The sequence below is a fragment of the Onychomys torridus genome, chromosome 3 (genome assembly GCF_903995425.1).
Source record: "Onychomys torridus chromosome 3, mOncTor1.1, whole genome shotgun sequence".
NCBI lineage: Eukaryota > Metazoa > Chordata > Mammalia > Rodentia > Cricetidae > Onychomys > Onychomys torridus.
Genome location: NC_050445.1, coordinates 70220804 through 70364982, shown reverse-complemented (window position 1 = coordinate 70364982; position 144179 = coordinate 70220804). Strand labels below are relative to the sequence as shown.

Genomic DNA, 144179 nt, shown 5'->3' with positions numbered 1-144179 from the left:
TCTCTAGCATCTCCAAACATGGGCATCTTAGAAGAGAGCAGGGCATTTAACAAAGCTAAGGCTCAGTGGTATCCTGCTAACCATACAGCAGGCTCGACTGGAGCTCCTATTTCTCCACGAAGCAGATGAATAGTAAGTAACCTTGAACAGCTTTCTCTCACAACCACAGAGAGTGAGGAAAGTCCCTTCTTCTCTTCCTGCGCTGCTGTGTGAGTTAAAGGAAACACAGCAGGTGAGCTGTGGTTTTATACTCTGAATTGCTACTCACTAGAACAACTGTAATGAATGAAAGGTAATTTTTAGGGTTTTGGTGTGTGTGTGTGTGTGTGTGTGTGTGTGTGTGTGAGACAGAATTAGTCAACATTGCTTCTGACACGGCACATAAAAGCCATGCACACTAATCAATTATGGCATCAAAACACTGAAGTTTGCATAGTAGTATTACATTTTAAAAACGTATTAATTTAAGTCGGTCCTCTTGTCAGCCTTATTGGGAAGATGCTGTCCTGTGCCACACCAGCAGTGTAGCAGGGTAAGAACCCCTGGGGGACACCACTTGGGGTAAGCTAAGGCCTGGACTATGCTATAGAAAAAAATTTCAAGGTTAGAGTCATTACAGTTATTAAGTTAAGTGATAGTACAGACTTTAGATTTAAGCATGGCCATTGAGAGAGAGAGACACATGCAAAAGACAGTATATGTCCAAGACATGGGTGCAGGCTTCTTGCTCAGAAAGTGGAATTTTCAAAAGGCTGAAAAATTAAGCAAGCTTAAAATAGTGAGTCTTATAAATGCAGTTGTAAGGTGGTTTTTTGAGGCATGTTGTTTAGATTTAGGAATGAGAGAAGTATGTTTATGCATTAAACTCAAAGCCACAAATAATCTGGGTCTGAGTAAGCATAGTTCATTTGTTGTTTTGAAATGTCTTTGGGAAAGAGGGCATTGTCTCTGCAGGCAATCTTGGCTTTATCAGTTCTCTTCAGAGTTTTCTGAATCTCAGCCAGTAAGAAGAGCAAACTGTATCTCAGGCGAGGGACTTCCTTCCCTTCCCAGGTCCCCTTACTCTCCTCCTTCTCCCCTGCCTCCCTCTCAGATATGGTCGAATATTCTTGAGCAAACCACTTAGAGTCCTATCTCCCCCGCCCTCGAGTGTGTGTGTGTGTGTGTGTGTGTGTGTGTGTTGGGGGTGTGTAAAGTCTCAACAGCGATCTCTCCATGATAATCTGATGTTTTTGTACTGAAGCACAGCACAGCCTTGCTACAGGCAACCTCCCCTCCCACAGTCATTCTCTAAACAGGCACCACATGTAGCAAGCTAAGTCTTTTCTTAGAATAAAGCCACCTGTTTATTTTTAAGATGATATGGCTTACAACCTTCTTGCTTAAAACCAACGTTAATAGTGAAATAAAAGTGAATATAAAGAAGTAGATGGTCCTGCCTACCATCTGTGATGTTCAGCTGGGTCAAAGGGCAGAGAGTATGTATCGACTGCTCAGCTATGAATAGGAATCTGTATTGGAATCTGTATTGTATCTCTTGTCCCTAGAGCTCAGGAAGGATGGAGAGACTGGAGGATGGCCACAAGACAGTCTGCTATGCAGGGCAGGCTGGTGCACTCGAAGTCACAGCATCTGTGGTTGTCTGCACATGGCCTAATGGGCGACGTAGTTCATTGACTTTGTAAGTGTAGTGATACAGAAAAATAGAACCTGGGAAGTCGGTTTTGTTGGTAAAGTGCCCACTACTCAAACACGAAGACCTGAATTCTGACCCTTAGCGACGACATAGAAAGTAAGTGTGGTGGTACATGTTTACAGTCTCACACAGGAGGCAGGAACGGGAGTTTCCTTGGGCTCATTGGCCAAACCATCCAGTCTGGCTAAAGAGGGAACTCCAGATTCCTGTTCCAAAACTTAAGGTGAAGATCAAAAGAGGAAGACACCTGCCATCACATAAATACAGAAAAATAAAAGAAACAGACCTAGCGTCAATGTTTTGCCATCTTTACTAATATCTAAAACATTACAAGACAGGCTCAAAGCCCATCTGTTCCTCAATCCTAAGAAGAACTTTTGAGAAGCTTTTAATTTAATTTTTTTTTTTTTTTTTTTTTTTTTGGTTTTTCGAGACAGGGTTTCTCTGTGTAGTTTTGGTACCTGTCCTGGATCTCACTCTATAGACCAGGCTGGCCTTGAACTCACAGAGATCCGCCTGAGTGCTGGGGTTAAAAGGGTGTGCCACCACCACCTGGTGAGAAGCTTTTAATTTTTAAAAACAATATGAAGATTAGAAAGAAAAACAAAAACTAAGACAAATCCTCTTGGGGAGATGGCCCGATGGTTAATGTATGCAGAATGTCCATCCTCAGGCTCCGGAAAGCGTTAGGGAAACCAGGAATGTTAAATAGCTACCTAGTGTTGTCTGCTGTTTTCTACCTGAAGGCGGGGAGGAGATGTGCTTAATAGCCTGGTGCCCTCCCTCTCTGCTATCCGTGTGCTATCCAGGACACATCAGATATGCTTCTAGACATTTATCTTGAGTTTGTTGATCTCAGCCAGTCTATGGGGCTGGCCTCCTGGAGACTCTTATGAGCATTGTTTACCTTGAGGCTGCTTTCTCAGTTAAGATATAGAACCTATCTCTATGGAAGATACCACTTGTACTTTACAAGAGTTTTGATGTAGTCATGTCTTAAGCTCTGTTGCAAACACAGGATTGAGTTCATTATCACCAGGAAACTTCTTTTTAAACAAATAATACTATATTTAAACATGTCAATAAACTATCCAGTGTTATAATCTTGAAGTTCAAACCAACACCAGAAACTGAATTGTGTTGAACCAGAATTCCTTCTTGCTTATCGACACTTTGTTGGCCCTGGTGTTTGTAGACCCTGCAGGTTAGGAGCATGGACTAACTACTCTCACAGAGGTACAGAGTTCAGCTCTCAGCACCCATACCAGGTGGTTCACAACTGCCTGTAACTCCAATTCCTGTGGGTCTGATGCCTTCTTCTGACCTCTGCAGGAACCTGCACATACATGTGCACATGTACACACACACACACACACACACAAAAAAAAAAATTAAATCTTAAAGAAGAAATTACCGTGTAATCTATCTAGCAGCATGCATGCATTTTTTTCTTAAGTTATTTGTCTTCTTAGAAATGAAAATATTATCACCACTCCCCTTGGCTGCACTCCTTAGTAATCCCTACAATGAGAGCAAGAGTCTGTTCCCAAGCTTTATTTAGGGAAAACTTATTGACTCTGAGAACACAGGAAGGTGGAAACCTCACCTATGACACCCAGCATGCTGTTTTCTCATCCTGCTCCTAAGGCCAACATGAGTACCATCTCTAAATCTCTAATGCAAATGACTTCTTCCACCAACAGATTTTCTGATGCTGCGAAAAGACCTGCCACCCCAAATCTATGATTGTGGTGTGTGAAAGATTTCAGGGTTGAAGAGATGTAGCTCAGTGGCAGAGTGCTTGCCCACCCTGTATTTGACCCTGAGTTCAATCTCCAGCACCTCTAGGGGGGGCCCACCCCCAAACACTTGTGGAAAGCACACTGAGGAAAATTTTATTCAGGACCAAGAAAACCAATAAAAGGTTTCTATAGCAAGAGAGAAATACAGGCCTCTGTTGTGGAATATTAGTTGAAGATGTGTTACATTCATTTATGCTGTGAAATATTTGTTTAATGATGCAAAGATGTATTGCATTCTTTTGTGTTGCATTTGTTTAATTCTGAAAAGCTGTGTTATGTTGCCTGCCTAAACACCCGATTGTCTAATAAAGAGCTGAACGGCCAATGGCTGGGCAGGAGAGAGAATAAATAGGAGAAATCTAGGCTTGAAAAAAGAGCTAAGAATAAGAAAAGGAGAAGGAGAGGAGGACACCAGCAGCCAGCCACACAGCCAAACATCCAGCCACAGTAAGAAGACAAGAATAAATGGTAAAAAGCCCAGAGGCAAAACATAGTTAAAGCAAAATGGGATAATTTAAGATAGAAGAGCTGGCTAGAAACAAGCCAAGCTGAGGTTGGGCATTCATAAATAAGAATCAGTCTCTGTGTTTATTTGGGAGCTGGGTGGTGGGTCCCCAAAGAGTAAAAAAACAAAAACAAAACAGAAAAAACAACTATAGGCCTTAGATCTGAATGCACTGTGAAGTGGGGATGTATAGCTAAAGAACAGAAGGAGCTCAGAGAATAAAAATTCCCCAAGTGGTATTATCAGGAGTAAATAGATAAAACAGCTATACACTGTGATAGATTCTTGCTGAGGACAGAACAAGGTGGCCAGACCCAGAGCTAGCTGAGGATGAGGAACCCAGCTGACAGGGCCTTTAGATATCTAACTTAGAGGGTTCTGGTTAAACTAGTTAGAGTTTTTAATTAAAATTCAGTTTTACAAGGACGTATACAGATGGGTGGGGGAGAAGGTTCAGGAACCTGAGTCAAGTTTTGTGAAGCATCACAACTTTGTCAACTGCCATAGATGGAATATTTATGTCCTTCAGTATTCATATGGCAAAGATGAAATCTCCACTGTGACATTGGAAAATGTGGCCTCTAGGTCAGTTGAATCATGAGGTGGAACCTTCATGAATGACATTAGTGTCCTTAAGAGAATAATCTTAGGATCTCTCTACCATTCAAGATACAGCAAAGTAGCCATCGAGTGAGCCAGGAAGGGCCCTCACTAACATGTAATCATGCTGCCACCCTGGTCAATTGCAGGTTTATAGCTTCCAGAACTGTGAGGAAACACACTCATGTGGCTGAATACACAATGAAAAAGAATGATCCAGCCACACATATCAGTATGCCAACAAAGATGAGTCTCAATCATGGGCACAATAACAACCCAGTGAAGTATAAATTTGATGGATCTGGACATGGACACTTCAGTGCCCAGTCTGGATCTCCTCAGGCCCCGCACCAGTCCAACCTCAAAAGCTTTCCTGTTGCTAACTCCTGCTGCAACTGCTCAGGGGAAGGCCAGAGGTGAGGGACTCCTGATGGTGAGGCTGACCCTGTGGCTTCTCCTCTGCCTGGGCTGCATGACTCTAAGGCAGAGGCTCCACTCTGACCCTCAGAACTACTTGATGTGACGTAGCTGCCCACTGTGGCACCTTCTTTGATATCTACCCTGTGTTCTCCTCCTGTCCTTTCCCAACTCAGTTCCCCACTTCCCTCCATGATTACTATGACTCATTAACCCAAATAACGAGTTGCAGGAGAACTCCCTCTAAGGCATGCTTCTACATAAACAAAACTCAGAGTGCATACTTCTACTTGTTTCAGATTCAAAAACAAGCAGGCTGGCAACATATTGTAAAGGGGAGATGGGTAGCTTCGTGGTTAAGTCTACAGAAGCGAGAGCTAGACTGTCTGGGTTTATGTCTAAGAGCTGTAGGGATTGGAGCCAGTCACCTAACCTCTCTGGGCCTTCTTTTCTCACCTGCTGATAGGGATTGTAATAATAGTATTTGCCCTTACACAGTCACCCGAGGATCGGAGTTAACGCATGTGAAGGATTTAGATTACTTCTGAACAAGAGGACTGCTCCCCGCTGTGGCTGTGAGATTACTATCACAGAGGATTCATATACATCAAACCAAAAGTAAAGCATTAACAGAATACACCTGCTTCTGGAAGTGGAGGGGTGTGACAGGTTCAGGGAGAGACATGAGAATCTCAAAGGCATCACTCATGTTCTGGTTTTTAAGCTTAGGTATGGATATACTTAGGTTGTTTTATTGCCATGCCTCATAATCAACATAAATTATACCTTTTTTCACACCAAATATTTCATATTTTTTTATAAGTCTGAGAAAGAAAAGAACAAGAGCAGGCTCCATTGGGTCCTTTCAGTGTGAGCCTTTTGATATGTGAGCTCTCTGCTCACCTCTGCCTCAGCAGCAGTCAACTTTCCAAGAGTTTCCCAACTCCAGGAGGCCCCGGTCTCTCTCTTCTGCTGGGGTAGATCCTTACAGAAAGCTTTCTTTCAGGACACTAGTCTGGAAATTCCCTTGTAGCCAAAGTTCCTTGGAGCCCAAATCTTGTGACATTTCTGAGGTTGTTGGCTTTAACAATCTCATTTCATAAAATTCTCATGGCACTTAGATCATTAGTATTCTTTCATTTCCAGGAGAAAGAGATGACTTGTGGAAAATATAGACTCACATTGTCAATTCTGCCATGGCCATAGCCATCTTGGTGTATTTCCCCATTCTGTCCCTTCTTACTTGGAGGGTTCTCATCTTTACCTACTCCAACAACTGCCTAAGATTTTCAGCACCTTCTACTTCTTATTCAGGGCACTGAGACTGAGGAGCCCACTGTTCTTTGTGAGGGCAGGGATTTTTGATGGCAAGATTAAGACTAGCTACTCTGGGCTAGGTGCCCATTCCTTGTCCATTGGCCATGCCTACCAAAGGCTTCAATAGCCCTTCTTTTGTTCCCCAATGGTAGGCCCTCAGGATCCTATGCTCTGGCTAGAACTGTGGTGCCCTCTCTTGGATACTTTGAACATGACAAGAACCTTTCTTTTCTTTTAGGACTGTCTTAAGGGGGTGTTAATTAGGGATGATGAAATCAAAAAAGAAGCTGATGACCAGAATTTTAAGGATAGAGTAGAATATAATGGAATACAATAGCACATGGTATTTACCAACACTGAGTATTGTTCCATGACCCATGACGTTTTTGTTTCAGATGGTTTATGTACTACAGTGTACATGATATTTATCAACTGATATGACATTGAAATTCATGCCCACTTGCACAGTTGTACTGCTGGGAGCCAGCTGACCTCTGACCTCTTACGGATGAGCAAGATTGTGATGTAACATTTTTAGTTTTTAAATATAGTCATGTCAAAAGTTTCAAAGACTGGGGGCCAGTGAAATGACTCAGTGGGTAACAGTGCCTGTTGCCAGGCCTGACGACTGAGTTCAGTCCCTGGGACCTGGCTGGTGTGGAACCTGCCTGGTGGAAGGAGAGGACTGATTTCTCTGACTTCTACATGGGCACCTTGTGTGTGCCCACATTCATATTTATACACAAACACACAATAATATAAATGTAAAAATCGCAAAAATACTAAAACCTCAATATGGTTATTCACTATAGTTTATCATTTACAGCATTTCAAATTAGCATGCCCAGCACTGAGTTTTATTGTGGCATTTTCTTTGAAATTGTGTGTGTGTGTGTGTGTGTGTGTGTGTGTGTGTGTGCGCGCGCGCGCATGTGTGGAGGTTAGAAAATAACTTTACCAGCTGAGCCATTTCCTCTGCCCCATTATGACGTTTTCTAACAAAGTGTTTTTGCTGCTTCTCCTTCCTCCCATTTCTCCCCCATTTTCCTCAGTTTCCCTCAAACCCGCCACCCACCATAGCCTTTCCTCTTTCACGTGGTTGTGTCATACTTCCCCCCCCCCCCCCCCCCACCGTGATCTCCTTTCATAGCCTACCGCCACACTCACCCCCATTTATATGCAGACATATAAAAATTGTAAGCACTAATTTGTGTGGGGGAGAGAACATGTACTTTTTTAGACTGTTACGCTGCTTAACATATTTTATAGATCTGTCTGTTTTCATGAAAATTTTATTATTTTATTTTTCTTTACAGTTGAATAAAATTTGATTGTGTATGTATGGCACGTTTTCATTACCTGTTTATCTGCTGATAGACACCTGATCTGGTTCCATTTTCTTGCTATAATGTAATAAAAACATTAATACAAGCCTTGTGGGTATATGTCCAAGAGATATATCTGGGTCACATGGTAATCCTGATTTTAAATATTTTTAGCACACTCCATACTGATTTCCATGGATGTACAAGGTTACGCTTCTGTTAGCCATGAATAAGGACTCCTCTTTACCCACAGACTTACCAGAATTTGTCTCTTCTCAATGATAGCATTTTGACTGGGGTGAGAGTCTCAAAATTAGTTTTATTTTTCACTTTTTCTGGTGGCCAAGTGTGTTAAACACCTTTAAAGTACTTAATCGACTATTGTGTTTCTTCTTTTGAGAGCTGTCTGTTCACCATTATAGTATTTAATGATTGCAGTTGTAGAAATGTTTGTATAAATATGCAAGGAACACAGTGGTTCTCTTGCTTTTCTCTTCCATTACTGCTAAGGAATATAACCCATGCCTGTGTGCTCTATCATTTCTGTGCACTGATGCCATATTTCTTCCATCTGACACACACATTAATGCCCCCACACTTTTCATCAGTGGCTGTTTAGATCAGAGGATTAGAGATGGTGTGGAGAGAATGGCTGGGAACAGACGCTGTGCTAGACGGCTGGGTGAAAAGCTGCTGACTGCTCCACACACTGCTTCTATGACTAGTATCTGTACTTCAGTATCTTGCTGTAAGATCATGAAAAGAATAGTGCCTCTCTTGTAGGATTGCTTATGAAATTTAAATGAATTAATTTATATACACTATTAGACAAGTGCTTGGGATGTAGTAATGCTCAATGAAATGTAAACTATTATTATTTAGGTTGTGTCCAGCTTTGATGAAAGGAACATCTTTGTAGTAAAATCTTTGGAAAACTGAATTTATTAAATCCACTTATAGAAATGGATCACTTTTCACTCTCCTTACAGCTGTGATAAAATGCCTGACCAGAGCAATTAAGGAGGGTTGAATCTGGCTCACAGTTCAGAGGTAAGTCCCTCCTGGTAAGAAAAACATTGTGACAAAAGTTTCAGGTCACATTCATCCACACTCAGGAAGCAAAGGACAATGACAGCTCATCCTGAGCTTGCTCTCTCTTCAGTCTAGAACTCCAGCGCACAGAATATACCACCCACATTTACAGTGGGTCTCCCCCTCAGTTCACCTAATCTAGATCATCCTTCACAGACATGCTCACAGGCTAGTCTCTTCAGAGAGTCTAGATCCTGTCAAGTTGACAATCATTATTAATAACCAGGATAGGTTAATAATGCACCTTTTTATGATTTAAAAGAACTCTGTTAAATTACCTACTTGGCAGAATCTTCTACCATTGGTGTTTGAGTGACCAATGCTTCAAACTGTAGTTAATATTGGATGTTATGATATAAAACAAAAACTTGCTGTGGTCATTTGAATAGAAATGGACCCCATATATTTGAATGCTTGGTCATTAGGGAGTGGCACTACTGACTACTTGACAGGGATTAGGAGGTGTGGCCTTGTTGGATGAAGTGTGTCACTTGGGGTGGGCTTTGGGGTTTCAAATGCTCCATCCCAGAGACATCTCTTCCTGATGCCCATGGATCCTAATGTAGAACTCTTGGCTCCTTCTCCATCACCATGTTTGCCTGTGTGTAACCATGCTCCCACCATAAGGATAATGGACTAAACCTCTGAACATGTATGCCAGCCCCAATTAAATACTTTCCTTTATAAGAGTTGCCATGGTCATGGTGTCTCTTCCCAGCAATAGAACACTGCCTATCCAGTCTGGGCATAATGAAGCTGTATAATTTGTTTTGCTTTAATTATTGGTGAAGTAGAACAGGTTTTCAAGGCCTTGTTGGTATTTGTATTCCAACCTCCAGCAGATCACCTTGAGAAGTAAAATTACTTTCATATGTGACTATTTCCCAGTTAGTCTTCGTGGATATTTAGTCTCCTACTCCACCAGACACAAGCCCTATATAGCTAATGCCAATACACAGTTGAATAAGATTCAGAATCACCACATCTAAGCTTTGCAGTGACTTCTGAAGCATCATTATCTGGCAGCCACAAGAGAGAAGCCTCAGAATGATCTACTCCCTCTGTTCCGAGATGGCCTTGCAGCATCCTTCCTTTATGCTTCCAAAACTTGATAATTACATAAGAACATTTAAATGCATTCCTTTATTACTATTGCTTCTCTTTCTGGTGCTTCTAAAATGTTCCTCTTCGCAAAGAAAAGAAACACTTCCATATTTCAGACTCCATAGTTCAAAAGGCACTTGCTTTTTCCTACTCAGGGAGTATTCATAAGATACCAACTGTGTGCCAGGCATGGGGAAGGTGTGGGGGGATTTATATACATAAAGAATAAAACATCTTCTGTTGCTGCCATGAAGTTAGCAGTCAAAAGAGAGGAATACAGTGAGGAGTGATGCTTCAGGGCAGGACCTGAATCCCAGAATCCAGGTAGAAGGGAGTATAATAAGATTCCCATCTTCTACACTTAAGTTGGTACCCTGCAGGGCTACAACTCCACTGCAAATGTAAACTAGAAGTAGCCAGCTTCACCAGGGACAATGAAAATTGATTGTTCCAAACCTTGATGTTGGCTGAAGAAAAGGAAAAACAAAAACAGTAAGAATTTACAGTCTTAAAATGCCTTTACAACAGGGCCTTAGCCTCAAAACGACGATATCAGTGTTCGATAGGTATGAGTCTGGCTCCAGGGGTGCACCCTCTCATATCCCCTGGTTCTTGTGTCTCCAGAACAAAGATGGACTAGGAACATGTGCACAATTATAGAGTAGAGACTGCTTATTAATACAAAGAATGGCATTCTCAAAAATAGGAATGTATTAGAGAATAGGACGCAGCCAAGACCCAGAATCCCTAGACTCCCAGCCTCAAAACCGTTCATGAGTCACTTACATAGCACTAGCCTTTTCCCACATTTGTGCACCACATCTTTTCCTGGGCATGCTCTGCTCCTTCCACGTATCCCTGGAGGGTATTTCTGCCAATGGCCTTTAAAATATTTGTAAATATGGATGCCTCATTTCCTATGCACTTCTTTCCTGCCGCAAAGGTAATGTGAGACATGGTCTCTCAGACCCAGAATTCAACGTTGCTCTTCTACTCTCAGGCTTCTGACAGACAGACAGACATCCTCCTGGAAGGAATTCATCTAAAATTCAAGCCTAAATGAAGCCCCAAATATAAAGTTCAAGAAATTTGAACATTAGCCATGAATTACAAGTAACAGGAGAAAACAGGCATCATTTCCCTGCCCAGGGATATCCCCAAGCCAGTGCCTGCAGACAGAGAATCTAGCCCTAGTAGCTAAGGGACTGCTTTCACCAACACTACCCCAACCTCTGGCATCACAGTGTGAAGACAGACACCATTTTCTGGGGATAGGAAAGGGCAGTAAGCACGTGACTTTACCTTGGACTGCTGGAACCTAACACTGGGCAGCCCCCAGCACCGGTCCTACCTGTAGATGAAATCTCTAGAAGAGCCCTCATGTCAAATGAAGATGTGAGGTTTCAGTGTGTCAGTTTTCTATTTGAGATAGCATCACCTGTGGCCATTTATAGCAGCACAGGACGCAAGTCCATCTCACCAGTACAAAGATCAAGCTTAACTAGCAGGCTATAATATTAGGGTGACACAACACTGACAGCCACCCTTGTGACACAGGGGCCTGGGCTGCTCCCTCTATTATGATGCTGCCAAGAGCTAGGCATTCTTCAGTGGTGCTTACAACAGGTTGGTGACTAAGAGTGTGGCATGTGAGCTTACCCAGCCCTAGGAAGAACCTTCTAGTACCTCCGTGTAGGGAAGGGCTGCCATTCTTAGGTGCTCTGCCAACTCACGCTGACTAATACACTCATTGATTATCTGTGACAACTCTGAGCTTAAATCACCCTCTGGTGCTAACAGCACACTGACAGCAGATCCCATGTGGAGCTCCATGAACATGGAAAGGTACACCCCTTTGGAGCCAGGAGTGAGGGTAACACCTACCGGTGAAACAGTGAAAGGCATGCAGACCAGAGCATAGACAGTTTGTGTTCGTGTAAATTCATATGGATAGTATAGAAAATGAAGATGCTCCAAAAGGGGAAACGGGGGCTGGAGAGATGGATCAACAGTTAAGAGCAATGGATGATCTTCCAGAGGACCCAGGTTCAATTCCCAACACCCACATGATGGTTAACAGCCATCTGTAACTGCACTTCCAGCGAATCTGATGCTCTCTTCTGCCCTGCAAGGGTACCAAGTATGCAAATAGCACACAGGCATAGACACACACAATATATCCATACATAGGAAAATAATTTTAAAGGGGAAAATAGAACTACCATGTGATCCAGCAATCACACCATTGGGTAATACAGCTAAAGGAGATGAATTGTTGAAGAGACATCTGCACTTCCATGTTTGCGGCACTATTCAGGAACCTGGGGTGCCAGGACATAAGTAGCCTCAAGTGATGAAAAGATAAGGAAAACGGTACATCTGTATACCAATACTATTAAACCATAAAAGTAAAATTCTGTCATTTAAGATATGGATATAATCAGAAGATATTACATTAAGTGAGGTAAGCCAGGCAGAGAAAGACAAATGCTTCACTCAGGGACAATATAAAAAGTTGTCACTGCAGACGTGGGGAACAGAACTGTGGTTACCAGGGCCTTTGGTGATGTACTACTCAATCATTGATTGCTGTGACCAAAAGCATGGTAATATGTAACTTAGGAAGGAGGATGAGTTGACTTGTTTTTGTCTGGCTCATAGTTTGAGGCCATTGTGGTGGGGAGGCATGGCAGAGGGAGCAGAGGACAGCTGGTCACATTGTCTCCAGTCAAGACGCAGACCAGTGAATGGTGGCGCTCATCTGCCTTCTTTTCTGTTTTTATTAAGCCTGAATCCCAGGCTCTGTAACGGAGCCAACTCACATTTGGGATGAGTCATGCTTCCTAGCTAAACAACTCTGAGGACACTCTAACAGATATACTCAGTGGTGTGTCTTTTGGAGTATTCTATAAACAACTCTGAGGACACTCTAACAGATATACTCAGTGGTGTGTTTTAGAGTATTCTATAAACAACTCTGGGGACACCCTTACAGATGTACCCAGTGGGGTGTCCTGTAGAGTACTCTAAATTCAATCAGTGAGGCAGTGAAGAGGAATACCACAGGAGAACAGACAATCAGTAGGAAGACAGATTACTGGGGACTGTTATAGTCAGACAGGAGCAGGACATTCTGGTGTCTTATTGCATAATAAGGTAACTACAGATAATGATAACGTCGTATAACACAACTCAAAAGGCCAGAAGAAAATGTTTTGAAAGTTCTCATCATAAATAAAGCATGAATATTTAAGAACATAGGTATATCTAGCCTGATGTAAATATTAGTCCATGTGCACAACTACAAAAACATCACATAACATCTCACAAATACATACAACTTTTATATGCTGTGTTTCAGTTATGAATAAAATTAATTTAGAAACACGGTCAGAAAAATATCAAGTAAAGTCATAAAGCTGAAAGAAGTTGAGAAATTTGCCTAAGGTAAGAATGTAACATGTGTCAGAGCCAACACATTCTGAAATCAAGTCTGTAAGATACTAACAACTTTTAGTTTTTTTAATGGCATTTTGTTTGTTTGTTTGTTTGTTTTGTTTGCTTGTTTTTTGAGACAGGATTTCTCTGTGTAGCTCTGGCTGTCCTAGAACTCACCCTGTAGACCAGGCTGGCCTTGAACTCAGAGATCCACCTGCCTCTGCCTCCTGAATGCTAGGATTAAAGGAGTGCACTACCACCACCTGGCCTTAAATGTCACTTAATACATTATATATATGCCTTCCCAGCTTTGCCAATGCTTATCATCTTTGCTTCATATTTGATAAGGCTTTACAATAAATTTGATAACATTGAAGCATCATTCACAACTTTCCCATAGACCTTTCCCATCCTACCAAACCTCAGAGGAATGTGATGCCCCTGGCATGTCTTATAATTCTTCTGCCATTTGCTTCTCCCCTAATACCATGTCTGTAAGATCTCTATGTATTCATGGAGTGCATCTATTTTGCTTATTTTAACTCATGTATAGTACTCAATTATTTGAAAACGATACTGTAATTCACTTATTTGCCTTTCTGCTCATGGAAATTTAGGTCATCTTAAATGTTGAACACCCATCAGGGTCTTTGCTATATACCAAGGACAGGAGGGAATGAGCCTCTTAAATCTCACGGTTATGTTCAAAGCAGAATAGTGCTTTCTAACGCAGCCATTCATCAGAGTTAATTTAGCTCCATGTTCTTAACAATGTTTAGTACTTCTTTTTTCTTTTTTGGTATAGGTAGGATAAGTCCAATCTTCAGGCTTATCAGAAAGAATACTTGTGTACATTTCTGCCATTCACTGAAATGTCACATTTAGACATTTTCCTTTTGTCAAAATTACAGATTTGAAACTGTCTTGTATTCAACTGTGTGATAGCCATTGGGCTTTCTCTTTAGTGACTTGTTTGTGTAAACCCTTTGCCCATTTTGTTCTTGATCTCTTCATCCCTTTCCTTATTGATCTGCAGTTCTCCTGTACTCTCTTCAGGACACCAGCTCTTGTGGGTAATAATTGCTGTGAATAGTGTCCCCACTCCTTGATAAGACTTTTCCACTTTGCTTCATTCCAGTGATTTTGGTTTCTTAGCTCTAATATAGAACAGACCATTCTAAACTTGGGCTAAAAGGGAATAAAGGTGCTGTGGAAACACCACAGAAGTCCAAAACAATACTTGAAAATGAGCTCATGCTGCTGAATATTAGAAGAACCAAGGGAGGGGAAATGAGAAGTAAACACCTCGAACAGCAGCTGATTGCATGACTTAGGTTCTGTGAGACACTGCAATCAGGTGTTGGTTGTCACATCAAAATTATCACCTCTTCCGTAATCAACATTTAAAAAAACAAAATTGCATAGTTGCCATGTAGAAATATTTTGCCCCATATTTAATTTCTAGAAATATGCACAAATGTTCTTTATGATAAGCCTGAACATTGGAATTATCCTGACTATACAAAAAGAAAACCAGTACAAAAAGAAAGTCTGTCACTTGAAATTACAAAACTATGTGTGTATGCCATCAAAATCCCCATATTCACACAGTATTTGCCTTTCTTACATTCTCCTCTCATACAAAGGGCACCTTGATTCTGTCACTCGAGCAAAGCCTCTGTCCCCTTCTCCATGCCTATCTCTAGACAGCACCCTGCTGAATCTCTCTGGAGGTGGCCTTTTCTTCATTAGAGTTCCACTTTTGCCGAATCTGAGGATGAGACTTTCATAGCTCTGTCACACCTCCCTTTCCTTCTGTGAGATCTGACAGCCCAGGTCATCTGCCTTTGTCTCAGGACAATATCTGTCTTAGTTAGGGTTTCTATTGACGTGAAGAGACACCATGACCAACACAACTCTTATAAAGGATAGCATTTAATTGGGGCTGGCTTACAGATCAGAGGTTTAGTCCATTATCGTCACAGCAGGAAGCATGGTGACACACAGGCAGACATGGTGCTGGAGAAGGAGCCAAGAGTTCAACATCCGGACCAGCAGGCAGCAGGAAGAGAGAAATGACACTGGGCCTGGCTTGAGCTTCATGATGATAGATAGATAGATAGATAGATAGATAGATAGATAGATGATAGATAGACAGGTAGGTAGACAGGTAGGTAGACAGGTAGGTAGATTGATAGGTAGATGATAGATGGATGGATGGATAGATAGATAGATAGATAGATGGATGGATGGATGGATGGATACATAGAGGTTTATAGAAAGCTAGATATTGAGACATTGCTGACAATTCCTTTAAAACAGTAACTAGGGTTTTTTTTTTTTGCTGATTCAAGATGATTAGTGCTGGTTTCATGTTCCAACCTGTGCTGAATGTCACCCACTCACAAGTTTTCAGAGCATCAGTTCCCATTTACTGATTTCCATCTACCTCCACAGTGAGTAATATTTTTCATTTTCAGGTTTTTTTTTTTAACTTTTTATTGATTCTTTGTGAATTTCACAACATGCACTCCAATCCCACTCATGTCCCTATCCCTCCATACCCACCCTCTGCCCTGCAACCTCCCCCTAAAAGAAAGCAAACAAACCCAAAACTCTTGCCCAAACAGCTTCACTTGCAAATGTCCACTGCGGTGAGTCCTTGGACTGGTTTGAGGCCTCTGGTTTCTGCTATACAATCAATGTTGGGTCCTCGCTGGGACTCTTCTCAAATATCCTGTTGTTGCCCTCTGTCATGGAGACCCTGCCGCTTTGGATCTGCAGGACTAGCCCCTTCATGAGCTCCAGAAATTCACAGATGAGGTAGATGCTGAGGTGGGCACACTCAAAGCCCTGACCTGGGCCTGGGTGGTAGCTGAGTTGGTCATTCTGCCCATTCTCCTGCATGCCACCATGCCACCATGGCCAGCTCTCCCACCTGCCGTAGGTGACAAGGGGAGCATCTCTATCAGATTGGGACCAGCTCTCCCATGCTGCCCAGCAGAGGGGTGGGGCCTGCTTAGCATGGCATTGAGACATCAGAAAGCAGCCAGACCACAGACATCCACTTGGTCTTTGGTGGTAGCATGGGCAATGGACATCCACACAGACCCTGGCTTCAGCAGGACCTTGAATTCACTCAGCCATGGTCCTCAATGACAGCCTGGGCCCAGACATCCCCATGGCCTCAGATGGCAGCCCAGACCATGGACATGGACATCCGAATGGCCCTCAGGGGCAACATGGGCGATGGTCATCAACACAGACCCCAGCTATGGTAGGGCCACAGAGCCAGACATGACCCTCAGTGGCAGCGGCACAGGCTTGGATGTCACTGTGGTCTCAGGTGGCAGCACAGGCCACTCAGACCAGCATGACCCCCCAGCAGCCCAGCTCCCAGGACATCCCTATGGCTTCAGGTGGCAGACATTGGCCTGTTCTTCACTGCCATCACATCTCCAGTTCTACCTCTCTTCATAGCACACGACTGCTCCACTTCTCCTTCCCCATCTCTCCATCAGACATTTGTCCATTGTAATGGCACCCGCTGCTGTGGATGGGGGGCCTGGGGCGGGCACTTGTGTCCATTTTCAGTTTTTATGGGTGTCTTTTGATGCACAGGATTTTTAATTTTGACACAATTCATTAACCTTTTCCTTAGGGTTTGCTCTTGATGTGCTTTATTTTAAAAAGCATTTTTTTGGTTCAAGATCCACAGATGTCCTCTCACACTTGGCTCTGACTGCTTCAGTTTCGCTTTCCACATTCAGTCTTCAGCCTTTCTGGAATACGTGTTTGGGCTTGATGTGAAATATGGATCTCATTTTATGTTATTCCACAGAAGTAGCCAACGGCCCATTCTTTCTCCATTGATTCATAAGGAAAAAGGAAAGACCTGGCCTCAGCAGCAGCCAGGGCAATTATCAGGGTCTGGGAGACAGGATTACTAAGCTCCCTGAAGCTGAAGAGAAGCTGCAGAGGACAGATTCCTCCACATGGAACGGGGAACCGAGCAAAGCACCCTGATTTAAATGGAGAAGTGTTTTTAATTTTCTGAACGCTTGCTCACCTTGTCAAAAACTTGAGGGCTAGTGGCCCTTCACAAGCGCTGCCCTTAAGGGGCTGCTGCACTCTTCCTATTGCCTGTTTTACCACCTCCGAGGCTTCACATTAGCTAAGATCATTAACAGCAATGTGCCAGTCCAGTAATTATGTCTTGCATGCATGTGTTAGATGCATCAGTTCCTTCATACTGTATGTGCCTGGGAACTGCAGTGCTCAGAAAACAGGCAGGAGCTGTATCAGTTCTTTCCTTACTGCAACAAAATCCCCAACAAATGGAACTTAAGGAAGGAAGGGCTTATTCTGCCCTGGAGTTTGCAGTGTGGTCCATTGGGATGAAAGAGCACAGAGGCAGAGGATGAGCAGCACGGCTCACCTTGTTCTGCAGACAGGAGGCAGGGTTGTTCAGTAAGCCTTCTTCCTTTTATTCAGTCCAGGACCCCAGCCTATGGAATGGTAAATCCTCCCTCCTCTGTAATCGGACAAATCTCTCCGGCCCACCTACTCCCAAATAACCATTCAGAGGCTTATATTAATTATAAACTGTTGGGCCTATTGCTCAGGCTTATTACTAATTAGCTCTTACACCTTAAATTAACCCATTTCTATTAATATATGTTTTGCCATACATCTCATGGCTTTATCTGCACTCTAATATATCTTGCTTCTCTGGCAGCTGGCTGGTGTCTGCCCCCGACTCTGTCCTTCCTGTATCTCTGCTGAGAGTTCCCACCTGGCTCTAAGCTGTCTTGCCATAGGCCAAAGCAACATTATTTACTAACCAATGGCAGCAACACATATTCACTGCATATAGAAAGACACCTACATCCCCCCCTCAATTAACCTAATCTAGAAAACCCATTACAGACATGCCCATCAAGTGAACAGTCAAAAATCACATTTGATTTCAAGCTTGCTCCACAGGAGGAAATACATGTCTGGTAATGCATATCTGGACAAGAACCCATGGTTCAGGAGCTCATAGGCCCTAATGCTAAATGAACACAGTATCAAACTGTCCTCTAAATTAATATCTCTGTAACTAAACTTTAAATAATTCTCAGATCAGACTACATAAAAGAAGTTTCTTTTTCAAGTGGACAGTGGTTAATATAGAAACTCACAATGGTCAAAGTACAGAAAATAAGTATCTGAGGAGTGTTCAGTCATAAATAGGACATCTGTATCATATCCCTTCCCTGCAAGACTCAGGGGCCATCACAGAAGAGGACATGGAAAGATGGTAAGAGCCAGGGGTTGCGAGGGCCAGAGTGAAATACTGTCTTCTGGAAATGGTAGGACTTTTGCACTCACAACGGTGTGGTTGCCTGCACAAGATCAAGTCAGTCAACATTCCAGTATGGAGGGGGAGGATATCAGTAATTATCCCCCACCCATAGCTGAGGAGCTGTCGTCAGTTGATGGCTTCTGGGTGTAGACCCTGGGAAGTCCACTATGCTTCAGTTGATGGTCTATTGCCTTGAAGGGTTATGAGGAGGGGGGAGGATATGAAGTTCAGATGGGGTGGAGGGTGGGGTGTATTAGGGTGCTCTGGATGAACAGAAGTTATAGAGGAACACAACAGCGCTTCTCAATCTTCCCAATGTTACCCTTTAATTCAGTTCCTCATACTGTGCTGACCCCCAACCATAAAATTATTTTTGTTGCTACTTCATAGCTGTTAATTTTGCTACTGTTATAAATCATGATATGAACATCTGATATGCAGGATGGTCTTAGGTGACCCCTGTGAAAGGGTCATTTGACCTTCAAAGGGGTCATGACCCACAGGTTGAGGACTCTCTTACATCCATCGTGGAAGCAATCCAACTTCCTGATAGTCATCTGGGTCACCACACCTCCTAATTCCTTTCTTAGCTTATTGGAAAGGGAATTAGAGGCCCAGAGTGGCCAGCGGGAGGTCTCACCTTCCAGTTCAATGGACCGTTGCATCTCCTGGAAGCAAGGTTTGTGCTCTGGAACCAAAATTTCTAAGCCAATAGAAATTAAGGTTGTGGGAACAGGAAACAAAATTCTTTCTAGTGGGTCCCTAGGTGTGATACTGAATGGAACTGTTCCCTTCCCCACCCCCTGATTCCTGGACCCATGCATCGTGGCTATGGGGGAAACATATACTGGACACTGACTGCTTCAAAGCATACACCACCTTCTGGAGAAACTTCCCCCAGCCCTCCAGGCTGCTGCTACATAATTGGTGCTGTAATTGTGTCTTCAAAAGGCCATTCCCTCTTTCTGTCAGTCCATCTGCTTCAGGATGGTGGGGAACGTGGTAAGACCAGTGGACTTTTTTAGTCTTCTACACTGTTTTATTTTATTTTTGTGTGTGAATAACATTGTGATGGGTTTTTAAAAAGCTTTTAGGCTTTTTAAAAAATATATTTATTAAAATTTTTTCCACTTTACATACCAACCCCAGTTCCCCCTCCCCCCCTTCTCTCGCCTCCTCACCTCCCTCCCACTCTACCCCCATCTACTCCTCAGAGTTGGTAAGGCCTCCCATGGTAGTCAACAAAGTGACCAGTGGATTCCTAAAACAATGATGTCAATGTTTTATAACACACCTGACACCTCATCAGGAACTTAAACTCTACTTCACCACTGTAGCTACTGTCATTATTTATTATTCATTACCAGGCACATAGAAAGAAGAGCAGAAAAGATGAAGTTCTTATCTGCTAAGCACATTTAAAGAGGTTGTTGAGATGCAGTAGTGAGGACAGCCAGGTTACAGAGAAAGGGGAGGAAAGCTAAAGGAGAGTGTGCCTTCAGGGAGGAACCACGTGACAGGAAGGGGAGGAACTCCGTGAATAGGAAATGACAAAATATAAAAGAACAGGAAAACAATGCATGGAGAAAGAGTCCCAAACAGTGGTAGCAAATGCAGTAGGCAGTCAGGTGGAGGAGTGACCTCAGGAGGCAGACAGCCACCTCGTAGGATCGGGATCATGGAAGTAAGGTCAACTAGAGACCTGCTGGGCTGGCCCCACAAAGCCTGAAGCCTGAAGACCACAGGCCAGGATATACCCAACCCTGGACAAACAGACCCAGTGTTAAATTAAGGTTCTGGAACCTTCATAGAGTTTCCTCCTCTTCGTTTACATCATTGCAGAATGCAAACAAAAGAAGAGCACAGAGGCAGTAGAATGCAGTGTATAGAATCATGTTCATTACTTCACCCAGGTCATGCCCCCCAACCTGGGTGGGTCAGGTGATAAATCACATCCTCCCAGCTCTACCTTTGCTTTTGTGAGATTACTAATAACTTTTAATGCATTGCATAGTAACAGCCTACGGTTTCCCTTAAAAAGTAGACTAAGATACAATCTTACAGAAATGGTAGAAGAAACAGTGATGAAATAAGGATTAATGGCACTAGGGATGCCCAGGGCAGAGTGGAAAGAGGCAAGACCTGACAGTCCACTGCACCTAGGATTGGAATCCTAGTTCTGAAACGGGCTACTTTCTGATTGCTCTCTCTCTCTCTCTCTCTCTCTCTCTCTCTCTCTCTCTCTCCTTTTTTTTTTTTTGCCAGAGCTGAGGACAGAACCCAGGGCCTTGTGCTTGCTAGGCAAGCACTCTACCACTGAGCTAAATCCCCAACCCCTGTTCTCTATTTTTTAAGTATTAAATTAGCAGTGCCTCTCTTGCAGGATTAAGTAACACATGGACCCCCTAGTGCATAACTGAAATCAAAATGGTCCCCAAATAGCTAGAAACACTAAGTTGTGCAGAGCATTCTTAATTTTTACCATAAATATTCACTCAAAGAACTCTAACTACTTCATAAGAAGCAGAGATTATTAATGTAAGTAAAGCTGCCTTCATTAAGTGCTAGCCAAGTGAGTTTATAGTTTTATATAAAAAGATTTTGAGTGGCAGAGACAGCAGCACAGGAAACATCCTTACATTTGTACCACATAGACTCGGCACACCTAGGTTAGGTGAAGATATTTTAAATGTGACTGTAGGATGGATGATGTGGCTGGGTGACTGAGCACTTGCTTGGCACAGATCAAGTACTGGGATCCACCCTGAGCACGGCCAGAAAGACAACGGTTGTCTTAGATTTTATAACCTACTATTCCTTTAATTGGAAAGGGAAAAGCTGACATCTTCTCCATTTCTAGCTCTCAGTCTCACCTTTTATGTCTATTATAGAATTCTTGCCTTGGGTTCTTCCACTGGAAGCAAAAGTTGGTTTCATTTAAAGTAAAAATTACTTCATTTAAAGTAAAGTAAGGTATTTCTGAACATATAGATGATCCATGATTTTTTTTTTTTTTTTTTTTGAGACAGGGTTTCTCTGTGTAGCCCCAGCTTTCCTGGAACTTTCTTTGCAGATCAAGATGGCTTCAAACTGACAGAGATCCACCTGCCTCTGCCTCCCCAGTGCTGGGATTACAGGTGTGCACCACCACCCAGCTGTGATTCATTATTTTTATATTCAAGAGATAGTTACAATAAACTTGTGTTACAGAATACTTGTTTAAACTTAAAGATGTGTCTCTGTCCAAGAGGACTTCTGATTGGTTTAATAAAGAGCTAACTGGTTAATAGCGAGGCAGGAGAGAATAGGCGGGACTTCCAGGCAGAGACAGGGAGAGACTGGGAGGAGGAATGTAGGCTCACAATTTCTCCAGCAGACTCGGAGCAAGTCAGATGTGCCTTACTAAGAAGAGGGAACCGAGCCGCAGGGCAGAATGTAGATTTTTAAAAATACGGGTTAATTAAGTTATAAGAGCTAGTTGGGGAAAAGCCTAAGCTAAGGCCAGGCTTTCATAACTAATAATAAGTCTCCAGGTCATTATTTGAGGTCTGGTGGTCCAAAGATAGTCCAACAAGAAAGCTTGCTACAAACTTGGTTATAGTCTTTGAGTTAGTTGTCAGGCTATGGCTTCGATTCAGATGCTTCATTTCACCATCTACGTCAGTCTTCGAAAGAGACCAGAGTAATGCTAACCCATTTTCCTCAGCTTTTAGTAAACCTGAGAGCCTTGTCTGAAATCTGTTCTTCAACTCCGCAATGTTAGCAACACAGCTGCTTCAGACTATCACTTTCACTTCTGGGAACAGTTTTAGTGTGTGAAAGTGGGACGTGCTATTTCTTGCCAAATTGATGAATCAAATTACTCTCCATGCAACCAATGTTAATGCACCAAGAGAAACATGTTTGGGTTCACACTTGGCCGGGGCACTGATTTAGTAATTTTCCCCCTAATAGAGAAAGAGAATATGATTTGTTTAATTTTTTGTTTTTGTTTTTTGAGACAGGGTTTCTCTGTGTAGCTCCGGCTATCCTGGAACTCACTCTGTAGACCAGTTGGGCCCAAACTCAGAGAGCCGCCAGTCTGTCTTCCAAACACTGGGATTAAAGGTGTGCACCCCCACCGCCTGGCTAATTTGTTTAATTGTAATCAACACAATTACTTTGCTTCTCCCCATTTTTCATTCTTTAAAATAGGAATATGGGATGATTAAGTGTTAAATTATATGAAACAGTTCATGCTTCCTCACCAGACGTGGCTCTCACCAGCAGTTTACACATACTAGAACTCAGTGTTACTGCTAATATTTTCTATTTCATTTTTAATACACTCAGTCTTTGACTCAAAGACAGAACTTTAATCTGCCTAGCAAATTTATCTACAAACTTTGCTTTTTTTTTTTTGATAAGGAGAAAGTTGGTGCTTCAGTTGATGTATTTTTCAATTCACATTTTAGTTTCTCCTTGCTTAAACTAACTGAGTATGCATTGCTTTTTATCTCTGACACAAAACAGCATTCGAGTCCCTTCTTCACTAGCAGACAATGCATTTGGTATGCCTAAGGTTGGGTTTTCTAGTGAACCTGGAGGTACTGTTGCATGCCCATACAATGACTCCCAGAATGTATAAAGGCATTCAGTAAAAGTGCCAAGTGAACCTTGAATGTCAACTTGGCCTCTGAAGTATTTTCAAACTTCAACCTGTATTTTTTAAAAGTATTTTTTTAAGAAAAATTTTCATTCATTTTACACACCAAAGATCCCCCTCTTCCCTCCTCCTGCTCCCCATTCTTCCCCTCAACCCATGCCCCACTCCCACTCACAAGAAGGCAAGGCCTCCCATGGGGAGACACATCCAGTAGAGGCAAGTCCAAGCCCTTACCCCTGCCTCAAGACTGCAGAGGCGTCCCATCATAGGTAGAGGGCTCCAAAAAGCCCGCTCATGCACCAGGGATGGATCCTGGTCCTACCACCAGGGACCCCCCCACCCCCAAGCAGATCAAGCTATACAACTGTCTAACGATGCAGAGGGCCTAGTTCAGTCCCATGCATGCTCCACAACTTCAACCTGTGTTTTGATAATGACTTATTAAGAATACTTCTTACATCATGTTACAAATGAAGTAAATTTTCCTAGGGTATAAAGTAAGATTAATTGTTTTGGCTTAGTTTTCCAGTGAAGAAAGGGAGATTTTGGCAGTTTGCATTTTAGTTTTCGTGTGTGTGAGTGCTACAGAATGTGTGTAGACAGCAGAGGACGACACAAGAGTAGGTTATGTCCTCCCACCATGTGGGGATGCAGGGATCAAACTCTGGTCATCAGGCTTGGTAGCAAATGCCTTTACCCATTGGGCCAACTTGCAAGCACTGGAATTTTGATGATTAATTCTACATAATAAAGGCTGACAAACAAATGGTATAGGTACAGATTTTAAATACATATAGTATATAGGATATAATATAGAAAATATTAGGCAGGAGAAGGACCAGTTGAATTATGAGTGAAGGAAGATAGCACCAATCTGAAAGGGAAGGAGTTATAGAATCTATCAAATAAAATTAGGAAATAAATGATCAAGAGTAAGATAAAACCTTAATATGATTGGGACTGGAAGATGCCTAGGTTATATCTGATACCTTGAACTCGGTAGTGCACAGCTAAGGTCTCACTGAAATGAGGTCCCCCACCCCCACCCCATGCCATCGATTTATTTGGCCATACATGACTATAGAACACTTACCCTGATCTGATCATCACACATGATACCCATGTATTGAAATGTCACAAATAACCTACAAACACGTACAATTACAATGTGTCAATTAAAAAGACTAACACAGTAACAAAAGGGTTGACTCTGTCTGGAAACAAAGCCATTGTGATGCTCTGTTGGATGGTAGAGAAGGCTCATGAGATTGAAAGGAGAGACAGAAAAGCCCCATGGAGACCTTTCTCAGAGAAAAACAAAATGGTGGAACACTTCTGTAAATTACACTTGGGAGACAAAGACAAGAAAGTCACTACAAGTTCAAGGCCAGCCTGGTCTAAAACAGGGAGACCCTGAAAAGAAAGTGGGGGTGATAATTTTTTAAAAAAGGAAAGCATTAAGAGACAAAACTAAGGGAGATTTTTATGACAGGGCAAAAGTATATAATCAAGTATATGTGCTACAGAGTCACACTTTGCAAGCTTTCCCTGATGGACCATACACCAAATCCAGAGAGTATGAGGTAAGCTACACAGGTCACTTACGATCATGGTCATTTGATAAGGAATTGTTCTAGTTTGAACTTTGTACTGTGATAAACACCATGACCAAAGCAACATGGGGAGGAAAGGGTTCACTTGTCTTACAGGTGAGAGACCATTATCAAGGGGGGTAAGGGAAGGAGCTCAAGGCAGGACCTTGGGGTGCAGATGGGGGCCCAGAAACTGAAGCAGAAACCATAGAGGAATGATGCTTACTGGCTGGCTCTCCGTGGCCTGCTTTCTTTTCTTTCTTTCTATTTTTTTTTTTTTTTTTTTTTTGAGCTGAGGATCGAACCCAGGGCCTTGTACTTGCTAGGCAAGCACTCTACCATTGAGCTAAATTCCCAACCCAGGCCTGCTTTCTTATACAGCCTTGACTATCTGCCCAGGAGAGATACTGCCCACAGCAGGCTCAGCCCTCCCACATCAACTGTCAATCAAGAAAACCCTTCCGTGCCCACAGGCCAACCTGAAGGACACAAACCCTTAACCCTGTTCCTTCTTCCCAGATGGCTCTAGTTTGCGTCAACCACATAGAATTCTTCCTCTTCGTCTTCTTCCTCTTCATCTTCTTCCTCTTCGTCTTCTTCCTCCTCCTCCTCTTCTTTCCCCTCCTCTCCCTCCTCCTCCTCCTCCTCCTCCTCCTCCTCCTCCTCCTCCTCCTCTTTTTTTGGTCATTTGACAATATAGTTTAGAAGGTTAGATATGACAGTTGCACTCTAAATTGTTTTTCTTGAAACACAAATCCCAATTGGTTGACTGACTACTGATCCTATTTCCAGGTAATTTGTACTTTATATGAATTTCTAATTTTTATATATTTTCTCATTCTTTATTTAACTTTTTCCTCTTTGAACCCTTCCTGCTTCCTGGTCAGTCTCTATGTCAACTTCAGACACAGTTCAATAAAATGAAGTCATATGGGAATAGGGTAGGCCTTTAATCCACTGGTCAGCATCCTTATTAAAGAATGGTCTGTGAAAAGACACACACACACACACACACACACACACACACACACACACAGTGGAAGCAAAGTCATCTGAAGGAACCAACCCCAGGGACACCGTGATCTAGGACTTCAAGCCTCCAGGATTTGATGTGCTACATTTCTCTTGTTCAAACTCTCTGCAATACCAGCCCTAGCACACTTGAACAGCCATTTGCTAATTTTCTCTTCTAAAGTCAGGAACAGTGTTTGTGTGTTTGCCTCTACCTTCATCCCATCACCTAGGGCCTCACCAGAGTTAAGATGAGCGACAAAGCCGGCTAACAGCTCTGTTGCCTGTGACTCTCACAACGGTCTCTGAGAGTAGCAAGGACTCCAGTGGATTTTGGTCCAAAGAGATCTCCTTTTGGAAGGGGCATGCAGTAAAGAGAGAATCTGGATAACATGTCCCCCAATGTGTGTGTGTGTGTGTGTGTGAGAGAGAGAGAGAGAGAGAGAGAGAGAGAGAGAGAGGGAGAGAGAGACAGAGAGAGAGAGACAGAGAGAGAGAGAAAGACAGACAGACAGAGACAGAGAGACAGACGGAGAGACAGAGAAAAACAAAGAGACACACAGAGAGAGGAGTATGTGTGAATGTATGTTAATGTGTGTGACTGTGTGTGTGTGTGTGTGTGTGTGTGTGTGTGTGTGTTGCTTTATTTTCTTCTAAAGAACCAGTAATGACTTGTGAAAAAAAGGAATAGAAATTATGAACTTTCTAAGCAACACTGTTGTCTACATTCAAACCTGTTTATGGAGCCAAACTTGATCAGAGGAATTGATTAAGAACCTTAAGACTCATCAAGGCAAGAGCCTCTGGATGGATTCACTGATAATTCTACTAGACATTTAAAGAACTATCCCCATGCATCTCAAACTATCCCATAAAATAGAAAGGTACATAATGCTACCAAACTTCTCAAAAGATGAAACCAGTATTGCCCTGATTCCAAAGCTAGATAAGAGACACAGAAAAAAGAAACTTACAGATACACAATTCTCAATAAAATATTTGCAAACAGATTTTATGAGTATGTCTTAGCTAGGATTTCTATTGCTGTGATCAAACACCATGACCCAAATAAACTTGGGGATGAAAGGGTCCATTTCACTATAGCTTATTAGTCTATCACTGAAGATAGCCAAGGCAGGAACTAGAGCAGAAGCCAGGGAGGGGTGCTGCTCACTGACTTGCCCCTCATGGCTTGTTTGGCCTGTTTTCTTAGAGCATCCAGGATCACTGGCTTAGGGGTGACACAACCCTTAGTGGGCTGGGCCTTTCCACATCCAACACTAATCAAGAAAATGTCACCCAGGCTTGTCTAAAGACCAATCGATGAGGGAATTTTCTCTTCTTCCAAATGACCCTAGTTTGAGTCATGTTGACACAAAACTAGCCAGCACAGATCAAAAAATATTATTCACCATGATCAAGCTGTCTTCATTCAGAAATGCAGAAATGGCTTAACACATGAAAACCAATAAATGTAGTACACTCCTAAATGGACTCAAGGACTGAAATCATATGACCATCTCAATACATGGAGAAAAGCTTTTGACCGAATCCAAAAAGTCTTCATAAAAGAAATCCTGAAGAGACTATGAATGAAAGGAATATTTCAATATGAGGGAGGTGAAGACAGGAGGTTAGAAGTTCAAGGCCACCCTTCCTGGCATAGTGGGTTTGAGGACAGTCTGGGTTACATTCTGTCAAAAATAATAAAGTTCTGTCATCCACAGGGAAATGGATACAGATGGAAATAACCATATTAAGCAAATGAAGTCAACCTCTGAAAGACAAAAAAATACTGATTATTTTTCCCACATGTCGTGTCCAGATCTTTACACTGCTATGTAAAACCACCACTGTGTCTATAAGTGAAACTGTCCAAGGGAACAAAGAGGACCAACATGATGAGGCAAAGTGGATATGAGGAGAGTATGCTCAAAATACATTATAATATACATATGTGCATGAAAGCATCCTGTGTAACTAAGTACCGTGCACAGGATATATATGACAATAAAAAAATTACACACACACAATAGAATTTCATGATTCTAGGTAGTTACATAATCATCAACTACGAAATGCAGTAATTATAAGGAACCAATTCTAGAAATAATCATAGAAAATAACTTTGATTTTCACATTATGATTATTGATATAATATTAATAGTACACTTTTTATTTGTCACACTATTATGACTAAAATATGAATTCTGGATTAAAAAATAATATATAAGCCAAAATATAAAAAGGGTTAATGAAAAAAATGTACTGAATCCACCAGGTTGAATTGAATCCCCAGGAGTGCCTTGATCCTGGAGGAGATGGGAATGGAGGGGAGGGGCTGGGTGGAAGGTGGGGGCGGGGGCAGGAGGGGGGAGGACAGGGGAACCCATGGCTGATGTGTAAAATTAAAACACAAATATAATAAATAAAAAAGAAAAAAGAAAAAAAAAAAGGGTCTCGTCATAGGGACACTTATCAGCATGCAGTACCCATTTTTACCAGAAGGTGTCACTTCATCAAGCCAGCACTCAAAGGAGTCTGCTTTTTTTTCTTTTTAGTTTTTTGTTTTGTTTCGTTTTGTCTCTTGAGACAGGATTTCTCTGTGTAGTCCTGGCTGTTCTGGAACTCACTCTGTAGGCCAGGCTGGCCTTGAACTCAGAGATCTGCCTGCCTCTGCCTCCATAGTGCTGGGATTAAAGGCGTGCACCTCCACTCCCGGCTTTTCTTTTTTTAATTAAAAAAAATTTTTTTTGAGAATTTCATGCACGAGTATTCTAAATACGTTTCTTCTAAACATACAACATGGCACTTAACCACACCCAAGTGCATAAGTTCATCCTGTTACTAGCCAGGGTCTGTCTGTCTCTGTCTACATATACATCATATACATATACATATACATATACATATACATACACATACACATACACATACACATACACATACACATATACATACATACACATGTGCACATATATATATGGAAATTTCCAAAGGAGGCAGGGGACAATGTCTGCTTTGCCTTCTTTCCAGATAAATCCACTGTTGTAGGGAATTCAGTCTCCCAGGATGAACCTGTCAAAATTCTTTGAAAACATGAAGTGACCCCCTGGTGTCAAAGGGAGTGCTCCAGAGACCAGAGCCTCACCTTTGCCAGCGGACTGAGGAGGTGAAAGTCATCGTGAATCAAAGTGTCAGCAACGAGCCGTAAGGACTACTTTGGCTGTTGACAAATTTCACCCAGATTACATTCTTCCTTTAGAAAAATGCAACACAGCCAATGGCTTTTATAACCACTTGGAAACCATCCACACAGAGAAGAAAACACACTTCTTTAGTCCACAGCTGCCAGGTGTACTCCAGACAGAGAAAAACAACCCTTTGACCCATTCGTCTGCCTCTGAAGATTAGTGCCTGAGAACTGGGTTGTGCAACCTGAAGACTAACTGGCAGTCCGTCCTTCCGTTGGACTTTGTGTAGCTAATGGATATTCACCGAGGTCATTACTACTACTGTTGGAAAACCTAATTATGGAAGGCCTAATTTTTAAATACCTATCGAAATATTGAAAGGTTCTTCCAGAGCTCCTGGAAAGAGAATGAACAAGAGGGAGAGGCCTGGTTCCGCAGTGATACTCTGTCCCTACTGTAGGTGCGGCCACACCAGAGAGATGGTTCTTGTGTGGACTTCGACTCTGCAGCTCTGAGAAGGCACTAGGTGTGTGGTGGGGTGAGGCAGAAAAACCAATGGGAGCCGTAGGAAGAAGAGCTGTGTCTTCCTTCCACATTGGTAGAGATTCCTGAAAGACCAGATGGCAAAGAATGTCACAGACTGCCCCCCTTTGGGGTCAATCTGATAAAGTGTCTTCTTAACTCTTTATCAAAACTTGGGGAAAGTGCTGTGCTTGTCTGACAAATTATTGCCCACCGTGTCCTGGTGAAAGAGGGAGGTGAAACTAAAGCTCCTGGTACGGTTTTCCTGAGACTAAGGGACGAGCTGTACTGAGGGATGCTAAGGAAACCTGACTTCCGTTCTAAAGAACATAAACACCAAGACAGGAAGAGGGACTGCATCCAGAAGGGTGCACTGTTTTTCAAATTTATAACGCCGGGACCCTTGTGATTAGCAAATAATTTAAGATGCTCCCTGATACTGAAATTTATTCTAGTCACTCACAGAGCATCAATCAAATTGGTCACACTAGCCATCTTTTATTGATATCATTGCCTCTAAAACTCAGAGCATCTGTGAGATAAAGTGTTCCAACAGAGTAAGATTGAATATCTGCTCTGTTACTAAAAAACCCCTGGCTATAAGAAGCCACAGAGTTTGGGCAAGTTTCTTACGCAGCAAAAGTTACTAACAGTTTGGGAGGTCACAGGGAGGGGCCAGCTGTTGATTATTTAAGGCGAGATTTTACTCTGAGCTTGTTTTGAATGTATTTTTAAAGTGACAGGTAGGACAGTGTGGGGGACACCCCGGTGACCTTGTTCTTCTGTGTTGCCATGTGTCCAGAGAATGGGGAGTGTGTCGGTCAGTTTTCTGTTGCCGTAACCACACCCTGTGCTGATCATCTTTAAAGAGCGAAGGTTTGAGGCAAAGGAGTTTTGGAGGATTCAGTACATGGTCAATAACTCATTGCTTTGGGGCCTGAAGGGAGGCAGCATGCCATGACAGAAGCATGTGCAGAAAGCTGTTCACACTGTGGCAGTGAAGCCACAGAAAGACTCAGTGTTCCGGCTCACACCCCCACAGTCCTGTATGCTAGGCTCTGTCTCTTAAAGGCTCCACCACCTTCTAATAATGCCAGGGTTGGAGACCTGGCCTTTAACGCAGGGCCTATGGAAAACGCTTTACATCTAAACTATAGCAGGAAAGACTCAATGTATTTCCCAAGACCTCAACCCTACACAAAAAACTACAGGCAACTGAGGAAAGCTGAGAGCAGGGGAGGTAACCCTCCCCAGGGAGGAGCACACCAATTGGTTGTCTAAGTGCTAAGCCATCATCCCTGAATGTGGGAATGTACACACACACACACACACACACACACACACACCACTTATGAAAAAGGAAGCTGTGAATTTGAAGCAGGTCAAGGATGTGGTATACGGGGAGGGAGAATATGGGAGAGAGAAATAATTGTAATTAAAGTACAATCTCAAAAATAAACAACCAAGAAAGCTATTTCCATCCATCCTTGTCACGTTCCTGGCAAGTGTGGTGACAGTTGCCCCCTTTCTAAACATGGGTGCTCACTTTTGGGGTGCAGGGTACTGGGGATCTGACCTAGGTCCTCACACATGCTGCACTGGCACTCTACAGACAAGCTCTACCCTAAGCAGTCTCCCCTTTTAGACAGTTCCACTGAGTTGCCCAGAAAGTCCTCCAACTCACTCCGCTTCCCAGGCAAGTATTGAATTAGCTCTCAATTAGCCTGGAATACAGAGCTGCACCACCAAGCCTTTTTGGGTCCCAAAAGCACAAACCAGAACTTCCGGTTCTGAGTCAAGCTCTTCAGCTTTTCATTGCCAGCAATCTAGATTATCACTGCTTTAATTAGTAGCGTGTGTTTTGGTGTGCAGAATGTCCATTCTAAGGACAATTCTACTGGGCAACCCACCACTAATTACCCACATCTCCGTTTCACAGGACTGCGAATTTAAACAATTGCATACGTTCCTCAGTTCCACTCTGCTTCTCATGTATACGCATTTTAAAATAGTAATTCTATAATTCACACAGGGATCTTATTTCTGAAAACCAAGTTTGGACTTTAAAAACGTCAAGAAAGTTTTCACTCTTTTCTAGGCTAACAAACTGGATCCCAGAAGGCAAGTTGGCAGCTTTCTCCCACTCACGATCACACTTAAAATGATCACACAGGAACATTCACATACACGCATATACGCACAAAACCTGCAGCAGTAGAGAAAAATATGAAAAAGTTATGTTAGTAAAACAGAAGCAGTGAGGAAATTCTAGAAAGTTACAAAGAAGGGGTTGAATATTAAAGCTACCTATTGTTGGAATTTACTTCCTGTTGTGCTGATAAACTCTGTAACCAAAAGCAACTTGGGAAGAAAAGGGTGTCTGGACAGGAGACAGAACTGGAGGCAGGAACTGAAGCAGAGAACACACAGGAGCTCACTGGCTCAAGTCACCATGGCTGGCTTCCTTATAACCCAGGAGCACCTGCCCAGGGGCGGGAATGCCCTGAGACATGCCCCTGGCCAATTCGCTGGAGGCGGTTCCTCTTGTAAGATTCCCAGGAGGGCCTAGGGTCTGTGAGTTTGACCTGAGCTGAGACCACAGGAGTCAGTTAGTCTGCAGGAACTGGTCCTGCGGTTTCACCCAGCAGGTCTCTTTCCGCAAGCATAATGGACTTAGGGAAAGGAGGTGCTGCTGCTCCAGACTGAATCCCAGTTAGGCACTGTGTGCCCTTTTCTGCAGACCTTGCACTCTGCTGGAAGTCTGCCTCCTGGCCTCACCTACCCAGCCTCTTCTAGGAAGGACCCCACAGTACCCACCAGTCAGTCCTCTGCCCACAGAAAAGAGACCCCATGACCTTCCCATCCATCACCATCTCTATTATTTGTCAGTGTGGACTACTGCACAGAAATTACCTGATGATCTTGTCAAACCTGATTGGACTCAGCAGTTCTGAGCCCCCTTCCCCCACCTCACCTGACTTCACCCCAAGCTCTGGGGCATCAATTCACTAATTCCTGCCTCACACACTTTCAGTCGCAAAGGCCTAGAGACTAGAGTGTTCTAAACCAGCTTAAAATAAAAAACAAATATTCATAAATTTAAAAACAAGTGGTTCACAAACCCTTTGCCTTCCCCACCCCTTCAGTGTTATAAATGTGACCAAGTCTTGGGAAATGTCAGTAATTTCTTTGAACACCATACTTCTGGCACTTCCCTTCTCAACACTCACTTGATAAAATGTTTCTAACGTTGAATGGCATTCTTTGGCATTCTTAATTCGTTTATAATTTGTTTCCAATTTGTTCCAGAGTGAGGTTGGCTTCTCAGAAGTCTGTAACCTGTCAGAACACATTCCTCTTGCCTATTCATTGCCAAAAAGCTGCCCTAGCCGCAGAACTTGTAAAAGGAAACTGCATTAACTTCGCTCACTGAGTAGAAGTCCAAATGATAAGGGCTATTTATCCACCCTGTGCAACCCTGGAGAAGCAAAGCCAACGCAGGGGGTGGGCACTCTGGAAACTAGGGGACAGCTTCAAGTCACAGCACATGTGACTAATTATTAAAGAAAGAAGGAGGCGGTTTAGGATGATCTCTGCTCAAATGAATTCTTTAAGATGTGTGTGGCAGGCATCAGCAGAGGAGCTTGCTCCAACTCCCTACCTTCCTTGCACTGTGTGAAAGCTGGAGTGACCTCATGGAGCACCAAACAGTCTCTGGGCATCCTGTCTTATCAGGGAGAACAGCAGACCGAGCGGTCTACAGAATGCAGGAGCTGGGGCTTGGGAACCAACCAATGAGACAGAAATATGGACAGGTTATTCACTCCCTTTCCTACGCCTATACAATAAAGGAGACAGTCTTTCTCTCGTAGGGTTATTCTCGAGAGGATTCTGAGAGATGATACATGTAAAAGATTCAACCATATAGGGATGGGATAGCACTTCTTTGGTTCAGTATTCATACTGCGTATATTGCCTTGGCCACCATGGCAGTCTTGAGGACCACTGTTTCCTTTGAACTGAAACATTTTCCAGATGCGAGAAGAAGGCACCTAAAAACTGGGGAGCAAATGGAGCTTGGAGGTTCTGGAAGTTCAGAGAGTTATAAGGCTCACAAGTCCCCAAGTCAAGGTTATGTAAGCAGGGAACAACTGCTATAGGAGAGGGGACTCTTCCGTGGAGCTACCGTAGGTCCGTCGGGGAGTTGTAGGGGTTCAGCCTTTGTGAGCTGTTATCCACGCTGGGGTGGATCTTTTGGTCATGCAGCTGCCTTTGAGTCACCCACGCCCATGTAAATAATCCACCTCACAACTGCATTGGTTTACCCGGCTAAACATGGGTGAAACCGCTTCTCTGATCCATTGTTGTCAGTGCCCTGTCTAGGCTGCGTAGATGTGTGTTCACATGTCCCAGGGAAAGCCGCATGATGGGATGTCTTGTCCAGAAGTGTGCATACAGCTGGCCTGCTAGGCACCTCGAGGTCAAGGGCACCTCAGTGGTAACACAGGCACAACCGCAGGTTTTGATGACAATTGAAAAACTGCCTCAGTCAGATTGGCCTGTGGCCAGATCTGTGACAGATTGTCTCGGCGATGACTGGTGTGGGAGTGCCTGGCCCACTGTGGGTGGCACCATCTCCATCTCCAGGGCAGTGCCTCTGGACTGTGTAAGAAATGGTGCTGAATATGAGCCTGGAAGTCAACCAGTTAGCACTTTCCTCCATGGCTCCTGCCCCTGCTTCTGCTTGAGTTCCTGGCCTGACTTCCCTCAGTAATGGACTGTGACCTGCATGTGCAAGCCAAATACACCCTTTCCTCCCTCAACTGGCCTTGGGTCATGGTTTATCACAGTAACAGAGAGCAATCTAGAGACATACTGTTTTGTTTTGTTTTGAGACAGGTTAACATCAACCATCTTCCTGCTAGAAAGCATATATTTCACCAGGCTACCACAGCTAATTCTTATTAATTCTGTCCCATAGCTAGCCCACGATGATGGCTAAGGTAAGCAAATGTGTTGACATCTTTGCCTGTTTCGTTATGAACTGACTGACTTTAAGTTACTTATCTTTGTTAATAATCAAGAAAGAGGACAGGCGGTGGTGGCACACGCCTGTAATCCCAGCACTCGGGAGGCAGAGGCAGGTGGATCTCTGTGAGTTCGAGGCCAGCCTGGGCTAAGAGCTAGTCCAGGACAGGCTCCAAAGCTACAGAGAGAAACCCTGTCTCGAAAAACCAAAAAAAAAAAAAAAAAAAAGAAAGAAAGAAAGAGACACCAAGTTATAACCACACTTGCTACAGAAACAGTATCTCAGGTTGGCTGGCTAGAAGATGTGGTCTTTCAGGGGGACAGTTCAATTGATGTTGGGCCTTTATGGTTGGTCCTAGTTCTCTGTGACTGGTATTCTTTCAAAAAGAAGACGTTAGGACCTCGAGACCGATCTGCAGACAAGTGGGTTGTGTGAAAAAGGCATACATGATGGCTCCAGACAAAACCAAACTTGCAAGCACATTGTTCTTGGACTTGCAGCCTCCAGATTACTTTGTTTCTACCCCAGCTGTCTCTGGTGTTCTGTGGTGGCCCTAGGGCACTAATATGTGCAGTGGGGTTTGTATCTCAACTACTTGAAGATAATTACAACATTTATCATATCGAAGTGCATATTTACTCCTCTCTGCTGCTGACTTCGGTGTCAGCTGGCCTTGCTTTGGCAAAAGATGAGGAGAGCGATCACTATTTCTCCTGTATTTCAAAAAGATCCCTGTAGACTTTGGACATCTGAACCCAGACATGGCAGTGTGGGGTGGAACTAACCAGATCTCAGTAAACTTGGATTTTGCGAAAGAATTGGCCGTAAGTAAATAGAATGAATGACAAGCCAGCTGAGGCTGAGATGAAGTCTCACGTGGTCCACAATACGGCAAGCATTTTCCTGTGAATTTCCAAGGTGATATGAATGGGAACTGTTCCTTTCAAGTTGGACTAGAAGGAAGAATGTGCTGATAAAATATTTTAAGGCAGAGAAAGAGGAGAAGAACAAACAGAAATCTCTATAAGGGCTGCCATTTAACCTCAGACACACACCCCACCTGTGTGTGAGCGGCTTCAGTGTGAAGTTAGTGAAGACTGAACTGTCAGAGGGACTCAAGCTCAGCTGTGTGTAAGAACCAGCTGAAACTGCACAGATGTGAACGCTGAAAGAGGAAACTGCTCGGCCACTGTGGTGACACTCTGTGAGTGCCAGCTCAAGCTATACTAACACCAGGCACAGAACTGACACTGCAGGGCAAAGAGTAAAGCCTTTAGAAGGTCACTTCAGGAAAACAAACCAACAGTGGGCGGCTGCGGCTCTCTGCTGTCCACAGTCATCACCGGCCTTGCTAGAACTCTGGGAAACAATGACCAAGGAAACATTGCATAAAGCACAAGCCAGCACAAAACCGCTGGACCAGCCAGGGCACTGTCACCAGCCTCCCTGCCCAGTGGTGGTTCTGAACACAGAGCCACTGTGGGATCTTCATCCCCGGTTCCAGAGAGCAGAGCAGATCGTCCACACTAGTTTCTGTGTGACTTGCCTGGGGGCTGCCTGAAGGACTGAACCAATGGGCTTTTCCCCCTCTGCTTTCCTAATTTGAAACTTACCTAGGCTAGAGAAAGGCTTTGCTCAGAACATCAGAGGGTAGAAAACCTGCAGCTGCCTAGGGCAAGGTTGTGCTTGAAAAATCACAGTGGACCACTTCAGGATGGGGAGGAAACGTCAAGGAGAGAATTGCTTTGGAAAATGGGGCATCCAGAAAGTAAATTCGGAGCCAGTCTTTAGTCTCAGCATTTGGGGGATGGAGGCAGAAGAGTCAGCAGCAAGAGTTCCAGGGCAGCCTTGGCTACGGGAGACCCAGGGCAGCCTTGGCTACAGGAGACTCTGTCTCCTCCCCTTCCTCCTCAACTTCATCGTCATCATCAACAGCAAGCACCAACAACAAAAGAGTCAATTCAGTTAGTTTCCCTATATTCAGAGGAATTTAAACACACACACACACACACACACACACACACACACACACACACACACGGTCAGGACAAGGCTCATGTCAAGTACAGAACTCAAGACTCCACTTCAGCTAATTCCAAAGACTCGTCTCATTTCAGTTTTGGCTCAGGGTTAAAGGTGAGTCCCAATACACAGGCTGCCTGGAAAAACTAGGATATGATATCCCTCTCTCCTCTTCCTCCTCATCCTCCTCCCTCCCTCCCTCCCTCCCTCCCTCCCCTCCCTCCCTAACTAGGAAAGCAAAGAAACTTTTGTCCTTAACTCTACACAAAGAATTAAGGCAACTAAGGGATGCTGAGAGCAGGAGAAAATAGTCTTCCCCGGGAAAGAGCCCACTGACTGGTTATCCAACACCAAACTGCCAGCCCTGAAACATACATGAGTAGCATTCTACAGACAGAGAAGGTTGTATTTAAGTGTTTAGGAATACACACACACACATACAATGTGTGTGTGTGTGTGTGTGTGTGTGTGTGTGTGTGTGTGTAACAACCTTTAGGAATATATATATATATATATATATATATATATATATATATAATAAAAAGTTACGAATTTCAAAGAACTTGGAAGGTTATATGAGAAGGTTTGGAGTGAGGAAAAAGGAGAAGTAATATAATTATACTATAATCTCAAAAGATAAAAGAAGCAATTTTTAAAAACTGGCTGAAAACTGTAATGGAGCTTAGTAGTAAAGTGCTTTCCTAGCATGTGCAAGGCCCTGTGTCCAACCCCATCACCACATAAATAAAGAATACTTCTACGCACAAATACAAGTAGCTGAAATAAAACCAAGAAATCCATATTTTTTAATTGGAAAATGTATTAGGAAAGGTCCCCTAGAGGCTCTGAGCTGATAGAATGTGTATGCATTCAAAAGGGAGCTATTGGATTGGCTCACACAGCAGGGACTGGGTAGTTCAGCAATGGCTGGCTTCGTCCTGGAGTGTCGGAGATTCTGGTAGCTGCTCAGTTCACAAAGGCAGCTGCCTTCAATGCGTCTCTGCTGCTGGAAGCCTGGGAGCTGCCTGGACATTGCTGGTGATGAATCCACATCGGAAGACCAAAGAAGCTGGAGTCTGGTGTCAGCCAGACATAGCAACAGAAACAGACACACTGAGTAGAAAGAAGTGGAGCAGGTGGTGTACTCCCCCTTCCCTTCATTGTATCTGGACTGCTCAGGGAAGAAGGTGCCAGGGTGGGTCTTATCCCTCAGTAAAAACAAAACAACAACAACGAAAATCCTCTGAAATCTCTCTCCCAAACATGCCCAGGAATGTGTCAAGCTGACAGTCAAGAAAACCATCCCAGAAAATATGGCTCATTCAAATGGATAAAACAGCCAAAAACCATCCCTGAGGAAGCCAAGTCAGAGCCACTTGGTGAGATCTTATAGAACTGTTAAGTGTGCTCAGAAACTTTAAAAAAAGAGCAAATAAAAGAAAGAAAAATAAAGACCTAAAAGGAACCATCTAATAAATCAGTAGCATGGGACATGCCATTTTCCCACCTCTATTCAACAGATCTGTCTACAGCAATGGAGAATAAAAACCAAAGTACACTCGATACATGATCTGAAGATTCCACAAAAATGGCTAGATCTAATAAATTCAGCTATAGATATAAAATCAACATGAAAACATAGAAGTAATTCTTCTTGACTTTGGAAATAAATCATCAGGTATGACACCAAAAGCATAAACTAAAATTAAAGGCAGATTAATTAGACATCTTCAAAATTAAAAACGGCAGTGGAAGGAAAGAAAGAAGACAGTGGCTAGACCTAGACTCGAATGTGTATCAAAGGTGTGTGTGGAGGAGTTGGTTCCCAGGAGGTGGGATCAGTGTGTGCAGAACCCTGTGACTGGGGGTGGGGGGGTGGGGGTGGAGGGACAGGGGGGGGGCACACTTAGTGGGAGTCCCAGGAGTTCTTCCCACAGAAGGGATTAAGCAGCTCTTGTGAAATGATTTAAGGGAGCCAGGTTGACTTTTCCCCGTGTTCTTCTTGTCTCACTGTGTGATCTCTCACTGTCACACTTCTGCCAATGTCATGACTGGATACAGCCAAGAGGGCCTTAGCAAAGACAGCCAAGCTATTTGCAATTTTAGTCTCAAAAACTGGGACTATGGTACCTGACTTTGGGTATTTTGTTATAGTAATAGAAAATGAATTTATACAATAGCCTCTGTGTGTGTGTGTGTGTGTGTGTGTGTGTGTGTGTGTGTGTTGGGGCATTTTAGAAGATAAATATGATAATGATCTAATATCCATAAAATGAAACAAATACTTCTACACACAACCAAAACAATGATATGTTTATGAGTGATGGGTGGGAAGAGAAAAAAGAAGGAAGAATAGGCACAAACATGACTAAATGTCATATTTTTTCAAAAATTAACTCAGAATGGAAAATAGATGTAAAATTATACAATTATAAGGATGAGAAGGAGAAAATCTCCAGGGTCTACAACTTGGAGTTTTTTGGGGATAGATACCAAAATATAATCCATCAAAAGAACATCTGATAAATTGAACCTAATCAAAATTTTAAGATTCTATTCTCAACAGATTTCATTAAGATGTGGAAAGCCTGGGGACACAGCTCAGTGACACATAGTTTGCCTGGCATGCATAGGGCCATGAGTTTGATCTCTAGTGGCACAGAAAAGGAATATTATTTTTTTAAATGAGTAAACAAGATAAAGAAAATGCAAATACAAGAAATGTTTGCAAATCACATATCTGAGAAGCAGTTGTAAACAGAATATATAAAGGCTTAGAATTGTAACACAGTGTTGGGGTGATCACCTAACACACAGGAGGCCCTCTGCACATCCCCAGGAACACACACATATACAGAGAGAGAGAGAGAGAGAGAGAGAGAGAGAGAGAGAGAGAGAGAGAGAGAGAGAGGAACACAAAGAATTCTCAAGAGTCAACAATCAAAGGGTGAAACTCTCATGAGAAATGAGCCTGGCGCACAGGAGACATTTGGCTAAGAGGACACATAGATGGCAAACTGGCATCTACAGTAATCATAAAGAAAACAAATGCAGATCAAGTAAAATCACTGATCACCTAACAACAGCCGAAGTGTTGAATTAATAATACCAAAGGGGTGGACACAAAACAGAACCCATAAAAACACAAAATCAGAAACCATAATATGTAAGCAAAAGGCCTGTAAGGGGGGAAAAAAGCCCAGACAAAGTTATGAGATAGAGCTTCCAAAAATACCACTGAGTTGTTTTGTGTTGGCTACTGTTGGTCACAGCCCTACCCTCAAGTTGATTTATATACTGAGTGGGACTCCATTGGAGAAAACTAATTTTTCCTTTGCAAACGGACGTCAACTGAAGACAGATTCTTGGTTAGGGATAGGAGATCGCGTCTATGAATCTGTGCCGGCCGCAGTCCTGTCGCATCTGGAGGACACTGCTTCCTTGGTGTCCTCCATCCTCTGGCTCTTAGTCTTCCCTACTCCTCTTCCCTGAGCTCTGAGCTGAGGGTTTGATGAAGACCTTCCATTTAGGACGGAGTGTTCAAGGTCAAAGAGAGACTCTTTTTAAAAAGATTTATTTATTATTATGTATACAGAAGAGGGCATGAGATCTCATTACAGATGGTTGTGAGCCACAGTGTGGGTGCTGGGAATCGAACTCAGGACCTCTGGAAGAGCAGTCGGTGCTCTTAACCTCTGAGCCATCAAAGAGAGACTTTTTTAATGAGGGGTAAGAGCCACACTTGCCTCTGCATATAAGGATACAATTTAGGAAGTAATAAAGGATTATGCTGATCTAGCAAGTGTTACAGTAGGTTCTCTTCTAAAATCCACGGCCTTGGTAGCCCTGGGTGGTTGGTGAGGCTGCTAGTACCATCCACGACTTCCTCCTGTTGGATAGCCTCAGTCTCATTAGACAGCTTTGGTTACAGCCAACATATGAGTGCCACTTTTGTACCTTTGGGGATATCTCGCCATGCTGGTCATTGTGGTTCCCAGGCATCCCGGCTGTATAAAACTACTGATTGCTTCTGTCCTTTGGCAGCTTGCAGAGTACTTTCTAGTGTTATGGAATCGGGTCTGCAGGAAGGAAGGTTTTGGGTTAGATCCATATTGAATCATCTGTGTCCAATGTCCTAAATTTACACAACAATTTAAAAAGGACAGAGTTATAGTAACAATAAACAGGCCAGTGACCATTAGCAGTCAGATGTGGTGGGCCAAAGAGAAGCAGAGGGGAAGTGACCGTATCAGAACACAGTACAAGGGCATTCCTCCTGGTGACAAAATATTTCTGCACCTTAGCCGCGGCTGTGGTTATACAAACACATAACATGACGAAAGCACACAGAATTATATGTTCACATTGCTTCAATGTCAGTTTCCTGTTGTTGGTGGGCACTGTAGTTATGTGAAATGTAACCACAGGAATCTAGGGGAAAGGTCCTTCTTGTGTGACTCTCGTGAATCTGTGCTTACTGCAAAGTAAACATTCACTCACGCTTACCTCAGCAAAGTTTAATCAATTTTAAAATTGCACAAGCCAGTAACCATCTTTAAAGTGACAGAACACAGACAGGGGACTCATCTGGTGAACTCTAGCAAATATTCAAGGAAAAAATATGCCTTGTTTTACTCAAACTGTAGAGAATAGACAAAGAGAAAAGTAATGTCCATCTCCTTTTATAAGACTAATATGACCTGGAGACCAAACTTTTGTAAGATACTGTTGGAAATTAAGAATTTAAGACAACATAATCATGAACATAAAGGAAAAACCCAAAACAAAATTAGCAAAGTAGATGCAGCAATGTGCAATATAATTACATTATGACCCAAGGGCAAGAACCAGAAACTGGAAAGTGTTTCTCATCTTCACCATCTCCTCCTCTCTTCCTCTTAAGACTTGGGTAAATGTGTTGGCACTCTGTACAGTGCCAGCCTTTCCAGATTTCTATTCCTTTTAATCATGTACTGTCTTGTGTGTGGAGACCTGAAGAATTAGGAAGGCTCAGTAAACCAGTTAGAAGACAAGAAGTGAGAAAGAGAGGGCTGATCATGGTCCTGATGAAGATGGAGATGGAGATTCAGGGCACAACAAACTAGGTCAAAGTGATGCAAGTTTTATTTTATTTTAACCTTTGTAACAGCATTCCCATCTGCCATTAGCAATGTCTGGCACAGGCAGGTAGGTACTCAACAGAAAAATGTAGCTTACATTGTATAAGCAATGCTGAATAAATCTTCACGGATGGCAGGACTATTGAATGGAGGATGAAGAACTAGTCAGTTCTCAGGGAAGACCAAAGGGGGTAGAGATTGAGAAAGAGAATAAGTAAACATGAAGAAGAGGATTTCCAAAGTGACCTAAAAGGTAGTGTTTTATTACAATGTATATTTAGTGTTTATTTTCCTGTTGAGTTTCAAATGGTATGGCCCAGTCATTTGTGTAATTTAGTATCTACTATATCTCCTTTCAAAAATAATTTAAATCAGTAGGCAATGCAAAATATGAAAAATAATATTAAAATCATTAAGTGTACTAGCATTATTAGAAAATTAAAACCAAGATAAAGATTGAAATAAACAGGGTCTCTCATGATGATCAAGATTGGGAATGATCTGGGTGTTGTTTGTATTTTCTCTTTTGTAGGGCCCACTACCCAGCTCCCAAATAAATCACACACACACACACACACACACACACACACACACACACACACACACATTTATTCTTACTTATAAATGCCCAGCTTTAGCTTGGCTTGTTTCTTGGCAGCTTTCCTTAATGTGTATTATCCCATCTACCTTTTGCCTCTGGGCTTTTTACCTTTTGCTTACTTCTGTAAATCTTATTCTTACTCTGTGGCTGGCTGTGTAGCTGGGTGTATGGCCCCTGGAGTCCTCCTTCCCTGGCTACTTCTTTCTCTTTTTCTCCTAGATTTCTTCTTCTATATATTCTCTCTGCCTGCCAGCACTGCCTATCCTGTCTCCTGCCTCACTATTGGCCATTCAGATCTTTATTAAACCATCGGGTGTTTTAGACAGGCACAGTAACACAGTTCACAGATTTAAACAAATACAAAATAAACAAAAGTAACACATCTTAATATTCTGCAACTCCTAGGCTCAGCACAGACAGCCAGGAAAAGTCAAGTTCCTTGCTTGCTATTTATCTCCATGTACCTCTCTTCAAAAAACACAGTCATCTCAGATCTGAAGGTCACATGAATGAGCTTGAAGGTCAAATGAATGAGCATATTCCCCCAAAAACATAATATAAAGGAATGGGGGTCAATTTTGCTTAGGCTTATGGAAAAACAATTCAAAATGATCATATGCCAATCAAATTTGGGTTAGCTATTTACAGCTCGAATTGTCTTTAACTGCCACTGCTCTCTGAGGAAGCCATTACGGTTTGCAGACGAAGAACCTGAAACCCAGGAAGTGTAAGTGATGTACACAGGCCACGAAAGCAGCAAATGGGAGAGTCTGGGTTTAAATTCAGATTTGTCTGACTCACAAGTCACATCTCTAACCTTCCGAGGCTCACTTGTGTCTGAAGTTTCACACCTTTCCTCTAACTACCGAGTCTATTTGAGATTACAGGAAGGTTATGAACAAGGACCCTAATCTTATACCTTGAAATATTTTTATAAGCATCATTTTAAAATCAGAAAAGAATAAACCATATCTTCCCCAAACAAAACCAAAATCTGAAACATAAAGAACCATGCTGACTGTGCAGTATGAAAGGGTGTAAGGTCTAACTCCTGGGAGGGGAGGAAGCCCTGTGAATTCAAATTTTAAAGCAACCTTGAGCATCACCATGGCTAGACCCCTTTTTAACACTATGCAGTGATCATCCCCTGGAGAACATGGCCACTTGTCACTCATCCAGATGTGGCTCTGTGTGTCCTGCCACTCCGAGGCAGCTATAATAGATAGCCTCAAGCACCCCAGAAGCGGTGGGTCTTCCCTCTTTTCATCCACTTCACTTGTATAGCATGAAGCCTGCATGCCAATAAAGTGTACTGAGGACTTCATCAAAACGTTAGTGTAGGCAAAGGATTATGAGCATTACACGTGTGAAGTATATCATCTATTGATGAGTATTTAAGCACTCAAGAACTGAAATCAAGTAGGCCAGGGTGCCCTGGAAGGGCATTTGGAGAGATGATGTAATCTCTTTCTCACTTAGTAGCTCCTGGCCTTACTGTCAGGTGGAGTCACAAGCCACTGATTGGGAACAACTGTATATGAAAGGCTGATTTGATCCCCAAACTAATGTACAAATCTCTGCAGTGACAAACTCTTTCCTCAGATGTTTCAGGCCTTTGACTACATTTCTCTGTCAATTATTCCTCCCTTGTTTATGTAAAGTAATTTGAGTATAAACTGAAAGTCAGAGATATCCAGGTTTGATTCCTGACCCTTCATTTACTAGCAAAGTGGCCCTGGTCAAGTACCGGGTGTGTCTGTTCACATTAATTTCTATTAATTAAGTACTACAAAACAGGAGTGCTTAAAACAACACATATTTTTGTTTCATTTCTTTCTTTCTTTCTCTTTTTTCTTTTCTTTCTTTCTTTCTTTTTTTTTTTTTTTTTTTTTTTGGCTTTTCGAGACAGGGTTTCTCTGTGTAGCCTTAGCTGTCCTGAAACTCGCTTTGTAGACCTGGCTGTCCTCAAACTCTGAGATCCTTCAGCCTCTGCCTCTGAATGCTGGGATTAAAGGCTTGTGTTTGTTTCATTTTAAGAAATCAGCAACTGTCTTCATCACTGATCTGTTGCTGTGAAGAGACACCATGACCAAAGCAACTCTCCTAAAGGAAACATTTAATTGGGGGCTTGCTTATGCAGGTGTGGTAATAGAGAGGCAAAGAGGGGAGAGCAACACTAGGCCTGGGGTGAACCTTTGCTATGTCAAAGAGCACCCCCTGTAACACACTGTCTCCAGCAAGGCCATGCCTCCTCATCCTTCTGCAATAATGCCACTCCCTGATGACTAAGCTTTCAACTATTTGGGCTTGTGGGGATTCTTTTTCAAACCACCAAAATGGATGCTTGAAGCAGTACACATTTTTATTTTTTTCATTTTAAGAGATCTCAAACTAAAAAACTTGTGTTAGGAGCCTAAAGTCAATGTCAACAAAGTTTCGTTCTTCCTGGAGGCTCAGGATAATCCTTGTGTAGCTTTTAGAAGCCATCTTTCTTCCTTGACTTGTGACCCCCTCCCATCTTCAAAGCCAACAATCCTATCACTGAAGTATGTTCGGCTCTATGTTGATTTCTAGCTTTACTGTGCAATGGCTATTCCTAGTTGTCAACATGGCACACCTGGGAAGAGGGAAGCTCACCTGAGAAATTACCTCCATCAGACTGGCTGTCTATGGGGCATTTTCTTGACTGCTAATTGATAGAGGAGGGCCTAGCCTACTGTGGATGGTGCTACCCCCTGGGCAAGAGATCCTGGTTGTATAGGGCAGCTAGCTGGGCAGAAGCAGACAGCAAGCCTGCTTCTGTTCCTCCATAGTCTCTGCTTCAATTCCTGCCCAAAAGTTCCTGTCTTGAATTCCTGCCTTGGTTTCCCACCATGATGGATACTGTTGGTTACATTACCCCAAAGAAAAACACTTTCAATTTGGTTAAGGATAGTAGACAAACAGACAGATACACAGACACACACAGACACAGACACACACACACACACACACAAAGAGACAGAGACAGAGACAGAGACAGAGAGATGCACACACATGCACCCTAAACTGTATAGTCTGGAACGCTAGAATTTTAAAATAACATAGACAACACACATATACTCTATCGGGGTGGGTGAGGGGGGGGAATGGCTGCAAATCCCACCTGCCATTTTCATCTTTACACAGAATATTTAAGATCAATAAATAGGTATATCTTGGTTATAGTCCCTTCTCCATCATTTTTTGGTTGTATAATTACAGGAAAGTCTTTTCATATTTCTGGATCCCTGATGATTGATTTTTTTATAAGGATAATGGCACATAATCTTTGTGCAAACAGGATAAGGACTATATGACATCCTGAGGCCCCTGATACAAGTGTGTATGTATGCATATAATGGGTATTTGTGTGATCAAGCATATCGCATATAAATTATTTACATTATGCAATTAGAAAATGCAGAAGAGTGTAAAGAATAAAATATTCCATACCTTTACAGCCCAGAGATAGTAGTAGGTCTTATCTGGTATTTTTCTGGTAAAAGCCCAAGCAACACCAATTTAGCTTGGCTTTGTCTTAGAGACAAGTAGTGTGTCTCTCATAAATGACACACAAGCTGAGCACAGCATGTGCCTGTGGTCCCAGCTGCTTGGAAAGCTGAGTCAGGAGAACCGCATTGGCCCAAGAGTTTGGATTCTGCCTGGCGACATAGAATTATGCTGACTCTTAAAAAAAAATAAAGCAATGCATGCCCTACACTGAATTTTCATTTAAAAGTGAACATCAGTGCAAAAGATAGCATTAACCAGAAGAGAAGTGTGTAAGTAAAGACAATATAGATAAATACAGCATGCACATTTATATAAGCAAAACGTTAAGCATGTTTTGCAGAAGTTATACATTTGGACAATCTGATTTTTTTTAATGAATGTTTCACCATAAAACACAACAAATACCTTTGGGCTGCCAAATTCTTTGAGCTGTCATATCCATGGGAACATGAAACTGGAAAATTCAGAATTGTCTCATTGTTTGTGTCCTTTTTGTCACTATAGTTGCAGGTCAAAGACCAATGCTTAATAAATGCTGATTTGTGTGACCTTTTACCCTGTTAGCTAATCATACAATAGCTTCTATGAGAAAAAAAGAAAGGAAGGAAGGAAGGGAGGGAGGGAGGGAGAGAGAGGGAGGGAGGGAGGGAGAGAGAGAGAGAGGGGGGGAGGGAGAAGAGAAAAAGGGGAAGGAAGGAAAACATAGTAAAAGAAAGAAAAGAAAAAAAAAGAAATGAACCTTGTACACACTAAAGCAGAGTCCAAAGTACTTGGAATGCTAACAGAAGACTGAACTGGGGCAGCCGATGTTAACATGTGTATCGGTTTACCTAGTCTTAGCTGATGGCTATCACAGTGAGCCAACTTCAGTGGCACAGGGACTCAGGAGAAATAGTGGCTGGGATATGTTGTAATAATTGCCTGAAGAAAAGAACCATGAAAGATCAGGGTGTGCAGTTAGTTTGTGTCTGATAAAAAGAGGTGAAGAACAGCAGGAAGTGGGAAGCAGTGAGTGAGGTTGATTGTAAGGAAGAGGCTGGAAATCCAGGGAATGATGAAGTCGCTTCCATCTCCAAGGAACTATTCTGATGTTCTCTGTGATGATTGTCAGTCAGTCATACTCTCACTGTTATGGTTCAGATGTGAAATGTACCTTAAAAGCTTATGTGTTGAAGTCTTGGTCCCTGGTACAGCAGTATTTAGAGGTGGGGCCTTTGAGAAGTGACTGGGTCATGGATTCATTAATCATTAGTGCATTGATGAGTTCATGGTTGAGTAAATATTTGGGATGATGGAATTTGGGGAGGTACTACCCACTTGGAGGTATGGCTCTGGGCATGGATAGGAAGGGGATATACTGCATGGGCCCCTTACTTCCTCGCTCTCCCTGACCACTGTGAGGTGAGCAGTTGTACTCCATGAGCTCCCTACCAAACGTGGAGCCAAGTGTTCATCAACTGAAACCTCTGAAACCATGAACCAGAACAAACCCTTCTTCATACATTTCCTCATGTATTCTATCACAGCCACAGAATACTAACCCAACTCTTTCCCATGAGACCTCTGTCCTGTGGAAAACATGTCACAGTGAACTCCACTTTAGGAAAACATGCATATAGTTTAGGAGTTTCTCAACTGTAGAGTATAACAGAGAGGAACAAGTACCCTGGAGATAACCCAGGAAAACGGCTGAATATTTAGTGCAAGAGCTCAGATGTGCTTGCGGAAGAACAAGAGTTCTAGACCTCTCTACAAGTACTACCAACTATGCTACCCTGCCTCATCTATTAGTATTAGTAGTATTATTACTATTATTAATTAGAATACTCTCGCTATGGAATCTAGACTCTTCAATTTATCTCTGGATTCTACTAATATTGATTCAGTCAAGCATGTGGCTCATGCTTATGATTTCAGCACTCGAGAGGCCAAGGCAGGAGGATTACAAGTTTGAAAGTACTCTAGGCTATATAATGAGACTGTGTCTCACAAAAAGAAAAAAACCCCACCAAAACTAATTGATAGACCTAAAGCCTAAATTGTTTTTTGTAGATGAGTCTCAAAACCTAGGAAATAGCTCAGAGATTCTTAATACTTTATGTGAAATATATTCATTTTAACAATGCAGGAATACAATTAAAAGTTGATACACTGTTGTGCAAATTCAAAACTAGAACAGTGTCTTTATGCTTCGTATTGTGTAAGACAGAGTCTTGCTATGTAGCCTTAGATGGGCCTTGAGCTCATTATCCTCATGTCTTGGAACTCCTAAGTAATGGGATTACAGGCATGCACCTCCACACTTAGCTTATTTATTTTTAAAACAGGGTCTCACTGTGTATCTCAGAATAACTTCTGGCTTCCTACATAGTCCATCTTGCCCCCAAATTCATGATCCTCAGCCTCCAGAGTGTTGAGATTACAGGTCTATACCACCATGTATAATTCCTTAAGCTTCATTGGTGTTGTTAATGTTTTAAGACCATTTTATTTTTATTTATTTAAGAGAAAGTCATCTGATGTTTTGTCATAAGAATTTATGAAGTTGTTAAATATCTATTTCTTAGGAAAATTATTAATAAAGAGTCCTTATTTTTTTTCCCTTAAAATGTGTGATTAAATGGAATACTTCCTCAAGATACTTTGTACCAAATGAGAAACATAGCATTAAATATCTAACACAGGGTCTGGGGAAGATGGCTCAGTGTTTTGTACAAGCACCTGTGTAGTTGGAATTTTCTTTAGTCTACCAACCAGCTCTCAAATAAAGACACAGACACTTATTATTAATTATGAATGCTCAGGCTTGTCCCACTAGCTCTTTCAATTTAATTCAATATGTTTCTCTTCATCTATGTTTTGCTTTGAGGCTTTTTACCTTTCTTTCATTCTGTACGTCCTGCTTTCCTGCTTCCTTCTTGTCTGTCTGTCTGGCTCTGGGGTCTCTCTGGTGTCTTTTTCTTTCTTTCCTGAGCCAAAATTCTTCCTCCTAATTACTCTCCTGTCTGAAGTCCCACCATACCTCCTCCCTCACTACTGGCCATTCAGCTTTTTATTAGACCAATCAGGTGCCATAGGCAGGCAAAGTAACACAGCAACATGACTTTACATAATTAAACAAAAGCAAAACATCTTTACATAGTTAAACAAATATTCCACAAAATAAACAAGCAAGACATATTTTTACATAGACAAATATTTTGTAACATGAACAATTGAAATACATCTTTCCATAGTCAAACACATGCAACAATCTTTGCATATTTAAACAAATATTCTGCAACACACCTTGTACAAGCATGAGGATAAGTCCAGAAACCTACTGACATGCTGGGTGAGCACAGCAGCCTTCTTATAATTCTAGTCTCAGGAGGCAGAGATAGGGACTCTCCAGGGTAAGCTGGCTAGCAAGACTAGTCACATCAGTAATCTTTGGGTTTGAATGAGAGACGCTGCTTCAGTGAATAAGGTGGAAGAATGAACGAAGATGATTCCCAACTCAGGACTCCACATGCACACACAACCATGTGCATATGGTGCATATGCACCCACACAAGTGTGTCCATACATGTGAAAAAGCTCGCATGTTAACATGTCTCTCTCTCTCTCTCTCTCTCTCTCTCTCTCTCTCTCTCTCTCTCTCTCTCTCTCACACACACACACACACACACACACACACACACACACACATACACAAATGAGAAAAACAACAACCATAAACTCATTCATAAACCTGCTTTCCAAAATATGAAAAAAAGGTATCTTTCAATGTTTTTCATTTTCCTGAAATGTAGCAATGATACAGAATAAGCCATTCTATGCACTGGGAAGATTGCTAGGCATGAAAACCATTCATTAAGCATACTGGAGTTGGCATATCCTTAGCTGAGATATAGATATAAATATGTAGATTTACAAGCCAGAAAGACCTCATATAAATGCCTGAGTTATACATCTCTAGGTCTTAGAAAAATCAAAACAAACTGAATCAAAAAGCAACGAATAGTAAGTAATAATAGAGATCTAGATAGACATTAACGAACGAAAACTAAATGAACAAGACACAGATTCAACCAAACCTTAAATAGTTGGTTCTCTTAAAATGTAATTAAAGTAAGCAAAAGAAAGAGAAGACCCAAATTAATAAATTTAGGATTAAAAAGGGGCAGGTAACAACACATACCAAGAAAATGCAGAGGGCATCCAGTAGGGGAATACTTTAAATGTTTGTATTTTGGAAAATCTAAAAGAAATAGAAAACTCTAGATACACATTGATAAAGTTTTTAAAAATAAAGGGATAGAGAGAGGGAGAGAGAGATACAAAAATGTCCAAGGGTAATTATTGGAACCTACCCCTGAATCAACATGCTCAACTCCTGCTTACCGGTGCCTAACTCCTGGCCACTTTAGGGGGATTGGAGTCCCTCTTACCTCTTTCAGAGTGACTGCTCCCAAGAAACTTTTATTTATCTTTGTGTAAGTCCATGTTCTAAATTTCTAGTGTGTCTGGCTTCTGAATATGAGGTCATCAAGGAGAGACCAGCTGCCTTCCCAGTCAGATGGGAGAGTTCGAAGGTCACCAGTAGAACTTCGGTAGGAACACTTGTTAACACTTCAATCATGATGAATAGAACTTACTGTTGTTTTGCATTTTGTAAAACAGAAGCTGAAATAACAATGTTGCAGGCACTGGGAAATACTTTCTAGCTAGTGGACAGCCCTTCCTTACTGAATTTCTTCTTGAGTTTGGCATATTGACTGACACTTTGCTCTGGTCTGTCTTCTCACAGCTTATATCTCATTTGGCATGTGACAGCTTGAATGTGATCACCTGCCTGTGTGTTCATGTGCTGAATTCCCCCCCTCCCCACTACAGGCTATTCTAGGAAGTGGTGGAAACTCTAGGATGTAGAACCTATTGAGAGAACTAGGTCACTGGAAGTGTGAATTTGGAGATACATCTCGTCTTACCCTTTCATGTTGACCTCTTTGCTTCCTGCTGCCATGTTTTTCTACATTGACAATTTGCTACTCTGTGTCCCAGAAACAAAGCCAGATAACTATGCACTGAAACCATGAACTGAAATAATTATTTTCCCTTTATTTCTGTTGGGTATTTGTCACAGCAATTGGAAAACAAATCTAACACATTGCTTTTTTTCTGAGATAAGGTCCCACCATGTGGCCTAGTCTAGCCTCAGATTCAAATCTTCCTGCCTCAGGCTCCTGAGTGATGGGGTTACAGGCATGAGCCCCACAACCCTGCTCACTACCAGTTTCTCAAGTATTTTCTGGCTTACAAATCCACAGTGGCTTCCTATTGCCAAAAGCAATCTTGAAAGACAGTGGAGCAAAACAGCCAGGGTTGACCGGCAAGAAATCTGTGTTCTAGATTCTATTGATACAACAGAAAACTTAAATTCTTCTGAATCTCTCTTGTCTCATTCAAAACAGGGAAGGTTGTATTTCTAGGTTTACATTAAAAAATTGTTTTTTGAGATTATAATTACATAATTTCTCCCTTTTCTTTCCTCCCTCCAAACCCTCCCATATACTTTTCCTTGTTCTCTTTCAAATTTGTGGCCTCTTTTTAAATTAATTGTTGAACATACATCCCTAAATTCGTTAATAAAGCTTGCTCAGTGTGAATGATGTTACTTGTATGTACATTTTTCAGGGCTGACCATTTAGTATTGGATAAGTAATAGGTGTGCTCTCCCTAGGGAAGACTGTTTCTCCCACTCTCAGCATCCCTTAGTTGCCTGTAGTTCTTTGTGTACAGCTGAGGCCTCTTGAGCCCTCCCCATCCATATCAGGATGGCCACTGATGTCACCCCTGTTCAGGTCAGGTTTAGGCAGTCATGTTTCTGAGACTTCCAGGGTGTACCTTCTGACATCCCAAAGAGACACAACCTCACAGCAAACTTCCTGATCCTCTGTCTTACAGTCTTTCCGCCTCCCCTTCTACAGTTATCCTGGAGCCTTAGGCACAGGGGTTGTGTTGCAGTCTATCAGTTGAGACTGGGCTCTACAACTTTGCATTTTTATTGGTTGTGATTTTCTGTAATGGTCTCCATATGTTGCAAAGAGAAGTTTCCTTGATGGAGGTGAGGATTACATTTATTTGTGAGTATAAGGACAAATATTTAGGATGTAGTTAGGGATTATACTGGTTTAGTAAAGTGGAGGTTGAAAGTTCTCCATAAAATATAAACCATGACTTCACTAGCCTGGGATAGTTAACTAGCTTTCCAGTACCAGATATGATTTCCCTCTTACTAAGTGGGTCTGAAGGGCCTTAAGAACAATCACTGAGCTATTGGTTATGGCCAAGGTCTGTTTGGGTGCCATTACTTCACCCTTAGGATTACTATGCTACCTGGTCATTGTTGTGACTCATATTGAACTCTGAAAGACCCTGGATAGCAAAACAATTCTGAGCAAAAAGAACAGTGCAGGAGGAATTACCATTCCAAATCTCAAGATATATTACAGAGTTACTGTTAGCATTCAGACCCACTTCTTGGAATCCTGGCCAATAAGCAGATAATATCTGGTCCCTGAGCATCCTGATGCAATCCTATGTTCCTTTTAAGAAAGGACCTCGACCAGCCATCCCAGGAGCACCTGCCCAACTTGGCCCCAGTTTCTGGCCATAGGGCAGGACCCCCCCCCATCCACACCGGAAGGTTCCCCTCTCCAAGACCCTCTGGTGAACCCTACAACCTCCATGCCCTGCCCCCACACCTATCTGCAGGAGACCCCAGCCACTTCCTGAGACTTAGAAACCAGCCCCCAGCTTCCATCCTGCCCTGGAACTCCCATCTGGACAAGAGGTGAGTGCCTGGGGTTATAGTCAGAGAGGCAACCACCTCTGGGTCCCACCCCTGGGCACCAGCCATCCTGGGAGGACCTGCCCAAATTGGCCCCAGTTTCCAGCCATTCGCCAGGCCCTGTGGGAAGGCTCCTCTTTTCCAAGACTGAAGGCAGACCCTGCAGTCTCCACACCCTGCCCCCACACCTATTTGCCCAAGACCCCAGCCACTTCCTGAGGCTCAGAGACCAGCCCCCAGCTCCTGTCCGCCCCTGAACTCCCATCTGGACCAGAGAGACCCTCTGGTGGACACTACAACCTCAACACCTTGCCCCCACACCAATCTGCTGGAGACCCCAGACACTTCCAGAGACTTAGAGACCAGTGTCCAGCATTCCATCCTGCCCCAGAACTCCCATCTGGGCCAGAGAGCCCCCAGCTCCCATCTGCCCCGGAACTCCCATCTGGACCAGAGCTTCCAACTTGTCCCAGAACTCACATCTGGACAAAAGGAGCTCCCATCTGGACAAGATAAGGAGACTTCAGGGACTTCCTGAGACTCAGAGTCCAGCCCCCCAGCTCCTATCCAGCCAGTACTCTCTCTGGACCAGTGCTCCCCTCCAGCCCAGAGCTTCCATCTGGACCAAAGAGAGGCTCCCTAAATCTGTCAGATCTGTCTGGACCAAGTACACTGATAAGGCCAAGAACGAACCCACAGGAGATGGGCAGACGTCAAGGCAGAAGTACATGCAACAAAATAAAGAGCAATACAGCATCACCAGAACCTAGCCCTTCTCCAACAGCTAGACCTGAATGAACATCACAGAATGGAAGAAGAAGAAGAAGAAAATAACCTTATAAGTAACATCATGAAGAGGCTAGTGCCTTATAAAGAAAAAAATCAAAAATAAAGCGGAGGAACAGACAAACAAAAATGGGAAGAACGCTATAAAAAACTAGAGGAAAGGACAATTAAAGAGAAGAAAACAATAAGTCCCTGAAATAAAATCATGAAAAAGCAAGGGAGACAGTCCAAGACCTGAAGAGGGAAATAGAAAAAATGAAGAAGACACTAGCAGAAGGAATGCTGGAAATAGAAAATCTGAGCAAACAATCAGGAACTTCAGAGGCAAGTAAAACCAACAGAATGCAAGAGATGGAAGGGAGGATCTCTGGTGTTGAAGATACGGTAAAAGAAATAGATTCATCAGTCAAAGAAAACACAAAAATCAACAAAGTCATGACCCCAAATGTCCAAGAAAATTGGGACACCATGAAAAGACCAAACCTACAAAAAATAGAGATAGAGGAAGGAGAAGAATACTAACTCAAAGGCACAGAAAATATATTTAACAAGATCATAGAAGAAAACTTTCCCACCTTAAAGAACGAAATGCCTATGAAGATAAAAGAAGCCTATAGAACACCAAATAGACTAGACCTCCCAAAAACGTCCCCTTGCCACATAATAATTAAACAACTAAACGTACAGAATAAAGAAAGAATATTAAGGGCATCAAAGGAAAAAGGCCAAGTGACTTATAAAGGCAAACCCATCAGAATAAAACCTGATTTCCCAATGGAGACTTTGAAAGCCAGAAGGTCCTGGACAGATATAATGCAGACACTAAGAGACCATGGATACCAGCCTAGACTAATATACCCAGCAAAACTTTCAATCATCATAGATGGAGTGAACAAGACCTTCCAAGACAAAACCAGATTTAAACAATACTTATCCACAAACCCAGCCCTACAGAATGCACCAGAAGGAGAATTCCAACCTAAGGAAGGCAGATACACCCATGAAAACACAGGCAATAGATAACACCACAGCAGTAAACCCCAAAAAAGAGCAGTACACACACACTACCACCAAAATATAAAAATAATAACAGGAACGAACAATCACTGGTCATTAATATCCCTTAATATCAATGGACTTAATTCACCGATAAAAAGACATACACTGACAGAATGGATATGAAAACAGGACCCATCTTTCTGCTGCATACAAGAAACACACCTCAAATTCAAAGGCAGATACCTCCTAAGAATAAAAGGCTGGGAAAAGACTTTCCAATCAAATGGTCTTAAGAAGCAAGCTGGTGTAGCCATGCTAATATCCAGCAAAATAGACTTCAAACTAAAATCAATCAAAAGAGATGATGAAGGACATTACATACCCATTGCAGGAAAGATCCACCAAGATGAAGTCTCAATTCTGAACATTTATGCCCCAAACACAAGGGCACCCACATATGTAAAAGAAACATTACTAAAGCTTAAATCACATATAAAATCCCACACATTAATAGTGGGATACTTCAACACCCCACTTTCACCTTTGGACAGATCGGCCAAATTGAAACTTAACAGAGACATAATGGTCGTAAATGATGTTATGGCTCAAATGGACTTAATCGATATCTACAGAACATTCCACCGGAACAAAAAAGAATATACCTTCTTCTCAGCACCCCATGGAACCTTCTCTAAAATCGACCACATACTTGGCCACAAAGCAAATCTCAACAGATACAAAACAATTGGAATAACCTCCTGTGTTCTATTGGACCACCACAGTTTAAAGTTAGATTTCAACAAATAAAAAAAAATAAATAAATAAATTAAAAAAAAAAACCTACAGAAATCCTACAATCTCATGGAAACTGAATAATGCTCAACTGAATCACCAATGGGTTAAGGAAGAAATAAAGAAATTAAAGACTTCCCAGAGATCAATGAAAATGAATACACCACATATCCAAACTTATGGGAAACTATGAAAGCAGTGCTAAGAGGGAAATTCATAGCACTGAATGCCTACATAAAGAAGTTGGAGAAATCTCACGCTAGTGACTTGACAGCACACCTGAAAGCCCTTGAACAGGAAGAAGCAAAGTCTCCCAGGAGGAACAGACGCCAGGAAATTATCAAATTGAGAGCTGAAATCAATAAAATAGAAATAAAGAGAACAATACAAAGGATTAAGGAAACAAAGAGTTGGTTCTTTGAGAAGAGCAACAAGATAGACAAGCCCTTATCCAAACTAACCAAAAGACAGAGAGAGAGCATCCAAATTAACAAAATCAGAAATAAAAAGGGGGACATAACAACAGACAATGAGGAAATCCAGAGAATCATCAGGTCATAATTCAAAAACCTCTACTCCACAAAACTGGAAAATCTAAAAGAAATGGATACTTTTCTGGATAGGTACCACATACCTAAGTTAAATCAAGACCAGATAAACCATTTAAATAGTCCAATAACCCCTAAGGAAATAAAATCAGTCATTAAAAGTCTCCCAACCAAAAAAAGCCCTGGACCTGATGGTTTCACAGCAGAATTCTACCAGATCTTCAAAGAAGACTTAATACCAATACTCTTTAAATTGTTCCACACAATAGAAGCAGAAGGTATATTACCAAACTCCTTCTATGAGGCTACAATGACCCTGATTCCTAAACCAAACAAAGATGCAACAAAGAAAGAGAACTACAGACCGATCTCCCTCATGAACATAGATGCAAAAATACTCAAATACTGGCAAACAAAATCCAAGAACACATCAAAACAATTATCCACCATGATGAAGTAGGCTTTATCCCAGGGATGCAAGGGTGGTTCAACATATGAAAGTCCATCAATGTAATACACCATATAAACAAACTCAAAGAAAAAAACCACATGATCACCTCACTAGATGCAGAAAAGGCATTTGACAAATCCAATACCCCTTCATGATAAAGGTCTTGGAGAGATCAGGAATACAGGGAACATACCTAGACATAATAAAGGCAATCTACAGCAAGCCAACAGCCAACATCAAATTAAATGGAGAGAAACTCAAAGCAATACCACTAAAATCAGGAACAAGGCAAGGCTGTCCCCTCTCCCCATACTTATTCAATATAGTACTCTAAGTTCTAGCTAGAGCAATAAGACAACATAAGGAGATTAAGGGGATACAAATTGGAAATGAAGAAGTCAAGCTTTCCCTATTTGCAGATGACATGATGGTATACATGAGTGACCCCAAAAATTCAACCAAGGAACTGATACAGCTAATAAACACCTTCAGCAACATAGCAGGATACAAGATCAACTCAAAAAAATCAGTAGCCCTCCTATATACAATAGACAAACAGGCTGAGAAGGAAATCAGAGATACATCACCCTTTACAATAGCCATAAATGATATAAAATACCTTAGGGTTACTCTAACTAAGCATGTGAAGGACCCATATGACAAGAACTTTAAGTCCCTGAAAAAAGAAATTGAAGAAGATGTCAGAAAATGGAAAGATCTCCCATGCTCATGGATAGGCAGGATTAACATAGTAAAAATGGTGATCTTACCAAAAGCAATTTACAGATTGAACACAATCCCCATCAAATTACCAACACAATTCTTCACAGATCTGGAAAGAATAATACTCAACTTCATATGGAAAAACAAAAAAACCCAGGATAGCCAAAAGAATCCTGTACAATAAAACAACCTCTGGAGGCATCACAATCCCCGACCTCAAGCTCTACTACAGAGCAACCATAATAAAAACAGCTTGGTACTGGCATAAAAACCGACATGTGGACCAATGGAATCGAATTGAAGACCCTGACATTAACCCGCACACCTATGAATATATAATTTTTGACAAAGAAGCCAAAAATGTACAATGGAAAAGAGAAAGCATCTTCAACAAATGGTGCTGGCATAACTGGATGTCAATGTGTAAAAGGCTGCAAATAGAACCATATCTGTCACCATGCACAAAACTTAAGTCCAAGTGGATCAAAGACCTCAACATAAATCCAGTTACTCTGAAGCTGATAGAAGAGAAAGTAGGAAGTACTCTTGAATGCACTGGCACCAGAGAGCACTTTCTAAAAATAACACCAGTAGCACAGACACTGAGAGAAACAATCAATCAATGGGACCTGTTGAAACTGAGAAGCTTTTGTAGAGCAAAGGACACGGTCAACAAGACAAAGCGACAGCCTACAGAATGGGAAAAGGTCTTCACCAACCCCACATCTGACAGAGGGCTGATATTCAGAATATATAAAGAACTCAAGAAATTAGACATCAAAATGCCCAACAGTCCAATTAAGAAATGGGCTATAGAACTAAACAGAATTCTCCACAGAGGAAGTTCAAATGGCTGAAAGACATTTAAGGAATTGTTCAACATCCCTAATTATCTGGGAAATGCAAATCAAAATGACTCTGAGATACCACCTTACACCTGTCAAAGTGGCTAAGATCAAAAACACAGAAGACAGCTTATGCTGGGGAGGATGTGGAGCAAGGGGAACTCTCCTCCACTGCTGGTGGGAATGCAAGCTTGTACAGCCACTTTGGAAATCAATATGGTGCTTCCTTAGAAAATTGGGAATCCATCTCCCCCAAGCCCCAGCTGTAGCACTCTTGGGCATATACCCAAGGAATGCTCAATCGTACCACAAGGGCATTTGCTCAGCTATGTTCATATCAGCATTGTTTGTAATAGCCAGAACCTGGAAACAACCTAGATGCCCTTCAACTTAAGAATGGATAAAGAAAATATGGTACATATACACAATGGAGTACTACACAGCAGAGAAAAACAATGACATCATGAGGTTTGCATGCAAATGGATGGATCTAGAAAAAACCATCCTGAGTGAGGTAACCCAGACTCAGAAAGACAAACATGGTATTTACTCACTCATAGGAGGATACTAGATGTAAAACAAAGATGACTAGACTGCTACACAACTCCATGGAGGCTACCTAGAAAACGGGACCCTAGGAAAGGCCCAGGGATCACCCAATGATGGAGAAATGGATGAGATCTACATGAACAACCTGTACGACAGTGGGAGTAATGAAGGGCAAGGTTTGAAGGAAAGAAAGCTTAGGGGAGCAGGAGATCCCAGCTGGATCAAGAACAGAAAGGGAGAACAAGGAATAACAGACCATGATAAATGAAGACCACATGAGTATTGGTGAAATTATTAAGGCCACTCCACGTAGTTAAAAGGGAGGTTTATTTTGTGGGGTAACTTACAAATGAAGGGGTAGGTTGCAGGGTCTGGCAAAGGTATAGCGCAATGCTGGGATGGCTATCCACTACACATGAGAACAGGAATAGGCAGAGTGTTGGAGAGGTTCCCCAGACATCCATAATGATATATCCTCTGTAGACTGCTGGCAATGGTAGAGAGAAAGCCTGATCTGACCTAGTCTGGTGATCAGATGGCCAAACACCCTAACAGTCGTGCTGCAACTCTCATCCAATAACTGATGGAAGTGGATGCAGAGATCCTCAGCCAGGCCCCAGGTGGAGCTCCGAGAGTCCAGTTGTCGAGAAAGAGGAGGGACTGTAAGAGCGTGAATTGTTGAGACAAAGATTGGAAAAAGCACAGGGACAAATAGCCAAATGAATGGAAGCACATGAATTATGAACCAAAGGCTGTGAAGCCCCCAGCTGGAACAGGCCCTCTGGATAAGTGAGACAATTGAATAGCTTGAACTGTTTGGGAGGCACCCAGGCAGTGGGACCTGGATCTGTCCTTAGTACATGAGCTGGCTGCTTGGAACCTTGTGCTTACACAGGGACACTTTGCTCAGCCTGGAAGGAGGGGACTGGACCTGCCTGTACTGAATCCACCAGGTTTAAATGAATCCCCAGGGGAGTCTTGGCCCTGGAGGAGATGGGAATGGAGGGGAAGGGATGGGGGGAAGGTGGGGGCGGGGGCAGGAGGGGGGAGGACAGGGAAACCCATGGCTGATGTGTAAAATTAAAACACAAATATAATAATAATAAAAAAATCAAAGGAAAAAAGGAAAGGACCTCTCCCCCTTCCCTCTCTTCTTCCTCTCTCTATTCCCATGAGGTATGCACCTGTTTGCTCTCTCCCTCCCTCCCCCTTCCCTCCCTTCCCTTCTCCTTTCCCCCCAATAAAACTTTCCACATGGATGCTGTGTCTGCTCAGTGTGAGTAACTGTCTAGCATGTCCCCTTGGCTGCCACCTGCATGGTGTGTCTTTCTCGAGGTTCCCATACACCATGACTGCCATGTACCATTTTTAACATTGGTGCTATATGACTAGGCAGAGGCCCTCCTGGCACTTTCTCCTGCCTGCAGGTAGCCTGAGACACAAGCAACCATGTGTCCCTCAGGCTTAGCTGCCCTCAGGCTGCTGTTCTCTTTGAAGCAATATTGCAGCAGCCTGTGCCATCTTGCTTGGACCTCAGCATCCTTTGGGCCCCTGTGCTGTGGATGATTGATTGATAAATAAAACACTGATTGGCCAGTAGCCAGGCAGGAAGTATAGGAGGGACTAGAGAGAATTGGGGGAACAGGAAGGCAGAGTAGGAGGAGACGCCAGCCTGCCTTCCAGGAAGCATCATATAAGGGCAGCAGGTAAAGCCATGGAACATGTGGCAACATATAGATTAACAAAAATGGGCTGAGTATAAGAGTAAGAGCTAGGCAATGGTAGGCCTGAGCTATTGGCCAAGCAGTTTAAATAATGTAAGCGTCTGTATGTTTATTTTATAAGTGGGCTATGGGACTTGCCAGGGCTTGGCGGGACCCAGAGAGAAAAACTCTAGCTACTCCCTTGCTCTGTGTTTGATGAATCGCTCAGCAGTTAGAAATCTCTGCCTCACTTATGGGAAATTAGTCACACCCAAGGATTCTTGGGCTACGTACTCTCATTCCTTCCTCCCTCCATCCTGCCCTCATGGCTCATGGTGCCGGCATGGGCCCCCACCCCCAGCCGCCCACCCTTGGCCACCGCTCCCCTTGCAGCCACTTGATGCCTCCCTTATCTTCTGCTCCTGCCTGGCTTCCTCCCACCTTGCTGTCTCTCAGTCTACCCCTGCAATCCTGTAAATTCTTACCTCTGGATTTTTAAGTTGGTCACCTGACATTTCCTGGGAAGTTGTGTTTGTCGTTCTGTTAAAAGGATTTATTTCACGTATGCAGATGGAAATGTGTGATTGATGTGATCACATGAATGTGTTTCTGACTGACTTTTGAATGCTTGAGTCTATGTGCTCCATATATGTTCTGTATGTCATGGCGGGGGGGAACACATGGCCACGTGGTCAGATGCCATCTTGACTAAGGTCAAAGACAGAAAGGTCATAAGACTTTCTTGCCACATTTGATAAGGGCAATCATGTGGTCAGGCATCATCTGGACTGAGGTCAAAGACAGGCTGGTCATTTGGTTTCACTGCCATCTTTGATGTGGGGACCTGCCTCTCCCGAGTCCCTGCCCCAATGCGGTCGTTCACTCTTTCATGTCAAACCTCTTGCACTAACGCTGTTGCCCATGGCGTGTTTGTTTAGTCTGTTGGGGTTGCTCACTTTATGCCAGGATCTCACTTCCCTGTGGCAGATCTGCCTCCTCCCACCCGTACCAGGTCTGCTTTCTGAATCACCCTCTTACACGTCTAACAAATTTGCTGCTGGTTGGTGGTGGTGCACGCCTGTAATCCCAGAACTTGGGAGACAGAGCCAGGCAGATCTCTTTGAGTTCGAGGCCAGCCTAGGCTACAGAGTGAGATCCAGAACAGGCACCAAAACTACACAGAGAAACCCTGTCTCAAAAAAAAAAAAAAATTAAAAAAATAAAACAAAAATTTGCTTTCTTGCTCACCCAACAGCTTTACAGTTTGCTACAACATGTGAGTCAGAGATGAAGAGGTCAGCTTCATCCTGCTCAGCATACACTGGTTATCTCTTTCCTCTTATTACTCAACTCCTCTTTAATATATCTCTATGTGTATGCATGTGACTTGGATTTAACCCTATATGTGTGAATGTCTGATAGCTTTAATTCTGCATATATATATATGTATATATATATAACTATATGTAACTATATAACTATATAACAACTGTGTATGTATATATATATATATATATAACTCTGTATATACATGGCCTATGTGAAAATTCTTTACCTTAAGATTTATAAATTTATTTTATTAGGTTTTCTTTCATTTTCTTCTCTGTTAGTATTCCATTTTCTGTGTTGTAATAATGATGTTTTTTATTTTGTTTTCATTATCTCTATATTCACTGGCACAGTTCCAGCAGCAGAAGCTCTTTTTCTGACCAGTGGTCAGGACTTTGTGTCCAGCATTCTTGGGCGTTTGCTCGCCACACTGTTCATGCAGTTCATTGTTGGACCACTGGTCAATCTGTGTTCATTATAGCAATTGTTACTACACAGTCTATCTGTTGCATTGTTGACAATGATTTCATGGCAAACCTCTCCTAATTTATTACACATTGCACATTGTACATCTTGACTTACTAGGGGCTTCTTTTCTGAGAATCTGGTGGTATTCACAGGGAAGCAGAGAAGCACTAGGATTCTGGTTAGGTCTTGCTTGTCCACACTGGAGAAATGATGGTTGCTGTCTTCACAGGAGAATCTTTTTTACATGTTACATTCTGTGTCTTTCAAGAGAGAAAGAAGAAAGACATGTGGCTGAACAAAAGAGGAAATGAGGCCACTGGTGATAAAGAATCCATCCCTTGTTTCTGGTTATGAGGAAATGAAGCTGGCTGTGAGATCCAAGAATCAGGATTGTGATGTAATACAGATCTTCAATTCTGAAATGCATCTGCTACATCCATCCCACTGGGATTAAAAGGTCCTACTCCAGTCTTGGTAAGGGCGATGTTTTTCTTATTTTTGCCAAATGCTTCACCAGATTGGCACTAAGAGTATGGGCCTAAAAGTTCCAAATAAGTTCATAAATTTTAACTCTTGTCTCTAGTCTACATCTGTTTCAGCAGCCTTCCATTTGGCTGACAAATATATCCAGGTTTCGGCTATTGACTTCAACCTGTGAGCCATGGACTTACTGAAAGCTGATATGGACCAAGACAGCTGATATGAATACTTCTTGTTTCCAGCTGGATCAAATCAGATGCTTCTGGTTAATACCCCATTGCCTAGATTCCCTCCTTACTGCTGACTAGCCTTTCAGCCTTCCTGGGATCTGACCATCAACTCCCCATTTCAGCTTGAAGCAGTTACAGAAGAGAATATGTCATCCTATGTTCCCTGCTCCCAAAACTGGCTAAAAAGCTAAGTTAAAGGTAAACTCCCTGGCACAGGGGACAAAATGACTACCTAATGCCTATTGATATACCAGGAAACTGGACCCAAAATTGTCAATTGATAGATTTATTAACTAAAATGGTTCTACAATAAGATAAGACACTTGACCTTTTTTATGCAAAAATACCTAAAGAGGTATTATATGACTTTAAGAAATTATTATTTCTATATAAATCATTCAGGATTATAATCTGGCTGTGCTCAAAGATCAGATCAAACTACAGAGCACTAAGAATGGTAATAGATGCAGATATTGCTGCCAATGGCTTAAAGAATGTCCCCTTCAACCCGGGGACCTATGCGAGACCTTGGGAGAGCACTGTTGCTTTTGTGTCAACTGCTCAGAGGTCATTGGATGCATCTGGCCCTGCTAAAAAGAGGATCCATATATGCTCTCAAAATTAAGCCTAAATAACATTTGATTTCCTTCCCCCAGCGTCATCATGACGTAGACAGCCACATGGCTGACAGTCATCTTTTACTGAGGTTTACTAAGGTTAAAAAATACATTTAGTCCTAATGAGCTCTCTGTTTATTTTAGCTCCTTGTAGAATAAAGAAACACCAAGCCTCAAATACCTTAGACTGGTATGAAATTTATCTGTTCAGATTAACAAAAGCTAACTTAGAGATTTACACATATGTCTTTGCCAAGTGTTCAACACCAAGCTTCTACAGACTTTAAATAAATGATGGCATGTGTTTGATGAATAAGATATTTGATAAATATATATATATATATATATATATATATATATTCTGTAATGGAGTTTCTGGTCCCCTGAGGGGGTCCTTTTCCCAGAGTTGGGCCACACCCAACTCACAAGCCCCTTTCTCCTGCTCCCATTTGACTCTGGGATCTCTCCTCTGTCGCTCTTCTTTGCCTTCTCAGGAAACAGTAAGTCCTAGTCATTTGAAAGCTGCTAACATTGAAGACTGTTAGGGAACACAAGCTGATAATCAGTCATTCATGCCTAGTAGACAGACAGTCCTCAAATGCTCAGAGATTTACAGAATATGTATTTAAAATATCGATCAAAAGGCTTATTATATCAGACAGAGACTCCCAGACCCTAGCAGTGACCCAACATCTCTGAAGAAGATTACAAGGCACCACAATGTCTCCACCTGGATGATAGCAACACTGACCTCTGGTCAAGATGTCCCAATGTGACACCTGCTGCCAGGACCCAGCCCAGACTGTGGACAAGCAGCAGGACATTGGAGAATTGATGGCACCCCTTTTGCCTAGACAAAGTAAGATCAGTCTTCCCTATGTCCCTCTTCCATGGGAAAAACTCCCACCTTATGGGCCTAGCAGCCAAAGATTGATGCTGTTCTGATACTTCTGCCTCCAATGATGTGGAGACCTGGGTGTGGCTGATTGGGTATGGACTTGTCCCTGTTATTTTTAATAGCTTCAGAAGCTGCTTGGTCTGCACTCAGGTAAAATTTATCCTTCTTGGATCTCCGATGCCATTTGACAACCAGGCTTTGCTTTAGCTGCCTTCTCAGTTCTCCATGTAACTTTGCAGGCCTCGTTCTCTCAGGGCTAATACTGCTCTCAGTGTCTTCTGGGGAATTAGATAAAGGAACAGCTTTAAGGTTTGTTTATGTGAAGACAGGAAAGCTGTCTCACTTCTGTTCACTTACTTATCCTTCTTAGATGTGATGACATGATGTTTGCCACTTTCAACAGCTCTCTGCCCCAACTCCACGGTTTCTGTGGACTTTACTACTCCCAGCTTTTAGAGACAGGTTGGCATTGGAGAGGGTAGGGAAGCCTCCCTCCTCCTCCTTCACTCACTCAACCACTTCCATTCAGTAAATTTCCTCTGGTTATAGATTTAAAGATGTGTTTCAATGGGCTGAAACCAGGCCCTAAAAAATGTTCATACTTGTTAACCCAAAGCCACAGCTTTTGCTATGACACCACGATGTAAATCTGTTCCAGTTGCTTTACAGACACTTACAGGTCCCTGCACAGATCCCCCCTCCTTCCAGACTCTTGCAAGGGCCAATCTACAGGGAGTTCTCCAGATACGACACCCCTGCACCAGCTCTGATGATGCCAACTACCAACCAGGCAAATACTGACAAGTTAACTTCACCCACATGCCCACTCATAAAAACTGTTATCTCCTAATTTGTTGACACCTTTACAGGATGAAGAGACATTTCCCACCTCCAGAAAAACAGTAGATGTGACGGCTCCTGTACTCCTGACTTGGCTTGTCATTCCCCCACGATCCTGGTGTCACCACTGCAGACTCAAGGGATATCTGCTCTTTCATCTGGCTCCTCCACTCCTGCCTCTTCTGTACGACCAGGGCACATCTCCATTCTTCCTGGCAGTCATCACTCTTCCCATGGCCAGCCCTGATGCCCCATGATAACAACCTATTTTTTTTCTCCTAGCAACCTGCCTGCTCTTTCAAGGAACAGATGCCTGAGATCTCCATGATGACAGCTAACTGAATTTCTTCACTCACACCCCCTGCCGTATGTGACCCTAACTCCCAACTTCGCCCTCCCACTTTGTCCTCCCCCCCCCCCCCGACAGTCAGCCGGAAGCAGTCTTGAGATTTCAGCACCTCATTCTCTTGCTACCCACAACTCACCGTTTTATAATAATAAAAAGGGAGGAATGCTAGCATTCAGACCCACTTCTTGGAATCCAGACCAGAAGCAGCTAACAACGCCCCCCCCCCCCAGCATCCTGCTGCCATCCTAGATTCCTTTTAGGATGAACCCTCCCCCTTGATTCTTTCTCCATCCTTTCTCTCTCTCTATTCAAAGCAGGTGTGCTCCTCCTCTTCCTCTCCCTCCCTCCCTCTTTCTCTCCCCTCTCTTCTTCTCCCTTCTCCCCAATAAAACATTCCGCGTGGATGCTGTATCTATATGGTGTAACTTTCCGCCATGCCCCCTTGACTGCCACTCACATGGTTTGCCTTTCCCGTGGCTCCCCCCCCCCCCCCATGACTACAGAGTGCTGTTTTAACAGTTAGGGTAAAAAAAATATTGTCCTTGCACAAAAATAGATATGTAGTCCATGAACAAAATAGAAAACTCAAGCAGAGAACACATTACTTCAGCCATTTAATATTCGACAAAGATGTCAAAGACATATGCTGGAGAAAAGTAAGCATCTTCAACAAATGGTGCTGGGAAAACTGGATGTGCACATTCAGAAGAATGGAATTAGACCCGTAGTGATCACTTTGTTCAAGAACTAGCTCCAAACGGACCAAAGACCCTAATGTGAGCCTGAAACCCTGAAACTGCTAGAAGAAAGCACAGGCAGTGCGGTGTGTGATGCAGGTGTAGGAAAGGATGTTCTGAACGGGACCCCATTTCCCAAGAACTAGGGCCAAATCGATGCGGGACTTCATAAAACTAAAAATCTAAGTTAAAAAAAACCATTAGTTGGGTAAAGAGGAAGCTCATGGAGTGGGTGAGAATCTTTCCCAGCTAGATATCTGACAGAGGATTAATATCCAGAATATATAAGGAACTCAAAAACAAAAAGTCAAAAAACTAAATGACCCATTTGAAAAATGGCCCTGGGACCTGATAGGGAGTTCCCTAAAGAAGAAAAAAATGGCTAAGAAATATCTCAAAAACTGTTCTTTGGCCCTAGCAATTAGGGAAATGCCAATCAAAACAACTTTGAGGTGTCATCTTCCCTAGTCAGAATGGCAAAGGTCAACAAAACAACAAATGCGGGGTAGGGTGAGGAAGGGAGTCCAGCTTCATTCACACTTCCGTGTTTCCTTCTGCCACACACCAGCTAGCCACTGCCAACACATGTTGTCCTCTGACACTTTTCCTCGGTGGTCCACCTGCTCTAGGGTGTCTGTTTCTTTCAGTTCACAGGCTCACCCATGTTTTAACACGCTGTGCCTCTGTGCTGCCCCATGCTCCAGCCTGTGCCTCACCGCGGGCGGGGGACTTCACCATTCCTAATTTTTTGCCTTGGTTTAAGGCCTTCCAGAACCCACTCTCTGCCTATTCTCCTACCACACAGCCACCCCTCCCACCAAAGAAAGGAAATGTGAGAAGTTGTGACAGGCAAGGAAGATTTTTAATCTGTGTGGTCACACTGAGAAGACAGAGAACAAGCATTCCAGACAGAAGCTTTTAAGCTAGAGGATAAGGTGTGCATAACTGAGCAATGTAGCAAGCTGGGATCTGGATGAACACCATCTGAGCCCTGGTGCTGAAAGGTGGGCTCACAGAAATCTTAGTCAGTTGAGGGGGACTATCAAGTTCCCATGAAACGATGGCTACTGCTTGGAATATTTGGGGTAGCACCAGCTCTCATCCTGAGGTAATGGCTCCCACTTAGGAGGACACTTTCAGGGATGATCTGTCTATGAGACTTGATGGTTGCTGGAATCCAAGGTGACAGTACACTTAGGACAATGATTGGAGACTTCCAGGTACATTCTGGGGGCTACTGCATAATGATATTTAAAACCAGAAAGCAAAACACTTCAATTACTTTTATTTTCATACAATGAGCCTTGAAGGGTTTTGGGATAGGTTAAGTAAATTTAGGGCAAATCAACCTATCATTGGTTTTCAGATAGACAAGTTTTGAATGATTTACATGTCTATAGACAGAGTTGAGCAGGACTCCAAGAGTCTTATGACAGGGAAGACAGATACAAAATGAAAGCAGAGATGCCATACTTTATCTTGCTTTTAGTCGTCTATCAGGCATCTGCAGACCCATGTGAAGGGTCAGTGATTTTTAACAAAGGGAGTTTCTAAATCTGTGTCACAAATGTGGGTAGGAAAAGACAATGCAACTGAATTTCTGCTGAATTCCTGGCATTAATAATAGCTTGAAACAAATCCAAAGTGTTCCTTATCAGTAAAGGGAAGTCAAAGCCCTCCTTGATCTCAAACCTGAAACAAAGTTTCAATGGGGCCATCATAGTGATATCCTCAGCGTTCATCAGTATAGAGGCAACAGGCAAGTTTGCCCTACCAAGTTGTTGTTTTTCTTTTCTTGGTGGAGGGTGAGATAGGGACTCATTTTATCACTGAGCCTGGCTTGGTACTTGCTCTGCAGCCCAGACTGGCCTTGAACTTGAGATCCCTCTGCCCTAGCCACTCACAGGCTATAATTAAAGGTTTGCACTGCTATTAGGAGCTGTCAGTTTTCTCCAGGTATTAACTGACCGTGGCCATCATGGAGTCTGATGTAGTGACTGATAGAATACACGGTGATAACTAGGTCTGTGCAACAGAAATGGGGCTATTAATTATTAACATTGCTTGGTAAAGGTGGGAGGATCACGGGACCCTTACCTGGGATTACAGCTACCACTCTCTCTTGCATTCCGGGGACATGCTAGAGTGCAGAGCAATTGGAAGGCTGACTTAGAGCTGTACTTGACAGTGCAGCTTCCCTGAGGTCATGACCTATACCAAAGTATGTCCTCGTAGGCAGGTTGGCAGAGATGTACCTCTAAGGGCAGGCCTTCTAGGTAATAGTCATTTCTGGTACTGGCTGGCCTGAGCATTACTGGTCAGCTGCCTGAGACTCCCACCAATATAGACTGGGCGACTCTACCACAAATACTTCTACATGGACTGAGTGTCCCTAAAACTCTAAGACAAATCTTTCTTCCCCGAGGTGCCTTTGTCAGAAATTGTATCACAGTGATGAGAAAAGTAATTAATACAGCATTTTTAGCCACAGACATGTGGGTGCGGGCATAATCACCAATCCCATGGAGGCCTGCTTCTCTGATGCACAGACTGATGTTATTGTCATCAGATGTTCTGGGTTCCAAAAATACAAATACCTTGGTACTTCATCTTGGTACTTCAGTCTAGTCCAGTAGACTGAGAGGTATCTAGATTAGTAATATTGGTTTATTAGACATTTAAGTATACTACTGAGGGGCGGAAGGGCTGTAAAGATGAGGTCCAGAGGAGGAAAGCGAGTCCCTGGCCCTGTGCCTCTGGAGGGTGTTCCTTGGCCCTGGTCCCCTCCGATTCCTCTTTTGCTCTCTGGCAATCATACAGTAAGCAGCGTTGGTCCCCTAATCTTCACTCACATTTTCTCTGCCATGCCCTGGGTCTAAGATCTATGGATCCATCTGACCATGGGCTGCAGCTTCTGAAACCGGAAACCAAAACCTATCATTCTCCCTTCAAGTCGCTTGTCACACACTTTGCCAGTGATGAGTCTGGCGAAACTGCTGACTGGGTCTTAGGACCAACGTTCCTCCTGAAGTCTCTAAAAGTCTCCGTATCTTAACCATGCAGTTGCGGCTTGTCTTCAGCAGCCAGAAGGCTGCATAGCCATAAAGAACACAAGCGGCAGGTTTGCCAAGACCAAGCTTTTCCAGACAGCCGGTCCCTTACCTGCAGCTTTGATGGCTGTTCCTCACATGGGCTTCTGTCTGCGGCTTTCCTCAGCAAGCTGTTACCACTAGTCCACTGTGCACCACAAACAAGGAGAGAGACAACAGTTGCAAAGATTTCAATAAATCACCACACAAGCAGGTCACGGACCGATCAGGGCTGCAGGACAAGGACTCGGGAGCCCTGTTTCTCCTGGCAGCCCTGAGCAGGGGCAGAAGTGGGGTTCATAAGCACAAACATTACAAACATTTGTTGCCAACTTACAGTTACAATTTTCACCAATCGGAAGTAAAAGATTAGGAACTTTCTGTGTATTCCATCATTGTCATCCGACACAAAATGGGAGCTTTTCAGTGCAACCAATCAGATTCATGTGTTCTTTCTGTGGTTAGGAACAGCCATAATGTTTTAAAGAGCTAAGAGGCATAACAGACTATTTCTATTGTTTAAGGAGGAGGTTGGTCTGTTGTTGAAAGTTCTCAGCTCCCCCAGGGCTTGGGAACGTGACTGTGTTTCACTCTACAGGTAAAATGGAGTCTGAAGTCAAAATGGCAGTGCTGAGGCCAAGGTGCTTTTGCCCGCTCCCTTCAAAGCATTCTCTGTTCTGGCAGTCTTTGTGAATGTGAATCCACATTCCTATCAACAATTTGGCCTTTTCAGGTCACATCAGAGTCAGCCATTAAGGTCTGTTTACAACATTCTATTTAGAAATCCCTCTATGGGTGTTGTTTGCTTGTTTCACTATTACAGGCCAGTGGAAAATTACACTGCCCCTAGTCTTCCACAGAAAGCTCGGAGACTTGGAAATCCCACCACCGAGGCTCAGTGTTAACTGCCAAACAATGTTTAAAAGTCGGTGGAAAGCAATATTTCCGGCAGTGCTACACTTTCCCCCTAGCTCGCTGCACATGCTCCAAAGACCCCATAAAATCCTGCCCTTCGCCCAGCCTCTACTGTCTCTGCTCCTGGCCAGAAGCAGCTGCGTTCTGTGCGTCTTCCCAATAGATCACGTGCATGAGGTTTGCTGCATTGGGTGCCTTTGTGGTTGATATTCCTTGGCTCCCAACTGCCAACATGCCCTCATGCCAGAAAAACCTTTACAGGTGGAATCAAATCCAAAGTTTTCTTGCACATGTTAGGCACATGCTCTACCACTGAGGTACACCCTAGCCCTCTCTTGGAATATATAATTTCTTATTCCATAGAATTTCTTAGGATAATTTTTAAATTGTCTTTTTATCCTTGCACAAAATGTCTCTAAAAGCTCAGACTGCTTCTTGATCACTCTCCGTCAACAGAGTACTCTGAACCTCAGTTGATAGGCTGACCATACCAGTGGTTCTCAACCTGTGGGTTGTGGCCCCTTTGACAAACCTCTATCTCCAAAAATACTTACATTATGATTTATAACAGTAGCAAAATTACAATTATGAAGTAGCAACAAAATTCATTTTATGGTTGGGGTCACCACAATATGATGAACTGAATTAAGTGGTCGAAGCATTAGGAAGGTTGAGAACCACTGGTATATACCTACTGTGTATCCTGTCAGCTAAGGGGCGTTGATATGGCCCAATAAAATAAAGCAATAGCCAAACATAGACAATTTTAAAGGTCCTATAAATTCAGAGAAAAAAAAAAAAACTAGAGCACCTCACAATTACACTAGACGAGAGAAGACAAGAGAAGACACTCTAAAGATACATTGCCCAGACAATCAAAGGTAAGCAGGGGAGGAGGTGGTCTCCGGAGGGAGTCAGGGGCTGTAAGAAGTTCCGACAGGAGCTGGGGCTCCACCTGCTCTCTAACAGAAAATGAGCTGTGGCTGTCTAGGCTGCAGCCTCCCTCACCAGGAAGGAGAATGTCCACTCAGCCCCTGTGAGGCCCTGGGTTCAATCTCCATCAACACAGGAATGGAAAAGGGGAGGAGAGAAGAAGAGAAGGAGGGAGTAAAATTAACACTAAGAGCTTGTTTTAAAAACAGCTAGTGGAGCTGCACTGCACGCCTGGAGCCTCACTGTGCGATCTGAAGCATGGCTGTGGTCGTAGACGGCAGTGGTTGCTGGCACCCACCGTAGGACTTTGGAGCACTCAGAGGAGCCAGAAACACCCATGGAAGCTCCGAGGGGAGATGCAGTGGTGGGGGAGGAAGTCTGCAGAGCCCGAAGTATCCCCAGAAGAAATAAAACAAGGCAGGTCCTGTGGTGATTTTAAGAAGTGGACTCAAAGAACTGGAAGGAAAGATGGTAGGGCAGAGCTGTGAACCTGGGGGGAACGGCAAAACGCTAGCGATGAAGGGTATAGGAGCCGAACCGGAGCATGGCTGAAGCGGACCGAGAACATGGCATTACTGAATAGGGTTAGTCTTTGGCCCTAGGGCCTGCCTGCAGTGTGGAGCCTCTGCTGCTGCGGCTCTCCCTGCTGGAAGAATGTGGGGGTGTATTGGTGAAATTATTAAGGCCACTCCACGTAGTCAAAAGGGAGGTTTATTTTGTGGGGTAACTTACAAATGAAGGGATAGGTTGTAGGGTCTGGGTAAGGTATGGCGCAGTCTGGCGGTGTTCTCTGGAGAACTCTGCTCGGTTTACCTCCTGCGTCCAGTGACCCAGCACCAAGCAAGAGCCCTCCTCCCCATCCTGGGTCTTCAACTTCCTCCTCCACCCTGCCTTGTGGGCGTGACCATTCCCGAAGCCTCAGTGGGAGTTGGAACTTCCAGGCCAATGCTGGGATGGCTACCCACTACAGGGGTGGGGGTTGGCGAAGGGCAGAGATGACAGGCTGTAAGCACCATAGTAGCACTCTGGAGAAGTCTGCATAGAGAACAGAGAGGTATGCAGTGGACTGGAGCTCTCACGGATCCTGCCCCTGGTGCCCCTGGACACTCTGTTAACTGCAAGATTACCTTGACTCTGGGCAACAGCAGGATATCCAAGACAAGTCTGTAGTCAGAGTTTTCCTGCCTGGCCCATAGTCAGGACAAATCTCTCTTACCTGCCAGTCCCACAGTCGCTCAGACCCAACCAAGTAAGCACACAGAGACTGATATTGTTGACAAACTGTATGGCCATGGCAGGCTTCTTGTTATCTACTTCTTCTATCTTAAATTATCCCATTTCTGTTAATCTATACTTTGCCACGTGGCTCGTGGCTTACCAGTACCTTACATCTTCCTTGTCATGGCGGCGGCTGGCAGTATCTCTCCCTCTGCCCAGCCTTCCACTTCCCAGAATTCTCTTCTCTCTTGTTCCACCTATACTTCCTGCCTGGCCATTGGCCAATCAGAATTTTGTTTACACAGAGCGATATCCACAGCACAGGTCTCAGCAATGGTCCAGTATTTATGGTGCTTCAGAAACAGAAACCTTAAACCAGACCATTGACTTGTTGCAATGAGTATTTGCATGTAAAGCTGTATGGGCAAAAAAAAAAAAAAAAAAAAAAAATCTACCATGGGACACACCACAGTTTGCAGCATCACTACAATGAGTGGATATTCCATGGAGAGGTGGGAAAGACGGAGGAATGGAGCAGCATATTCAAAGTGGGGAAGGTAAACTAGAGAAGCCTTGGCGGTGACAGGTGAGGAAGAAGGCTGTGACAGAGGGGGAACATGTCGATGGTGAGCAGGGCTGGCAGGGTGCTGCGTGGCAAACTAGAGCTTCCACAGAGTCAGCCCCTGCCCGGCTGCACAATCACCCTGGCTGAGTAATGACAGGATATCGGAGATGAAGAATGGTTCATTTTCTGGAACGCACCTCCTCGAAAGTCCTCCAGGGTCTGTGCCGCCCTTGAAGGCCATGTTGGTATCTGTGGTCTGTGCTACTGCCAGAGGACATGCTGGTGTCCTTGCTTCTGCCCCAAGCTGTGTTGTAGCCTGAGGTTCATGTGGATGTCCATGGTCTGGGCTTCCATTGGAGGCCATGAGGATGTCCAGCTGCAGCTGGGGACTGTGTTGATGTCCATGGCCTTACTAAATTCCCCACTGCTACTTGCTGGTGAAAATTTCTCCCAGGGTCCAGAACAAGCAGCTGGGATACTAATCTGAGGGATGTCAAATGAATCTAAGCACACAGAGCTCTTTAGTTCATTCATTTTATTATTCTAAGGCAATCCCACAGGTGCTGTGGGGTGCTGGTATATATTTACAAGCAGTGATTCTTTGGTAATGCAATGCAAGGCTTAAAGTTTTCAGGGCAGAGAGAGGTGGTAAGATACACACATAGAGCAATACTTGTCAGCTTCTAACAACAACCCAAAGGGGGAGCGAGTAATGGTGAGTTCTCTGGTAGGGTCAACTAAAGGCTAAAATCAATTAGGAGATTGTAAAAAGGAATTTATGTGCTCATACTAAAATCTTAGAGGAGGCTAGATAAAATGTCAGGAGTCTACATGTTTCAGTATAAGTCACTAGTAAAGTAAAACTGTCTTTTTTCCTTAGGCGCCACTTTCTGTCCCATCTTACCTTGGCTGTGCCGCTTTCTGGAAGGGAGGGGAGAATACTCAGTTGCTAGGCAACCTATGTCACAATGGGCAGTATTTGGTTAGTAAAGGCACTTTTGCCCTAAGTTAATTGCTAAGGCGGGAATCTTTAGAACTAGGAACAGTACCTGGCTGAGATAAAAGAGGGAAGATTGAAGCTTAATTTGCACAAGAAACGAAGCTTGGCACCTATCACCCGCCTGGCCTTGTCCCTTGTCTCCTGGGGTCAGTGAGAAATAATTACCTTACTCAGTAACTAGCAGGTGGCCAAAACATCATGCCAGAAATGTAAGCAGTCAATCTCTTAAATTAGGGTCTTGTGTAAATAAACTGGGGTGAAGGTAAGGAGTTGAGAATTCAATTGCTAGTGGTTATTTTCTCTTATCTGTAGGTGCTTATCTATCTGCAGTTTGTCCTTGAATGTAGAAAGGTATCTTAGCTGAAATACTTTTGTTTGGAAAATGGCCTTGGCTAGATGTTTGCTAATGAAGAATAAACACAGCTGGGGAATGTTACCCAAATACCCTAAATGTATAGGAGAAGTTGTGGCCCAAATAAAGCATCAATCACAGAAGTTCTTGTGAGAGTAATCAAATGGGAAGGCTACAATGGCACACAAGAAACTCACTGCAGGATACAGCTAATATGGCCAAAAGCCAGTATCACCAAGACTCCTTGAGTTTTGGCTTTCCTCTGGAAAACAATCCTTGACTCTTCCAGGTGTTAGCTTTTGCCATTGTTAGCTGAATGCCTTCTTCATATTTCTGTGGCCCAAGCTGCAGCAGAGGGACGGGTTGATGTCTGTGGTCTGTACTGCCACTGGAGACCATGATGAAGTCCATAGCACGAGCTGGCTCCAGAGGCCATGTGGATGTCTGTGGTCTGTGCTGTAGGCAAAAACCGTGTGGAAGTCCATGATCTGTGTTCCCGCTGACTGTAAAGGACAGGAAGCTTCTTCCGCAATGGTACTGATGGCTGCAGACTCACAGTTGAGAATGAGAGACATAGAAGACTTCTGTAACAACCTCTGCCACCCCAAAAGAAAGAAACAGTCTCAACAGGAAGCCTTTGGAGAGAACACTTAAAAACTGTGATAAGGATGCTGAAGTGTAGCTCTCCACAGCTGATGGCTTCTGGGGGTGGGACATGACAACTCAGTTTTAAGTGGCTGGTCACTGTGAGTGTGACCATGCTACATTGGGTAACACAAATTGGACTTTTTAGTGGGGAGGTCGCAGGGGTGGAGAGACAGATCTGGGAGGAACAGGAAGTGAGTGTGATGGGGTGTATTATGTGAAATTCGCAAATAATCAATAAAAAAAATTATGTTGGAAAAAAATGTAACCAGTGACCTGACAGGAAATCTTCTTAAATGAGGATTTGGTGTTTAACTAACTTCAGCAAAATTATATTTCATTTGTTACAACAGTGTGTATTTCAATTCCCTCACATGTTAGAACAATACATTGTAGATGAACTTGACATGATAGAACAAGAAAAAATAAGAGTAGATTCCACAAATGTGATCTTTGGAATGGACTCTTGATATTAATGATGTGAATACAAACATTATGCCATGCCTGTGCACCTCTGCCTTGTAATACAGACACTGTCAAAAATAAAAACTTTAATAAGCAATACAGCTATAAAGCCCTATAGAAATGGTTTTCTATCTCTGGCTCAGAGGATACTTTAGCATATGCAAGATTCAAATCATATGTAACATCAAGTATCTGGATATTCAAGAAAGGAAATTTTCAAATATTTGTTTTACATTGTTTTTATTACATTATTACTGTTAGATAGACAAGTGCTGAGGTCCTAGCTGAAATATCTAGTCTTACGTTGATTAAGTCTGTGCAGCATACCCCAAATGGGCACTGTATGCCGCAGACCAACCTAGCTAAATATTCATTCTATGCCTGCCCAGCAGGAAAACCTAATTTTGGGGGAGAGGATAATTATCACGCCTCCTGGAGACTCCAGACACATGGGCCATGGGTAAAGGAAAAACACCTCCTCATTGGTGGGGTGGTGGGGTCAACAATCTGGCTGACAGGTGGGGAAATTAAATCTGATACAAATGACTGTTTATAATGGTTTATCCACTGCCTGGGCAACAGGGAAGACATGGGGACTTTGAAGACATGGGACTGGAAAGATTGTGGGACACTTTTTACTATTCAGAAATTCCCCACATGGCTGGAATAGCTCGCCAAACCCATCGGCCCTAACTGAATACTGAACCCTATACAGGATGAGGGCGAGGTTTTAGGCCCTGCAACCATACCTGCTCAGGCCCCATAATGAGGAAGAAAAATGGCCCAAGTTCTGGTCCCTAGCCAGGCTGACCAAGAGAGCTCTGGAGCCCTTCTCTCTCTAGAATATGCATACGACGTTTTAAACTCTTCCTCTCCAACCTTATGGGGGACTGTTGGCTGTACCTTGACCCCAGAATTCCCCCCTCATTATATTGGGATGTACTACACAGCACAGATGGGGGTTGAGAAACATCATATCAGAAATCTGTCTATCACACAAGACAGCCATAGTCAGCGATGCTCCAGGGGAAAGAAATCAACATTACCCTTGGTGGCATAGAGGGTCAAGGGACTTGCTTCCATTCTCCCACTTATCACATGCAGCACTCTTGGTACCAGAGATACTGTAACAGAACCCTTAAACTGCAGCCCTGGCCCAGGACACTGGACACTCCACACTCCTATTGGGACCACCTCAGGGCTTACTCCCTCTATAAACCCCTTTGTTGTGCCAGTGATGATTATTCTAGTGAATGGGGGATGGGAATAACTCAAGCTTTACCCCCTTACCACAGGCTCAGGGCTTTGCCCAATCTAATTCCCTTACTAGTAAGTCTCTGGAAGGCAGGAGCATCTGGTCTAGGTACTGCAGCCCTCATTAAGAGAGAGCTAAATTCCTGGGCTCTGGGGAATCAGACTAACCAGGACCTGGCCTCCCTAGAAAAGGCCATGGGCGGGGTTGGGGATTTAGCTCAGTGGTAGAGCACTTGCCTAGCAAGTGCAAGGCCCTGGGTTCTGTCCTCAGCTCTGGGGAAAAAAAAAAAAAAGTCCATGGGCCATCTGCCCTCCTCTCTCGACTCCTTGGGGGAGGTAGTTCTACAGAACTGGAGAGGATTAGACCTTCTCCTCCTGCAACAAGGAGGACTTTGTCTATCCCTGGGGGAGGACTTTGTCTAGCCCTGGAGGAGGACTTTGTCTAGCCCTGGAGGAGGACTTTGTCTAGCCCTGGGGGAGGAGGGCTTTGTCTATCCCTGGGGGAGGACTTTGTCTAGCCCTGGGGGAGGACTTTGTCTAGCCCTGGAGGAGGACTTTGTCTAGCCCTGGAGGAGGACTTTGTCTAGCCCTGGAGGAGGACTTTGTCTAGCCCTGGGGGAGGAGGGCTTTGTCTAACCTTGGAGGAGGAGGGCTCTGTCTAGCCCTGGAGGAGGTCTTTGTCTAGCCCTGGGGGAGGACTTTGTCTAGCCCTGGAGGAGGACTTTGTCTAGCCCTGGAGAAGGACTTTGTCTAGCCCTGGAGGAGGACTTTGTCTAGCCCTGGAGGAGGACTTTGTCTAGCCCTGGGGGAGGACTTTGTCTAGCCCTGGAGGAGGACTTTGTCTAGCCCTGGAGGAGGACTTTGTCTAGCCCTGGGGGAGGAGGGCTTTGTCTAACCCTGGAGGAGGAGGGCTCTGTCTAGCCCTGGAGGAGGACTTTGTCTAGCCCTGGGGGAGGAGGGCTTTGTCTAGTGCTGGGAGAATAGTGTTGCTTCTACACTAACCACACAGGAATGATCAAAGAGAGTCTGAGCTTAGTCAGGAAAAGATTAAGAGAAAGGATTGGCTACACAGGACTGGTTCGAATCCCTTTTCAATTGGTCACTGTGGATTACCACCCTGATAATGGGAATGGTGGAACCCTCAGTTATAATTTATTTGAGAGGGCTGGAGAGCCAGACAAGGGCCATGTCAGGTTTCTAACAGCCCTGCCAGGGACTAGACCTTAGTTTTGGTTTACTGGAGCTGGCTGGAGCTCAGTAAGCAGTTCTTGGGAAAACCACAGTTCAGGGGCAACCAACCAATTAGCTGGCACCCCACAGCCTTCTGCTAGCTAAAGATAGCTTTCCCTACCCTGCTGCTAGGAAAGTCTCTAACCACTAGAGACACCTACCAATCCTATAACAACCCGTAGACTTCTTGTTTAAACCCACCAATCAGCCCCCAGAATAACCTCCCCTCCCTGGAATTCCCCTAACCCTGCTTAAAGGGAGCCTGAAAGCTTCTCTTAGGGTCACCATTTGCCACTTTGTTAGATGGTTAGACCCCAATATGTTGGTAATCTCTAATAAATGTTCTTGTTGATTGCATATGTGACTGGTGGTCTTCTATAGGACGTCTTGAGGACCCTAACACTATTAATCATGCTATGTGTCCCTTGCCTGCTGAACTCCATCTCCCACTTCATTCAGAAGAGGATTAATGCAGTTAAGCTCCTAGTCCTGCAGGTCCAATATCGTCCCCTATGAGACCTGGACCTCTTGACATCCATGATCTGATGAACCTCTAGAAGAGGGAAGAATGTTACATTCAAGTTTGCAATAGGAACTCCATTTTGTTCCTGTTTGTTCTTCGCTGAGCTGTTACCCAACCCCCTTGCACAGGTGTCTAGGATGAGGCCAAGCCATAAATGTTCAATTCTCTTCTGACTGGTCAGCCCAAAGCTGAGTTTGGGCCACCAAACCATATAATTCCTTGGTAAGCTAGAAGTGTATCACTACAGAAAAGTCCCCAACTGCTTCTCCCCATATTACATTGTGATTGGTTGGATCTCAGGAACTGTCTTTCTGTGTGGTAAGTTTTAGGCCTCCTGAAGGCCTCTCCACCAACACAGCAAATCCAAATCAGACCAAATCAGGAAAAGCCCAGGTTTAATGGGTGAAGTATTCCTGGGTTATTTCCTGGGTGATTCCCTGGCCCTTCAGAAAGGAGATGGGCCTGAGAGATGTCTGTTTTCGGGGATGCTGCTTATATATCCCCTGTGGGAGTGGTCCTGAGTCTCTGGAATAGGAGCTGTGTTTGGCAGGCTTTGAAGGAGCAGGTTCAGGGAAAGAGATGGGGAAGGGAGCCGAGATGGATTTTTCACCAGACTCCTTCCAAACATTCCAGACTCTTAGGGTACAGAGATGCCAGGGTGCCAGGGGTTGAGGTGGAGTTCCCACCCAAACACTGTGGTTTTTCCCTTTAAAACTGGCTGCTGCCCCATGGTAGGAACATGGTCTGGAACAAAAAAACCTGCCACCTCCCTGATATATCAGTTTTTCAAAACAAACTTTTGTCTTGCTTGAACCCAGTCCTTTGTGGTAGATTATTCCCAGATTCTTGGACCCTCACACAAGTGGGGTGTGTGTGTGTGTGTGTGTGTGTGTGTGTGTGTGTGTGTGTGTAAGAGCAAGAGCGAGAATGTGAGGATGCTTAGAGGTCAAGGGAAAACTTTCAGGAGTAGAGGCTTATGTAGCAGTTTCTTTAGAGGTTAAAGTCTTACATCTTGGAGGAAAACTTAAGATTTTAGGAATAAGAAGAAAGTAAAACAAGGATATTTTATGACAGGATGTGTACAAGGATGTAGACCAACAGGCTGTTATAAGGGAAGTGAAACATTGCATCTGCAGGGAAACTCCTTAAGGCAGGAGGTAAACAATTCAAAATAGCTTCAGGAAGTCCCTGAAATTGACCATGTTCACTAGGCCCCTCTCTCCCCAAGAGTAAACAATAAAAATTCCCAAGAGTCAGTTCTAGGCAAGCCCAATAGCAAGGAGTGCTCTGAGACCAGAGCGCTTCCCGGCAGAAGCAGAGACCAGCAGAGCCACCTAAAAGAGGAAGAGGCCAGCTGAGCGTTCTGGAAGAGGCTCTGACCCGTTGAGCTATTGTGAATGAAGACTTTCAAACCACTGAGCTGCCTGCAGGCTGTGCAGTATGCTCCAGGTGAGCTTTGTGAGCTGCCACCAGGGCTGAGGTAGGCTTTGGTTGATTCCACGATTTTGAGACTTTCTGCCCCTCTCAGTAGCCCCCTACCCTGTAAACTCATGGTTCACCCAGTTGGACTTATGGTGTGTGTACTTTGGTCTGTTGTGGGCTCCATATCTGGAGTGAACAGATGTCTGTATGGGTGTCTGTCACCCAACATTCTTTCTGTTATCTCAGACTTCGCAGCAAGAACCTTCCTTTACCAGCTGAGCCATCTAGCCAGCCCTTTGTATTGTTTTAAAGTTGCAGAGTTCACATACATACAGGCACATACAAAACACTCATATACATAAAATCAAATAATTTTTTTGGGGGGTTTTTCGAGACAGGGTTTCTCTGTGTAGCTTTGCGCCTTTCCTGGATCTATCTCTCTGGAGACCAGGCTGGCCTCGAACTCACAGAGATCCTCCTGCCTCTGCTTCCCGAGTGCTGGGATTAGAAGGCATGCATCACCACTGCCTGGCTAAAAAAATATTTTTAAATAGAAAGCTACTTAACTTTAGGGGTGACTCCACCTCATCTCATGGCTGATATAAGAATCCTTACTATATTGTTTTACAAAAGTCCTGGGTAATTAAAAACTTTATAATTTTAGTTACTTGAAATGAAAGGCAAATATAAAAAATAATGACTTAGAGAAGGTATAAATTGTTTGAGGTGCATGGAAGAATAGTTCTATGATTTGAACGTGTTCTCAAATTTCACCGGCTGCAAACCTAATTCCTCCATTCATGGCATGTCATAGATGAATGAGCTAATGAATGATCCAGGCAGTGGTTTGAAAGGAAGCTCTTTCTTGCTGTTTGTTCTGCCTTCCCATGGTGATGTCTTGCACTGCCCTGAGTCTCAGCAGAAAGACTCTGCAAAGACTCTAGAAGTGTAAGGAATAAATGATTCTTCACAAATGACTCTGCCTGAGGTTCTCAGTTATAACAATAGAGAATAGGCCAAGACAAACGTGACGCCTTCTCTGCTGCCTTATCAGAGTCTCTTTTTGGTTTAAGATTATTTTCTGGTAATGTAAGGACAAAAGACAAAGGAGAAATTACGCTTAAGTATCCAGAAGTTTTTAAAATAACTCAATAGCCTCACTCTATTTAAGAGAAAATGTGCATGCATTTTTAATAGACAAAGTACATCAATATGAGACCTGAAACAATTTTTTTTTCCTTTTTTTGTTTTTCAAGACAGGGTTTCTCTGTGTAGTTTTGTGCCTTTCCTGGATCTTGCTCTGTAGATCAGGCTGGCCTCGAACTCACAGAGATCCACCTGCCTCTGCCTCCCGAGTGCTGGGATTAAAGGCGTGCACCACCACCTCCCGGCCTGAAACAGTTTATACCACACAATCTAAGAAGCATCATCTGTATTAGTCGGTGTTCTACTGCTGTGAGGTGAGACTGTTATCGAGGTCTCATTAAAGCATCTTGGAAGGGAGGTTTCCAGACAGGGTTTCTCTGTGTAGCCTTGGATTTCCTAGAACTGGATATGTACACCAGGCTGGCCTTGAATGCAGACATCTGTCTGCTTCTACCTCCTCAGTGCTGGGATTAAATTCGGACTTGCTTACAGTTTCAGAGGTTTAGTTTATCACCATCATGGTACAAATCATGGTGGCAGGCAAGCATAGTGCTGGAGAAGTTGAGAGTTACATCCCGATCCACAGAAAGAGCAGGAGAAAGTGGGCTTGGTATAAACTTCTGAAACCTCAAAGCCCACTCCCAGTGATACACTTCCTCCAACAAGGCCACACCTCTTAATCCTCCTCAAATAGTGCCATTTCCTCATAACTAAACATTAAAAAATGTGAGCCTATGGAAGTCATTCTTAATCAAATTACCACAGTCTACTAGCTGAAGACAAAGCTTCATCATGTCTGAGGTCTGAGGTGCTGGGTTATTCCACCAGAAAGGCGACAAGTTACAAATCACACTTATGAACTGACGTCTTCTTTTTTCTTTTTCTTTTCTTTTTTTTTTTTTTTTGTTTTTTGTTTTTTTTTTTTCAAGACAGGGTTTCTCTGTGTAGCTTTGCGCTTTTCCTGGAACTCACTCTGTAGCCCAGGCTGGCCTCGAACTCACACAGATCTGCCTGTGTCTGCCTCCCGAGTGCTGGGATTAAAGGCGTGTACCACCACTGCCTGGTAGAATTGACATTTTTCTAAATGCTGTATGTGAAACTGCTGTGGGATATCATTCTGTATGCTGTGAATATGTATTGCTCTGATTGGTTGATAAATAAAATGCGTATTGGCCAGTAGTCAGGCAGGAAGTATAGGTGGGATAAGCAGACAAAGAGAATTCTGGGAAGAAAGGCTGAGTCAAGGGTTGCCAGCCAGACACAGAGGAAGCAAGATGTCAAGGCAGAACTGAGAAAAGGTACCAAGCCATGTGGCTAAACAAAGATAAAAATTATGGGTTAATTTAAATGTAAGAGCTAGTCAGTAATAAGCCTGAGCTAATGGCCAAGCAGTTATAATTTATATAAGCTTCTGAGTGATTATTTTATAAGTGGCTGTGGGACCATGGACTGTGACCAGAGAGAAACTTTCCAGCTACACTAAACTGGAACTGTTTGTATTGCTTCAACATTTCACGTTAACTTAAAAGACATAACTAAAACTTGAAAACTATTACTAAAATGTAAGAAATACAGGTACAGGCAGGAATGGTAGTACATGCCTATAGTTCCAGTTACTTGGGACAGAGGCTGGATCACCTTTGAGCTCATAAATTTGAGACCGGCCAGCCTAGTCAATATAATGAGACCCTATCTTAACAACAAAATACAAAAACAACAAAAAAAGTTAAGTTCAAATGTTGACAAAGAATATGTACTGTGTAATTAGGCAGGTCACCCACAATTCTGTGGGTGAATGTTTGCTGAGATAATATTTTCCAGGTTAGATTTATATCATTTTCCTAGGAATATATGAATTGTTGATTAGCCTCTATTGGTGCTTAAATATATGGACGATGATAGCATGTGGGAAGGGGTTAGCCACAATTATTTAAAGTAAAACAGGCAACCCTGGATTCCACTTGAGGATAAGTTTACATCATTTTCTTTTCTTTCTTTTTTTTTTTTTTAGGATAGCTATGTGTCCTGGGATAGTCCTTAGATACCATAAGCTTGAATATCATGCAACATATGGAGTATGAGCTAAATATTCTTACCACACTTTATACTGTGAATACTTTCATCCTAATATCAATTGTGTGAATGAAGATACAACTGGGTAAGAATGCAAAAAAAAAAAAAAAAAGAATGCTTCCAGGTCACTAGCAGATTCGATTAGCATAACACACACAAGAAAGCCCATATTTATTACTAAATGAAAAATAAATATTGTATTCTGGAGTCTCTAGCTACATTGTAAAATTGTAAAATGCTATGTCTTGGAAATGTAAGGGACCCCCAAATAATCAAAACAGCTTTGAAAAGAAAGACAAAGCTGGAGGTCTCAGACAAACTATGCTGGATAAAGATAGGCACACGGACGAGTCAAATGCAGCCAAGAGTCCACAGATGGACCCTAACATTTGTGAAATGTTGATTTTTGAGAAATGGGAAAAAGAAATCACTGGACAAAGAAGAGTCTTTGTATCATGTGGTCCTGGGACAAATGGAATTTCCACATACAAAAAATGGATTTGTACCACTATTTCACACACACACACACACACACACACACACACACACACACCATAAAGTACCCTTTAGGCATAAATTAAGAAAAAAATATATAACTCTTTGGAGGATATTTGTTAGATAAAGCATCACAAAAGATATTTTAAAGATGGATTAGTTGGACATCATGAAAATAAAAGTGTACTTTAACAGGCACTGTCTTACTTTTCTATTCTGTGAGGAGACACCATGATCAAAGCAACTTATATGAGAAAGAGTTTATCTGGAACTTACAATTTCGGGGGGTTATTGTCCATGACCAGTCATGGCAGCAGGGAGGCAGGCATGGCACTGGAGCAGTAGCTGAGAGCTTACATCTTGATCCACAAATGCAAGATAGTGTGTGGTGGTGGGGTTGAGTTTTTGGAAACCTCAAAGCCCAGCCCCAGTGACACACCTACTCCAACAAGACCACACCTTGTAATCCTTCCCAAACAGTTCCACCGACTGGGAACCACACATTGAAACATGAACCATTGAGGCTCTTCTCATTCAAACCACCACAGACATTATCAAGAAAGTGAAAAGGCAGCTCAAGTAGTGGAAGAAAAATATTTGCAAATCATTTATCTTAGATGGGACTTTGTATCCAGAACATGTAAAGAAAGAGCTGTGTTGCTAAAATTCCCTCCCTGAGGAGACACAAACAACATCTGCCCCTCCCCACAAGATCCCTATGGATAGATAGACTATTGTTCATCAAGGGGAACCAATAAATGTTAGACTTATTTACAGAGCACTGAGTGTGGGGTTCTGAGTAGAAGCATAGGTGATCAGAGAGCAGCCACACTGGATAGTCTGCAGTCAGCATGGAAAATGATTCCCCACGGCTGTGTAGGTGGAACTGCTCCCTCAGTCCTTCCCCATCTATGCGCTCTATCCCTTCTCCAAGGCTGTATACAATTTGGGAAGAACTGCATAAAACTTGTCGCAAGACAAGACTGGACACTAAGTAAAGTGTCTCATGACCCTCCTGCCCTCTCCTCCTAAGAGGGAATACCAGCAGTCAACAAGCCCAGCTATGATGATGTTTTTCAAGCAGACCAATAGGACTCTGGAGATGACAGCACTGTGGTTCAGAGGGCAGGACTGTACTCAACAATAGGAGGAAGAGTAATTTAAGTGTGAGTGAGGACCAGAAAAGACATTTCTTTTAAAAAGATGTATATGGGTTGGGGATTTAGCTCAGTCAGTGGTAGAGCACTTGACTGGCAAGCACAAGGCTCTGGGTTCAGTCCTTAGCTCAAAAAAAAAAAAAAAAAAAAAAAAGACGTATAAATGGTACTTGAACATAAAATCAATGATGTCAGTGTTTGCAGAGATGCAAATAAAAACCTATAAGCCATACTCACTAGGCTGGTGGTAGTGAAAATGGCAGTCCAAATGCTATTGTTACCTTACTGTAATTAGGGAAGTGGAAAATTGTTGGCAGATATGTAAAATGTTACAGCCACTTTGCAAAGCAGCTTGACACTTTCTAAAAGTGTTAAATATAGGATTAATATAACACATTTCTACACTTAAGATATACCCATGGTAACTGAAAACATATATTCACATAAAACTTGTATGTGTATAGTAGGATTATTTTAAAAAATCAAAAGAAATGTTGGCATGGCGGTACAACACTTGGGAAGCAGAGACGGGAGGGCCAAAAGGTTCCAAGACATCTCCTCTTGCTTTGTTGGTTCAAGGCAAGCCTGGGTTACAGGAGACCCTATCTCAAAAAAGAAAATGTTGGGGAGATAGTTTAGTCAATAAAGAGCTTGGCTTGCAAGCATGAGGACCTGAGTTTGAACCCCAGAACCCAATTTAGAAAAAGACAGGTGTAGTGGTACACATTTGCAACCTGGGGCTGGAGAAGCAAGGGGGGACAGGAGGATCTCTGGGGCTTGCTAGCCTTGGCTACATGGAGAGTTCCAGGCCAGTAAGAGAACCTATCTAAAAAAGAAGAGAAAAGGGTAGATGGTACCCAAGGAACACTATCAAAGGTTGTTCTCTCATACATACATATGACACACACACCATACACATATGAACACACACAATCATAAACACAAAAAATCAAAAGGTGGTAACATTTGCTCGAGAAATGGATAAACAAAATATGGTATATCCATCTGGTATTATTTGGCCTGGTAAAATAAAGAAATGCTGTCATAAACTAAACACAGATGCACCAGAAGAATGTAAGTAAAAAAAATTCCAGTTACAAGAGGTCAAATAATGTATGATTCAGCTCATACAAAATACCTGAATTAGGTACATCTACAGCAACAGAAAGTACATTGCTGGTTACAGAGGGCTGGGAAAGCTGAGGGTAGGGCTGGATACTGAGTGACTGCTAAGGGTAATTCTTTGGGGGAATGACAAAATGTTCTAAAAAATTACATTATGACTGTGTGCTGCTTAGTTTCAAACTAGAGTCACCGGGGAAGACGGACCCTCAGCTGAGGAGCTGCCTCCATCAGACTGGCCTGGGGACCTGTCTCAGGCATTTTCCTGACTGATGTGATAAGACTTGCTGGCAGGTAGTCCTGAGTTAAGAAAGCAGGCTGAGCAGGCCAGGAAGTAGTAGTATTCTTCCATGGTCTCCACTTCAGTTACAGCCTTGGCTTCTCTTACTACAGACTGTGATGTGGAAGTGTGAGCCAAATCATGCCCTTCTTCCTCAAGCTGGTTTGAAAAGAACCAATGAGACCTCAGGTGAGCTGAGAGACTCTGGACAGGAAAGTTGGCCTGCTAACAGCTCCTGCAGGTTAGGATCTGCAAGCTCCTCATAAGATAAACACAGCCTCCATTAGTTTGCAGCTGCAGGGGACAGGAGAGACCTCTGATCAAAGGACAATTTGCTTCAGCAGAGCTCAGTCTTTTTTATTGCCATGCTGTTGCCTCCGTGGATCCTGGTCTAACAGAACTGGTCAGTGTTTTATCACGGGGACAGATGGCTAATTAATATAGACTACATAGTTGTAGATAGAGTTAAAATATCTATTTATACACTTTAAAGAGGGTGATTTTTTGAGTCTGTAAATTACATCTCAATACAGCTGTAAGAATTTAAATGCTTAGTTTAGCAGTAAAGAACTTGTCTGAGATATAAAAAGGCCATAGTTAAGCTAACACTTCCCCCAGGATTATGGGGGGCAAACTTTCATATAAATGAATATCATTAATGACAATCAACATCTATCATTAGTGCTAAAGTGAGTCTGTATGAAACAGTGTGCATGTGCTCTGGATAAGGAGGGTCAGTTTTTGGAGGATCCAGTGAGACAGCACAGTTAATTTTTAACATCATCTACTTGTATCTAGCATCCTTTAGTTTGCTGTTGTCTGTTTGTCAAAATAACCACGCTCTGCTACCTCTTTTCATTAAAAATAAGATAATATAGTGAAGGGACTCTGGCCAGCTTGAGCATGGCAAACATGGCTCTGGCAGGCCCTGCCCTTCTCTCCATTCCCTCCGCCTTGCTAAAAACCATCAGATTACATCCCTAAAGCCAGCCGCCAAGGACTACACACTTACCTGGCCACTTCCTCTTCCTGAGGCTCACTACCAAGGTCCAGTTATCAAAGTACTGAAGTCCAGCAATCAAAAGCCCCTTAGGCTCACCTAATTAACATGTCCAATTAAAATTTAACACCTCACCATTGCCCCTGTGCCTTTATAAACCACCGTCTTCCTATGTACCCCATTGGTCTCCTCTCTATCCAGAGGCGGCCCGTCCTTCTGGGACAGACCCTCCTGTCCCTCCTCCTGTTCCCGTCCTTTTCTCCATCCTCGACATCCTCCTGTCTTTGTCTCTCATTCTTGGTCCTGGGGGTCCTGGGCGATACTTTTCATTTCAGTAAGTATTTCTTCAACTTGCTCCTTTTGGATAAATTTAGGGTAGAGTGCTGTATTATACTTCACTCCATTAAATTTACAAGTCTTATTAGTAAGCTAGCTAAGGAGATAGAAATGAGAATCCAGTATCTTATAATTTTTTGTGGTCAACTGTATCCAGACTTGTCTGTAAAGGTCTTTTAAATGTGTGGCATAATGAGGAAGAGCTGCACAGTGCTACAAATGAATGATTTTTGTAGAAACTTAAAGAAGTCATAATCACCATTAGCAATCAATGTCTCAGGAAAACTTGTTCCTATAAAATATACTCCAAATGCCTGGCACATCTTCCTCACCAATCAAATCTGTCTGTCCTGGGCTAAGAAATGCAAGCTTGCCGGGGGTGGAGGTGCACGCCTTTAATCCCAGCACTTGGGAGGCAGAGCCAGGCGGATCTCTCTGTGAGTTCGAGGCCAGCCTGGGCTACCAAGTGAGTTCCAGGAAAGGCGCAAAGCTACACAGAGAAACCCTGTCTTGAAAAACCAAAAAAAAAAAAGAAAAAAAAAAAGAAAAAAGAAATGCAAGCTTGTTCAAGTTTAATCTGAATGCTACATAATTTGAAATTTGACATCCAAAAATTTATTATACATTCGGAAGGAAATATTTTAAAGAAATTGCTTGTCTATGTTTTTACATAGGTTGTCATTTTTTTCTCCATACTCCATGTTTCACTCCTGTTGAGTCCCCCAATTTTCTCTCTTTCTGAGAAGCCACAGTCTTTGTAGAAACACTTTGGTTTTTAATGAGACCAGGAAGAGGAAAGTGAAGTAGTGTTGTGATATAGCTCAGTGGTAGAGAACGGTATAAAGGCCTGAGTTAATCCTTATAACAAAACAAGCAAAAACAGAAAAGGTAAGTGATCCTAAATGCTTGGCCACCAGCAAACATTCAATATACATAAATTTTTAAAGCGGTGCCGATCTTTTTTTAACTAAAAAAAGTACAATGAAGGTTTTTGAGAAGCTCCATCAATTTAAGAATTCTATCTTGTAAGCAAAATTTAACATTACCCGGAGTGTAACACTTACAACCATGAGGGGAAAAGTGATTTATCACAGTCACTTTGACAAGCTTACAGAGGTGGTTCAGCTTGATTACATAATATCTCCAGGAAGCTGTACAGGCATGAATCGCATTAGTAATTCTGTAGAAAACTGATGACCGTTCACACCAAATCCTTCAATGACACATAGTCTCAGTTCAGGGCAGACTTTACCACCAAAAGGAATTCAGAAAGACAGACTGAGGCTTTTAATGTATTAACTGAAATGAATTTTTAAAACCGCGTTGTATAACCAGACCACAGCGTGTAAAATATTTTTTCCTTCCACGAAAATCTAACAGTGGAAGAAATAAACAGTGTATATATGATTAAAATTGAGACAATTTATTTCAGGAGGTTAATGAAAAATGCATTTACCTGTGAAACTAAATTAACCTCATAGTCTTCCTCTAGAATTCCCAGATACCCTCTGAATTAAAAATGCTACTTCTTGGACGGATAAAAACCCCAGACCAGCCCCAAGACTGAAGCTTGAACATTCCTGGAGACTCCAAGGGAGTCTGGCCAAATCTCAAGTCTCAAAGAAAGCGACGAGGCCAAACCGGATCTGTGCCACTGCTTTCCTCTTGCCAGTACACAGGGTAAACAATAAAATGCCTCTGTAAGTTCTTGCTTGGGCCGTGCAAAGGGGACTCGCACTCACAAGGGGGAGGGGCGGCTGGGCGTGAGAAGAGAAAGGAACACCGCGCCAAGTGGCGTAGAGGTTGGGTGAAAACCAGGCTGAGCCGCGGGCCTCCTTACCCATCCACAGGGTTGTGCCCGTGCGTGGGCGGAGCCGCCTACATCTCTCTGGACCACGGCCAACCTCCCGCAGCATCGGGCAGGAAGCTGCTTTAGCAGGGACGGCGAAGCCGCTAATCGGATTTTCTGCTCGCGTTGCCCGGGTCCACAGCCAGGGATGCAACCCGAGCTAGGAAAACCGGCGGGGGCCGCACAGGTCCGTAGCAGTGAGCCTAGTCTGCCCTCGCTTTCCAGCGCGGGGTGGGACCCTCGTGGCTTTCCGTCCAATCCCGTTCCCCAACGTGCGCAGGGCGGGACCCTCGTGGCTTTCCGTCCAATCCCGTTCCCCGACGCGCTCAGGGCGGGACCCTCGCGGCTTTCCGTCCGAGTCGGGCTTCTGGGCAGCGCAGGGCTGGCAGGCCGACCGGGCAAGCGGGTGACCGGAGGGCTAGGCGAGGTGCGGAGGTGAGCGTTCCCGTGCAGACGGCGCGCTCTCCTTCCCCTCCCAAGGGGCGAGGGGTACTGGAGTGCGCGGAGCCGAGCCGAGTCCAGTCGGGTCGGGCGCGGGTGTGGCGTCCGCAGGCGTCTCGCCCTTCGGGTCTTGGGTATCCCGGAGTTGCGCCGCCCAGCTAGCATGTCGGGGTGCTCGATCGGTTGGTTGGTTTTGCTCGTTTCTTGGTGTTTCCCCACTTGTCCTCATCCACAGTGCGGAGTTGTCCTTGGGTTGGTGGGAGGAGTTTCTGAACTTGGGTTTCTGCTTCTGCTTCAGCCTAGCTTAGCTGCGGGCACCGGAAGGTTCCCTGTGCTCCTTAGGTCCATCTAATAGGTTGCCTGGAACACAGCTAGCTCTACAGTGATCCAAACTCGCTGTCTAGCAGATGGCTATTCTCTGTTTCTCCAGCTGCTTTCCCCTTCCTGGTAATTAGTTGAGCGCATTTCTTCCTTCTTACAGTCACCGTCCTTGTTCAGGTTCCCGCGGTTTCAAATCAGAATTGTTCAAACTCCTGGCAGTCCTGAACACTTCATCTTGGTTTACTGGTATGTGATACTCTTATTTGTTTACTTACTCTTCCTGGGTCTCTTTCCTACTTCTCTGATTTCACATCACTTTGCTTTGAGGAAATCCACTCTAGTTTTTGGAATCGTTTTCTTAATTTTATTGGAATCGTTTAACTTAATCTGTGTGGTTGAAAACTTAAGACAACTCTTGAAGAATCTATGATTACCTGCTGCGGGGATTAAGCACCATGGCAACATAAAATTAGTATTCTTGTTCTGGGCTCTGTGGTGTCTGTTAAGTGGCAAGGAAGTGTAAAGAGAATATTAGTTTCCTGGTGCTGTCACAGCAGATGATCACAAGCTTAGCAGGTAAATGAACACAGCTTCTGTAGATCTGAAGTCTGAGTGAGTTTAGCTGTTGACCCTGCTCAGAATCTCAAAAGATCAGGGTTTCTGTTATGAGTCATTTTCTGAGGTTTTAGGGGGGGGAGAATCCTTCTTCGGGTTCATTATGTTGGCAGAATTTAATTCCTGCTCACTTGCAGTAGGATTGAGGTTCCCGTTCTTGTCAGCACTGTTTGTCTCTGAGTTCTTGAGGTTGTGGATATAGACATAGAGGCGGCAACCTCTCTACCCCTAGGATTCAAATGGTTTGGTCAGGTCCTGTCTATTTAAGGCCATTTTGTGTAGATTAAACCCAGGTGCAACCACGGGAGTCATGATCATGTATCATAAAGACAAGTTCTGGAGACTAAAAAGGGTAGGTAGGAGTTGAGGTCATCATTAACAATTACACCTACTTTAGTCCATAATAGAGTTGTTTCAGGGTGGACTGTTTTTATGGCATGCTTTTGGGGCATTAAAAAAATCTGGCCGGGTGGTGGTGGTCCACGCCTTTAATCCCAGCACTCGGGAAGCAGAACCAGGTGGATCTTTGTGAGTTCGAGGCCAGCCTGGGCTACCAAGTGAGTTCCAGGAAAGTCGCAAAGCTATACAGAGAAACCCTGTCTCGAAAAACCAAAAACCAAACAAACAAACAAAAAAATCTGATGACTGTATGGTTATACATCGAAAGATAAAGAGATTCTATTAGTTCCTTGCCTAGAGTTAGGTGGGTGTTGGTGGCACACACCTCTAATCCCAAGCACCAGGGAGTTAGAGACAGGCAGGTAGGTCCGTGTGAATTCTGGCAAGCCTGGTCTACATTGCTTGTTCCAAGCCAACAGATTCTGTCTCAGATATAAAAAGGATACATTTTGAGGTCCAGTGAGATTGATCATTAGATATGGCACCTGTAGCCAAGCCAGATAACCCAAGTGTGATCCCCAGGACCCACAAGGTAGACAAGAACAAACTCCTGTAGGTTGCCCTCCTACTTTTACATGTGTGCTGTGGCAGCCCACCACCACCAAATACACATTCCCATTTTTTTCCAGCCAGTTGCCTAGGAGCAGATGGTTGGAAAGCGGCTGAGTCTATATTTAGGACCAAGAGCCACATTTCTATTAAGTCCGAAGCTGTTTATCAATATTCAAATGGGATGTAAGTGAAACCATTAAAAAGGAAGAGGCTGAACTTTGAGGTCCTAAGGTATTAGCCAAAGTAATCTACCATGCCTTTGTTTCTGATATTAACTTTTATAACACATGAGTAGAATATTTTATTTAACTTTGCTATTTTAAAATAGGATATGAAAGGACAGGAAGTTTTCATTCAGTATTAATTTCTTGTTTTCTTAGTTACTGTTTTTATATGGAATTTATAAATGACCTTTTCAGAAACCTTAATTTTTATTGAATACCAATGTACCCTGTTCATATATGGGGTTATTTTGATTTTGATGAGAATTACCACAGATGTAGAAAATATTTAAGATTGGGTTGTGATACTCAAACCAATCTGAGTAGGTCCCATGCCATTTGCATAGTTTTGAGTTACATTAGCTTGTCACATGAATTCTTACAGTCTAAAATATTCCATGACCCATTCTTCCATACCTCTGTATTGCTTTTTAGAGTTTCTCAGACCACATCCAATCTTACCCACCTAGCAAGACACTCTGAGGTCCCTTAATGCCCTGTAACGTTGCCTTGTGGAAGGGGAGGGTATAATCTAACAGATCTGCATTTGGATACTCATGATGGCCTCTCACACAGATAACTAAATCTGCGATTTCTGTTTTCTTATGTAAAGCAGTGTGAGGTTAGGAGTAAGCATGCTTTTTGTAGCACACTGCACTGCCTGGTGTTTGATGATGCTGATGACTACTGGTGGTCTCCCTGATGATGCTTTGATTCCTAGTATGTTAAATTTACACTGTTAAAAGTTGATTTTCTTTGTCCAACAAGTTTACAAATACTTACAAGATTGAAATTGTGACTGATGTTGCTCTTTTTTTCAGTTTTTCTACTTTGACTGTATCATGGAAAATCAATTGGCAAAATCAATTGAAGAACGGACATTTCAGTATCAAGATTCTCTTCCGCCATTGCCTGTCCCTTCACTTGAAGAATCATTAAAAAAATACCTTGAATCAGGTGTGTTCATAATCTTCTAGTGTAGATTAATATTGTTAGTGACAGAGAAATGATGTCAATGTGGGTCTAATTGTAGATGCCTCTAGGCTCATCCTTACAACATGCAAAGCTTTTTAAAAGTTATTTTCTCCATGGTTTGAAAAGGCTGATAGTATTAATTGCCTGCAGTGTAAATATCCCGTCTGCTTGTAAAAGTCCCACTTAGGGCAAAGATTTTGAAATTTTTCTCTGTCTTTTGCTATCACCATATTTGACCTAATATCTCTTGGATCTTGTAGTTGCAGATATTGTAGTAATTCCTTAAAATGGTTCTTCAGTTTGCTCCCTAACGCCTCTCCGAGCGTATGTCCAGTCCATCATGTCCACATTTTCCCTCGAATTTCATCATCCGTATATAGTCACCACTTTAAGTCAGCAGCCACCTGATTGTACTAACTCCTTCATTCACCTGGCCACTCAGGGTTGAGAGCAGGGTTCTCAACTTAGTAATGCTGCAGTTTCTCATGTTGTAGTGGCCCCAACCATACAATTATTTCATTGCTACTCTATAACTGTAATTTTGCTACTGTTGTGACTTCTACTGCAAATGTCTGTGTTTCCAGTGGCATCAGGTGGCCTTTGTGAAAAGGTCATTTGACTCCCCAGGGGGTCGTGACCCACAGGTTGAGAACCCCTGGTTTAGTGGTTTCTAAGTGAGCCGGTCATTTGAGTTCGTTGCCTACTTGTTGCATCTCCACCTCCTTTTCTCTGCTTACTTCTCCCCTTTGCCTTCATAATCTATCCTAAACACCGCAATGGTGAACATAAGATATTGGGTCAGCTTTCTTTCCTCTTAAAAATGTACATTGTGGAGCTCTTTCCTCCTCCCTCCCCCTCCTCCCCTTCTCTTACCCTCCTCCCCTCCTCTTTTCTCCCTTTCTCCTACTCCCCTCCTTCCTCCCTTTTCCCTCCCCTTTCCCCTCTCCCTCCCCCCTCTTTCCCCTCTCCCTCCCCCTCCTCTTTCCCCTCTCCCTCCCCCCTCCCCTTTCCCCTTTCCCTCCCCCCTCTTTCCCCTCTCCCTCCCCCTCCTCTTTCCCCTCTCCCTCCCCCCTCCCCTTTCCCCTCTCCCTCCCCCTCCTCTTTCCCCTCTCCCTCCCCCTCCTCTTTCCCCTCTCCCTCCCCCTCCTCTTTCCCCTCTCCCTTTCCCCTCTCCCTTTCCCCCTCCCCTTTCCCCTCTCCCTCCCCCTCCTCTTCTCCTTCTCCTTTTCCCCCTCCCCTTTCCCCTCCCCCTCCCCCTCCCCCCTTCTCCTAATGAGGACTGACTTGCTGCACTTGCTGCACAGCTGTCATGTGGGACATTCTGTCAGACAGCACTGTGGCAGCTCTTCACTTGCCTGTGTTCTCTCTCTTGTCTGCTTTCTTATGTTGCTCACCCTTGTAACTACCTGCAAACAAATATTTGAGAGGGCCAAACGGGAGCTAAATGTTTTACTTGATTGTTTAGCTGAGTGTAGAATTCTGAATTGGGTGTGCTTTAAGAATTCTAGAGGCCTTGTTCGTTTCTTATAGGAAATATGGAGCCATTCTGACTTTGAAATATGGTGGCATTCTGATTTTGGGTCCCTTCCTGCTAAAAACCATAGTACCTTCCATTACATCTTCTTACCAAATTTGTGTGTACTTTTTAAAATTATTAATTTATTTAACTAACTCACCAATTTCAATTAATGCTACCTGTATGAGTATCAGTCATCCACTCAGTGGGGCATGGAAAGCCAACTAGATGCTGCACCCCTAAAAAAAGTAACTTTCCATCAGCAACCATCAGCTCCTCAGCTGGGAGTGAAGCCTTGGGAGTCCCTTCCCAATCCATGCTAGAATTAACTCTTGTGATCTTGTGGAGGTGCTGAGTTCATGAGTGCATCAACGATCGTTTCCAGAGGACAGAACTTCTCAGCACTACATCTACCCTCCTGCTCTTACAGTCACTCCAACACCTTCCTTGATTCCGGGATCTTGGGGAGGGGGTTGATAGAGATGGCCCATCTATTGCCAAACACTCAGTCACTTATTCTTGCCCTTTAAACAGTCATGAGTCTCTGCATTAACTATGACCCATTGCAGTAATAAGCTCCTCTGACCAAGGTTGAGAGCAGCACAAATCTATGAATATAGTTAGAAGGCATTTTGACAACATGATCATTTAGGAAAATACCAGTAGGTTGTCTTTGCTAGAGCTTATGATTTCTCTATTGTTGGGTTTTGATTATATTTACAGAATGAGGCATGGATTTTCTCCTGAGGAACAGGTCTCAAATCCAGTCAAAAGAGCGGTTACCCCAGTAAATGGTTTTGCCTCTATTGCAACAGTGGTTACAATGTTGCCTTAAGGTTGGTAGTGTAGCATGCAGAGTCCAGCACTGAATACAGTATTGATGCCTTTTATGTTCTATCAGACTACATAGCACCTTCCAGCAGTATGCAAGCTAGCCAGCAGTAAGAGAGTTTCCTAGTCAGTTCATTGATTTCTCTGTGTCCTGCAACCAAAGTGTGTGATGTCTTTAGCAGTAAGATCTTATCATCTAGTCCTGTGGCTCTGAACCTTCCTAATGATGCACCTCTTTAATACAGTTCCTCATCCAAATGTTATTTCATGGCTACAAATAATTAATTTTTCTCCTGTTATGAATCATGTTAATATCTGATATGCAGAGTATCTGCTATGTGACCCCAGTGAAAGGGTTGTTTGACCCCAAAGGGGTTGCAACCCACAGGTTGAGAACCACTGATCTCGTCATTGCGGGCAACAAAGAACAGTGGCAATAGCCTGTATTGTTGGGGTGCTCCTAGGAATGGAACCCTTCCCTGGCACTTAAATTCCTGAGCCTTGGTTTGTGTATTTTTGATTAGGTTACAAATTAGTGAGGTTTCGTAAGTCCTTCGTTGTGGCTAACCCACCCTCTATCCCTCCTTCTCCCACCCCATCCTCATCCCCACTTACACCTCTAGCTTCCAGTGCCCACCCCTGCCACACTCTTGCATACTGTGTGTACTCTACCCCTCCTACTGGGTTACTTAGTGTGCCAAACCATAGGTTCCTACACGGTTTCCTCATGCATTCTTCATTTTGGTTGCTCCTGCTCCTGGCCCTTTACTTTATGCCCCTCACTCCATTTGAGTGACCCAGACAGGTCTCCCTTTCTGTTTTTTTAAATTCCCTTTTTAGCACTTTATAACCCCAATTTACATTCCATGCCAATTCACTCAGATCAACCAGATTCTTTTCTTACCCTGTAAAGATCATAATTTATCACTGGGCTCAGCAAAGCAGCAAAATCCCACAATAATCCCAAGGTCTGTGCTTTTTTTTTTTTTTTTTCTTTATTAAGAAATTTTCTACTCACTCTACATACCACCCACAGATCCCACCTCCTCTCTCCTCCAGCCCTCTCTCCCAAGCCACCCCACATGCCCACATCTCCCAAATCAAGGTCTCCCATGGGGAGTCAGCAGAGCCCAGCACACTGAGCCTAGGCAGATCCAAGCCCCTTTCCACTGCACCAAGGCTGCGCAAGGCATCACACCACAGGCACCAGATTCCCAAAAGCCTGCCCATGCACCAGGGACAGATCCCGATCCTCCTGTCTGGGTGCCCCCCAAACAGTTTGAGCCAAACAACCATCTTCCTTATCCAGAGGGCCTAGTCCAGTCCCATGGAGGCTCCACAGCTACTAGTCCACAGTTCATGGGCTTCCACTAGTGTGGCCGGTCATCTTTGCACACCTTCCCATCATGATCTTGATGTCCCTCGCCTGCAGTTTCTCTCCTCTCTCTCATTGATTGGATTCCCGGAGCTCAGCCTGGTGCCTGGCCAAGGATCTGCATCTGCCTCCATCTGTCACTGGACAAAGGCTCTATGATGACAGTTAGGGTATTCGATAGACCAGTCACCAGAGTAGGCCAGTCCAGGCACCCTCTGGACCACTGCCAGCAGAAACATACAACACTACCACCAAAAAATAACAGGAATTAACAATAACTGGTCATTATATCCATTAATATCAATGGTCTCAATTCACCTATAAAATAATACAGGCTAACAGAATGGATATGAAAACAAGATCCATTTGCTGCATACAAGAAACACACTTCAATTTCAAAGACAGACACTACCTCAGAATAAAAGGCTGGGAAAAGACTTTCCAATCAAATGGATTTAAGAAGCAAGCTGGTGTAGCTATCCTAATATGTAGTAAAATAGACTTCAAACTAAAATCAATTGAAAGAGATCAGGAAGGACATTACATATTTATCACAGGGAAAATCCAACAAGATGAAGCCTCGATTCTGAGTATTCATGCCCCCAATACAAGTGTACCTACATTAGTAAAAGAAACGTTACTAAAGCATAAATCACACATCAAACCCCATACACTAGTATTGGGAGACTTCAGCACCCCACTCTCACCAATGGACAGATATGCCAGACAGAAACTTAACCAAGAAATAAGGGAACTAACAGACATTATGACTCAAATGGACTTAATAGATATCTATAGAATATTCCACCCTAACGCAAAAGAATATACCTTCTTTTCAGCACCCCTAGATGAGGACATCATGGTCCATGCTTCTTCACTGCCTTTTTACTGTAGTCCTATGTGTCTCAGAAAGCTGGGTGTCATACACCACCTCTCTCATGACCAGCCCCCGCTACCATTCCCACCTCATTTTCTCCCTCACCATTCTTCGTGTATCACCGAGTTCCAAGTGATATCCAGGAGAGGATACTTAGAACAGCCAGATCTAATTTGTACTTTGCCTTAGCCCCTCCTGCCATTAGAAATATAGTGAGTTGTTAGGTCTCAAACCTGGAACACATGGCTGAGGTTCCTATTTAACGTATCAGAGTGGACACTGGTGGTTAGGTTATCCCTGCATCCCTCAGGCTCTACCTGTTACAGGGCCCTCCTTGCTGGCATAACCACTGCCTACCCTACACCCTCAGCCCTTGGCTGGGTGTCCTTCCCTGTCTACCCTTACCTCTGTGATCCAGCCATTTTGCTGTACTGGTTCTCTTTTGCCCCCTTCATTCTACCCTTTACCTTCCTGGCCTCTTGCTTTGTCTTTCCCCTCTCCTCACATGGCCTCCCTTGTACCTGCAATAAACTTTCTCCTCCACCACACCTAGGAACACTCATGTCCTTCCTTTCTAATTTTCTTTTCATTCACCTGGTGCCAAAACCCAGGAGCAGTCATGTCCTTTCCTTCTTATTTTCTTTCTTCATTCCTGAGTCAGTACCTCCATCTCATTCCCAGGTTTGTCTGGTTTACTTGTAACCAGAGACTGTTGTGGAGGATGCCACCACGTATTGTTTTGTCACTGTCCTTCCCTCGTGGGTGAAGTTCTTTCCTGGGAGATGGGTAGCCTCCATTGCAGGTGTTATCTGTCACCCAGAGCAGGGTAATTTGGTTTCTGCCACAGCAAGGAGACACACCGTTCGGTGCAAGAGGAGGCATCTGTGTCAGGACTGTCCTGCAGCTCCTCTGCTCTCAGCGTTGGTCCTGTTTCCTCGCCCATTCCAGCTGTGTCCTAAGTCCCCTGTACCCCTGTGTGTCTGTCTCTGTTTGAGCACCAATGTGTTAGCTTTTCAAGGAGCCATGAGCAATTGTTCATTAGCCTCAGACAAGGCACTGGCAACAGACCAAAGAAATAATTCCATCTGAGTCCAGTTTGGTAAGCCAAGGAGTTTATTATTATAGGAGTATGGGTGACTTTTAAAACAGTTGTGTCATTGAAAACTCCTGCCTCCTCCCGAAAGCCAGATAGCTGGAGTCCCTGCCTTCAGTAAACCTTCTACTCTCTGTAACTCCAGCATTTCCTTCTGAGATCATGTGTAGGTGGGGATAGGCTAGAATTTCACACAAGAGCCCAACCTTAACCAACCTCTCTGAAGGAGGACCACAGACCAAATCTTGTGAAGATTATATAAATATAAAATCGTTTTCTCTGATGAAAATGGTGTAGCCATGTTAATGTTGTACACTGAGGCCAGGGCTCCACAACACCTGCCAGTCCTTGGGTATTCACATGTAAGATTGAGATTCTGAAAATCTCGCTGGGAATTCTGTGTGTTTGGGCTGGACTTAGTGACAAGTGGATCTTACTGTTGAGTGCAGGGAAGAGACCTAGTAATTTCATTAGCACACACCTGAATTCCAGCACTCTTTTCTTGAACTGATCAGTTGGGGGTGGGGAGAAAGCTGAGCATGTAATTTAACTTTTTTAAAATTTAAACTAAATGCAAGCTGTTACCTAGAAACAAAAATATATACATATTAGCTGGGTACTATGTGATTTCAATATATGGATATCATGCAGTGTTTAAAATAGGTCAAATATCTGTCTCTTCAAACAATGTTTCATTATGTTAAAAATATTCAAGATCTTGCTTTCCAAGACACTCGGTGTGTAATTGTCCATAGCAGCATTCCAGAGCTTCCTGTTCTATCTCCTTTAGTACCTACTGATCAACCTTCCACACCCTCCTCCCCTCCCTCCCCTTTTAGATTTCCATGTATCAGTGTTACCAGATGATGTTGGTTTCTGTTCTAGTTTCTTTATTCACTTAGCGTTTCCAGTTTTACCTGAGTTGTAATGCCAGTGTTCCATTCTTTTTTTTTAATGGCCGAATGATAGCTGTTCAGTGTATATGTAGTACAGTTCTTTCTCTGGTTATCAGTTGACAGATACTTAAGTTATTTCTGTTTCCTGGATTTTGTGAATAATATTTCAATATAAAATGTGTATTTTCAGTATAGTACCACTTTTTTTTAGTGTGGGCCAGAATCTTTTTTCCTAGCCTTAAGAAAATATTGTGTGGATGGGTGGTTGTCTCTCTGTGTGGATGGGGTGGTTGTGTCTCTGTGTGGATGGGGTGGTTGTCTCTGTGCGGATGGAGTGATTGTTTCTGTTGGTTTTGGTGAATACCTTCTAGCAGTCTCTTTTCATCCTTCATTTTCCCTTTGTTATTGAACATACCTTATGCCTTGAATTCTTGGACCTTGGGTTCTGCTATCAGAATTGGCTTGTTTATTGACTTACATTGAACCTTTCATATATTTTCTGTAATCTTGTATTCTTCAGGACTTAGATACTTATTTTCTCTATTTTACAAAGCCAGTAATCATTTTCTCCAGTTTGTTTGTTTATTTATTGTTTTGTTTTTTAACAGGGTTTCAGTATATTGCTTAGACTGGCCTTGAATCTCTGTTGCCTCAGCCCCTCCAGTGGCTGGGGCTCTCAGATTTGCCACTGTGTCTAGCTCACTGTGTTTTCTGGATTTTGTAGTTTTCTGTCTGCCTGCCCACCCCTGGTCTCCTTGCAGATTTCACTCACTTTATTATTATTATTTTAGATATTTTTAATGTATTTTTTGTATCTGTCTGAACACCAGAAGAGGACATCAGGTTCCACTAGACAGTTGTGAGCTGCCATGGGTGATGAGAATTGAACTCGGGACCCCAGGAAGAACAGCCAGTGCTCTTAACTGCTGAGCTATCTCCTGCCCTTGCACTCCTTTTAAAGTCACTTAACTGTTGTTTCAGTGTGTTTCTAGAAGGAATGGAGATAAATATGTGTGGTTCCACTGGATGAACTGGAAGGAGGGGTGTGTGTGTGTGTGTGTGTGTGTGTGTATGCATGCATGCACATGTGCACACACATACCTCTGTACACACTACACACTTGCATGTGTATGCTATTCCTTTTTATTTTTTATTATTGGGTTTTGTTTTTGTTTTGGATGGTATGCACCTGCTTGCCTCTGGTCCATGCTTTTTGTTTGTTTGTTTTTAACATGGATTCTGAGGATCAAACCCAAGTCCTCTTGCTAAAAAGATAAATAGTCCTCTTGCTAAAAAGATAAATACTTTATTAGTTTAGATATCACCTCAGCTCTATTTTGTTTTGCTTTCCAAATATCTTCTCCTCCTCTTCTTTTTTAAGTCTACCTTCATCTAGGAATGCTAACATTTAAAAATTCACAGATCATTGACTTTTTTGAGTACTCGCTTATTCTCTCTGAGTACAGCTATTTTAAATAGGATTTTACATTGTTCTAGGTAGATTTTTAAAGAGGCAAAAATATATTAATTTGATTTCTAATAAACTTTAATTTTCAAAACAATTGATTTTCATAGTCTAGGCAAATTTGGATAGTTTTCTTGTTTTCCTTTTTCTTTTCTTTCTTCCTTCCTTTTTTTCCTTTAGTAGGAAACTGTTTTTGGCTCTGAGACACCCTAAATACATATTACATTGCCTATGTAGGAGTCATGCTTCTAATTTAAACATCAATGGAAAAGACTTTTGTAAACGGATGGTTCTCTCCTGCCTGCCAGTTCCCAAATAACGATTCAGAGGCTTACTTTACTAATAAGTGTTTGGCTGCTGGCTCAGGTTTATTACTGGCTAGTTCTTACAACCTAAAGTAACCCATTTCTGTGATCTATGGTTTGCCATGTGGCTGTGATGTTACTGGTCTGCTAGCATGTTGTTCCTTGTGAAGCTGGCTGGCTGGCTGATGTCTCCCAGACTCCGCCCTTCTTCTCCTGTATCTCTACTTAGATTTCCAGCCTGTCTCTATCCTGTCTTGCCGTAGTCCAAAGCAGCTTTATTTATCAATCAGTGAGAGCAACGCATAGTGACAGCATACAGAAAGACATCCCATAGCAGGCTTTAATTTCTCTTACTTGCAGTTAAATAGGACTTACTTTCTACTGCATAATAGCTAGTGGGTAGCTTCGCCTCTTTAACTGTCATCTAGAATACTTTGGGGATAATTTCAGAATATTGGGACTGCATTCTACAATATCTACTGTTTTATTTCTTTTTTTAAAAAAATAGTATTTGCACTGCAATTTTCATATTGCAAACTAAAACCTTACTGTATGCTAGTGATGTTTAGATTTGTATAAAATGATTGAGGTGATATGGGAACACTTATGTCTAAATATCTCTTTTTTATAGTAAAGCCATTTGCAAATGAAGAAGAATATAAGAAAACTGAAGAAATAGTTCAAAAATTTCAAAATGGAGTCGGTGAGAAATTGCATCAGAAATTACTTGAAAGGGCGAAAGGAAAAAGAAACTGGGTATTTATTTTATGTATTTATAATTGGAAACTTGATAGTTAAAGAATTTAGAATGTATATAGCTTTCATATTTAAATTATTGCCTAAAGTGCTTGGAGTCATTGTCATTATGACCACAGAAGAGTGATCCGCATCATTGGAGAGCACTGATTTTATAAGTGAGCCTTTGTCTCACCTGAGAATGTGTTAAAATGCAGGTATCCTGGAATGTGTAATCTGTGACTCAGTAAGTCCATAACAAGGCCCAGAAATCCTTATTTTAATTCAAGCTCTGTGTGGTGTGTGCTTTGGCCAATATTGGTCATGGGATCTAGAGTTATACATGCTGGCCAAGCTCTCCACCACTGGGCCATCTCTTCACCCAGCCGTGTGCTTCTGATGCTGGTGAATTTAAACAGCACGGGAGAAGTGGGAAGCAGCTGGACATATCCTGAGGTAGACAGACTGAAGGAGAAGCTGCTGTGATCCCCAGGTCCCCCTTTGCCAGCCACGTTCTTCTCTGACTTCTTAGCTCAACCACTTCTCAGTCTCTGAGTCAGACTCTTCAGAACTAGAGGGCCTTGCCTTAGCTGAGACTAACGATGGTAACTTACCATTTAAAGAGAAGTGTGTCTGCTTCTTGATAAGACGTTTGTTCTCAATTTTGAGTCCTGGCGAGGTTTTAACTAAAGGTAAAGAAATTGTTGCTCAGCTTGTATTCATTTTACTCTGGTCTGTTTCTGGGTTACTAACTACAATTTGTACAATCCTTTAAAAAAAAAAAAAAAAACCTCCAGGTAAACTGATAAGATCTAGTGTCTACTTTCTTGGTAAGAAATTCAGCTACTTGGTGTGAAAGGGGACACATAAAAGGACTGTTAGAGAAAGGTGTAAGTTAGTTTGAAGCACACTGAAGAGTTGTATTTCTAGCTAGAATTTCAGGTTTTGTTTGGTAAAGGAACATTGTGAATGGCTTACTAGCTGTGATCATTGAGTGAGGTTTGAGGGAATGTCTCTTACACTCTGGGAGCCACTAAGTTCCTTGTTGATAGTGCGGTTAAACCAACTATTTAGGAGCTTTAGTTCTAAAGTGGGAGGGAACAATAAAGGAAGGGCGGGTATACGGGAGGGTTTTCAGTCTCTATGACGACTTCAGATGGTTTTGACATGGAATAAAAAAGGAACAAGTGTAGCATGCTTTCTTTACTTGCTAGCAGTCACATGCTCAAATATTTGAAGAACCAGTGTTCTTAATTTCGTTTAGCTGGAAGAGTGGTGGCTCAATGTTGCCTACCTGGATGTGCGCATACCGTCACAGCTCAATGTGAATTTTGTGGGTCCTTGTCCACATTTTGAACACTGCTGGCCTGCAAGGGAAGGCACTCAGTTAGAAAGAGGAAGTATAATTCTTTGGCACAACTTGAACTACTGGCAGCTGCTAAGAAGGTAAGAGTGCTAAGCGCCCTGGGCATGGACTGAGCCACGAAGATAAGGGCACTCGGGCCCTGGCACAGATGAGCTTGGGCTTGCCCGTTATGGGAAATAAGCAAATGCTGTTGATCTGAGTTATTCAGTGAAAGATGATATAGTCATGATGGCTTTCTAGTGAGTTTTAACAACGACTCTTTGATCAAAATGCTTTTTTAATAGAGAAAAATTGCCTGTACACAAATCTGGAAATACTCCTCTTGACATGAACCAATTCCGAATGTTGTTTTCTACATGCAAGATTCCGGGAGCTGCTAGAGATTCAATTAGGAATTGTTTTAGGACTGGTAAGTGAAAACATAGGACATGGGTAATTTCTTTGTTTTTTTGGAAAAGCATGGGACTTGGAGGGGGTTGCTATGATTTCTAATATACTATTTTAGATAATTGGGTTTTCATGAATTTACCAGAAACTTTCTGTGAAACTTTCTTCCCTTACTAGCTCAATAATATTCTTGATGACTTTAGCTTCTAGTTGTGTGTTATCCTCTCATTTCCTAAATTAGAACCTTAATTTCTACTCCTCAGTAAAGCCTTTTTCCTACAGACATGTCCCAGACCCTGTCAGCTCACAACTCCATCACCCAGATACTGCAGTTTCCACTGTCACTTGGGTCACCTGTGGAACCCCACATAAGTCCACCAGTGCTCACGTGGCTCTTTGTGTCCACGTTGTGATGTGCAGTTCCCTGGCCTTCCTGTTCTACACAACTGGATTCTTCCCTCTCCTGAGGGCCCATGACATCTTGCTGTAATTGTCAATTTATTCTTTCTCTTAAAGATAGGGCTGCTTCTTGCCTCTCTGCCTCATTCTCAGCTAGTTCACTGTTTTCTTATTTTTAACAAATACAGAAAAATCTGATCTTTAACCTAAGGTTGACCAGCAGCTGGGAGAATCCTTTAGAGATGTCGTGTCCCATCTCCTGCAAGGAGGTCAGGGTTGTCAGTCAGTTGCCCTGGAGATGAGGTTATGCTGAAGTAATTACGGGTTCTTAGAAGAACAGAGATGGCAGCACAGACAGATTGTGATCTTCCCTGGAAGGCTTTGAAGATGGAGAAGGGGTCGCCTGAGCTGAGGAAGTAAATAGCCTCTGTCTCTGTAGGAAGGAACAAAGCCACACCTTCATTTATCATAGAGAAACATACTTCAGATTCATCCTTCAAACCCCTGAGATCATAAAGTTGTGTTGTTTCAAGTCACTTGGTAATTTTTTCAGCCCACCCTGCTTCCTTGTAGTACATTATTAGCATGCTTGTGTACTTTGCGTACCTTTTGGAAAAGTTGATGAACTCAGTGATAAAGCACTGGTCAGCACAGGTGAGGCCCTGAGCGCAACCCACAGTACCACAGACAAAACAAACGAGAACAAACCCTGACCAACTTTCCTGGTCCTCAGGACACTGCTGTGTGTGTTAGGTCCTCTCCTTTTGCTTGTCCATTATCTGTTCCTCTCTTCTCCATTGCGTCACCAGTTTCCTTGCTTTAGTGAGTGCTCTAATCTGTGTCATCTCTCATACTAAAAGAAAAAAATTGTTTTTTTTTTTTCCCTACAAGTGCCACATCATAGTTAAAACCATCATCCCTGCAAAGCATGATGATGCAGGCCTGTCATCTGGTATCCTGGAGACTGAGACGGGGTTGGGAGTTCCAGGCGAGCCTGGGTTGCATAATGGAACCTTGTCTCAAAAACCACAAACCAGCCAATGTGATAGCTCCGTTAGGTGGTTCTCAGCTGAACCACCTTCATTACCTAATAGCAGATCTGGTTATGTTACCTTTTTACCCACTGATCCATTCATATAGCTCCTGGAGGGGCCTTCTTTGAGCACTGCTCATGCCATATCACCCTTCTATATGAAACCATCTATTAGCTTCTTTCCGTCATGCTTAACGCTCGAAGCCCCTTGAGTCACAGAAGGTCTCAGCCTCCCTCTGCTGAAGGCTCACTGAGCTTTGTTCATTAAGCAAACCAGTTCACTTTTGTCCTGATACCTCTGCAGTTACTGTTCCCTCTGCCTGCTCCTCTCTGCAGGATCTCCCACTTTCTCATCTCATTCAGACTCTTTCACATGTCCTCAGAAGTTCCTGTCACACATTCTTCCAACCATTTATTGATTAAGTGGGTATGGCGTTTATTTTCTTTTTCTTTTCAAGCCATAAGTTTTGGAAAGGACGTCAGTAGATGATGGTAATAAAGGGTATCTGTGGCAAACGTAAAAGGATCTGGGGATGTTTGAAGGGGTCAGAGGGAAGAAATGGCCTGGAAATACCCCGAGGAGGAAGAATACCTATCTCTTCAGCACTGAGGAAGTCCTGAGGTTGACGAGAGGTGGTCTAGCAGTGAGTAAATTCCAACCGGTTAACTTTGCTTCAGCGGTGCTGTGTGTCTTGTCTCTTTTCACTCTCCTGTCTGAGAGACAAGGAGCAGGGAGGTAGAGGGGGAAAGTTCTTCCCCTGACACTCCGGCATGATGATTTTCTCTACTGACAACTTTCACTGAGGAGTTGTTGCTAGAGTGCCGCAGTTGAAGTGTCTCCCATTTAAGTACTGAACGCTCCCGGGCCCGGTGTTGCAAGCCTCCTTCACTTTGCAATTAGGGGAGAGATTTGGTGGTTCAGAGTGGTATAGCTGTAGTCGATAGCAACTCAATTACCTGATGAGAAATTAACTTTGAATAATCTCAAAGAGAAAGTATTCTCCCAAGTGGTTCTTCAGGACTCCTCAGGACCTCTTCCCCCCTTTCCAGTCCTATCTCTTAACTGAGACTTAAAAATTCCTACAGCACAGGGGTGTTTCTCACAGTACACAAATATTTGAACTTGAGTTCAAGATTCACATGGACACATTTCAAGAGTATGCATTTATGTCATAGTAACTGAAATTCTGTTACCTTGTGATTTCTTCCCTGTGGTTATAGGATCACACTTGGTCTTGGCTCGGGCATAAGCAGGCTGTAACTATATCCTTGAAGTTTTTCTTAAATTGTGTTTTTAACAAATAAGTATAAACATAAAAGTTGTATATTGTACATATTAATGAACTGCCATATGATGTTAATGCATATGTCCATTGTAAAGTCAGGTTAAACATGCCTGTCTCCTCAAACATCTGTCATTTCTTTATGCAAACCAAAGTCCTTTCTCCCAGCATTTTGATACAGCTGGAGTTTTCCTGGTCCTGCCTGGCCCACGGTCAGGACAAATCTCTCTCACCCACCAGTCCCACAGCTGGCCAGACCCAACAGAGTAAACACATAGAGGCTTGTATTGCTTACAAACTGCATGGCTGTGGCAGACTTCTTTTTATCTAGTTCTTCTATCTTAAATTAACCCATTTCTATAAATCTATACCTTGCCACATGGCTTGTGGCTTACCAGTATCTTACATGATGGTACTCATGGCAGTGGCTGGCAGCGTCTCCCAACTCAGCCTTCCTATTCCCAGAATTCTCATCTCTCTTGTCCCACCTATACTTCCTGCCTGGCTACTGGTCAATCAGCATTTTATTTATACAGAGTGATATCCACAGCACTTCTCCTTTTCTTTTTTTCCAAAAAAGAAGGTTTTTAACTTTCACATAATAAAATTACACATAACAAAACAATTATCAAGCAAGAATTACAGTTACACTATCTAGTCTATTTATAATATCTAGTATTTTGTATTTGGCGAATTTAAAGAAGATATCCTAGATTTGTGAGTCTAAGGTTTCATATCTAACTTCTCTTTTATCATAACTAAGGAAAATTATATCTAGTCTTCAATTACATCAGAAACCCCAGAAGGATATAATATTACCTAAGAAAAGAGAGAAGGACGCAAGCAACTTTCGGGAGTATTGTAGAGTGGACAGAGACAGCTGGCAACCTGGACAGTCATCCAAAGTTCCTCTGTAAAGCTGGGGCATCTGTCTTCAGCCCACAGGGCTAGAGTCTCTCAGTCACTTCTCTCAGTGTCTTATAGAATGTCTGGCAGTTTCTTCTACGAAGCAGGAACCTGAAGGACCATTTTGCCAAGCAAAGTTTAGTGATCACCTTTCTATGGGTCCTGCATGTCCAGTCAAGCAGTCCTGCATGTCGATCAAGCAGTCCAGGCAAGAACAGTTTCTTGCCCAAATGGCTATTTTTGCCAAGGTGAAAATAAGTGTCTTCAATGCCCATCCTCCTCTCTGAAGTAAATCGGTGTTGCCAAGAGCAGACATGTCTCACTGTCCAGAAAGTCTAAATTTTAAAAATATTTTCAATGCCATATTCTGTAGGTCTTTGAAGTACTTGAAGACTACCTATCTATCTGAAATATCTCTATGTATACCTAGAAGACTTAACTAACATGGCTATGAGTATGATTATCATAGATGACTAATCATTAATCTATTTTTAATTATCCATTACAATTTTAAATGAGCTATATAAACATAATACCTTAAACAAGAGTAGACATGTACACATGGTATAACAAAATTAACTTTAAGTTTGTATCAATGGACTAAAATCTATACCAATGTAAAACATTTTAAACAAGTTGTTGTTCTTTAGAAGTAAGTTCATTAATCTACCCTTTTATCCTATTATATCTATATCATATGTCCTTTTCTTGTTTAGAAAGAGATCAAATTTATAATCAACCCAATTTAAAGAAAAATATTGGTTTTTCTCTGTCCCACACCAGAGGGCTCTTCTGATTTGGGACACAAGAATCTCTTAACCTTTTCTTTTAACAATATGCCTGGGTTTAGAGAAGGAGTGAGCCAATTCCATCTCCAAAGCCAGCTGGGAATGTGGGTGTAGTTTCTCTTACTACTTCCTGCTGGAGGGGGGCACTGTATCTTAAGGGGGCACAAAGAAAATTTTAGGATTATGGAGTAGTCCATGAGGGTAAACCTCTGAGCCAGTTGCCTTGAAACCATTCTGGATGTCAGATCATCTGGGCCATGGTGTCGTTGGAGACCTTTCAGGTGGTCTTGGCTGATCAAACCTGATGTATCTTAATCTGGAACAAATCCATAGTCTCTGGCTTTCTGTGGAAACAAAAGCAGAGACTCTTTTCCAAAGCAACATATCCTTATATCCAAATTTTGAAGTCAAGGTACCTTTAAAATTTACATATTTGTTTAACTCAACAGCTTTTACGATCAAATCTTTTTCTGTAGTTAAAAATCCCAAAGACAACATAAACCAGATTCTCTGTGTAATATCCATCTTTGTAAGACTGAAACACCACTGTGGCTGCTGGCTCCACCCACCTCTGCTTCCCAACATGGCAGTGGTACAGTTTATCACCAGCTCTGGGTCTGGAGCCATGTGTACCATCAACTATCAGAAGCAGTTCTATCAAAGCATTGCATAGCCCAGAAACTTTTTTTTTTTTTTTTTTAAACCAGCAAAGGCTAAATCCACCATGCAGCAGAGTAGATTCCTCATTCCTGCCACACTGCAGGTCAGACGCACACGCCAGGAACCCGCCATAGTAGCTCAAACTGGCAGGCTGCCGCTAACTTGAGAGAGACAACTAGGAAGCTGTTTTTAGCTCCGTTTTAGAATCTTTTTTCTCAGGTTTTAGGTGGAAACTCTTGCCAACACATTGGGCACCATTTGTAGTTAGAGTTTTCCTGCCTGGCCCACAGTCAGGATAAATCTCTGTCACCCGCCAGGCCCATAGACGCTCAAAACCAACTAAGTGAACATACAGAAACTTACGTTGTTTAGAAACTGTATGGCCGTGGCAGACTTCTTGTTATCTACTTCTTCTATCTTAAATTAACCCATTTCTATTAATCTATACTTTGCCACGTGGCTCGTGCTTACCATTACCGTACATCTTCCTTGTCATGGTCGCGGCTAGCAGAGTCTCTGCCCCAGCCTTTCACCTCCCAGAATTCTCTTCTCTCTTGTCCTGCCTGTACTTCCTGCCTGGTCACTGGCCAATCAGAATTTTATTTACACAGAGCGATATCCACAGCACATGTCTCACTCTCCAGAAAGTCTAATTTTTAAAATATTTTAAATGCTATATTCTGTAGGTCTTTAAAGTGTTTGAAGATTACCTAATCTATGTGAAATATATCTATGTATACTTAGAAAACTTACCAAATTTGACTATCATAAATGATTAATTATTAATCTGTTTCTTAATTATCCATTACAATCTAAATGAGTTACATAAACATAATACCTCTAACAAGATAGAAGTATATATACAGTATAACAAAATTAACTTCAAATTTGTATCAATAAACTAAAATCTACAGCAATGTAAAACGTTTTTAAACAAGTTGCTCTTTAAAAATAGGTCCAATAATCTACCCTTTCATCCTATCATATCTGTGGGAGCCCGTTTTCAGGTTCCTCGTGGCTTTACCCAGCAGGTCCGCATAGAGAGGATAATTAGGACCACAGGCCTGGGTGCAGGGTCTGAAATGGTCTGCACTTGGCTGTGCTGGGGGAGGAGGTCTTTTGCTCCACCCCTTGGCATCTCTATAAATACCCTGGAGCAGAGACAGTCAGGGCCCATTGGAAAAGGTTCCAGGTCCTCTGGAGGCTATCCTTTATTTTCTATCTGTTTATATCCGTACTATAAATCCTTCTGCCTAATATTTCCTGCCGCTCACACTCAAGAAAACTCTGGGGAGCTGTGGGGTTGATGGGTAAACGCTCCACAGAATGGCGCCATGAACAGGGACTAAAGAAAAAAAGACTAAAGACAAAAAAGGGGACTAGAGACAAATGAACAGGGACTAAAGAAAAAGGAAAATGATAGTTTTATTACAGAGATTTTGGTGAAAGTGTGAGTCAGCCCTGCCAGTGGAAAGTGGCATGCCAGTGTTATGGAATATATATATATATATATACATACACACACACACACACACACACACACACACACATATATTCCATATATATTTTTTTACATATTCCATATATATTTATATATTCCATATATATATTATTGAGGGGCAGGGGTTTTATCCTCGAGAGAAAAGGAAAACGGACTTGAAGAATGTCCGATGCTGCAGCGCAAAATTCTCTTCTGTCAATTTTCTGTCTTCTGTCCCTTTTTCTAAGTATAAGCTATAGGGTAGTAATATAGTGTAGGAAAAACTTAAAAGTGTAAGGTTGTGTAGAAAAAATAAGGCAACTAGACAGAAAAACTCTTCAGTTTTCTAATTTTGGGGGTATGAATGCAAACTGGAAAAATCTTTCTTTGAGTTTTATGTGTAGTAGAAAAGCTCTTCTTTGAGCTTATGGGAAGAAAAAGTTTCCTATGGAAGCTTTTGACCTGGGGACAGCTGAAATGCTGAGTCCAAGCTACAGGAGAAAGTGATTTTTCCCTGAAGCAGAAATGCGGATGTAAGAAGCCAGAAAGGTTAAAGTTCGAAAGTTTTGGGGAAAGTTGGTCTTTCTCTTTTGGGGAAAAAAAAAAAATTCTCATAAACAAAGCTTTTCTTGGAAAATTTGGGGGGAAAAATCTCTCTAAAAAGCTTTAATCTTTCTCAAAAGCTCTCTTAAAAAACTTAAAAACTAAAGCCTTTAACTTTCTTAAAAGCACAAAAATTAGAATCACCTGAAGATATTAGTATGGGGAGCACCTGTGATTAGTTCTAAGGGAAAACAACAAACCTCTTAAGACAGCAAAACCTCTCTAAGTTCTTTCAAGTAATGCAGGAGGCAGGGACAATTTCCTAAAAACCTCTACTAAGCTCTGTCTCTTCAAGCTAGTAAAAGACAGTGGGTCAGAGTCCCCTGAGGGAAAGGCTGGGAGTGTGTGGGTGAAGAGCTACAGAGCCCAAAGGGCAGAAAACCTTACCTGAGAAAAAAGCAAAAAAGCCAAGCTTTTCAGTTACAGCCCAGCTGAGGCATCAAGGGATTTGTTTCCGAGGGAGTGTTTCAGAATGAAAAGGTGCTCCCAATCGTCCTAAGGCAAAGATCCCCTAAATCAATCAAACTCCCAGAGGCAGCAGGCCAGCATCTCTGAGTTGGAGTGCATTTCAGGGATACTAGGGTTGCTGCAGTTGTAGACTTCCTGGAGCACACAGCTGAGGCAGGAAGGTGCAGAGCCAAGGGGAAGATTGTTAATGAACAAACAAAGCTAAAGCCGGAGGGAACAGCACAGTTGTCCACTTTCCTACAAGTCCCGGGTTGATAGGTCCACAGCTGCAGAAAGACATCTAAGAAAGGCTTTCCTACCAGAGAAAGGACCTTTCTGGGAAAGCAGTGAAGCTGAACTGTGTCTGAAGCAGTTGTGCTGCTGAGTCAGAACCTGTCTGGGGAAAGAGCCCAGCCAGGGCAGAACAGAACTATCCAGGAGTAAAGCTTTCTTTTCAGTCAGAGAAAGCTTGTCTTTGAGAGAAGCTTTGTTTCACCTGACTCCTGAGAGATGAGGGAGTGTAGCCATAAGGGGTGATGGATTGCCTCTGGCATAAACTGTCCTTGAGCACCCAGACAAACACAACCCACTGGGGGAATGGGCCAGGTGAAGGCCTGAGGAGGCAAAACACCTGTCCTAATGGGAGTTTAGAGATGGCAAAAACCTCCCCTGTTAGATTTTCAGTCTGTATGCAAACCACACAGACACCCCCCCCCCCCCGAAAACAAACGGACAAAAGCCCCTACCTTCAGTAGCAGGGAAAGCCCCACTGTAGTGTCGGAAACTGTTTCTGGGGTAGAGGGGATAAAATGAGACCAAACTGGGAACTGTCTGGGAGAAAGACTGAGGAAACGGAGAAGGGACAGATTCCTCCCCAGAAAATGCATGACCTGACAGAGCTCCTAGAGTTTGAGGCAGATTGGGGCGGAGAAAAGCCCCTACCTCCAAAGGCAGCTAGCAGAGGTACAGAGCCGCAAACAGATACCTGAAGCTCTGCATGGGGGGGGGGGGGCAGGCAAAATAAATAAAATCAGTGGGAGAAAATCGCTCTGAAGGAGCTCTGGAAAAGCTATTGTAGATGGTTTTGTTTTTCGCTGACTGGCGGGGGCAGACACAAGCCCTGAGGATAGCTGCTATCAGAAATGCCAGCCTCACTGCCTGCTAACAAGGCAGGGGCAGTTCTGATTTGGGGCCAGTGTCTGATGAAGGAGAAACACCCATTGAAGCCAGCTGAGGAGAGACTGGAAAGCTCCCAATGTCCCATGGTTGAAGATGTAAAATGCTTGTTCAAATCTCCCATTGCAAAAGCAAAAAAACTTGGTTCAAACCTCCCAGGCAAGAATTTGTAAGCATGTCTGGTAAAAGAGAACCAGTTGACTCGCGGACCCAAAAAGAACTATGGGAAATGGAGTCCATAAAATAGCTCTTAACAGTGAGCTGCTGACGAGAAATGAATTCTGGGAAATGAAGTATTTCAGCCAAAGATGGCAATACTTTAAAGCTAAGAATGGTTTCTTCTCAAAACAATGCTAGAAAGCTTAATCTTGCCTCTTGAGAACTCATCAGACAAAAAGCTACCTATAAGAGCAAATAAGCCACTTTAAAATCTTAAAAATAAGGGAAAGCAGGTTATACACCGAACGTTGTCTTAGATATGAAGAAACTTTCATTGAAATTTAAAAAGTTCTTTGCCTTTTGAACAAACTGCCTGCAATGAGTGATTCCTTTGCAAATCCAATAAGGAGACAAGGAAACAGGCATTCAAAAAGAAATGACTGCTTTATAGATGGGAAACAAACTTCAGAAAATCTAGCTGTCTTACAAAAGAGTTGCTTCACCTGAAAGTTCCCTATAAATAGCAAAAGCTTAAGAAAGAAATTCAATCTTACCAAAGAAGCAGCTTGTCAAATAGTTAAACGATGTATGTCCAAAATATTTTCCTGTCCCTCACTTAGGGGTAAACCCTCGAGGTCTTCTTCCTAATCATCTATGGCAAATGGATTTGCAGAACTTGGCAAATTAAAATATGTACATGTGACCATTGACACTTATTCAGGATTTTTAATGGCTAGTGCACAACCTGGGGAAGCTACAAAACATGTAATTGTGCACTGCTTGAAGTGTTTTTTGTATATGGGTATACCAAAAATTATTAAAACTGATAATGGTTCTGGATATAGTAGTAAGGCATTTCAACAATTTTGCATCCAATGGGAAATCATACATAAAACAGGTATTATAATCCTCAGGGACAGGGTATTGTGGAAAGAACTCATAGTCTTAAAATACAACTTCAAAAAAGAAAAATAGAAAAGGAAGAAATTTACCCTTAATCGCCACATAATGCGTTAAATCATACTCTTTTTGTTCTGAACTTTTTAAATATGGATGTCACGTGAGCAGTCTGCCACAGATAGATTTTGGCACAGTGGCATCCAAGTGATTTTGCTCAAGTGAAATGGAAAGATCCCTGCTCAGGATCATGGAAGGGTCCCGATCCTGTGCTAATATGGGGTGGAGGACATGTTTGTGTTTTTTCACAAGAGGAGAATGAAGCTCAGTGGTCACTGGAGTGTTTGGTAAGGAGCATGGAACTAAGGAAGGTCAGCTCCAATGACGTTCCTACAAAGGAACCAGAATGAAATTGGCTCCATTAGTGTTTCTGAGGTTTTGTCACTGGAAATAGAGTGCAGAGCTGTGCTGCTTTTGGCTTTACTAGCTCCTTTAGAAAAATACTTTATATCAGCTGTGCAGTATTTTGCAAAGAGCTTTACAACAACTAAATATGGTAATTTCACCCTGAGGGTGAAGTGAAGTTTTTCGGTAGAACAAACCCAAAATACTGCTGTAATAGAAATGTTTGTCTGAATTGAAACACTTAGGGGAGCTATTATGAATTTGGGTGAAGTGACAGCCTCTAGTTAAAAACCGTTTACCGCTGACAGTGCATCTCTGCCGGTTCAGGAACGAAACTTTGGGGAGTGGCTTTGTCCTGAGAATGTTAGTCCTCTAGCAATAAGTATCATAACTCTATACGACAACACTCACTAAATCCTAGTGTTGTATAGCAAAGCTGACTATAAACTCTAAACTTTAGAAATGATGTATGTACTTCCTGTCTAGTTAAGAGAATCTTTCTAATAGCGATAGTGATGATAATTAAGAGTAGGAAGTAGAAAAAGATGAAAATAAGATATGTGAATTTGTAGAAATTATTCTGTCTTGTTAGATCTCTGTGTTAAGAAATCTTTAGGTGTTTGCTAAGTTAAATATATGCTAATGGTAGCCCTATATAAGTTTGTAAAATAGATCTATAGAGTTTCTTTAAGAATAAAAGCTTGCAAGAAGTATCAAAAGTAGTCTTAAAACATGTAAGCTTGTAAGAAGTAAAGATACTATTTGTAAATTAAGTTTAAATAAGAAATAAGAAGATGGAATGAATATAAGAAGTATATAAGTAATAAAAAATATATTTGCTAAAGTAGTTCTATAGTTTCCTTAAGGAGTATAAATAAGTAGATATTAATATGTTATATGTGAGTTTGTAAAAATGTGTAAATGTTAAGTGTGAGTCTATTCTTAATGTACATGGTGAAAGAACCTGAGACACAGAAGGTAGTGCCTGAAAAGCAGGCAGTCTGAATGGTTTCAAAAGCTCCAGAAGCTGCTAAAAGCTAAGAATCGCAGATGCCAGAACCAGCACAACAAGGCATCCGCAGCTGAGATCCATGGAAAATCAACGCAACACAGAAAAACCTGAGCTAACATCAAAAATGGTGCAGTTTAGAATATTACTATAACTAAAAAGATCTCTGTCCATGAGAACAAAAGTTACAGAGATGCTTGTTTGAACTAAAATTGTTAACTGCAAAAAGTTTTGGTTGTAAAACATCTCTTCGTATTTGGAAGTGAAAGGCTTCCAGAATTTACTTTTTTGAACTTTTTGAACTTAAAATAATGAGATAAAACTACAAAAAGATTTTGGTTATGGATTTCTTTATATTTGGAAGGCTAGTACCAGAATTTATCATTTGAATTTTGGGACTTTAAGAAATGAAATGAAAAATAGATTTCATTGCAATGGGACAATTTTGAGTTTACTTATAGTAATGACCTAGGAACTGTTTTCTGTAATTGGGTTAAAAATGGAACTGTTTAAATGAAGAAATTTATTGTTTTTACCTAGACTAAAGATGCAGTTTTGTGTATGCATATATGCTTTATTAACTGGTGATTCATGAATTGTTTTATGGAACTGTTTATGTAAAAATTGAATTAATTTTGGAACTGGTTTTGTGTTGCAAATGGAACTGTTTAAATGGAAAAATTTGGGTTTTCTAACTAGGCTTGAGATTTTGCTTAAAAAATTATAAAGAAAAGGGAGAGTTAATATTCCAATAAAAAATTGGTTGAGTGGATTAATGTCATGTTTTGTTAGTAAGAAATGCAGATGGGGTGTACTAAGACTACTTTTAAATTGTAAAGAGTTTTATTAAGACACTGCTTTTGGATGTTTTCCTAAAAGTTTTCTAAGTGTTAATGGTTAGATTGAGAATATGCTTTTCAATATGGGTTTGTAGGAATTTTTTCTTTTTTTTTTCTTTTTTCTTTTTTTTTTTTTTTTTTTTTTTTTGTTTGGGATTTTTTCTAACCAGGTTTGAGATTTTGTTTAAAAATTATAAGGAAAAGGAGGAGTTATGAGTGAATTAAGGTTGAATTACGTTTGCAGAAATTATGTTTAACCTGTTGGTATTAATGCACCCTGGTTTTGTGGAGTTAAGGAAATATTTAAGTTTGATGTGAATACATCAGAAGTTTTTCCTATGTTCTGTTAGCAAGAAATTCAAATGATTAAGAGTTAAAGTTGTAAGGCTGAGAAAATTGTTAACTATATATAGCACCATTTATGTTAATTCAAATGGTTCTGTAAAGAGTTTGCTTTGAGTTGTAAGACTGGGAGAATTGTGACTATGTATAGCAATATTTATGTTAACCTGTTAATGGTAATGATGAAGTTAAGGGATTCTTTAAGTTTGCAATTGCATTAAGTTTTTGGTTTAGAAAGGGCTTGAGGCAGCTAAGACTGCTGAGGTCACCTTGGACCTGATTCAAAAAAGAAATGCCATCTGTATCATCCTCTACTCCTATACTGGGAGGTATAACAGCTATGGAGATTGCTGTAAGCTATTAATAATGAGTTATTTTTATATATTAAGAAAGGGGGACATGTGGGAGCCTGTTTTCAGGTTCCTTGTGGCTTTACCCAGCTGGTCCGCATAGAGGATGATTAGGGCCACGGGCCTGAGTGCAGGTGTCTGAAACTTGGCTGTGCTGGGGGAGGAGGTCTTTTGCTCCACTCCTTGGCATCTCTATAAATACCCTGGGGCAGAGACAGTCAGGGCCTGGACCTTTTCCAATGGGCCCTCTCGAGGCTATCCTTTATTTTCTGTTTATCTCTGCACTATAAATCCTTCTATCTAATATTTCCTGCTGCTCACACCCAAGAAAACTCTGAGGAGCTGTGGGGTTGATGGGCAAATGCCCCGCAGACATATCTGTATCCCCTTTTCTTCTTTAGAAAGACATTGCATTTATAATCAACCTGCTTTAAATAAAAATATTGGTTTTTCTCTGTCCCACACCAGAGGGCTCTTCTGATATGGGACATAAGAATCTCTCAACCTTTTCTTTTAGGAATATGCTTGGGTTTAGAGAAGGAGTGAGCCAATTCCATCTCCAAAGCCAGCTTAGTATATTTGGGAATTTGGGTGTAGCTTCTCTTACTACTTCCTGCTGGATGGGGGGCGCTGAATCTTATGAGGACACAAAGAAAATTTTTAGGCTTATGGGGTAGTCCGTGAGGCTGTATTGTCTGAGCCAGTTGCCTTGAAACTGTTCTAAATGTTGGATCATCTGGGCCATGGTGTCATCGGAGACCTTTCAGGGGGTCTTGGCTGGTCAAACCTGATGTATCTTAATCTGGAACAAATCCATAGCCTCTGGCTTTCTGTGTAAACAAAAGCAGAGACTCTTTTCCAAAGCAAAGATCCAAATTTTGAAATCAAGGTATCTTTAAAATATACATATTGTCTTAACTCAACAGCTTTTACAAGCAAATGTTTTTCTGTAGTTAAGAATCCCAAAAACAACATAATCCAGATTCTCTGTGTAATATCCATCTTTACGTGGCTTATTTTTTATATTGATTTTACTGTCTCTTTAAAGACTTTATTTTTAAAAACTATGTATTTCTTTATATAACTGTATATGTCACCTTTCTTGTCTCTTTCAAGCCTATGTATCTTTTACACACATTGTAAACTATTCCATCTGAATCAGTATTATTGTGAACCTATTGCTTTAAACTGCAGCATTCTAAGACTGAACTGGCGCTGTGGCTGGTGGCTCCGCCTACCTCAGCTTTCCAACATGGCAGTGGTACATTTACCACAGCTCTGGGAGCAATCAACTCTTAGAAATAGTAGGTCTATGCTTCTATCAACGTAGCATGTAGCCCAGAAAACTTTTTTTTTTTTCCGTACTAGTAAAGGCTAAATCCACCACACAGCAGCAGCATAATGTGCAGCTTGGAGAGGCCTTCCTGACATACTGCCGGAACCCACCATAGTAGCTCAAACTTGCAGGCTGCTGCTGACTTGAGAGAGACAACTAGGAAGCTGTTTTTAGCTCTGTTTTGGAATCTTTTTTTCTCAGGTTTTAGGTCAAAACTCTTGCCAACCCATTGTGCGCCACTTGTAGCTTGAGTTTTCCTGGGCCTGCAGAGCAATATCCACAGCATTTTGAGGTACGCAGTTCACGGTCATGTGTCTGGTGACCTTGCTGAGGAAAGAGGAGCAAGCAGAATTTACACTTGTCTCAGCACAGCTGACTAGAGTCCCTCATCTTCCCGCTTCCATGAGAGCTCTGTTCAGGTGACACATTTTATATCACGCGCACACAAACGCATATACACAAACACAATAAAAAGCTATGTGTCTGGATGTAGCTTTACCGAGTCTGTGTTTTCTGTGTCTCTTCCAGAGAGTGAAGGCCACTGTCCGACCCACATTGCTGTGCTGTGTCGAGGCAGAGCTTTTGTCTTTGACGTACTGCACGAAGGATGTTTGATCACCCCACCAGAGCTCCTCAGGTTTTTAAACTACCTTTTAGTTATTATGCATCTTAACTAACTTTGTCTCTGATACTTCTGTGCACATATAAATGTACTCCATGTCCTGACCCTGCCTTCACTGCTCCTTGCCTCCCTGTCAGCACTCCATTTTCCTTACAACTCTCTTCCAAGTTTGTGACTTTTGTTGTCACTGAGTTTGACCGGGGCTGTCAGGCCTCAGCAGTGGGTACACATTGAAGACCACAGCTTCCCTTCTCTGAGAATGTGTCAGAAGTCAGTTGTCTTAGTTACTTCCTAGTCTGTTGCTGTAAAGAGACACCATGTCTAAGGCAACATGTAGAAGAAAGCATTTCATTGGAGGCTTGCTTACAGTTTGAGAGGTTGGTGCATTGTCATGTGGAAGGGAGCATAGCGGGGGTTGGGGGCAGGGGCATGGTTCTGGAGAAGTAGCTGAGAGCTCACATCTGATCACAAGTTGCAGGCTGAGAGAGAAAGACTGGGGATGGCATGGTCTTTTGAAACCACAAAGCCTAGTGACACACCTCCTCCCACAAGGTCACACCTCCTAATCCTTCCTAAACAGTTCCACTAACTGGGAACCTAGTGTCCAAATGTATGAGTCTATGGAGCCCTTCTCATTTAAACCACCACAGCAGTAGTTTGGTAATAAAGGGTAGGCCCCTGAGCCCCTCACCCATTAATGGCTGCCTGTGGGTAGGCCCAGTACCAATAACCACAGCTGCTGTAAGTTCATGACTGGAATGGTGGCTGTGTTACAGTTAGCTGATGGTATGTTGTGGCCCTTCTCCCTGTCTTCCAGCTTTTATATTCCTCCATTTTCCATGAGCCTTACAGGGAGTAGTATAAATGTCTTGTTTGGGGCTGAGCCCACAGCCATTACTTACTCTTAGCATACTAGCAAGCCCTGAGCCTCTGCATTCACTGCCATTTGCTGCAGAGAAGCTTCTCTGATTAAGACTAGCATTTGCCTATGGGTCTAAGCATAGATACTCACGAAACAGTTTGACATTTTACTAAGCAGCAGTACTAAGTTCTTCACAGGGCCTATGTGTTTCCAAGCATGTGTTTTTGACTGGTCTATAGTGCTAGGTGTGGATTCAGATCCAATATGACAGCAATTGTTTACCCCCAAAGCAGTCATACCTTTATTTCACAGGTAGGTACATGGTATTGTAGTTCATAGAGTTTGTAGCTTGGTGAGACTTTTGATGCTTTTTCTCCCCCAGCAGCCTGCAAAGCACCTTTCAGCACTTTGGAGAGCTAGCCAGTGGGGGTGGAGGGGTGTGTGGGAGTGTGTGTCAGTTCCAGCTTGATTCCTCTATTTTGCATTCAAGGTCTGTGGTGTCTTTAGCTGTAGGATCTTGTCTGGTTCTGGCTAGTAACTGTCTTGGTTAGGGTTTCTGTGCTATAATAAAACAACATAAGCAAAAGCAACTCCATGAAAAAATGGTTTATTTCAGCTTCTATGTCCTGATCACAGTCCTTCATGAAGGGAAGTCAGGGTAGGTACTCAGGGCAGGAACCTGAAGGCAGGAGCTGATGCAGAGGCCATGGAGGAGCTCTGCTTACTGACTTGCTTCTTATGGCTTCCTCAGCCTGCTTTATTATAGAACCCAGGACCGCCTGCTAAGGAGTGGCACCACCCACAGTGGGCTGGGCCTCCCATATCCATCACTAAGAAAATGCCCCTCGGCTTATCCTACAGGTCAGTCTGGTTGGGGCATTTTCTCAAAGGACTCTGGCTTGTGTCAAGATCAACTAAAACTGTCCAGCATAGCAACCTAGAGGAAGAGCACGGGATTGTATTTTTGGGGGAGTAGGGCGGTTCTGGGACATCCCTGAACAACAGCTCCTCTAGAAATACCCCACACCTCTCACTGGGACTTCTAGTCAGTGACCTGTTGCTTCTAAAACCAGTATTATGTAGCCTGTGGGGTATCTCCCTTCAAATTCATTTTTGTGTTTTTAATTTGGTTACAAGATAGTAGGATTCTATGGCTTTTCCATACCTGCTTTTAAAAAATAGCTTTATTTTTTGTAATTAAGATACAAGTATGTCATTTTCCCTTTTCTCCCTCCAACTCTTCCCATGTGTACACACTCCCCCCTTGCTCATTTTCAAATTCATGACCTCTGTTTCTTTAATTGTACACACACACACACACACACACACACACATGCATGCACATGCACGCACACACACGTGCATTTGTTTTAGTTAGCCAGTCCCCTTGTGTCCCTAGCTCCTCTGTCTAAACCTTTGTGCCTTGTATTCCTCCCGTCTACTTTCCCATGCTGTAGTGCTGGACACCGGCCTGTCGTTGCAGCAGGAGGATCCTCCTGGCCTTAGCCAGCTCCTGACCCACGGGAAGTATCTGAGGAGACTGTCTCAGACTGCTGTATTGGATCTCCTTAGGTCTCAAGCTCTTGCTTGGGGTAGAACAAAAACAAAACAAAACAAGTGTTCAGAATTGCCCTCTTTAATATGGCCTAAGTGATAAATGAGAGTTTCGCACTTGTTCTTAAAATAGCTACTTTCAATATTCCGGGTTACAAATACCTATGCATGTGTTCTAGTTGGAGGGAAGGGAGACATTTTGTGTACTACCAGTCCATCTCCTACCCCAGTAACTGTTGCTACTAGTTTAGTGCTTGTGCTTCATCCCTCGGGTCAGTTGTGGGAACTTACGTGTGCTGTGTATGTTACTGTGTACCGTTTACGGTGTCACAGAAAGCTTCAGAACATAAGGAGACTCAGTCACAAGCTGAAACCTCAGTGTGCTCAGCTCCTGACTTCCTCAGTTAGGAACATCCTCCCCTCTTCAACTCTACCTTAGTAATGTGCATTGCCTTGGAAAGAAGGGTTTCATCACGGCATTTTTCAAAGTCTGGTTTTGTCTCTTTGGCAGTCTTCCTTCTTCTTTCCCGGTCTCATTGCCTCACTCCAGCAGACTCCTTTCAGCTGTCACAGCACATGTGACCTTTGTCTCCACCACCTCTGCACCTACACACCCACTGCTCTCCCAGTCTCGGGCCACCTAGTCGTCGCCTGTTCTTCTTCCAGTTCCCCGCGGGTAGTTGAAGCAGAGCTCAGACAGTGTGTAAAAACTAGTGACTGACTCTGAACTCCTTCAGTGTAAATACTATAGTATGCTTCTCTAAAATGTCAGTAAAATATACACACACTAACGTAACACATCCAGTAGCTTATCTCATAATTTAACAGTAGTCCTTTAGTATATTAATCTATAAGTATTTCAAATTTCCTAAATGATTTCATAATGGTTGAGTTCTATAGCTGTCTCTCAGACCCTTAAATGATTTATTTTTACTAAATAGTGCAAATAAATAGAAAAATACACCCAGAGTATAGCTAAACACCCCTACACTGTAGATCACCACAGAGGTCAAAATAAAGTAATGAAATAGGCTACTGGGAAAACCCTTTTGCAAGGCTTAGATGTCTGGGTTATACTCAGAGGATTGACGAGCTTCACTCAACTTCAGTAGGCAAGGACAGGTGCTCAGCACAGTTCTACTGATAAGCATCCAAACTGGTAATGAATGCTGTGGTTCTCTACACGGGAGCTCTTTCTTGGATTTATGTGTTCTACACACAATAGGAGATGAGGCTGATTTGGTCTTCTGCTCTCTTAGAGCATTTTTTAAATAAATAATACTTAATTTGAATGCAATCCAACTTATTAAACTTTGCCACATGAACTCTATTTTTATATTCTTTAATTTTTTTCCCCTCTAAAATAAGTAGAAAGAGAGGCAAGACAAGTTACTGTCTCCTAGATGCAGGTGATTTGGTAAAGAATCCTCATGTGTTCATAAAATACCATTAGTTTGAAAATAAAGCTACAAGCCAGGCAGTGGTGGTGCAGGGAGGCAGAGGCAGGTGGGTATTGTGAGTTTGAGGCCAGCCTGGTCTACAGAGCGAGTTCCAGGAGTACCAGGGCTACACCGAGAAACCCTGTCTTGAAAAACAAAATAAAAGAAAGAGAAATTTTGGTTGCAAGCAAAGCATTTTTTTCATCAGTGTTAGATACAAATAAACAGAGGAAACTGTGGCAACCAATTTTGAATGATGAGATCACAAATAAAGGATGCCACTGGAGATGCTCAGTGACAATCTATTAAGCTACAATAACCTTTTGAGTAGTCCGTGGATATTTTTCAGTTGTATCTTCCTTGCATGTGCTTTCAGGGGGAGGGCGACAACTGAGCCTGTAGAATTCTTGATAATGAAAATTTCTTCACGTGCAAACCCTATTATTCGCCTGCTATATGTTTAAAGATAGATGAAACACTTAATCCTATCCAGTGGAGTCTTTGGACAACATGAGTTTCCTTTCTTTTCCTTCTGTTTTTCTTTTTTGGGATGTGGTCTTGCTGTGTTGTCCAGGCTTGCCATGCTGTCCTGCCTTCTGAGGTGCTTGAATTACAGGCCACAGACCACCACACATAGCTAACTCTTTAACATGTAATTATCCACATTAATACAATGATTAGTACTTAAAAAGCCTTTAAAATTTATTACTTCTGTTTCTGGGTAAAACACAAATAAGTGAGCACACAGTAAGCTCTCTGGTTTTATAGATGTGTACACAATTTTTCATCAGAGGTTTAGAACAGCTATAAGATTAACTACCAAAATGCTTTTCAAGTTTTCTCATAGAGAAGGTATTTATTTATTTGAACCCTGGAAATGCACATTTTAAAAGTTTAAATGGTATCATCTAAGCTTATTTTTAAATATAAATTATTGTCCATTATACTTTTTGTGTAAATAGAATATATAATCACTTTTGTTTTTGTTTTTGTTTTTGTTTTTCAGGACAGGGTTTCTCTGAGTAGCTTTGTGCCTTTCCTGGAACTCACTCTGTATGTAGTCCAAGCTGGCCTTGAACTCACAGAGATCCGCCTGCCTCTGCCTCCTGAGTGCCGGGATTAAAGGCATGAGCCACCACTGCCCGGCTCCATAATCACTTTTTAAAAACAGATATATAATATACATTAGTGTGTGTGTTTGTGTAAGACCTTTGTAATCCTATGTGTCCTGTCCACACTCTTTTTGAGTATGCTTCTTTTTAATCTTCCATAAGACAACTGACATATATCCACAAGAAGTGCTGTCGTGAACCTGTAGGACCCGGTATAGCAGCATTAACTAGTGAGGAGCGAACGCGATGGGCAAAGGTAATAATAATCTGTTATTCTTTTCATTTGCTAACTTAATGTTTTGTTTTTATTGTTTGAGAATTTTAAATAGTATATTTTTATCATACAACTTCTCCCAGATACTCTTCCCCTTTCTAGCCACCGAACTTCATGTTTTTTCTCTCTTAAAAACAAAAGGAAAGAGCTACTAAAACCCCAGACTCAGATTTGTGTTTGCCTTTTGAGCATGAGGCCTGCCTGGAGTGCGGCTGGTTTATTCCATTGAGGAAAACGGACTTTCCCTCTCCAGCAGCTATCATTTGTGAATGGTGTGGCCTCTGTGCCCACTCCCTCTCCTTCATGTTGGGATTTCATCCGGCTTGAGGTTGTGCAGGTCCTGTGCATGTTGTCACAGTCTGTGAGTTCATATGTGATCTGCCCTATTGTGTCTGGAAATGCTGTTTCCTATAACTGTCCACCACTGCTAGCTCTTACAGACTTTACCCCACCTTCTGCATAGATCCCCGAGCCTTGAAGGGAAGAATGTGACAGAGACATCCATTACCACCCCCTTCTGCATAGATCCCCGAGCCTTGAAGGGAAGAATGTGACAGAGACATCCCATTACCACCCCCTTCTGCATAGATCCCCGAGCCTTGAAGGGAAGAATGTGACAGAGACATCCCATTACCACCCCCTTCTGCATAGATCCCCGAGCCTTGAAGGGAAGAGTGTGACAGAGACATCCCATTACCACCCCCTTCTGCATAGATCCCCGAGCCTTGAAGGGAAGAGTGTGATAGAAACATCCCATTCAGGGCTAAGTACTCCAAGTTTCTCACTCTCTGAACATTGTCCAGTTGTGAGCCTCTGTTAGTTACAGTCTTATGCTGCTCTTAACAGACTTTCTCAAACTCTTGGTATTTTCTAGATGTATTATATTTAAATTGTAATATCCAATCATCTCCTTGCCCTTTAGGCTAGAGAATATCTGATTGGTCTTGATCCAGAGAACTTGACTTTATTAGAAAAAATTCAAACCAGTTTATTTGTGTATTCCATGGAAGACACCAGTCCACATGTAACCCCGGAAGATTTTTCTCAGGTAACTTTCTTTCCTTTTTTTTTTTTTTTTGTTTGTTTGTTTGTTTTTCGAGACAGGGTTTCTCTGTGTGGCTTTGTGCCTTTCCTGGAACTCACTTGTTAGCCCAGGCTGGCCTGGAACTCACAGAAATCGGCCTGGCTCTGCCTCCTGAGTGCTGGGATTAAAGGCGTGTGCCACCACCGCCCGGCTGTCAGGTAACTTTCTTGTTCTGTTATCTTTCTACACAGTTTTCTGGAGGATTTTTTTTTTATTGTCTGTTGAATTCCTTGCAAGAGTGATATAATTCAATTTAATACACTATGTATTAAATTGATTCTCATACATATTGAATAGAACTCTGTAACTACTTGATGTGTAAGTCTGTTTAGATGTATTTTGAACCTTGTTTAAAAAAATATGGCTATTTGCATGCATATCGGTGTTTTCTGACCTTTTCTGTCAATTGCTTACATAGAATATTTGCATGGAACACTAAGGCAAATTAACTTCTCTTTCCAAAGGTGATGTATGACTCTACCTGTAACCCACACCAGTATACATGCACCAGTTGGGGTGGGTTCTACCCTAAGAATTATATCACTCTTGCAAGGAATTGATTGTATCATTCAGTTTTACTGAACACACTTGACTGTTTAAGTGAGTTTAAGGGTAAATGTGGCTTGTTTATAATTTTTATTTCCCAACCCTTGGGTAATGTTTTTACAAAACTCCTAGGAAGCATAGTCAACCATATTAACAAAGCTTTTTGGAAGAATTTGTCATTTCATAATATAGTCATCAGTATTAAATTATAGGGGACAAATCCAGGCTTATAAATCTTGTAGTAAGAAACCAGTTTTTATTTCAGAGAGGAGGAAATTGCTGAAGTACTACTTAAGGAATAATTCAGTGTTGCTCAAACCATAGTCTGCATTTGGAAATGCAGATTGTAGCCCACTATAGTTACACACACACACACACACACACACACACACACACACTCTCTCTCTCTCTCTCTCTCTCTCTCTCTCTCTCTCTCTCTTAAAGTTTCATAAAACAATGATTACTTTTATGTCTGTCATGTACTCTGCTGTTTTTATTCTGTTTTATTGTCTGTAAGGAATATTATTTATGCTGCTATAAATTGTTTCATGACTCATTAGTGTGCAGAATCTGCAGTTTAAAAACAATTGTCTTAGTGGTATACGAATTGTTAAGACATTTTACTCTGAACTTACTAGGCTTCTTATCCTACCCAAGTTTCAAAATACTTCTGCTTTTAATTACATGAATGTTCTAGGAACATCAATTAATAATGTATTAGCATTCTATTTTTCTGGTTAGATTTTCATAACTTGAGATTTAAAAAATACCTAAAGTCAAACCCACAATTATTATCTGTTGAATTTTAACAAAACTGCTATTTTATTAAAATTGGTTGACTTAAGAATAAAAAGTGAAATGATATGTATTCTTAAGTCTACTTGCAAACTAATGTCAAAACACTTTTAATTTGGAAAAATAAAATGTGTTTTAGGTCTTGGAAATGCTTCTTGCTGGAGACCCAGCAGTGCGCTGGGGTGACAAGTCCTATAATTTGATTTCCTTTGCTAATGGAGTGTTTGGCTGTTGTTGTGATGTGAGTACGTCATTGCCAGGGTGCTAGCCCTCCCACTTTATTTTCATAAGTTAATTTGAGGTTGCTTGTATCATACTGTGGTGTAGTGAAAGTAAACACTTTTTTTAGTTTTATGTTATAATAAAAGGTTTAGGTCTGAATTGTCAGTGAAAGCAGAACATAAATCAAGTTCTTTTTTCCTGCTGTAGGCTAACAATTTAGAGCATGCAGAAAGGATTTTGAATGTAATTTTTTTTTTCAGTGTAATATCTGAAAACCTGTTGTTAACAAATCGCTCTCCCTAGGGAAGAGCACACCAATTGGATATAACAATCATCATGAAAAAGGAAGCTATAAATTTCAAAGAGAGCAGGGAGGGGTATATGGGAGGGTTTTGAAGGAGAAAATGGTGTGATAATATTATAACCTCAAAAGGAAAAGAAAAAATATTTTTAGAAAGTAATAAAAAAATTGAAAACATTTTCTTGCTAAAATTCACACCCTAATTTGAAAGATACCATTTGGATTATATAGATGCTTAGGAAAAGGACTACATAACTATTTCCTAAAATGATAGGCTCTTTGGGACACTAGACTCTGAACAGTAAAATGTCTAGAAAAGGTGGCTGCCATTTTACCATTCTAAAAACAACTGCTTTCCTTGTTTCTCTTTTATCTTTTCCCATGGACTTGACCAGCTCTGTCTTCCTTTTGGGAAATCTGTAAACCAAGGAAACGAAACCAAACAAAGACCCCAAGGGAGCCTCAGGCCTGCAGTGGGCTTTGTCTAGGGGTGTGGAGGTTGAACAGAGGATTTTGTGTGCATGTTAGGCAAGCAATCTACACTGAGCTACAGCCCTAATCTTGTCAATGGTTTTATTAATCATTCAGTTTCATTGATGAAATTTAATATGGAATTAGTTTTAAAAGATGTTGGCATAGTTATATTCTTAAATACGGAGAATGCAGACATAGCGTGTCCAGATATTTTCATTATAAAGATATTTCCTCATCTTTGCAGTTGGAGCTGCTTTCAGACTGCCCTGTGATTATTGCATCACAGCTGTGGGGTCACTGCAGCCCTCTTAGCTGTCTGACACCTGTGGAAACAGACAACTTGTTCTAATAGCTCCAGAAAGGGTCCTAAAATAGTCCTCATTGGCTATTATTGGCTTGTGTGAAGCACATGTCCTTGGGAATCAAGTGTGCTCCCATTAGCCTGGCCTAGGCCACTGTCTACCTTGGAACCACATGGGTAGACTCAGTCTCCTTCAACTTAACGCCCAGGGATATGGTGGTTGCCTAGAGAACGTGAAGTAGCTGGTATTCCAGAAGTAGATAGATTGTTGATAAGTGGGTGATAAAAGTAATACAGCCCATCTTTCCCACGTTGCTTAGCATTGCAAGTTATTTCTGCAGTATCTGGGCATTCTTGTAGGTCTGTAATGGTGGCACTGCTTTCTAGTACTTACTTAGTGGTCCTCTCTTAGCTAGAGATGTTCATGCCCATCTCACTTGCCTTAGTCTGGTGTCCTCACTTGATTACTACACTGTTTTTATAATTTCAGAATATTTTCACATAACACAGGGTGCACCTGCTCGGACTCCCAGTAAGCTCTGGATTGTGCTTACTGTTACCCAGCCCAAACTCTAAGAGCCTACTCTATGCTTTCAGTTTTGAACACTTGTTCATTTTTTCCCTGTCTTGAAAAATAAGCAATTCTTATTGTGTAGGAAAGAATTGTATCATTTCATCATTAGGAAGTCAGATACTGGAAGGTGGGCATATCTTATCCATTAAAAGTGAAGAAAGTAAAAAATACTGGGTCAAATTTTAATTGGACACAAACTACTCAAAACCTTATATTTTCATTTTAGCATGCTCCTTATGATGCAATGGTTATGGTGAATATTGCCCATTATGTTGATGAGAGAGTCTTAGAGACGGAAGGAAGATGGAAGGTATGTCAGAACAAGCCCATCAGCCTTTTCTGCTCATGTTTTCACAGGTATTTTAAAGTTCTCTATTTTCAGGGTTCAGAAAAAGTCCGGGAAATACCACTTCCTGAGGAGCTGGCTTTCACTGTGGATGAGAAAATACTAAGTGACATCTACCAAGCCAAAACCCAGCACCTCAAAGGGGTAGGTTTTTAGTTTTTCTTTTAGATTAGTAATGTTTACTCTGTTAACTACCATATCTGGAGATGTGGCTATTGCCCAAGCATGGCTTCATAAAATATTTTAGAATATAACCTTAATGCCTTTAATCTTCATGTCTGATGATTAATGCCAGTAATAATTTGATCCCCCTCCAGCTGTTTCCTTCCAGTGATGTTTCACTGCTCCTATTTAACTTTGTTAGGCGTCAGATCTCCAGATCACAGCACGTGCTTTTACAGCTTTTGGCAAAAAGCTCACCAAGAAGGAGGCCCTGCATCCTGACACCTTTATTCAGCTCGCACTTCAGCTCGCCTATTATAGACTTCACGGACGGTAACCATTTGTTCTCCTTTTTCATGGCTTGACTTCCCAGGGTATGTCCTGTACAGGGCCATTATTTCCCAACTCCGTGGTGGATCCCTCACCTTTCTTTCTTTGGGGTCAAAGAAAGTTTCTTAGAGTCTGGTCTGTGACATTGTGTAGGTTTTCCCATCGGCTCTTTGTCACGGTGCCTTGGTACTTTTGAAGGATCATGCTTTAGGAAGGCTTTACCATGTGAAATTGTGTGCACATTAATGGCTTGCAAACATTAGCCCCATGTCATTTGCTTTGTTCACAGTATCCTTTGACCCACACAGTTACATTTTGATGAGATCCAATGTATTTTCTTTTCCTTTTGTTGCTTATCAATAAAATCAAACAAATCCAAAGCAGTGAAGATTTTCCCATATTTTTCTAAGATTTTATAATTCTTAGTTCTTACCGTAGATCTGTGATCCATTTAAGATCATTTTTATGTATCATGTAAGGAAAGAGTCTACATTAGGATTCTTTGTAGAATCAACCTATTTTGTCTATGTCTGTGTGGTTGGGGGTTATTTAAGAGAAGAAGCTTGTTATGGAAATTGGCTTATGTGGTTACAGAGGCAGTGAAGGCCCATGTTGTACTCTGCAAACTGGAGAAACACCCTCACTCTCTGGTGTTCTTCCAAGGAAGTTAATACATGACATTAACTCACGGGTCCAATTTCATGCCTTTCCCAGTGGCCGTCAAGTTTCCCAGCACTGTGAAAGACACCGCTTTCTAAATCTACAGTCAGCTGATCTGCAGCAAGTGGTGTTTTCCTTTCCATCTTGGGTGCTTTCCTTTCCTTCTGGTGGAGCTGTAGTGTGGATGGAGGTGGAGAAGTAGACATTCACTCTTCCTGTGTTAGCTGGGTTTTCATGGACACCCTTATGATGCTGGGGAACTGGCTGTCTGTTCCTGGTTTGTCGTGTGTTAATTGTGAGTGAGTGGCCACCTCTGTTAAGCGCTCTTCCGAATGGACTGAGCTGAGTGGGTGGGCCTGTTAGTGGTCTTGGCTGCCCCATCCTGACGCTCCTGTGACAGTGCTGATAGCTGTCCAGTGTCTGTGCCTTCCAGTAATGTCCTGTTCATTCTCAGTCTTTCTGTTCATGAACCTTAAGAAATAGCTAATTCCTTGGGCAGTGGAAAGCAGCATTAAGCAGCTTGTCTAACAAATTTTTTTTATTTTATTTTTTTTGTTTTTGTTTTTGTTTTTCAAGACAGGGTTTCTCAGTGTAGTTTTGGTGGCTGTCCTGGATCTCGTTCTGTAGCCCAGGCTGGCCTCGAACTCACAGAGATCTGCCTGGCTCTGCCTCCCAAGTTCTGGGATTAAAGGCATGTACCACCACCACCTAGCCTAACAAACTATTTTTATCTTCTCTACACAACTTGAGGCCTATAAGTCCTGGTTTTCTTGACAACTTTGCAAAGCCTTGAGCAGCCTGTTTAAAAAAAAAAAATAGAAATCCAGCTGTTCTTAATATCTGGCTTGTGTAAGGCTGCCTTCCTGCAAACAGCTTCATTACCGCCAGCATTGGAAATGCCGGGCAGAATGCTGGTGTGATCTTCACATGTCGCACTTGATTGATATGTCTGTAAATCTTTAAGCATAAGAATTCCCAGAATTCTTATCGCTGTCTTCCTCCTAGTGCATTTTATTTAATGAAGAAACTGGGTCATTCTGTGTAGTTTGTGTAGTTTCTTGAATCCCCGGTGTTCTCAAGTGTAGGGAAAGCCAGAAAATTGATAAAATTTGATAAGCATTTCTTTTGTTGTCATTGCTTTTATGACAATCAGTTAATTTGTTGATGCTATTGACCTGCTGTTTCAGGTACTTGTCACCCATGCCCACCATCAGCATTCCTTCCTGAATCTATTTTTAGTGACTGTTTGAAGTGGGCTCTTACTGTGTTACATATGTCTAGGGTTGCTTTCCCCTTCTGAGTATTATGGCTGCATATTCCTTTAATAATTTTTACCACGATCCCTCTTAATTACAGGTTACACAATGATGACACTTTTACTGCCTCTTTTTTTTTTTCATTCTCCCCCCTCCTATTTTTCCTTTTGACAAAGTCTTGCTTTGTTATCCAGGCTGATTGTAGATGAATTTCTAAACAGTCTTATTAAATAAGGAACACTGAGCCAAATATAGAGGTGAAAGCCATAGAGGTTAGAGAAAAGGAATAGCCACCAGCTAACCTTAGCTCACCATGCCGCTGTAGCTTCCCAAGAGAGAGCTACTTCCTGTCTAACCTGTGCCTTTATTGCCTTGCTGTTCTGCCTCTCATTGGCTCTTAGCCCACTTACCTAACTTCCTTGTCAGTGTCTGTCTGTACAGACCTCCAGGTCTCTATGGTTGGTACTGGGATCAAAGGAGTGTGTCACCACACTTGGCTGTTTCCTAGTGTGTCCTTGAACACACAGAGATTCTGCTTGTCATGTGATAGGATTAAGGGCATGTGCTACCACTGCCTGACTTTTGTTTATGGTTGGCTATGCCCTGGATCTCCAGGCAAACTTTATTTATTAAGATACAAATAAAATATCACCACGACTGATCTCAAACTCTTAGATTCAAGTGATGCTTCAGCCTCAAGTCTTCTTAGTAGCTGTGATTACAGGCTTAAGTTGGGGTGTCCAACTACTTTGTGTTTTGGGGTTTTTTTTGTTTGTTTTTGTTTTTGTTTTTGTTTTTTTGGTTTTTCGAGACAGGGTTTCTCTGTGTAGCTTTGGCGCCTTTCCTGGAACTCACTCTGTAGCCCAGACTGGCCTGGAACTCAACAGAGATTGGCCTGCCTCTGCCTCCTGCATGCTGGGATTAAAAGCGTGTACCACCACCACCTAGCTTACTTTATTATTATTTTTTTAATAAAACCCCTTTTATTGATTCTTTGGCAATTTTGCATTTGTAAACAATGTATCTTGATCATATTCAATCTTACTCCCTCTCCCGCTCTTTTTTTTTAAAGAGATGTATCTTTGTGCCATTGAGTCCCAGACATCTCACTCACCAAACTTGATCCTCACTCACTATCACTAGCTTCCAGCAAAATAAGAGCACTTTGTATCTAGAACTGTATGTCATTCACCATTTGGAGAAACAGCTGTTTTTCTGGGGAACTACTCAGTGTTCATCATTCAATAGCTAAGAACTCTGTATGTAGTCTGTGTAATAAATTACCAAAACCATAATGACTTAGAATACAAGCATTCATTGTATCATTGTCCCCATAGGTAAAACACAACACAGTTTAGCTGGTGTGTGTCTCATGAGCTTGTGGTCAGAGTATTATCCAGGGCTGCATATTCATCTGTCAGCTCTCCATCTGTCAGATCTCCATCCATGACGATTCACAAGTTTACTAGGAAGCTCAGCTGCTCCCTAAGTGCTGTCTAGAGAAATGTGTTCAGTTTTAACAGCCTAGCCCACTCTGGAGGGCCGTTCCCACCATGGAAATTGGCCTTTGTAGAGCAAGGAAGTGAAAAGGAGAACTTCTTTGTGACCTAACAGCCCTTTACTTTTGCTATTGACCCTGTGTTATGTGGAAGTCACTAACTCCAACACAGGTTTAGAATGTGCCAAAGCATGAACAGCCAGACACAGGCTACAGGGAGCATCTTGGAGAATGCCTGTCAGACTAGGAAGCATGTCTGACATCACCTGAAAGCAGCCGAGCCTTTGAAAATAGCCTGTGGTATCAGACTGTTTTCTTGCTCTCTGGTTTTGAAAACAGCCTCTGTGGAAACTCTCAATTCCAGACTGATATGTGGCTTAGTCCGATCAGAAAGACCCATGAGTGTGTGACTGTATTTGTGACACCATCAGAACATTTTCTTACGGCACTCTTTATTCTAGCCCTGGTTGCTGCTACGAAACAGCTATGACAAGGTACTTTTACCATGGCCGGACAGAGACTGTACGCTCGTGTACGGTAGAGGCGGTCAGGTGGTGCCAGTCCATGCAGGATCCCTCTACTAGTGTGAGTATCGGGAAGAAAAAACTCACCAGGATTGCTCTTTGAAGTACTTCTTTGCTTCTATTCCCCTGGATCATTAAAATACTTTAAAGCATTTTTCCTAAAGTTTGCAAAACGTATTAATTTGCCACTGAAGTGTGCCAGGAACATTAGGCAGCAGATTTGAAAAGAAGCTCACTTGTATCATTTTTCTAAGCCCCAAGTCTTCAGTACTGAGTCTTTCAGCACTGTTAATCTGACCAGTGTCAGTACAATGCAGAACTCTCCAAAGAGCTTCAGAAGGAGGCTTTTCGTCATGTGGTTGAATGTCTAGTTTTTGTTTGAAGTCCCTAGGACCGGAACTGCTTGTATGTGTTTTATTTTGAATCTTTTTTAAGTATTTAGACAGTAGTATGTTTCTTTCCCTGTTAATTTGAAATTTGCCTGTTTTAATTTGAAGAGACAGAATTATGTTAGTTTTCATAGAAATTATATTTTTAGTTTTAAAATTCCACTTTTTGTTTATTTATTAATATTATAAGTGTCTCAAAGCAATTTTCAGTACTGCTCTTTCCAAATTCAGGAAAGAAGAAAATAAAAAAAAATGAGGCTTTTTGGGGAAAGAAAGGCAGTAGAATTAGGGAAAGATGGGAGCGTGCACCGCAGTTCTGCCTCTGAGTCTTTTCTCTTGTCATTAGTGTTCTTTTGCTGCTGTTTATTTGAGTTACACCGTTTGTTATTGATTTGATTTGTTGACTTGTATTGAGAATTACCATTCTTGTTCTTGACACAGCTTCTTGAACGACAGCAGAAGATGTTACAAGCTTTTGCAAAGCATAATAAGATAATGAAAGATTGTTCAAATGGAAAAGGTGCGCAAGCTTAAGTCATTCTGTTTGAAAATTCTTTTATTGGAAACTTTTTTTCTGACTTCAGGTTTGGGATTTCATTGCAGGATTTGACCGTCACCTTCTAGGTCTTTTGCTTATAGCAAAAGAGGAAGGTCTCCCTGTGCCAGAGCTATTTGAGGACCCTCTTTTCTCCAGAAGGTAACTTGGGGCAGTGGGCCATTGTGTGCACAACCTGGTTCTCCTGGGTATAAGAAGGAATGCAGTACCTACATCTAACTGACATCTTTTCTTTGTGCCACTCAGTGGAGGAGGCGGGAACTTTGTTCTCTCCACAAGTCTGGTTGGTTACTTACGAATCCAGGGAGTCGTGGTCCCCATGGTCCACAATGGATACGGGTTTTTCTATCATATCCGAGACGACAGGTAAGCCTACTCCCCTTTATTCTGTGGGTAGAGTGGAACTATAATGCATTCCTGATTTTAGTATTTGTGCACACTGATTTTACTTGTGTTATCTGTCGTTTGCTACAGGAGTAGCCACTTTGCCACCTAGCTATTAAACATAGATTGATATTTCTTTACTCTGCTTTTGAAATCCTTGCAAAATCATTCTTTGGGGGCTTTTGTGCAGAAGGATATTTTCAGGATGTTTCAGTAACCATGCCATTTTCTATGAAACCTGTGTATTTTAAAAACATATTTGACCTATAAAAGGTATTTTTGGCAAATCAAAATTTGTAAATATATGTGGCCTTGCATATGTGTGGGTCTACATCTGCAGACGGAAATCAGGCATGGGGCTCTTCAGATGGGATGTAGCAAACTCAGTAATAGTATACAGGACTTTAGTATTTCAGTTTCCAGTGCTTCGTTCTCATACATTCCCTTCAGAGAATTTGATTACCTGCTTTCCCTTTGCATGATTTGTGTGTGATTACATAAGTGTCAGTCATCACTGTTGGCCTCTGAGACCCTGGATTGTGTATCACCATAGGATTGTTTGTGTGCATTAACGGACAAATTAAAAATTTAAATAACGAGTTATACACAGATTAATTTTTTCATAAAAGATTTTGATGACCAGAGTAATGATTTAATGTGAGTAAGCATTCCAGCATATTCCCTAACAAATACTGGGTTTTGCATTATACCCAGTGGCTGAGTTCAGGCTGCAGATAGCTCAGCTCACTTTTTGTTAGAAAACTACTTTCATTGGTCCTGGGAAAAACATCCATTTACTCATTTAAGAAATATTTAGTAGACGTTAATAGTATGCCTTAAGTTTGGGTACTAAGGACAAAATACAAGTAAGATTCTCTTTCTTAAAGACTTTATTTTCTACTTGGAGATAGAGTGATTAATTAATGATGAATAGTGTGAAGAAAATAACCTGTTACTCATCAAATCGGTTAACTGGTAGAGAGGAGGACCTTGTCCAATGTGATCAGGACCTTGTCCAGTGTGGTCAGGACCTTGTACAATGTGGTTAGGTCCCTCCCTGAAGAGCAGTAACAGAACTGAGATATTAAAGATGAGGAGGAATCAAGAAGATACAGCTTTCTAGAATCTGGACATGCTACCTAAGCCAAGCCACCACCCTGTTTCACTTACACATCCTACTCTATGAACTGCTCTCTACACTGAAGCCGTGGTGGGCCTTCTAACAACATCAGTCAGGGACTAGCAAGATGGCTCAGTGGTTACAGGTTCATGCTTCTAAGCCTGATGACTCTGCAACCCACATGGTGGAAAAACTCAGGTCATGTCTTTCTTCACAACCTTGTAGGGTTTCCCATTTCACTCACAGTAAAATCCAAAGTCCTGCTATGAGACCATATGTGATCCAGCTCTTGGTTATCTTTGGGACTGTCTTCCATGACTCACATACTAGTTTATTCTGCTCAAGCCACACTAAGCATATTCCTTGAATGTTCCATAAGCTCCAGCCTCAAGGCAAGTGCACTTACTTCTTCTGCCAAGTTTCCTCTTTCCTGAGATACATGGAGGGATAACTCCCCCTTAATTCACATAAATATTTGCTCAAGGGCCCCTCCTGAGAGGCCTTCCATGACCCTGTAAAATGGCACTACTCTCTCAGGTGAAATACTTGGGGGTTGTGTCAATTCTTTTTCATCATTAAATTTGAAGATTGTATGATTTAAAGTGGTTTGACATAGCATTTTTCTTTAAATGTATTACATTCCCATTATAATAAAATATGAAAAACAAAGTTACTTAACATTTCTATTTCATTGCACATGACAATCAATAGATAATACCTCTGTGTGGTCATATGTTTATATCATTTTTAGTAATTTAAATCATAATTAGTTTGCATCCTTTTTTATTTCATTTTTACTAATTTCAAGCAGTTCCTACTGCCATTAACTGTGTTTTGAGATTTTTAAAATTTGAATAATTTACCTTCCATGTGAAGGATTTACTCATGTAGTAAGGAATAATTTTCAGTCTTCCATGAGATAAATTTCCACAATTTGTTAATTATTTTTCTATCTTGTTTTCCCACCATTACCAATTAGCATATATGCTTTAAGTATAATATACCCTTTGTTAATTTATCATATAATTTCCAACTATACATATTATGAAGTATTATACTAGTTTGGCAGACAAAAGTAATTTACTTCCACATTTTACTTATGTAGAGAAACATTTTTTCATTGTTTATTGTCATTTATGCTTCTTTGTGAGTTGTCGAAGTATAAAAGGCTGTTTCTGTAATTTAGAAACATAAATTTTTAAAAAATTCTTAATTACAAATAGTTTATCTTAGAAACATTTTTTTCTTCCTTTTTTTAAATATAATTATTGATTCTTTGGGAATTTCACATCATGTACCCCAATTCTGCTCATCTCCAAGTCCCCCCATATCTGCCCCCCACCCTTGCAGTGTCCCCCCCCAAAAGAAATTTTTTTAAAAAGGGAAAAAATGCAAACCAAACCTAACAAAACCTCCTCATTCTTCCATCTTTCCTGCCTCTCCAGTACCTCCTCACGGGAGCTGTGGTGTGTACATGGTACACCCATTTGTCCAGTCAGCTTTACATTTACAAATGTTCGTTGCAGTGAGTCACTGGTCTGCTTCAAGGCCTCTGGTTTCTGGCACTCCATCACCACTGGACCCTCAGCAAAACTCTCAGATATCCTGCAGCTGCCTTGAGTCATGGAGATCCTGTGGGTATCGTTCCACAGGACCTGTCCCTTCATGGGCTCCAGCAGGACATAGATGAGGTAGATGCTAGGGTGGGTCAACCTAAGGTTCTGGATGTGGGCCTGGGTGGTAGCTGAGCTGGTCAGTCCAAGCCGCTGGGGCCACCCTCAGGTAAAGGGAGGAGCCAGCTCTCCTAGGCCCATGCTATCAGGGCCAGTTCTCCCATGTATGAAGGGTGAGACCATCTCTCCCAAGTGTGGGGACCAGCTCTTCTGTAAGGGTTAGGGCCAGCTATCTTGCTGCAGTATCCAGCAAGGGACAGGGCCAGCTCTCTCAGGGCTAGCAAAGGGCAGGGTCAGCTCAGCATGACACTCACATTTCATCATGCATAGTTCCACCCACAGGCATTGGACTTCAACACAGACCCCAGCAGGTCCTCAGCAGCAGCTGGGCCTGGACGTCACCATTGCCCCAGGCCACTCAGATCAGCGTGTCCCAGTGGCAGCACAGGCCACTCAGATCAGTGTGTCCCCAGTGGCAGCACAGGTCACTCCAATCAGTGTGTCCCCAGTGGCAGCACAGGCCACTCAGATCAGTGTGTCCCCAGTGGCAGCACAGGCCACTCAGATCAGTGTGTCCCCAGTGGCAGCACAGGCCACTCAGATCAGTGTGTCCCCAGTGGCAGCACAGGCCACTCAGATCAGTGTGTCCCAGTGGCAGCACAGGCCACTCAGATCAGTGTGTCCCCAGTGGCAGCACAGGCCACTCACATCAGTGTGTCCCAGTGGCAGCACAGGCCACTCAGATCAGTGTGTCCCCAGTGGCAGCGTGACTCTCAGACACCAACATGCATTTGCAGAGCCTTCAATGGTAATAGGAGCCACAGACATCATCCCAGACCCTGGATGCAAGAGGGCCACGAATCCAGACATGGCCCTCATCTGCAGCTCTGGCCCAGACATCACCATGGCAGTGGGTAGCTGCACAGACCACTCAGATCTGTATGGTCAAAGCTGTAGTTTGGCCCTCAGATGCCAATGCGGTCTCAGATGGCTGACCAGACCCCAAGCAACCACAGGGCACTTGGTAGCAACAGGAACCTCGGATGTCAACTCAGACCCTGGCTGCTGTAGGACCATGGACCCAGACATGGTCCTTGGTAGCAGCTTGGGCCCAGGACCAACATTGTGGCCCTAGGTGACAGCAAGCCGCCCAGATTTGCATGGCCCCTGCTTCAGCATGGCTCTCAGACTTTGATAAGGGCACAGGCTAGGGCCCAGACCCTGAGCTTCTGTATGGTCTTTGGTAGCAACATGGGCCACAGACCCCAACTGTAGTAGGACCAGGACCCTTTCATGGCCCTTGACAGCAGCCCTGGGCCCAGATGTCACCATGGTTGTGTGTGGCAACCAGACCACTCATATCACCCTGCTCCATCCACCAACTTCACCTCTTCTGTCTGGCCTCTCCACAGCCCATGAACCGTCTGCCTCTCCTCCTCTCACATTTCTCCACCCCACAGTTGCTCATCATAAAGGCCTGACCCAAGGCAGACCCATGGATCTCTTCCCACCAACCAGGCCTTGAGGACCCAAGCTGGCCTGTGTGTGGTTAGCACCAGCCTGAGCCGAATGGTATCATGCAGGCCGTGGATCTTAGAAACATTTTGATATTACTAAATATTTGAAAATTTTGTTCACAATATAGCTGGAAAATGACTCTTGAATTATTAGATTAAAATAAGGCACAACTTGAGGGTTTCTGTATGTGTTTCAGTATTTACTAAAAGCATGCAAAGCCAGTTTCTGTCTAAGAGTGTAACTGAACTGTAACATAACATCCTAGCATACAAGAGGCCCCAGGTTCTCTAACATTGCCCCAAAGCTGCGTTAGATACTAGAACAGAAGGACAGAACATGCTTTTCATTTCGTTTTGCTGGACTTACAGCCCACATTGAAAATGTGCTTTGCCATCATCTTTACCGTGCTTGTTTGCCTTTGGGCTTTATCAGTAAATTTCCTAACGACTTTGCCAGGCAAGTCCACAGAAGGTAGGCACCGCATGTTCTGCCTGAAGTCTTGCAGAAGCCAGGCTTCTCTCCTATTTACTCAAGCTCCCAGGGTCCCCTTTTTCTCACTTCCCAGATCTAGAATTGCACCATTAGGGGACCTACTAGGAGATGGTGGAAGGCCAGACTTGTCTTGATTACAGTGTTTTGTAGAAATATCTTTTCTCTACTTATTGTCTGTCCCTTTTTTTCATCTCCTTAAAATGCTTGTCAAGTGCTGTACAGGTCAGATTTTATTACAAAGAATGACAGGAGTTCGTACTGTAGCCCGTTCTAGTTGTAACTTTTAGGAAGAAGGTTCTTGTGGGATTTTCTTGGTTTCTTTGGTTGGTTGGTTGGTTGGTGCTTGGTGTGTGGGTGGATGGTGGTTAGTGGTTGGTGGGTGGGTGATTAGTGAGTGGTTGGTGGGTGGTGGTTGGTTGGTTGGTTGGTTGTTAGTTGTTTTGGTTGGTTGGTGATTGGTTGTTTAGTTGGTGGGTGGTGGCTAGTTAGTGGTTGGTTAGTGGGTGGTTAGTTAGTGGTGGGTGGTTGGGTGAGCGGTGGTTGGTTGGTTGGTTGGTGATTGGTGGCTGGTTAGTGATTAGTGGTTGGTTGGTAGGTGGGTAGTTGGTTGGTTTGTGGTTGGTTGGGTGGGTGGGTGGTGGGTGGGTGGTGGGTAGGCAATTGGTTGGTGAGTGGTTGGGTGATTGGTTAATGAGTGGGTAGTTGGTTGGTGGTCGGTTGGTTGGTTGTGTTTAAACATAACCTCCTGCTCCAGAGATGGCTTGTGGTCTACTGCATTGTATAAGTATGTCACCTTTGGCTCTGTCCTCACTTGTGTCAGGTTACATATACATCATCAAGAATTCATATTTATGTGTGAGCAGCCAAATGGAACTTCCAGCATTACAACTTGGAACCTATGGCATAACCATTCGTGTATTGTATTTCATAGGTTTGTGGTGGCATGTTCGGCCTGGAGGTCATGTCCGGAAACTGATTCAGAAAAGCTAGTTGAGATGATTTTTCATGCTTTCCACGATATGATACAGCTGATGAACACCGCTCATCTTTAGAGACTCAGAGACAGACACAGATCAACGCCGTACAGAGATGACATGGAAGGAATGTCATCTTAAAGGAGATTTGTTAAGTGTGGTGATTAGTAGAGTCTTGCTCTCTAGATTTATTCTACCTTAGAAGGTGGAAACATCTTAAAACTTCTGGTGTTGCAACAGCAATGCAAAGTCAGACATAGTGAATACAGAACTATGCAATGTTTAATAGAAGCCTCAACAATGCAATCCCACTATTTTAACAATGCAAATCCTACTCTAATTTTAAAATACCTTTGTTGGCACATATATAGACTGCAAGTCCTCTGTTATCATAATTGTAGACTACTTTTCAAGCACTTTTAATATTTCCTAATTGCCAGAGGTTATATAAAGCACATTGTTAGATGCTAATTTCCCTGAAGTCAGTGCCTTCCACACCCAGTACAGGGATACAAGCCTATTAGGTTTCATGGGAAAACCACTACAGTTCAATAGTGATCTAAAAAAGCTCCTTTGAACAGACAAAAAAATCAAATTGTATTAGAAGTAGTTACATTAATACAGAAAAAAAAAAATCCTAGCAAAACTCATGATACATTGTAATTCATTCTGTGAATACAAAATTAAGGCACTTCCGTTTAAACCTAATTGTTAGAGGTAGTGACTTTGAAAGGGTTAAATGTTGAATATTATTCTCAGGACTTTATAGTTGTTTCCCATTGATATTCAATTGTGTGGTTTATATTTTCAAAGAATAAAGCATCCAGAATCATATAGCTTCTCATCTTACATTTGAAAAGAATGATTCCTGGTTTTGTTTTGTTTTTGTTTGTTTTTTTTTTTTTTGCATTTTCTGATATCAGTTAAATATTGTATAATAACTCACTTTAAAAACTTAGTGTCTGAGCTGGAGAGATGGCTCAGAGACTAAGAGCACTGGCTATTCTTGCAGAGGACCCAGGTTTAATTCTGTATGAATGGTAAATCTGGGAACACCTATAAATGACCAGTGTGTGCAATTCATTTTTGAAGTTAATGTGACAACTTTGCAATCAGTAAAAAAGAAATTGAGAAAGTCTGCCTTTGGAAAGGGACCTCACATCTTGTAGTGTGTACCCGGGGTACTTCAGACAGAAGCCATCCTTGGAAATGAACTATTTTAGACTGGTCTAGAGATCAGAACCTCTCTGAAACTATAGATATTACTGGCTTGGGTTAGCTACTTGTGACTCCAGCTTGGTACAGCAGAATGTACAAATTGGGAAAATAGAGTATTTGCCATCTGAGACCAAGGACATGGTTGGCAGTGTGTAGAACTGGCTGTGTTAGAACTGAAGACAGGTGTCCCCTCTCTGTGCCTGTCTGTTACAGGACATAGATGTTCCCTATGTTCCCAGTGCCTGCCCTTCCCACATGTACCCGCTGAGAGAGAATTGAACAATCAATAGCTCCAGCTGGTGCCCTCACAGGTGTGTGTAGCTGTAGAAAGGGTGTTCCCAAGCTGTTGTTTTGGGTTTTGTTATTTTGTTTGTTTTTTATTTTGGTTTTTGATTTCAGTTTTGTTTTGTTTTGAAACAAAGTTTCTCTATTTATCCCTGGCTGTTCAGGAATTCCCTCATGTAGATTAGGCTGACTTTGAACTCATGGAGATCCGCTTACCCCTACCCCCTGAGCACTGGGATTAAAGGCATGCGCCACCACAGCTTACTCTAATGCAATTTTCCTCAGCTTTTTTAGCCAGAGCTATCTCCTGGAAGGGCATGCACTCCCACAAAAGGAGCAGAGGTCACCACAATTCTTTCTGTGGCTGTCAACCCCCCCCCCCCCTTACTCAGGTTTCTAACTGACAGGGTGAGAGGAACATGGTTTCCACTGCTTCTCTGCCCTCAGGGTGTCTGAGGAGCCTTGAGCAGTCTCCTTGCTCCAGCTGCCTCCTGTTTCTTGGCACACATTACAACTGAGGGATTCAAAGGCGGAGGAAAGCGCCAGCTCCAACCATCACTCTGGCAGCCCAGGCCGAGCTGAGTGGGCCAGTGCCCAGCACCAGCCATAGTGCTCCTGGAGTCACTCCACCGGGTGTCAGCGTGGGCAAGCATTGCAGAGGGGGGACTGTGTCCCTTGTCTCCACCACCTCCCATCAACTTCTGTCCACGTCTGTCCACGGACCAGCTAGTCAGAGAAGTGCTTTAGTCCCTCCATCCCCTGAGGTGGCCAACACCAGACAGAGAGTGCTCAGTGCTCACAGCGGAGGTGGCATCAGCTGTGCTGGAGGAAACCCCCATTGTTCAGAGTCCACCACTTCCACTGTAAGGCGAGCTACGCCTGAGCACCTCATAGCCAGAACTTGGGCCACACTTGCCTGACCTGTCAAGTGACCCCACTTTCAATGCTCTGCAGAGACAATTCCACCAAGGTAAGCACTTTGTCTTCAAGTGAAACACAGCTAAAGAAAACGTATGAGACAACACTGTGGTGCCACCTGGAATTAAAGCCAACACCTATAGGAAATCAGTACCCCAATGTACATTTTCAGGAGTAGGTGCTGAAGGCAGCCTGCAAAGGAGATACTTCGTCTACCAGATACACTAATCTCAGAGCAGCTATGAAAGGACTGTAGAAAACAAGGCAGTATGCCTCCAAAGGAAAACAACTCTAGGAAAGGACTTAGAGGGACTTATAGATACAAAACACAAGGTTAAGGAATGGAGACTGGGGAGATAGTGAAGTACTTGTGCAGCAGAACCTGAGCTCAATCCCCAAGGCCCATCGGTAATAAAAACCCTGATGCAAAGAAAGGAAAGTTTCTGATTCAGAGATACACATTGGATTTTAAAGAAAGAAAGCGCAGGGAAGCAAACTGCAGATCTTACCCTCTCCCTCTGCACCTCCAAATCCAACCCCTTAGTCTCATTCCCCAGCTCTGCAGCAGACCACCTGCTGTGGCCTCCCTTCTCTCTTCCCCCATCTCCTGTGGATCCCACAGAGCTTCCCCTCCTAACTTCTCTCCCCACACTCTGCTTTATCCCAGCCCCCAATTCCAAAGAAACAAGCTGGTGTAGTCATTTTAATGTCTAACAAACTGGACTTCAAACCAAAACTGATCAAAAGAAATAGGGAAGAATACTACATACTCAAAGGGAAAATCCACTAAGATGAGATTTTGATTTTTTTTTTTCTTGGTTTTTCAAGATAGGGTTTCTCCTTGTAGCTTTGCACCTGTCCTGGATCTTGCTCTGTAGACCAGGCTGGCCTTGAACTCACAGAGATCCGCCTGCCTCTGCCTTCCAAGTGCTGGGATTAAAGGCGTGCGCCACCACCGCCCGACACTTCTTAATTTTTTTAAAAGCTGTATTTTAAGTTTACTATGAGTGTCATTTCAAGTAGAAAAAGCCGTTTTTTCCGGGCAATAGTGCCATCTTTAGAGGAAAAACTACCTTTCCCAGAATGCATTTCTCCATTTCCCATAGTTCTTTTCGAGTCTGGGAGTCAACTTCTGGTTTCCTTTTACCAGGCTTGTTTTCATATTGAAAAACCAAGAGTAAATAAGCTTTTTTCTTTACTATGTGAGGTTACTTGAGTCAAAATATTTCTGCTCTCCCTGAGCTGGCCTTAATAGGTATTTTTCTTTCATCTGATACTGGCCCCAGATCAGAATTGCACCTGCCCTGTTAGCGTGCATAGAGGCAGGCATCCCCCATACCAAAACCCCCTCAGGGTTTGTTCATTTGCCCAGCCACTCAGTGAAAAGGAACAAAAGCACTTAAAGCAAAGCTTCCCTGCAGCTCCTTCAGAGAGACTTTCCTTGAGGGATCTTTATCTAGTCCTGCTTGTTCTTTCCTCCCAGATGCAGAGCTTCAGATGCCTCGGGCTGTGGCTCTGTTCCTTTGCCAGCTGCTTCTGGAGGTAGGAGCTTTTCTCCCTGAATCTGCCTCAAACAACAGCAGCTTTCCCAGGTCCTGCGCCTTTAGGGGAGGAAACTGTCCCTTCTCTCTTTCTGTTTTCAGGGGCTGTGTGGTTTGTGTTCAGACTGAAGTCAAGCTTGTGCTTTTTTATGTAGGGAGGTTTTTGTTATCCCTAAGCTCTCATTAGGACAGGTGTATTTCCCTAATCAGGCCTTTCACCCGACCCAGTTCCCAAGCTGGTTTGTCTGCACACACTCAGAGCTTATCAGTGGGGGAAACCCAAAGTGTTTGATACAAAGCTTTTCTCAGAAAGGTCTTTTGTCTGATAGGAAAGAGCTTTTCTCAGAGAGATTTCTTTTTGCAGCCATGGGTACTGCATAGCCCCACCTACCAACTCAGGGCTTACAGGAAGGCAGGCGTCTGCCATTCCCACTTCGACTTTGCTTGTACTATAGCAGTTTTCCCCTGGGTCCTGCACCTTTCTGCCTCGGATCCACGCTCAAGAAAGCTGTCGACAGCCGGGCGGTGG

General features: G+C 42.6%; 2 protein-coding genes across 7 annotated transcripts; one reads left to right on the top strand and one right to left on the bottom strand.

The window, feature by feature from the left end:
- Positions 1-40332: 40332 nt before the first annotated feature.
- On the bottom strand, positions 40333-89770 carry LOC118580056. Its single transcript, XM_036181870.1, has 3 exons — positions 89156-89770; positions 69258-69332; positions 40333-40740 (listed from the first exon to the last, which is right to left on the bottom strand). Exons 1-3 carry the CDS (start codon positions 89768-89770, stop codon positions 40573-40575), a joined length of 858 nt encoding a protein of 285 aa, XP_036037763.1. The 3' UTR covers positions 40333-40572.
- Positions 89495-140486, top strand: Crot (carnitine O-octanoyltransferase). 6 transcript variants are annotated; one of them, XM_036181650.1, is made up of 18 exons: positions 89496-89599; positions 90104-90172; positions 92535-92670; positions 101678-101802; positions 103046-103227; positions 103432-103556; positions 118175-118283; positions 123398-123491; positions 124432-124557; positions 126074-126175; positions 128033-128116; positions 128189-128296; positions 128517-128647; positions 132520-132643; positions 133413-133491; positions 133575-133668; positions 133774-133893; positions 139646-140486. In XM_036181650.1, exons 3-18 carry the CDS (start codon positions 92556-92558, stop codon positions 139764-139766), a joined length of 1839 nt encoding a protein of 612 aa, XP_036037543.1. In that variant the 5' UTR covers positions 89496-89599; positions 90104-90172; positions 92535-92555; the 3' UTR covers positions 139767-140486. The 6 variants fall into 6 exon arrangements, with proteins under 6 accessions (XP_036037546.1, XP_036037543.1, XP_036037541.1 ...); XM_036181648.1 differs by having other exon boundaries at positions 90087-90172; XM_036181651.1 differs by lacking the exon at positions 89496-89599 and adding an exon at positions 89606-89787.
- Positions 140487-144179: the final 3693 nt, after the last annotated feature.

What these genes read in the sequence shown, in the direction of transcription:
- LOC118580056 (XM_036181870.1), bottom strand. Translation starts at nt 89,770, where the DNA reads ATGCTAGCTGGGCGGCGCAACTCCGGGATACCCAAGACCCGAAGGGCG. An exon ending in GGGCACAACCCTGTGGATGG is followed by an intron (nt 69,333 to 89,155) that starts GTAAGGAGGCCC and finishes TGTGGTGCACAG; the next exon opens with TGGACTAGTGGTAACAGCTT. An exon ending in AACAGCCATCAAAGCTGCAG is followed by an intron (nt 40,741 to 69,257) that starts GTAAGGGACCGG and finishes TCCTTCCTGCAG; the next exon opens with ACCCGATTCCATAACACTAG.
- Crot (XM_036181652.1), top strand. Translation starts at nt 92,556, where the DNA reads ATGGAAAATCAATTGGCAAAATCAATTGAAGAACGGACATTTCAGTAT. An exon ending in CGAAAGGAAAAAGAAACTGG is followed by an intron (nt 101,803 to 103,045) that starts GTATTTATTTTA and finishes AATTTCGTTTAG; the next exon opens with CTGGAAGAGTGGTGGCTCAA. An exon ending in TAGGAATTGTTTTAGGACTG is followed by an intron (nt 103,557 to 118,174) that starts GTAAGTGAAAAC and finishes TGTCTCTTCCAG; the next exon opens with AGAGTGAAGGCCACTGTCCG.